Source organism: Bos javanicus, chromosome 4 (assembly GCF_032452875.1).
Source record: "Bos javanicus breed banteng chromosome 4, ARS-OSU_banteng_1.0, whole genome shotgun sequence".
Classification (NCBI taxonomy): domain Eukaryota; kingdom Metazoa; phylum Chordata; class Mammalia; order Artiodactyla; family Bovidae; genus Bos; species Bos javanicus.
The window spans coordinates 75,983,743-76,127,921 of record NC_083871.1 but is presented as its reverse complement, the minus strand read 5'-3'; the positions used below and the strand labels follow the sequence as shown (position 1 = coordinate 76,127,921).

Here is a 144,179-nt window from a genome sequence, read left to right as displayed (position 1 = left end):
TTGCATTCCTGGGTCACTGTTCCTGAATTTGATGGCATCATTGCCTTTACACATTTGAGTGCCTCAATATTTCCCTGATGAGATCCTTGGTGTTTCTCTAATGAATTCTCTTTTTCACCTAAGCTGGTTTGAAATGAATTTCTGTCACCTACAATCCTCAGAATCCCAACTGATAGAATATTGAATGGCTTAGATTTTGGGACTAGACTCTCTGGGTTTGCTTTACTGTAATAGTTATAAAAATGTGCCACTAGAAGCAGTTATCTCAGCCTCCTCAATGTTAAAAAGGAGAAAAATAATACTATATCACTTCTTGAGAGTGTTAACCAAACCCTGGGAAGAGGGGCTGCATATATTCCATACATTTAAACATATTCATGTACACATAAAACAGGAAGGAAGAAAAGAATGATTCTCCTTACAGTAGAAGCCAACTCCTGAATTTCAGAAGACTGATAGTGGTAAAAGCCACTTTGCTCCCATCACGGTAATAGCAGAGTCAGATGGGAAGCATCATGGATACAAAACTAATGGGAGGAAGTTGCATGATGAAAAAGATCGATAGGTAGGTTCCAAGCATCTCCTCCCAAAGGACTCACTAACCACAACGGTAGACATTCACAGTGCAAACACTTGATACTGCTACTGTTAAGTCACTTCAGTCATATCTGACTCTGTGCGACCCCATAGACAGCAGCCCACCAGGCTCTGCTGTCCCTGGGATTCTCCAGGCAAGAACACTGGAGTGGGTTGCCATTTCCCTCTCCAATGAATGAAAGTGGAAAGTGAAAGGGAAGTCGCTCAGTCGTGTCCAACTCCTAGCGACCCCATGGACTGCAGCCTACTAGGCTCCTCCATCCATGGGATTTTCCAGGCAAAAGTACTGGAGTGGGGTACCATTGCCTTCTCTGGACACTTGATAGAGCATAGTTTATAACTGAGGGATCAGAGTGAACATCCCATATCACAGGGCAACTTGATGTCAGGGGCATCTGGCATGATGCTCTCTCTGAGAAGGACACAACACCATTCTTATGACATCTTCGACAAAGTGCACAGGAGTCTATCCGGAGGAAACAACTGACAGATCCATTCTATGGAACAACTGTACTCTCCTCTTCTGGAAGTGTAATGTCGTTAGAGATAAAGAAATGCTGCAGTGCATTCCAGGATAAAAGAGATTCTTGATTAAATCCTAGTCCAGGAAAATAGCTCTAAAGAAGATTATTGTGATTTTTGTCAACGTTTGAACAAGATCTATCAATTAAACAAGTGTTCATCAACATTAAATTTCCTGAATTTGATCCTGATACTATGGCTGTTTAACACAAATCTCTTTTTGTAACAAGTTCTCACTAAGGTATTAAGGAGCCAGGGGCATGATGACTCCAGACTGCTATCAGATAATTGAGACAAAAATAATTCACCTATATGTAAATAAGAATGTGTGTCGGAGAAAGGCAAATATCATATGATATCACTTACATGTGAAATATTAAAAAAATGATACAAATGACTTACTTATAGCACAGAGAACTATATTCAGTGTTTTATAATAACCTATATGGGAAAAGTCTGGAAAAGAATATATATATATATATATTTATAACTGAATCATTTTCCTATATCTAAAAAAACACAGCATTGTAAATCAACTACACTCCAATATAAAAATTTTAAAAATATTACCTAGAGATTAAGAAAAGAATAAACATAGATGAGATTGGATTAAGATGGCAGACAAGTAGGATGTGGAGCTCACTTTCCTTCATAAATAAATCAAAAATACATTTATATGTGAAATGACTCTCACAGAGCATCTACTGAACACTGGCAGAAGACTTCCAAATTTTTTTTCAAAAGAAAATCTCCATCTAAGTGGGTAGGGCAAAAAAGAGAGAGAGGAAAAAAAAAAAAGAGGGAGAGGGAAAGGAATTAGGATAGGAAGTGCACCCCTGGGAGGCAGCTAGGAAAAAGGGAATGCTTCTGCATATCGGGAAGTCCTCTCACTGGCAGGGACAGAGGGAGACCTTTGGGGCCTGGGAGGAGAATACAGCAATTGACTCATGGAGGACAAAGTGAGGACAGGCTGCACAGGTGGTCAGTGCCACCAGGCACTCCCCAGCCTGAGATGCTTGCCTGCTAGGGTGAGTTAGGGCTGAGTATTAAGGCTTCGACTTTGAAGGTCAGATCCTGAGGAGAGGACTGAATTTGGCTGCACGGAGACAGCCTGAAGGGGCTTGGGTGTGATGCACCACAACCCAGGGAGTCTGGAAAGAAGTCTGGACCCGCCAGAGAGGCAAGAGACCATTGTTGGGAGGCTTGGACATGTGGAGCAAGGGGTGGCCACCGTAGGAGCTTATTTATCCACATGATCTCAGGTGGCACAGAGTGAGCAACATGAGCTCCAAGGGCAGGTGTGAGCTGCCATTGCATCTTGGACTCCAGAGGTGGGCATGGCCCTGTAAGCTGGTGCAGATTGCTACCCCAACCTTCCTGGGAGCACATTCAGCCTGCTGCTGAGGGTCCCATGACCAAGAGTCAATAGCTGCCTCTGCCTTCTGGGGAAGTACACAGGCCACACACATGCACACCCTCTATTAAGGGTATAATGGCCAGCATATGCTGAGGTGAGGAAAGAGACACCAAAAAATAGCCCTTATGTAAAAAAAAAAAAAAATTAAACCTACACTAGGTACGCAGGGCCGCTCCTGCATATAAGTAACCCTCCAAGACAGGCAGAGAAATAAATAATTTCTCAGGCTAGCAAAAACTAAAATACAGCCATACTAAAGCTACCCTTGGGGAGAAGGCAATGGCAACCCACTCCAGTACTGTTGCCCGGAAAATCCCATGGATAGAGGAGCCTGGTAGGCTGCAGTCCATGGGGTCGCTAAGAGTTGGACACGACTGAGCGACTTCACTTTCACTCTTCACTTTCATGCATTGGAGAGGGAAATGGCAACCCACTCCAGTGTTCTTGCCTGGAGAATCCCATGGATGGAGAAGCCTGGTAGGCTGCAGTCCTTGGGGTTGCACAAAGTCGGACACGACTGAAGCGACTTGGCAGCAAAGCTACCCTAAAAGAAACATTGAAGAGTCATTTCTAAATAGAGAAGAAACAAGAAGATAAAGAGAAAAATCACAGTTGGTAACTAAATCACAAATTATTTAGTGTATAGATAAAAAAAAGACTAGCTGTGAAAGCAATGATAAACGTAAAAGTATAAAGAGAAACAGGTAAAAAAAGACATAAAAATAATAAAATGCAGGGAAGGGGAGAAGGAAAATGCAAATATTTTCTTCTTTTCTTTTTAGGATGTGTTAAAGCCTACATGACTATCAGTCTAATGCAAGCAGTGATAGGAAGAGTTAACATACTTGCAAAACAAGGCAACCACAAATCAAAAACATGCAATAGATTCACACACACACACAAAAAACAAACAAACAGAAGAGAACATAAACATCAAATAAAAAGAAATCATCAACCACAAAAAGGAAAACAAAAAGGAAAAATGAAGAAACATAGAATTGACTGGAAAACAAAGTTCAACATGGCAATAAGTACATTATGTATCAATAATTATCTTAAGAGTCAATGAACTTAAGGCTCCAGTCAAAAGACATATAGTGGCATATGAGAAAGAAAAACTAAAACGAGCCTACACTATGCTGCCTACAAGAGACAAACCTTAGGACAAGGATACACATAGGTTGAAATGAGGGGATGGAAACATTTCACGAAAGCAAAAGTGACAAGAAAGTGAGAGTTTCAATACTCGTATCAGACAAAATAGACTTTATAAAAAGCCATAAGGAAAGATAAAGGACACTATATAATGATAAAAAGATCAGTATAAGAAGATTTACATTAGTCAACATCTAGCACCTATAGGAGAACTGAAATACATAAAATAAACATTAACAGACATAAAGGGAGAAATCAATGGGAACACAATAATTGTAGGAGACTCTAATACCCCACTCACACCAGTGGATAGATCTTTTAAACAGAAAATCAAGTAGGCAATAGAGATCCTAAGTGATACGATAGAACAGTTAGACCTAATTGATATTTTTAGGACTTCATACCCCCAAAATCAGAATACACATTCTTTTCAAGTACACATGGAATGTTCTGTAGGACTGACCACATACTAGGGCACAATACTAACCTTAACAAATTTAAGAGTATAGAAACTATTCCAAGTATCTTCTTTGATCACAATGGCATGAAAACTCAACCATAGAAAAGAAATAAGAAATAAATGATTACATGTAGATTAAACAACATACTACTAAAAACCAAGGTTGATGATAAATCAAAAAGGAAATTAAAAAGTGCCTTGAGACAAACAAAAATGAAACACAATCATACAAAATCCACGGGACATAGCAAAAGCAGTTAGAGCAAAGTTTGTAGCGATACAGACCTTCCTCAAAAAATAAGAAAAATGTCAAATAAACAACCTAACCTTCCACTTAAAAGAATTAGAAAAAGAAGAACAAACAAAACCTAAAGTCAGCAGAAGGAAGCAAATAATAAAGATCAGAGAGAAAAATAAATAAAATAGAGATTAAAAATAGAAAAAAATCAATAAAACCAAGAGCTAGTTCTTTGAAAGGATAAACAAAATTGACTCTGGCTCGACTCACTGAGAAGAAAAGAGAGTCACTGATGCAGAAGTAGATGTTTTTTCTGAAACTCTCTTGCTTTCTCTATGTTCCAATGAATGTTGGCAATTTGATCTCTGGCTCCACTGCCTCTTCAGAAAACCCAGCTTCAAACCCAGCTTTTACATCTGAAAGTTCTCAGTGCATGTACTGTTGGAGCCTAGAGCCTATCTTGGAGGATTTTGAGCATTACCTTGCTAGCATGTGAAATGAGTGCAGATGTACAGAGGTTTGAACATTCTTTGGCATTGCCTTTCTTTGGGATTGAAACAAAAACTGACCTTTTCCAGTCCTATGGTCACTGCTGAGTTTTCCATATTTGTGCCATATTGATTGAAGCACTTTAACAGAATCATCTTTCAGGATTTTAAATAGCTCAGCTGGAATTCCATCACCTCCACTAGCTTTGTTCATAGTATTGCTTCCTAAGGCCCACTTGACTTCATACTCCAGAATGTCTGGCTGTAGGTGAGTGACCACATCATTGTGGTCATCTGGGTCATTAAGACTTTTCTTGTGTAGTTCTGTGTTTTCTTGCCACCTCTTCTTAATCTCTTTTTCTTCTGTTGTGTCCTTATCATTTCTGTCCTTTCTGGGGCCCCTTTCATGAAATATTCCCTAGATACCTCCAGCTTTCTTGAAGAGATCTCTAAACCTTCCCATTCTATTGTTTTCCTCTATTTCTTTGTATTGCTCATTTAGAAGGCCTTTTCTCTCCTTGCTACTCTCTGGAACTCCATTCAGTTGAGTGTCTTTTCTTTCTCATTGTATGTTAAACTCTTCCTTAATAATGGTCACTCATTGATTGTATAACACCAGTTATACGCCTTTGCAATTTATATATTTTATGTTAAATATTATATTAGTTTTAACAGCTTTAGCAATTATAATAACCTTATGATGTAGGTTCTAGTAACATCTATATTTAGAGCTGAAAAAAACTTGAATGTAAAGTCTTAGTGACTCACCCAAGTTCACACAGCCATTGAGGAGTAGCTGTAAGATTTGATCCAGGGACTCATTCGAGAGTTCATATTCTCAGCACTAGGCTGTATGGCCTTTCATATCTAACAGTGGTCTTTTCCATGATATCTCAATTTATCCTTCAGAGTTTTCTGCTTATTATTTTATTTGACTGTATTTCAAATGATTTCCTCAGTTTTCACTTTTAGTTACTTAAATCACTTTTCAGTCATGTCTTATTTGTTCATTAATTCATCCACTGAGGTCCATGTTCATATATTTTAGTTCTAGAAGTTTAATTTTCTGAAAAAAATCTGCTTACTCTTTCAATTATAGAGTATTTCAATCTCATATGTAAACACAAACTTTTGATACATTGATACATTGTTACCAAAGTCCACAATTTACATCACCTTTCATTCTTTCTGTTGTATAGTACTGTAGGTTGTGATAATAGGTATTACTGATTACAATATCATACAGAATAACTAAACTTTTCTAAAATTCCCTGTGCTCCACCTATTCATCTTTCTCTCCCTTTCAATCTATGGAAACTTCCCATCATTTTACTCTCTTTATAGTTTTGCTTTTTTCAGAATGCCATATAGCTGGAATCAATCAGTATGTGTCCTTTTCAGATTTACTTTTTTTCTTAGAAATATGTATTTAAGATTCTTCTATGTCTTTTTATGACTTGGTAGTCCATTTACTTTTTTATCATCAAATAATAGTATATTTTGTGGATAAAACACAGTTTGATTATCCATTCACCTATTGAAGGACATCTTAGTTGCTTCCAAGTATTGGCAATTGTAAATCCAGTTGCTATAAACATCTGTATAGATTTTTGTATAGATTCAGGTCTTCAACTTATTTGGGTAAATAACTAATAGCTCAGCGGATGAGTTACAAAGTAACACTATGTTTAGGTTTGTTGTTGCTGCTAAGTTGCTTTAGTCGTGTCAGACTCTGTGCGATCCCATAGACAGCAGCCCACCAGGCTCTGCTGTCCCTGGGATTCTCCAGGCAAGAACACTGGAGTGGGTTGCCATTTCCTTCTCCAATGCATGAAAGTGAAAAGTGAAAGTGAAGTCGCTCAGTCGTGTCCGACTCCTAGTGACCCCATGGACTGCAGCCTACCAGGCTCCTCCGTCAATGGGATTTTCTAGGCAAGAGTACTGGAGTGGGGTGCCATTGCCTTAGAAACTACCAAATTGTCTTCCAGAGTGGCTGTTCCATTTTTCATTCCCATAGCAATAGATAAGCATTCTTGTTGTTCCACATCCTTACCAAGATTTGGTATTTTCAGTATTTGAGGTTTGTGCCATTCTAATGGATGTGTAGTGGTTTCTTACTATAGCTTTTTTTTTGGTTTCTTACTATAGCTTTTAAATTGCAATTTCCCTATGACATATAGGGGCTTCCCTTGTAGTTCAGACCATAAAGAATCTGCCTGCAATTCGGGAGACCTGAGTTTGATCTTTGGCTCAGAAGGATCCCCTGTAGAAGGGAATGGCTACCCACTCTAGTATTCAGGCCTGGAGAATTTCATGTACAGAAAGCCTGGAGGGCTATAGTCCATGGAGTCACACAGAGTCAGACACGACAACATGCACTCATGCATATTGAAATATAACATGAAGCATTTTTGCATATGCTTAATTGACATTATCATATCCTCTTTGGTGAAGTATCTGTTATTATATTATCCTATAAATTACTAGGTTGTTGGTTTCCTTGCTGTTGAATATTAAGAAGGGTATATTTTGGATATAGTTCATCATCACATATATGTTTTGCAAATATTTTAGCTCTATTTGTAGTTTATATTGTCAGTTTCTTAATAGCATCTTTCATAGAGTAGAGATTTTTACTTTTATGGAAGTTTAACTTAATGTATTTTTTCATAGATCATAATTTTGGTGTTGCATCTAAAAAGTCATCATCAAAACCAAGGTCACTTAGAATTTACCTCTGTTAACTTCCAGAAATTGTATAATTTTTCATTTACATTATAGGTCTATGATAAGGACACATTTTGAGTTAATTTTGGAAAAAGTATAAGTTGTGACAGTTATGTTTGACTCTTTTGCTGTCCCATGAACTGGGGCCCACCAGGCTCCTCTGTCCATGGGATTTCCCAGGCAAGAATACTGGAATTGGTTGCCATTTCCTTCTCCAGGGGATCTTCCCAACCCAGGGATCAAACTTGGGTCTCCCGTATTGTAGGCAGACACTTTATCCTCTGAGCTGCCAGGGAGGAAAAAAGTATAATGTCTACATTTAATTCATTTTTGGCATGTGAATGTCTACTTTTTCCAGCACCATTTGTTGAAAAGACAATTCTCTCTTCATTAAATTGCCTTTTCTTCTTTGTCAAAGATCAGCTGAGTATTCTCATGTAGGCCTATATTGGAGCTCTGTATTCTGTTCCATTGATCTATTTTTCTGTTCTTTCACCAGTACCACATTGCTATGATTAGCATATTTTTGTAGTAAGTTTTATAGTAAAGAGTGTCATTGCTTCCAACTTAATACTTCTCCAGCATTGTGTTGGCTATTTTGGGTATTTTAACTTTTCATATGAACTTTAGAATTCACTTGTTATTAAAAAAGACTTTAGGATTTTAATTTGAATTGCATTGAATATATATATATATATATTAAGTTGAGAAGAATAAATAAGTAAACCCCTTTTTTAAAGAAATTGCTAATTTAATAAAATGGCTAATTGTGTTTGGGCAATCCAGAGAAGGAATCACAGATGTGACATTTGATCTAGACTTTGAAGACTGTCTAGAAAGAGAAGAGAAATGGATAATGGAGACTCAGTGTGAAATTCACAGCCTCTCCAAAGGAGCAAGGGGTTTTAAGTGACTAAAGGGCATCTGGAGAAAAGAGGTGCAAAGTTGAGCTTGCACAAAATTATAAAGTATCTCAAATGCTGGGATAGGCATTTGAGGTCTTTCCTTAGGAATGCATGATCAGAAATGCATTTTGAAGACTTTGCAGTAGTTCATGTAGGAAGTGTTAGTTACCAGAATTAGCAAAATTAGAATACAATATACCCAGTTAAATTTGAATTTCAGTTAAAAAATAATTTTTTAAAAGTATATCCCATTCAACATTGATGACACAGTTACACTAGAAATTCTTTGTTTTTTAAATCACATATATATGTGATTCATATATTCATATATGAATATAACTGGGCACTCTGACAACACAACATAATTAGGATCTTTATGTTGCCTGGATTCCCCAATACCATGGATATTGAAGAACAGATTCTTCAGTTGTTTGCTGTAGTTATAGATCATGTTGACTGTTGTTTTTGGCTTATAAATTACTTCTCCATTGACCTCAAGTCAAGAAAAAAAAAAAAAGATGGATTTGCTGATTGTCTTATTGGTTGGTAGATTGCTAACAAAGTGCTTTAGACTGAGTGGTTTATAAGCAACATTTATTTCCCACAGTCACGGAGGCTAGAAGTCCAGCTCAAGGTGCCAGCATATTTCCTGTCTCATGAGAGCACTTTTCCGTATTCATAGATGACACCTTCTTGCTGTGTCCTCACATGGGAACAGACTTAGACTGTGTCCCACATAGGCTGCCATGGGAAGCGAGCTGGTTAGAACCTAAGTTCAGGGCAATAGACTGTAGGAGAAATCAACCTTTGGACCTGTCTTCTCCCATCATCCTTCCTCCTCCTGCTGCTGCTGCTGCTGCTAAGTCGCTTCAGTCGTGTCTGACTCTGTGCGACCCCAGAGATGGCAGCCCACCAGGTTCCCCTGTCCCTGGGATTCTCCAGGCAAGAACACTGGAGTGGGTTGCCATTTCCTTCTCCAATGCATGAAAGTGAAAAGTGAAAGTGAAGTCGCTCAGTCGTGTCTGACTCTTAGCGACCCCATGGACTGCAGCCTACCAGGCTCCTCTGTCCATGGATTTTCCAGGCAAGAGTACTGGAGTGGGGTGCCATTGCCTCCTCCTCCTAATCCTTAGCAATTACTTACAACCTGGGTTGCCTTGCCATAGATTACTTATTAAATAACCACCAGGTGAAGAAACAGCTATAATTAATTTATTACAAATACAAACTCATACACCCAGGAGATCTATGGCTTTAGGCAACTTTCTTAATGGCTTTAAATACCAGTCTTATAGTGTATACACTAGGCCAGAACTTGTGGTCATTGTTTGTTATTTCATTATGAACAATAGCTATTCTGCATCCTGTTGGTAACACTAGCAAGATTTTACTTTGGAGGAACCATCAATTAATTCCTTGTGCTAAATTTTACAGTTCAGTTGAGACTGCCTCTTTCCTAGCTCCAAGTTCACTTTATTCCCTCTATTGGCCACGGGGAGGGTTCTGGGATGGACACAGTACCCAGTTAGCACCAATGAGGTGTGAATAGAGGTATACTGCATTTCTGGAAGGGAAGAGGTTCCTCACCTACTTCCCATATGAAGTTGGGAGGCTGTAGTCCCAGCAGCTATTGGCAGTCACTTTATAATCATGAGAGCAGGGCCTGTCTAAAGTTGCAGCCAACCCTGAGGAAAGGGAGCAGAGACAATGAGGAAGAAGAGAACTCGGGTCCTACTAACTTTCTTTGAGTTCTGGGTCACAACTCAGGTGAAGCCACCTAGACAGTTTTGTTCTCTTAGCAAATGGTTTTCCAGTTTTTTGATTTAGAGACCAGTTTTTGTTTCTTGAAATCAAAATGTCCTCTCATGGGAGTAATTGTATCTGCCTTGCTTTCCTTTAGTTGTTAGAAACAAACAAGATGTTACCCTCTTAAAGAGTAATTCTTTTTCTTAGTATAAATGATTATTTTAAAATATCAGGTTGGCCAAAATGTTTGTTTGGATTTTTCCATACGATGTGACAGGAAAACCTGAATGAACTTTTTGGTCAAGCCAGACCCAAGCCAAACACACAGAAATACTATTTTCACAGGGACTTTGCTGGAAAACCTTGATATGATGAAGCCTGTTGGAATACTTTACTAAGGTCAAATGATTGACAGCAGCAGTTGTGAAGCTAATCATGTTTATGTTCTCCATAACATAATAGCATACATTTATTTTTTAAATATAGCACAATATTTGATGATATGATTTCCAAAGATATTCGCTTAAACTTTAAAAGTGTCTATGAGAAGTTTAAATTGTATATATGGATACATTAAATGGCATTCTAAATCTTAAAATAATATAGGAATGGTTAATACTATTCATTTATTTTGCAAATTGTTAATAACTATGCTATATATGTGCTTCCTTCATAGCTCAGTTGGTAAAAATCTACCTGTAATGCAGGAGACCTGGGTTTGATTCCTGGGTTGGTAAGATCCCCTGGAGAAGGAATGGCAATCCACTCCAGTATTCTTGCCTGGAGAACCCCACAGACAGAGGAACCTGGTGAGCTACAGTCCATGGGATCACATGAGTCAGACACGACTTAGCAACTAAAGCACCACCACCATGCTATATGCAAGGTCCTGTGCTGGGTATTCCAGTTACAGGATTGAACAGTGCAGGTAAACTTTGAAACACTACCTAAAATATATAGTTAAAAGGGGCTTCCCAGGTGGTGCTAGGGATAATGAATCTGTCTGCCAATGTGGGAGACACAAAAGATGTGGGTTCGATCCCTGAGCTGGGAAAATCCTCTGGAGTAGGAAATGACAACCCACTCCAGTATTCTTGCTTGGAAAATTCCATGGACAGAGAAACCTGGCAGTCTCCAGTTCACGGGTCACAGAGTTGGACACAACTGAGCGACTTGGCACACACACACAAAAGCACAAAAGTTGGAGTACAATGGTGGATGGACAAAAACATCAACAGAAAATGGATTTTTATAAATCTGAATGAGATGTAGATTGTCAGGCCATCAGGAAACTACAGGTCATGACTGGGCCAGGAGGTGGGACCTTTCCTTAAGGCACATATGGATATGTGCTAACAAAACACTGCTGGTTCCTGAAGGCACTCTCTTCAGGGTAGAAATAGCGCTATGCCAACCTGAGACAGGTGGGCATGATTGCATTCTAGGACAGTAACTTTGTCCAGAATAATCCACCTGGCTAATTGCAGGAGTCAAAACTGACCCATCCATGGTTGGCTCTGATTATAAGAAATTAACCTGTTGAGTTCATCAAATAGTACCCCATAATGGCCCATGATTTTCCATCATGCTTTAACTTAATCATGTGTTTCTTTCTTTAATGTGGCCTGGGAAATTACAAGTGACACAGCCCCCAAACATGTGGAACCATGGATAGCTTCCACAAAACAAGAAAATAAACATATTATTTTTGAATTAGAAAAGATACAGCACAAAGTCTGCTATGATTTTTTGTTTGTTTGTTTGTTTCTTACAAGTGGGAAAAAGAAATCAAATGCAACAAAATTATTTGATCCTCTCCCAGCTTGGCACAAAACATTTACAAAAGGTCTGTACCCCTGTCCTTCCAACCTACCATGCCATTTTTTTTTTAAATGAAGTAGAAAAACAAAAAAGATCGTCCCATTCTGTTTTAATATTTAAATTATGGCCTAAAAGACAAACTTTACCAACTGCATGAACTTCCTTCCTGAAATCCTCAGAACTCTGGAATAGTTAAACATTGGGACGTTCTACCTGGACCCAAGCCAAACACACAGAAACAGTATTTTCGCAGGGGCTTTGCTGGAAAACCTTGATATGATGAAGCCTGTTGGAGTACTTTACTAAGGTCAAATGATTGACAGCAGCAATTGTGAAGCTAACCATGTTTATGTTCCCCAGGGGCATTTTTGAACATGGAATACAGGGTTAGAGGGATGACTGAATTCACGTTGAGCTTGAGTATTTCAGTAAATACCTGAAATTGCATGGCCATATCCATAACACTTGCAAATGAGTGAAGGGATGTTCCCACCCCAACCCTGTCTGCAATCAATCAAACACACACTGAGAAAGTATCTGTGGTGGTTCTGGTCAAGAGGCAAACTGCAATTGAATCACTAAGGCTCCAGAAGCTGTGAGATGATTAGGTACAAAGGAAGCATGCACTAAAAGTGTTGAAATCTCAGGAACTGTTGAAATCTCTAAATGGAAACACCTTCACAGGGCAGGGGTTGCCCACGTTTCTGTTCATCTTGGGAGCACGCATAGCCTTTGTTGGGACTGCATTTTCAAGGAGGTGCATGGGGGAAACAGCCTGGGAAGATAGAGACTGCTTCCCCTGCAGTGAAAGGAAGGCCTACTATTCAGTGTGTCAAATATAATGTCTCCCCAAGGCCTGAGGGGGCTTACCTGGTGGCTCAGAGACTAAAGCGTCTGCCTACAATGCGGGAGACACAAGTTCAATCCCTGGGTAGGGAAGATCCCCTGGAGAAGGCAATGGCAACCCACTCCAGTACTCTTGCCTGGAAAATCCTATGGACTGAGAAGCCTGGTAGGGGTCTATGGGGTCGCAAAGAGTCGGACACAACTGAGTGACTTCACTTTCACTTTCACTTTTCACTTCCAAGGCCTGAGGGCAGCTGGTTTCTAGTCCATTACAAAACACTGGAGTTTTCCCTCAGTTTGGTGCTTTTCAGCTCTAACTCAAACAGGCCTTGTGTGCAGCACTCACCTGGACTGTTTGCCTTTACCCCATAGGATGTGGGGAGGAGAACAAGAACAGGTGCATCCACAAATCACAGGGAAATATTCCATATCTGGTCATTCCATAAATATTCCATATCTGATCAGAGCATCATGAAGACTGCAGGCTATTAGGGCGGTTGTCTCAGGAGCATTCAGGCTCAGTCAGTGTGTGAAGAAGGCAAGACTTTGCAGTGCTACATCTCCAGGCGCCTATGAGGTAGACATTATGGGGATGCGGTTTTACTGCCCAGAAAATTCCCTTACCAAATAGTCAGGCTGATGAGCCAAACTCCTCACCCTCTTCCTGGTGATCAGGCCAGCCTAGACAAGTTTGCAGAATTACATCTGATCCCTGGTATTTGTCAGCTAAGTAGAAAGGCCATGGATAATAGGTTAACCTTGATAGCATGGTACCTTCAGAGAATACCAGACCACTGTCTGTGACACCTTTTGGCCATCTACCACTCACTTGGATAGATAGATCCTGGGGAAATCTATTCTTCTCATTTGGCTTCTGTTTGCACTGGAAAGTCTTTATGAGATGTGTGGTTTTCAAAACCATCTTGAGTTACAAAATTATTTATTCAAGCAAAATTGAATATGAGGTGTGATCACAGAGAGCTGAGAAGCAAACCTGCCCCGCATGTGTGATCCTGGCCCTTTCCATCCTGTCTCTCCTTAGTCCTCACTTCTCCTGGGACGTGAACCTGGAGAAAGTGTCAGAACATCACCATGCAAGGGCACTTGTGGCATTGGTGGAAAACTAGACGCCCTCAGAGTGTCTTCAGGCTCGATAGTCTCTGATTCCCAGATACATGTATCCCATGAGAAAATGAGAGTGAGCGTTTTGTCTGGGGGATCTGTGTGGTTGTTAAGAAGGAAGACATCCATCAAGCTGGAGAATCCATGAGTAACTCATGGGGATCAAGTTCTAATTTGGATTCTGGCTATTAATATTTGACATCCATCAAGCTGGAGAATCCATGAGTAACTCATGGGGATCAAGTTCTAATTTGGATTCAGGCTGTTAATATTTGTCATATTTTCAAGTTGTACTATTTAGAGGGTTTTCTCCATTTCCCTTTCATGCATCACCAAATTTCTCTGCTTGGACCGTAACTCTCTTCCCCTAACCAGCCAAGAGGCTTGATTCCCTGGGGAGGAAACTGTCATAACAGATAGACACAGCCAATGTGGGGTGTTTATACTCAAGAGTATGAACCCCTGTAAGATTTCAAAAGATGTGAGACAGTTTATTTTCCTCCTTCTTCAAATAAATGAAAACCTCACAAGCTAAGGGAGGGAGGGGAGCTGACCTTGGAGGAATGGCTCATGGCAGAGTGCAGCCTGGCTCTGTCAGACGGGAATGGGTCCTGTCTGTCCCCAAGGTTGCTTACCTTATAGGAATGATCCATGGTCGGTGACTCTGTGCTCACCTTATAAGGATCATCCATCATCAGTGACCAAAGGTAATTATGTGGCCCAGGAATGAAGTGTTTTTGCTTTAGACATGTGGAAAGGTAAACGTGAAGCTCTGTACCCCATCCTGCCAGCCTAGGAGTGACAGAACCTAGGACTGTGACAGAACTGTGGCTGAGCAGTGACCGGGGCACCCACACCTGCACTCCCCGCATCCTCACATCACAAGGTGCATTTTCAGGACTGAGGCTCAGTCGTCACCAAGTTGCACACCGTCACACTGGCTGGATTGTCCTTGTTCTTTCTGTCTCCTGCTCCTGTCACTGCTCTTGCTTCAGCACTTGAAGAGCTGGTTGTTTTTGAACAAGCATTGTCTCACTCACAAGTGATGGGGATGCAGCCAGGGAAGAAGTTCCAGGAGACAGGAATAGCCTGCCAACTGCTCCCCGGCAGCTTCCACGCTTTTGCTCTCACTCTGAGATGCCCTGGCCTGCCCATCTTCTTCCAAAATCATATGGTAAGGCTCAGTTTTGCCCCTTTGGGAGATTTTCATCTCTAGGGAGAATAAAGATCACGTGGTTTCTTCAAAACTGCTAACTGTGCCGGCTCTGGACTCATGGAAATGGAGGACAGTGAGGCGTCCCTGGTGGAAAATGTTCCTGGACAGGAAGAAAGTGGTGCAACACAGGCCTCCCTCTGCATGATCACTCTAAATTGTTTTCTTTTACAAATCATTATTTCTCTTGTTATTTTCATGGCACACATAAGTGAATAGAGGAGTTGAAAGTATTACTTAAACATGGGGAGAAAAACATCTGGGCATGAACCAGAGGGCTCTCCCAGTTTTCTTTTCTCTTTTTTTACATTGCAGTGAAATATAGGATTCATATAAAAGAAAGAATGTGACCTATGTTCATAGTTAAAAGACAAGCAACATTCCTTCATCACCAATGGTATCTTTGAAACTCTTCTGGATGCCACTGATCCCAAGAGTTGGCTACCCTCTTGGATTTTGTGTTAATCCTTTTCAATCTTTCAAAAACATATCCATCTCATTTGTATACATTTCTAAGCCATAGATAGTTGAGTTTTGTCTGTTTTTTTCCCATCAATAAATCATATCTTATTGTATGTTTTCTTTGTGCCAAGATCTACCCTTGACATTAATTACTTTAGATTCAACTAAGGCGACACAGCTTCATTAACTTTTCGATCATAGATCATCCAGTTGTATGTATATGGATCAATATTGTATCCTCCACACCACAGAGGGATACTGAGGTGATTCCCTGTCTTGCATATATAGGCCATGTCCATAGACAGGCATTTGTGACACTTGTTCTTGGTGGCATGCCTGGAGATGCACATGCCGGCCATGGGATATGCATGTCCTCCACCCTAAGCCTCATTCTAAGCGATGCTAGTTACTGGTGTGGATGCATCCTGAGACCTCAGCCTGAGAGCTCACCTTCCACTCCTGAGACTGTGAGTGCTAGGTAGCATCCTGTCACGTGACTCCTCTCTGATCCCAGCCTGTTTGCTGCACCCCTCCCATTCCCTTTCCATGTCTTTTCCCTTATTTAGTGCCTTTGGCTCCATTTCAGACCTGCCCTCTCTGAATCACACCTTTGGGTTAGTTCCTCAGGTGAGTGACTTTGTATCTGGTACTTCTTCAGAACTCTGTCTTGCTGTATGTTCTGCATTCTATAGAAAAAAAGAGATAAGGAGTTTTCCCACTGTTGTTCTGATTCAGACTCTGCAAACTTGCAGCCTAAGAAATATCCCATTTATTGGTGAATCCACTTGTCTTGGTCAATAGTTTTAACATACAATAATTTTCCCCTAAATGCTCAGTTATCGGAATCTATGGGCTTCCCCAATGGCTCAGCCATAAAGAATCCACCTGCAATGCAGGAGATGCAGGTATGATCCCTGGGTCAGGAATATCCCCTGGAGGAGGAAATGGCAACCCACTCCAGTATTCTTGCCTGGGAAATCCCGTGGACAGAGGAGTCTGGCGGTCTATAGTCTACAGTGTCGCAGAGAATCAAATGCTACTAAGTGTCTGAGCACACAGGCACACGGAATCTATGGTTTGATGCTGAGGAAAGAACAAACCGGGGCTTTTTTAGGTGAGGGGGCAGAATAGAAACAAATATCTCTCCACATTAAGTTAGACTTAAGCTATCTTTTGAATCACTGAGTAAATCAAAGGCAGACTCAGAGGAAACCACATGACCCATGGAAAAACAAGCTCCATTACCTCTCCCCTCTGGGACTGTTGGCAATTTTCCCAGGCAAGAGCTGACCACTTGTGAAATGGCTTAACTTTGAAGTTTAAGGGTGGATGAAATCCCAGTCCAAGGTGGCATGGCTCTGGGGTGAGGAAAATTGATACATAAAGAATGGGAAGCCTTTCAATGGCAATTGCTCCTCTTTTTTCTTCTGTTGTGGGTTTTTGTGATTATTCTGTTTTGTAGGACAGTATGTGCTTAGGCTGATCTTGAACTGCAGGAGACTTAGACAGGACCCCACACAGCATGTTGAGTGCAGCACAGGAACCACACAAAAGGCCCCCAAAGGAATGGAGATGTGTCAGGAAGCCTTTTACCAAAGGCCATAGAAGTTGCCTGGGGAGGAAGGACCACCTGTCAGTGGGTGGAAAGGTGGGAGCCAGTAAAATTTTCCAATAAAAATTAAGCTCACTCAAGTTCCATTTAACCCTGATACAAACAGGCTAGATACTTACCCCAGCCATCCTTCTGAGGCCCTTGGAAATGGCATATGGGTCCAGTTCTACTCATTTTTTTTTAAAATTTCAATGACAAATAAATTAAAATAACACAGATATAGTAGTTCATGTATTTTTTTATGCACCAAGATCAGAGTCCTATGTCTCTAGTCTTGGCCATGAGGGTGTTGGAGATTGTCTTACTCATGGTTGTGAAACATGATTTGGTCCTGAACTCAATGCAAGGGGAAAGGTCAACCCAGTAAGAGTTTTTCGTAGCTTAAAATTCAATAGAACAAGATGGCCTGCAATTACTGCCACGCTGGTGGGCTCTTGAAGACATGAGTCTTCCTTCTTTGGACACCAGAGTCCAGAAGCTTCCAGAAGGCAGTAATTAACCACAGTTTGAAACAAAGAAAATTGAGATTGACATCTGATAGAATGACCTGGCTTCAGAAGCCCCACTTGGAAGCATAAGGCAGTGCTGGAGCAATTTAAGGGAGATTTATAATTTATTCAGCTTTAGAGTTTTCCTAATCTTCACAGACTATGCCAAAAAGCCTTTCATCAACCCTTCCTACTAAATTAGTGGAGCCACTGCCTCACAAAGACCATCGGCAAAGCAGGAACAACAGTTGAGTTAGAAAACAAATCAATATTTCACTTGTTTTCTCAACTTGATCTGAGAAATTGGTTGGAATCGCCCACCTAATGGGCTTTCTGGCACACATTTCAGATTATCTTTATTTCAGGCTAGCCAAACCTGGAGATGGTTTTCTTTGCTTTCTCTGTAATTATTACTATAATGGACATATTTTCTGGATCAAACATCAGACCATACAGTCTTAAAAAGATGTGTTACAGTGAGAATACAGCCTGATGACTGAAAGGAATGGAGAAAAAGCAGGACTCTGTGGGGAGAACACTGAAGGCAAGACTGTACTTCTGAGAGTCTAAGCCTCTCCTTCCTGAAGCAGTGCCAGCATTCCCTCCCTGACCCCAATTTTCAGGCTCTGAAGGCTCTGCAGGCTCTGCTATACCAGGGTACTATACCAGGTGATTTCCCAGGTCCCCTCTAAAGTTGCCATCCTGCCGTTCTAACAGAAAAATTATTTTATTTAAAATTTTTATCCCAACACTATTTGCTTGAAATGACCCAGTTACTATTGATGAAGGCTTATAATTTAAAGAAAAAAAAAAAAAAAAAAACTAACTGTGTTTGAATTCAGTTCTCATTACTTTAGAGCCAACGCATGCCATGTGCTATCAAAAGCCATGTTAATAATAAAGGTAGAATAATAAAATTTCTAATTTAAGTTATCATTTCAACTAAACAAACATCCACTGAGTATTGACTATGTACCAGGAACTAAATATTCTAGAAAAAAGAAACAAGCATTAAACAAAGCTCTTTAAAGAGATATGTATCTTGACTCATGTCCATTTGTCACATATCAACTACCATATAATTGGCTAAGGAATTTCTAATCAAGTTTTCCTTTTCACTTTGTCTAGAGAATAATGTAATGAATTTTCACTGAGAAAAATTTCTTTCCCTTCAATCCCCAGTGAATTGGATGAGAGGCTGGTCAGGTCCTGTGTGGTCTGAAAGTCATTCAATTTGAGGCTGTTCATGAAGAAGAAGACTGTAAAACTATGAATATAAAGTTAAGTACAAAAACAAATATTTCATTAGGGTAAGGGTAAAATCACCACAATCAAAAAAATTAAAAATGATAAATACCTCAAACATCACAAAGTCCAGAAAATAGCATAGTATTCTTCCTGATATAACCATAGAATACCTTTTCCCCATATTTTTAATTTTAGGTTGGTGCAAAAGTAATTGCAGCTTTGCATTGTTGAACTTTGCCATTTGATATTGAAATATATTTTAAAATTATACATCATTATACATCATTTTATGCACATCTCTTGCTTTATTTTTTATTTTTTGCTAATGACATTACTTGCTGTTTATTTTATGTTTATTTTAAACTGGGGAAATTATGTTAGACAAAAAGCAAATTCGAGCAATTTTTGTATTTGAGTGCAAAATATGTCTAAAGCAGTAGAGACGACTCACAACATCAGCAATGCATTTGGCCTAGGAACAGCTAATGAAGTACAGGGCAGTGGTGGCTCAATAAGTTTTGCAAAGGAGATGAGAGTCTTGAAGATGAGGAGCACAGTGGCTGGTCATCAGGAGTTGACAATGACCAGTTGAGAGGATCACTGAAGCTGATCTTCTTACAACTACAGGAGAAATTGCCCCAAAAGTCAACACTGACCATTTTACAGTCATTTGGCTTTTAAAACAAATTGGAAAGGTGAAAAATCTCAATAAGTGGGTGCCTCATGAACTGACCGAAAATTAAAAAAAAATAGCATTTAAAGCATTTTCTTCTTTTATTCTATGCAACAACAATGAACCATTTCTTGATGGATCATGACATGATGAAAAATGGATTTTATACTACAACCAATGACTAGCTCAGTGGCTGGACTGAGAAGAAGCTCCAAAGCATTTCCCAAAGTCAAATCTGTAACAAAAACAGGTCATGGTCACTGTTTGGTGGTCTGCTGCCCATCTATCCACTACAACTTTCTGAATTCTGGCAAAACCAATACATCTGAGAAGTGTGCTCAGCAAATACAATTGAGATGCACCAAAACTGCAATGGTCAACATAACAGGCCCAATTCTCCTCCACAACAATGACCAACCACATGGCACAGAACTAACATTTCAAAAGTTGAATGAAGTTTTGCCTCATCTGCCATATTCGCCTGACCTCTTGCCAACCGACTACCCCTTCTTCAACTTTCTGCAGGGAAAATGCTTCCATAACCGCCAGGAGGCAGAAAATACTTTCCAAGAGTTTGTTGAATCCTAAAGCATGGATTTTTATGCTACAGGAATAAACAAACTTATTTCTCGTTGCCAAAAATGTGTTGATTTTAATTGTTCCTACTTTGATTAATTAAGACATGTTTGAGCCTAGTTATTATGATTTAAAATTTACAATCTGAAACCGTGATTACTTTTTAAGCAACCTAAACTATTTGAGACTCTAACCCCTTATTCATATGCAAACTTCTGCATAGAGGGAACAGAATGATGAGGAAAGCTTTCATCTAAAAAGTTTGATCATAATTTGATTTCTACTATTGGGTAGCTCAGCAGCGTTTACCTTACCTGCACAACCACTTGTGGTTAATGCCATATAAAGTTTTGGCATTATTGTCAAACATGTAAAAACCTCTGCTAAGTATATTTACATCTGAGTAGTTAGATTTCAGAGAGTTTTCTTATATGATCATTGATTTTAAACAATCTTTAGTTGATTACTCCTATTAACTGGAGAAGTTGAAGTGCAGCCTAGAATTTTTGCAGGGTTGAATACATTATATAATTGAATTATTCTTATATGCATTAAGTTTACCATTAAAATGCAAAAGTTTTACCACTGGGATCCTTGTGTTTTTAGCCTGTTTCGCTATATTGGGGCAATTTTGCATGCCTTTTTATCTCAGATTCCCATACATCCTCAGGATGAGATGCTTTGGATCTGACCTACGAATGCATATGAAATATGAAACATTCAAATTAAACCCACACACTATGTAGGGCTCTGCCTTATCGATAGGATTCTGATAAATTCTGTTTTGTAAGAGTTACCCTCACAATGAAAAAATCATCTTTGTGCATATATACACTTATAGGCTTTATCTTGAATCTGTCCCTCTCAGGAGAGAGCTTCCTAAGATCTGGTGAAAACTGAATTTTCTGCTTGTTGTGCTACATTTGGTAATTGAAAGAATTTACCTCAAACCAGCCTCTGATTCTGCACATTTCAAACAGTTCCCTTTCTACTACCCGTGTCTTTCCAGTGCTGTGGGACACCAATCACGTCGTGATAAGAGGTGCTACATCTTCACAATTCTGGGTGAGTTGACAGTATGGGAAGACATACTTTTCAAAGCTATTTCTACACAAGGAACAGGAAGGGAAAGGGACAAAACCCAGACCCTTAACCCAGCAATGCAGCAGGAGTGGAGGGCCAAGGATGCTCATTGTTCATCACCCGAGAAGAAACACAGTGGAGGCAAATATGGAGGAGGGTCATGTGCCTGCTCAGGTTCTAAGAGATGGGCTAGTGTGGGGTGTTTTCTGTGCTTCATACTGAGACTTCTGATCCATCCTTCTAGAGTAGCTGGAGCTTGGGAAAATGGTTTCTTGAGTTAGTGGCTAGAGATGCATCTCTAGTGAACTGTTGCATTTGAAGAGAAAGTTCACAATGAGTTGGTGTGATGATTAAAGAGAGTGAGGTTATATGGAGAGATGGGTGGGGGAACCTCTCTCCTAATCCCTTCATGTAGATAAATTGCTCTGAACTAAACATGGAATGACATGCAAATGGATATCACTGGGACTTCAAGGCATGGGGTGAGGGACCTCCTGATCGCATAACAGCCCACAGGGTGAGGCCAAGGGATATCCTGCTGAGAGGGTGATTCCAGCTTTCATGAGGCAATACTAATTGTATAGAATCTCCTGGAATGAGTAAATATTTTTGTGGTTCTTGAGATTATTGTGGGATGTGTGATGCCATTGGTAAGATGTCTTGATGGGATAATGTGTGGGATAATATAATTTGTATATAAAGAAATTGTTCTAATTCTGTACCCTCCTAGGTGAAATGATGTTGCTTTCTGTAGTTTATACATGTGTCATTATTTGTAAATTACCACATGAGCAATGTTGGATCTGCTCAATGCCAATAGCAAGGGTCTACCATGGACAGGGAATTCCATGAATATTAATAAACCCACAGTGATCCTGTGAAATGGGAATCTACAAACATAAGGCTGAGAGGAGTCGCTTCCTTGAGCTAAGTGATGCCTTCTGACTCAAGCTTTGGGGCCCCTTCCACTATGAAGCTGCATAGCATCTCTTTCCTGTATACCTGGAGCATGATACAATCCCCAGAATAGTTTTCTGTGATAACCTCCTTTGCAATTGGATAGATACTATGTAAGTACATATGAGTGTGTAGTTCTCTACTTGCAATCAGCATACTTCACTGAAAAAAAGTCCATTCCATCTGATGATGAACAAGTAATTCTTACAGAGAGTTCAAAGTTTTCTAGGTTGAATTACTAAATATAAAAGATAGCGTGCTGATCCATCTGCAGGCCATCTCTCCAAATGATATCTAGCATTTTCATTTGACAGAGGAGAATTGTGTTGTAAAGGATATAACTCATCATCACTCAAGGGTCATAGTAACAGCAAAATATGCCTACTTATCTGAAAAGATCCCCACTAAACCAGAAAGTCCCATAGTGACCCAGGACACCTACAAGGAAAACTAAGGTAAAGAGCTGTTATCTGCAAAGGCCACGAGAAACCTGTTCTACATCTACTCTCTAGGTGGTAGCTTTTATCCACCTCCTAGGTTCTTCTGGGGTTCTTTATTTTCTGGAGTTGTTTAGAAATCTGGAAATTCTTAGGTCGTTTTGACCTTCTCAGAAGAAAACACTGAAGAAAACAAGCAAGCTGGCAGGGTGCTTGCTGTTATTACTCTCCAACCTGTTTCATAATATTGACTTCCTAGAGAATTTTCTCTGACCATAAATTTCACTTGGTTTTGTAGGAATCATGGAACCATGGCAATTATGCTCTTGATTCCTGTACGCAGCACATTCTCAGGAAGGGCCTGCAATGTCTGTGTAAATAAAGCTGCAATACCGTAGAGTTAGCGAAATGTACAATTTTCCTGAAATTTGTGGTTAGTCTGAATTTCATGTCAGTAATAGCCTTTCCTACCAAGATCAATTTGGTGGCTAGTTATAAACTTGATAGTACAAACACTTTGGAAGAAGCCTTCACTTTTGTTTTTGTTGCTGATATCAACGACAAAAGTCTCCAGTAAGAACAAAAGGTAAAGATGTCAAGTTAAAGAGAGGAACCTGGGTAGACTGACTAACCCAGAGCTGATGAACATTTCCTGTAAAGGGACTGAGAGTAGGTATTTTAGACTTTGTGGGCTATCAGGTCATTGCCACAACCACTTGACTCTGATGCTCTAGCACGAAAATAGCCATAGATGATATATTGAGGATGGGCAAGGCTGTACTTCAATAAAACTTCATTTACAAATCCTACCCCCATTCAGTCCCTTTTACCCCGATTCTCCATTAAGGATTCTGCATTGGAACTAGCAGCTGATACTTCCCCTCTCCCAGAGCCACTGCCCACAGAAGTCAAAGGCTGCCCACACTCTACAGGGAACCCTTCTTCCTGCAGCCTTGATTACATCACCTGTAGTAAGAGGTTGAAAGCTTTGTTCTGGGAGATAAAACAGAGGTGAACGCTGAAGGACCCACAGCAGGACTAACCCACCATAAAGATATTTAGCCTGAAATATTTTATGTAGTTGCTATCCTAAAGAAATTCTACTCTTAATCCTTACATCTCATTTGCTCAAAAATACATCTATCTATTAAAACATCCTATTTTTATGGGGACATAATGTAAAGCATGGTGACTACAGTTAATAAAACAGGATTACCTATTGTAAAGTTGCTAAGAGAGTAAATCTTAAAAGCTCTCATCACAGGAAAAAAAGACTCTGTAACTATGCATGGTGATGGATGTTAACTAGACTTACTATAGTGATTATTTTGTAACATACACTAATATTGATGACTAAACAACAACAAATATTGAGTCATGATTTTGTTCACCTGAAACTGATATAAAATTTAAGATAAATCTAAATTTCATACAAGTAGCAATATTTCCTACCAAATAACTTACTGTGCTGGTCAGGAAAACAGAAAAAATAAAGAGAGGGGGTGACAAGTAAGGAGTATAGGACCTTAAAATCAATCACTGCCTTTTTCTCATTTTAAATGTAATACATGATATTGGTTGAAATTAGGGAAATATAGTAAAGTAGAATGATTATAGCAAAAAATAATTTACCTTATAGTGATTCATATTAACATTTTATTGATTCCTCCTAGGTTTTAGCTACTTAAATGCATCTTTATTCTTTTGTTTTTTCTACATATATTAATAGCATATCTATTGCCTTTTGTTACTGAAAGCATAGTGATCTTCTGTGAGATACATACTTGGCTTTTTTTTTTTTTTTGCATTTATAAAGTGAGGAATTTATTAAAAAATAAATGGATTTAGAATACTTTCTTATTTCCTTATGATGTATACCTAAAAAAAAAAAAGACATAAATGCTTTTTCACCTAGTGAGGTCTGAAGTTTTCATTACCAACTTTCATGAGCTCTTTAAATAATAAAGATATCACATGTATATCATAACTGCTTCCAGTGTTTTGCAGAATCTATTTTTTACTTTATCAAAATTACTTAAATTACTTTTAAAGTGGATTTTAATATTTATGCCGTCAAAATTATTTTTTCAATAACCATTAACTGAATATGCATACAGCTTACAGATGGTGTTGGACATTGCCTTATAGCCCTAAGGAACTGCCATCTCCCTTGATTCCAGCCATTGTGCCGGTGGATTTTCTTCCCCTCTTCACTTGGGCGCTATCTCCCTAACCTCTGAGTCTTTGCTCAGACATGACCTCCAAGAAAGCTGTTCCTGCTCATCAAACAGGGTCCTAGAGGGTTATCAAAGTGAACAGTGTGGAAGGGTTTGTGCTTGACTTCAAAGCAGCTGCTTTGGGTACCACTTTATCATGGAAACAATGTATCATATGAAGACATGAATATGGTCATTTTTGAAGTGTAATTTTGTCACTTTGAAATAATTACAGGTTTGCAACAAAATGGCAAAAATTGTTCAAAGGATATCTGTATATCTACATTGATAATTTCCCATATTTTTATTACTAATTCATCCTCTATCTGTATTACAATATATATATACCTAGTAACATTTTGTAACTTTTTATATAATTTCCAAACTACATAAAAATTGCAAAAGTTGTACAAAGTCCTTCCGCATGCCTTTTACACAGATTCACCAGCTGTGGTCTTACCCCATTTACTATGTCTTTCATTGTTTCTCCTCCCACACATACGCATTTATTCTTTTTTTTTTAATTGAAAGAGAGCTGATTCACAATGTCGTTCCAACCTCTACTGTACAGCAAGTTATACACATATATACATTCTTTTTCTAGTATTCTTTTCCATTATGGTTTATCCCAGGAGACTGGATATAGGTCTCTGTGCTATACAGTAGGATCTTGTTTATCCATTCTAAATGTAATAGGTTGCATCAACCAACCCCAAACTCCTAGTCACTCCTAGACCATTTCTCTCCTTCCCCCACTCTTTGGCAACCACAAGTGGTATTTGTTTGTTTGTTTGTTTGTTTTTTACTATTTCTTATATTCTTTTATTCTGCATTGCATCCAAACATTATGTTTTACTTTGATTATTATCGTCACAAAATCCTAATTGCTAAGTAAAGCCTATTCCTTAAATATCAATAGTCCATACCTAATGAAAATGGCATTTTATAGAACTCTTATCCCAGGCATATACCCCAGATATATCTTATCTTATATAGATACTATACTCCAGGCAGCATATGCTCCATAGAGGTAACCTATACTCAGAAGCTAAATTTTCTTGTACTGCCCAAGTGATCAGGAATAACCAAACCATTTTAAATGAATGAAAATTATTCATAGTCCAAAAAAAAACACTTGAGGATAAATCTCAGGAATACAAAATAGCCAGCTTCTCCTGAATCTCCAAAGCAATTTCACAGTCTTGTTCAAGGTCTTTATAGCGCTTCTGCAGCTGAGCCTGGGCTTTCAAATCTTCCTCTTGAAACTGCTTAGCCACCTGCAGATCATGCTGGACCAAACGGTTCCGCTGAACATTCGATGCCAAATGGTGCTCAATCTCTTGTTCCTGCAGGCTGTGGGCCTGTCCTCCAGGACGGCAGAATCTCGGCACATTTCCTTGACTGCCTGCAGGTTGGACTGATCAATGCTGACTTCAGAGATGTTGGCCTGGGGTCGGGGCTGCACTTTGCCTCTGGCTTCCTGGCCGCCGTCAGCACCAAGCACAGCCGGTCACGCAACAGCAGCAGCCGTCAGGGATGCAGAGCAAAGTCCAGCCGGCAGCCCGCGGACCCGGAGGACGGGGCGGGCCTCCGGGCGCAGCACGCTGCCCTGGCAACCACAAGTTCGATCTCTATGTCTGTCAGTCTGTTTTTGTTTTGTAGACAGGTTCATTGGTGCCGTATTTTAGATTCCATGCTTGAGTGATATGGTATGGTATTTTCCTTCTGACTTCACTTAATACGATAATCTCTAGTTGCATCCATGTTGCTGCAAATGGCATTTTATGGCTGACTAGTATTTAGCATGCACATACAGTATTTCATGGTATCTATGTACTGTGCTGTGCTTAGTTGCTCAGTCTTGCCTGACTGCTACCACATGGACTGCAGCCCCCCAGGCTCCTCTGTCCTTGGGATTCTCCAGGCAAGAATACTGGAGTGGGTTGCGATGCCCAGGGAATCTTCCCAACCCAGTGATGGAAGCCAGGTCTCCTGCGTTGCAGGCGGATTCTTTACTGTCTGAGCCACCAGGGAAGCCCGTGTATGTACTAGGTCTTCTTTGTTCATTCATTAGTCAATGGACATTTAGATTGTTTCCATGTCTTGACCATTGTGAACAGTACTGCTATGAACACAAGGGTGCCTATATCTTTATGAATTATAGTTTTGTTTGGGTATATGAATAAGAGTGGGATTGCAGGATCATATGGCAATTCTAGTTTTGGCTTTTTTGAGGAGCCTCCATATTATTTTCCATAGTGTCTGCACCAATTTACTTCTCCACCAACAGTGTACGAGGGTTTCTTTTCCTCCACACCCTCTCCAGTATTGGTTATTAGTAGGCTTTTTAATGATGGCAATTCTGACTGGTGTGAAGTAGTACCCCACTGTAGTTTTTGATTTGCATTTCTCTAATAATTAGTGATGCTGAGCATCTTTTCATGTGCCTTCTGACTGTTTATATGTATTCTTTGGAGAAATGTCTATTAAGGTTGTCTGCCCATTTTTTGATTGGGTTGTATTTTGTTGTTGTTATTATTATTGAGTTGGTAAGCTGTTTGTATATTTTAGAAATTAAGCCTTTGTCAATAGCATCATTTGTAGATATTTTCTTCCATTCAGTAGATTGTCTTTTTAAATTTTTTTTTCTATGTAAAATCTTGTGAGCTTGATTAGGTTGCATTTGTTAATTTTTGTTTTTATTTCTACTGCCTTGAGAGAATGACCTAAGAAAACATTGGTATGATTTATGTCAGAGAATGTTTTGCTATGCTATCTTCTATAAGTTTTATGGTGTCATATCTTACATTTGTCTTTAAACCATTTTAAGTTTGCTTTTGTGCATGATGTGAGGGTATCTTCTAACATCATTGATTTACATGCAGCTGTCTAACTTTACTGCTTGCTGAAGAGACTTTATTTTTCCCATTTTATATTCTTGCATCCTTAGTTGACCATAAGTGTGTGGATTTATTTATGGGCTCTCTATTTTCTCTCATTAATCCATATGTCAATTTTTATGCCAATACCACACTGTTTTGATTACTATAGCTTTGTAGTATTGTCTGAAAGAATTATGCCTCCTGCTTTGTTGTCTTCCTCCCCACACCCTGGATTGCTTTGGAAATTCTGGGTCTATTATAGTTCCAAAAACTTTGTTGGATTATTTATTCTAGTCTTGTGAAATATATCATGGGTAATTTGATAGAGATCACATTAAATCTATAGATTGCTTTGGATAGTACTGCAATTTTAATAACATTAATTCTTTCAACCCAAGAGCATGGGATATCTTTCCATTTCTTTGAATTCTCTTTGATTTCCTTTATTAATATTTTATATTTCTCAACATATAAGTCTTTCACCTCCTCAGTCAGGTTTATTCTTAGATATTTCTTTTTGGTGCAATTTTGAAAGTTATTGTTTTTACATTTCCTTTCTGATATTTCACTGTTAATGTAAAGAAATGCAACAGATTTCTGAATGTTAATCTTGTATACTGCTATTTTGCTGAATTCATTATTAGATCTAGTAGGTTTTCTGTAGAGTGCCTAGGGCTTTCTGTATATATAACATCATGTCATCTGCATATAATGACAATGTTAGTTCTTCCTTTCCAGTTTTGATAACTTTTTTTTCTTGCCTAATTTCTATAGCTAGGACTTCCAATACTGTGTGGAACAGAAGTGGTGTGAGTGGGAATTCTTGTCTTGTTCCAGATTTTAGTGGGAAGGCTTTCAGCTTTTCACCATTGAATATTATATTGCCCGTGGGTTTGTCTTAAATGACTTTTATTATGTTGAGATATGTTTCCTCTATACTCATTGTGGTAAGAGGTTTTTTTTGTTTTTGTTTTTATCATGAATAGATGTTGAATTTTGTCAAATGTTTTTTTCTGCATCTATTGAGAGGATATTGTGTTTTTTTGCTTTTCTTTTGTTAGTATAGTGCATCACATTGATTGATTTGTGTATGTTGAACCATGCTTGTGAACCTGGAATGAATCCCACTTGGCTGTGGTACATGATCTTTTTGTATGTGCTGTTGGATTTGGTTTGCTAATATTTTATTGAGAATTTTTGTTCTATATTCTTCAAATATATTGGCCTGTAATTTAATTTTTTGGTACTATCTTTGCTTTTAGTATAAGGCGATGTAGGCTTCATAGAATGTCTTTGGGAATGTTCCCTCCTCTTCAATCTTTTGGAAGAGTTTGAAAAGAATTGGTATAAGTTCTTCTTTGGTAGAATTTGCTTGTGAAGCAAGCCATCTGGTCTTGAAATTTTGTTAGTAGGGAGCTTTTTTTTTTTTTTTTAAGATATTAGGTCACTTCTAGTGATCAGTCTGTTCAAATCATCTATTTATTCTTAATTCAGTTTTGGTGGGCTCTATGTTTCTAGAAAGCTGTCTACTTCTTCTAGGTTGTCAAATTTGTTGACCCATAGTATTCTCTCTCTCTTTTTGAATTTCTGCAGTATTGACTGAGATTTCTCCTTTTTAATTGATTATTTTGTTTATTTGGATTGACTACACTAAAGCCTTTGACTATGTGGATCACAGCAAAATGTGGAAAATTCTTAAAGAGATGGGAGTACCCGAACACTTTACCTGTCTCCTGAGAAACCTGTCTGTGGTTAACCAGATATGGAACTGACTGGTTCAAAATTGGAAAAGGAGTATGACAAGGCTGTATATTGTCACCCTGCTTATTTAACTTATATACATATGCAGAATATATCACATGAAATGCCAGGCTGAATGAATCACAAGCTGGAATTAAGATTATCAGGAGAAAAATCAACAATCTCAGATATATAGATAATAGCACACTAATGGCAGAAAGTGAAGAGGAACTAATGACCCTCTTGATGAAGGAGAAAGAGGAGAGTGAAAAAGCTGGCTTAAAACTCAACATTAAATTAAACTTAAAAGCTTCTGCACATCAAAGGAAACTATTAGCAAGGTGAAAAGACAGCCTTCAGAATGGGAGAAAATAATAGCAAATGAAGCAACCGACAAACAACTAATCTCAAAAATATACAAGCAACTCCTACAGCTCAACTCCAGAAAAATAAACGACCCAATCAAAAAATGGGCCAAAGATCTAAATAGACATTTCTCCAAAGAAGACATACAGATGGCTAACAAACACTTGAAAAGATGCTCAACATCACTCTTTATCAGAGAAATGCAAATCAAAACCACTATGAGGTACCATTTCACACCAGTCAGAATGGCTGTGATCCAAAAGTCTACAAATAATAAATGCTGGAGAGGGTGTGGAGAAAAGGGAACCCTCTTACACTGTTGGTGGGAATGCAAACTAGTACAGCCACTATGGAGAACAGTGTGGAGATTCCTTAAAAAACTGGAAATAGAACTGCCTTATGATCCAGCAATCCCACTGCTGGGCATACACACTGAGGAAACCAGAAGGAAAGAGACACGTGTACCCCAATGTTCATCGCAGCACTGTTTATAATAGCCAGGACATGGAAGCAACCTAGATGTCCATCAGCAGATGAATGGATGAGGAAGCTGTGGTACATATACACAATGGAGTATTACTCAGCCATTAAAAAGAATACATTTGAATCAGTTCTAATGAGGTGGATGAAACTGGAGCCTATTATACAGAGTGAAGTAAGCCAGAAGGAAAAACATAAATACAGTATACTAACGCATATATATGGAATTTAGAAAGATGGTAACGATAACCCTGTATACGAGACAGCAAAAGAGACACTGATGTATAGAACAGTCTTATGGACTCTGTGGGAGAGGGTGGGAAGATTTGGGAGAATGGCATTGAAACATGTGAAATGTCATGTATGAAACAAGATGCCAGTCCAGGTTCAGTGCACGATGCTGGATGCTTGGGGCTGGTGCGCTGGGAAGGCTCAGGGGGATGGTATGGGGAGGGGGGAGGGCGGAGGGTTCAGGATGGGGAGCATGTGTATATCTGAAATTAAAAAAAGAAAAAAATAAAATAAAAAAAAAAAAAAAAGAAAGCACATAAAAAAAAAAAAAACTCAACATTAAAAGAAAAAAAAAAAAACTAAATCATGGCACTCAGTCTCATCACCTTGTGGCAAATAAAAGGGGGGGAAAGTGGAAGCAGTAACAGATTTTATTTTCTTGGGCTCTAAAATCACAGTAGACGGTGCCTGCAGCCACAAAATTTAAAAAGCGCTTGCTCCTTGGAAGAAAAGCTATGACAAACCTAGGCAGCATATTAAAAAGCAGAGACAATTACCTTGCCGACCTAGGTCCATATAGTCAAAGCTATGGTTTTTCCAGTAGTCATGTACGGATATGAGAGTTGGACTATAAAGAAAGCTGAGTGCTGAAGAATTGATGCTTTTGAACTATGGTGCAGGAAAAGACGCTTGAGAGTTCCTTTGGATTGCAAGATCAAACCAGTCAATCCTAAAGGAAATCAACCCTGAATATTCATTGGAAGGACTGATGCTGAAGCTGAAGCTCCAATACTTTAGCCACCAGATGCAAAGAGCCGATTCATTGGAAAAAAACTGATGCTGGGAAAGATTGAAGTCAGGAGAAGGAGATGACGGACAATAAGATGGTTAGATAGCAGCACTGACTCAATGGACATGAATTTAAGCAAACTCTGGAAGATAGTGGAGGACAGAGGAGTCTACCGTGCTGCAATCCATGGGGTCACAAAGAATCAGACAGGACTTAGTGACGGAACAACAATATCAATAACATACGTTTAAAAGGTTAAACAGTGGGAGATAAGAGAAAGAATGAGGGACAGGAAAAAATTGAAAAAAACTTCTGAGAATTCTCCTTATTGGAAGATATTCAAATGTTTCCAAATTAATAAATACATTATATGACAAGAAGAGAATCCAGCACATGTTAGACACAAAAAATGCTGCATGAATAAATGAGTCCTGATCAGGATAAGTAATAACAATTCAAAACCTAACTAAAGCTGTGTGTTCCTCTATACATGTCTGCTAGTATGTATGTTTGCAAACATGTATATATGTGATGTGTGTCCATATGTACATGCTTGGTTGTGCTCAGGCATATGCTGTACATTTGTGCATGTGCACATAAACTGAAGAGCCAAAGGAGAAACTCAAGAAGTGAAATAGAGAAAAGGCATATAATTCTTCCTTCCCCCACAAAGTGAGTATTAGAATCGCAGCAGACTTCACTTTGAGTAAAAATAGATTTCAGAAGACATCAAAATACTTCTTCTAAAGAGCTGAAAGAAAACAGCTGGTGATTTAACTAAATCACCATTCAAGAATAAATGCAAAATAAAGTTATTTTTCAAAGAAAGGACTGTGCTGTTGTGCTGAGTTGCCTCAGTCATGTCCTACTCTTTGCAACCCCATGGACTGTAGCCCATCTGTCTATGGGGTTCTCCAGGCAAGAGAATCCACTGGAGTGGGTTGCCATCCTCCTTCAGGGATCTTCCCAACCCAGGGATCAAATTCGCTTCTCCTGTGTCTCCTACATTGGCAGGTGGGTTCTTTACCACTAGTGCCCCATAGAATAGGTGGAAAAAAAGGACTGAGCAAGTTCAACCCTGTTGATTGGAGAGTTAGCACCACAATTTGCTTCAGTTAGAAGGACTAATATAGTCCTAAAATGAAAAAGTGGAATGCAAAAAGAGCTTGTAAGCCAATGGACATGAACTTGGGCAAACTCCAGGAGATAGTGAGGGACAGAGAAGCCTGGCATGCTGCAGTCCACGGGGTCGCAAAGAGTTGGACATGACTTGGCAACTGAATAATAAAGCCAATTCATTTCTGAATATATTGGTCATTCTAAAATAACAGTGATTTAAAATGTGTCTATTTGTGTAAAAGTATTATCCTATGTGGGTTTATATATAAACAGAGCACCCTTCCACCCCAAAAGATACTACCTTTCTGGGGCTGTACTTTGGTTGCCTCCTTTGAATTTGGAATTTACAAGAATTTACAATTCGAAATTTACAATTTTGAATTTACAAGATATTTGGAACTTACACCTTAACCCAGCCTCTAAGAGAAGTGAACATTTATTTTCTACCCTGACAATTAAACTTAAATAATGTATCAAACGATTAAGCTCAGATATTTAATATTATAATCATTGTTTAAATAGTATGCATCATTTTAGAACAATGTTTCATATAAAACGTGTTTCTTTTTTTAATGTGATTTTAAGAATAGCTTACTTTGGACTCTTCAAGTGCTTGGGTTAGGTCTGGGGATTCTGAGACACAATTTAAAACCAGTAAGAAATCACTGGCTAGCAAAGCTGAAAGAGTGAATGTAAAAAAACCTCCAAAAATGTGTAAGAAGGTATCAATTTTGAGTGAAATAGTAGTGTTTAGTTTTTAATTTTCTTTAAAATTTTTAGGAAGAAAAGAAAAGCTAAATGCAATAGTGCTATGAATAAATGTTCATTTGAACTCTGCTCTCACATTTATTTGGATTTGCCTAGGGCAACTTCTGATTTCAATTCAAAGCTACTGTGTCAGACATTTAACGAACATCTTCACATAACCAGCATACAGATGTGGATTTTCAGCTCTTGTGCTCACTTGCACATTCTACTGAAAATGGATACAGGAACTGGGAGCAAGACACACGAAGAAAATAAAACTTACCAAAATCCAGTGTCAGCTAGCAACATTGCATAAGACCTTCAGTTTTACGGATTGGTATAGACTGATACCCTTCAATGTTGTCTGTCATGTTACTGAGATTTATGCAGATATCACACACTGCTGTGCTTCGGTGGGAATCACTAGAAATCCTCTGTTGTAGAAGTACAGTGTGTCCCAGCTGTGTCCATCTGACCTCTGGTTTAGAGGTATCAAGCTGGGCAGAGATACCAGCATCACCAACCACACTGCCCAACAGATTTCCTGCCTTTAAGATGAAACCAGGGGCATGCATTTCCACAAGCAGACTGAAAAATCCATGGTTTTTAAATGTCTAAGCATTAGCACACTCTTCTCCCTCGGTAACTCCATGAGGCAGTTGACCAACATTGTTTCAATCTCATTTTTCCTGTAGTTCATTAATTTTCTGTGACCTTTAGGACTTTTAGGACAGAAATCTCCAGCTCCTCCTTCTGTCCCCAGAGGCTGGGATAGCCCAAAGTTACAACCCTCTAATTTAGGGGCCCACAGAATCCCTTCATTAGCAAAGCTGAGATGGTCTTATCAAATCCCATGGGCTTTGGAGCTCTGTGCCAGGAATTCAGGACAAGAACTATTTACACTCTTCTTGTTGTCGTTTAGTCACTAAGCTGTGTCAAACTCTTTGAGACGCCATGGACTCTGTATTCTTATCATACCACAAAGGCATGTGATACACCAGACCATAGTGTTCTAACATGGAACTATATTAAAGTTTCTATATTTTACCAGAGGTAGCTTAGCATTATTTTGAAGTCAATTGTGAGAAGTTAAGCCTCATATTATAGTCCCTGAGAAATCACTACAAGAATAATTCCCAAAATAGAATTTAAAAAATAAAATTTGAAATGGTACACTGAAAAAATTACAGAACACACACAAAAAAGCCAAAACAAAGAAACAAATGAGAGATGTATAGAAAATAAATGGAAAGAAATACAAATGGAAATCTAACCACATCAATATTTGCAATGAATGTGAATAATTTAAACACCCCAGTAAAAAGGCAGAGATTTTCAGTCTCAATTAAAAAATGAAAGGTCCAATCCTATGCTCTTTCCGAGAGCAAGAATGCAAATAGTTTGAAAGTAAAAGGATGGAAAGAGATGTACCATGTGTAAAAGACTAGGTAATTGTTACCCAAGGGTATCAGAGCTCGATCCTAGATTTTCTAGGTAGATTCTAAATTCACTCACAAATTCCTTATAAGACAGAGGCAGGGGAAAATTGTCATAGAGAAAAGAAGGGGGCCATGTGACTAACAGGGTAGAAATTAGGGTGGTGAGGCCACAAGCAAAGGAATGTCAGACCGCAGATTCTGCGCTAGAGCTCCTGAGGGAGTGCAGCCTGCTGACTTTGACTCATTGAGAGACTGGTGCTGAACTTCTGGCCATCAGAACTGCAAGAGAATAAATTTCCTTTTTTATAAGCCATAAAAGTTATAGTACTTTGTTACAGAAGACACAGGAAACTAATAAACCAAGCAAAAAGTAACCATATGGAAACTATAGCTCAATGACCTCCATGAACATTGATTAAAAAAATTGTTGATAAAATTTATAAAGGGAATCCAGAAATTAATAGTTTGTTCAACACATTTTACAGAAGCAGGACTTCCAGATGTCTATGTGGGGGAATCTAAGACCCCTTTCCTGTGAAATAGTGTTTAACTGGTGAAACTTAGTTTTTAGGTCTATTAAAGTATTTGGAAATTATCCTAAGTGGGCACAGCAAAAGGAGAAAAATTATTCCAGAAAAACGACTGCATCTTAAGAGAAGTGAGAGTCTATAGCATTTGAACCAAGAGCCATTCCCAGCACCCCACAACTCCAGTTAGTAGAATGAAAGTTCTGCTTTAAGTGTAAGTGGCCAGAGAGACAGGGATCTCACTGCCCCATATCCTTGTCTAGAGATACAGTTGGCTTCTGGCATCCCTCATCTCCCTGAGCTTTTGGGTGTAGAATTTTCCTTCCAGGTGATTGTGACCAAGAGGAGAGTTCTCTTGTAGGATTCAGATCTATCCAAGTGTAGTGGGCTGACAATACCAAGCGTGGATCTCCTTCAGCTCTTCTTACTCATAGGGTGGAGAATTCGTACTGGGAGGGGCAACTTGAAAAGATCAGAGGCCCAAGAGAAGTCGGCCACTCCTGCCTTTGGCCCCAGTCACGGGCACAGCAGTCTACTCAGGGAAGAAGCAGGCTGTAAGAACAGAGAGCTCTGTGGCATTCCCTACAATTAAGAGGAGACTGGAGATCCATGATGCTAGATCAAGTGAAATGGCAATCTAGCTAGAAATTTTACAAAGAAACAAAAAATGAATTTCTCTCCAGTGGTTGAAACCAGCTTCAGGAAGTGTGAACACCGAGCTCCTGTAAAAAGCCCAAATTTAGTTACATGAGACTGAAAAAAAAGTAGTACCCCAAGATGTGTTGAAAACAATGTAGTAATCAGCTAACAATTAGTGAAGGCTAAGAGCTGAACACGAGGCAATAGAGGCAGACCAGCCAAACACTTAGTGGTGAGTCAGGGATCAGAGCCAAGAGCCCGGCTAAAACCACTGTCATTTCAGTGTCAGGGACAATGCCCACGGCTAAGGTTTCAGCTCAGGGAGCAACATTAATCACTGCACACTGTGGACAGTCAACTTCATTGAACTCAGTCAAGTCAGTAAACAAGAAACAACAAACATTGTAGGGAGTTTAATGTCCAGGCTTACTTTAATATATTAGTTAACATGTCTAGTTTTCAACAAAAAATTAAGTTACATATAAAGAAACAGTGACGTGTAACTCATGCGCAGGAAAGAAAAAAAAAATTAGGCAATGGAACTGTCTTTGAGGGGTCCAGATGGCGAGTTCTTCTTGCCTTTCACATATCTTAGATGGGGGACTACAGGAGCCTTTGATCCAGAACTGCCAAAGGCACACACCAAAAACAAAGCTCTTTATAATGTCTGTTTGCTTTGTCGAAGGACCAGGAAAAGGGTGACTGCTGTGGACTGAATGTTTAAATTTAGTTCTGGTTTAATTGCTATGTTGAAGCCCTAATCACCCATGCAATCATATTAGAAGGTAGGGCTTTAGGGAAGTGACTTGGTCTTGAAAATGGAGACCTCAGAAATGGGATTAGTACTCTTATAATACAGAAGAGAGCTGACCCCTTTCTCCTTCTCCATGTGAGGACACAGTGGGAAAGTGGTCATCTGCAGGCCAGGAAATGAACCCTCACCATGCACCAAATCTGCCAGCACATTGATCCTGAACCTCTGGCCTCCACAACTGAGAGAAGTAAATGGTTGTTTGGTCAACCCAGTCTACGGTATTTTGCTATAGAACCTTGAGCTGACTAAGACAGTGACTTAACAACAGAAAACATTTTTTACAACATCTGCCCTACACCAGTTAAAAACCAACAAAACCCTAAAGGTTTCCTCACCCAGTTACAGTGGCTGTGAGTAGTTAGCATTCTTCCATCCCTGCACCTGGAGAGTAAAAGAGACATGATAAATTCTTTTTTCAGAGCATAACAGTGGAAGTGGAAAGAGAGCGGCTATCTGTGCAGCAGGCAACAGGTCTTCATGGGAGTGGTATCTATACAAAGGCAAGGTGTGAGTGATGTGCTATTTATTGGGTTAAGTGATGGATTTATTTCTGTTCATTACATTATTATGCCCTCTCAGTTCAGTTCAGTTCAGTTACTCAGCTGTGTCGACTCTTTCCGACCCCATGAACCGCAACACGCCAGGCCTCCTTGTCCGTCACCAACTCCCTGAGTCTAACCAAACTCATGACCATTGAGTTGGTGATGCCATCTAACCATCTCATCTTCTGTCATCCCCTTCTCCTCCTGCCTTCAATCTTTCCCAACATAAGGGTCTTTTCAAGTGAGTCAGCTCTTCACATGAGGTGGCCAAAATATTGGAGTTTCAGCTTCAACATCAGTCCTTCTGAAGAACACCCAGGACTGATCTCCTTTAGGATGGACTGGTTAGATCTCCTTGCAGTCCAAGATACTCTCAAGAGTCTTCTCCAACACCACAGTTCAAAAGCATCAATTCTTCTGTGCTCAGCTTTCTTTATAGTTCAATTCTCACATCCATACATGACTACTGGAAAAACCAGAGCCTTGACTAGATGGACCTTTGTTGGCAAAGTAATGTCTCTGCTTTTTAATATGCTGTCTAGGATTATGCTCTTTAGCTTACGTGTATTTCTTTCTTGTGAAATTATGGAAGCTGCAGATATTGTAAAACAGGTAAAGGAGAAACTGCATTTGCATCCTACTATATTCTTTCTCTCATTTATGATGTAATTTCTTTAGACAAAGTCTTTTAAATCTTCAACTTCTTGGATAAAAAGAGATAATAAAAAAAAACTATCTCTCAACCGAATCACTTTGTGTACAGTAGAAATTAACACAACATTGTAAGTCAACTATATTTCAATTTTTTAAATTTAAATAAAAATTAAAAAAAAAACTATGTCACAAAAAATTCATTTATCTGCCACCAAAAGCTATGGATTTCAAATCTATGCCTTAAGAATCACTCCAGGAATAAAAGACAAGCGTTTGTCTCAGTGTCTCCATTGTTGCTACCCATCTCTCCGTGATGGTAGATAAAGCATCTTTGTCCTGGACCACCAGTGAAGGATGATACACAAAAAGGAATGAACGGGGCATCTTGGTTGATATTTCAAGATATTATCTATTTAGCTATAGCTGTTGCAGTGATGTTCTCAGGTGACTGGGTTATATATAGTTGTGATATTTGAATATTTCTATTTTCTAAATATCAACCTTCACATCTTAAAATGCATTTTTATATCTCCCTCATGGACTGTTTGACCCTGAGGGCTGACGGTAATGTCAGTGGTGATCTATGTTAGTCACTTCCTTCCAGGTTTTTAGCAAAGGTAGTAAGCACCCTGCCTTGGGGGTTGGGGGGGGAGGGAGGTGGTCTGCAGGAAGAGGATTGGCATAAGAGGGGGAATGAGAATATGAAAAATAGCCAATCCAGTGCAGTGAGTTTATGCAAAGGCACTAGGGCTCTGGAATAAAACCCAGGATGTTCTAGGGGAAGATGAAGATGTTAAAAAACCAAAGACATTACACAGAATCACAGTGTTAACAGCATTTGAAGGATAAATAGGAGATTACAAGAAAGAGATACAGAGAAAGGACATCCTGGGGAAACTGAGGGCAAAATAAACCATTGAGCATGTCAGGCAGGAAGAAGACAGGAAGTTGGCTCACTTCCTCAACTGAATCTTAGTGCATCTACAGTTGCTAGTGATGCTGGAGAAGTTGCCCAGTTCCAGAAATCCAGAAATCTAGAAAGTTTTTACTCTGGATTCTGGTCTCAAAAAGAGTGACATCTTGGCTGTTGAGGAAGAGAAACATTCACCATGCTGCCCACCTGCTCCTCAGTTGTTCCCTGGAGTGAGTTCCCCCAAACTTGCCCTGGGCCCATCTCCCGTTTAAGCCCCTCCAAGCCCCAAAGCATGCTGCCCCCTCATGGACTCTGAGACTTCGGTGGTAGAAGAATCTCGCCCTGCCACGTGGCCCTCACGGCTCATTTATGGTGAGGGTTTACTGTCATCTCAGTGGGCACTCACCAGAGCTAGGGTCCCAAGGGTTTTATGGGTAATTGGAACCCCCCAAATATATGGTCATGGAAATGTCATCTTGACTTTGGAGCTGTGTGTGCACTGCATCCCGGGTGATGTGAGGTAAGCACACGAAGAACTTTTGTCCTCACATCATCTGTGATGATGTCATTTTAGCAGAATTTTATTTGAACAGGTCGAATGATACAATTGATGACAGAAAGCTTCAGTTTTCATGACTGGCTTGTGGAGGGCAGCTGGGAGAGTTTCTGACCACAGTGAAACACACACACACACACACACGTGTACCTGCACATACCCTGTCTCTCTCATGTTGTGTGAGTTGTGTGACACATTGTGTGACAGGCAGATGGTTCAAACACAATAAGCAACAGATTAGATATAGTAGCTTCTTAGGGGAAAAAAAAAAGATTGTATGCTAAAAAAAATCATCTGTATGTTCTGGTTAGGCTGCACTGATCTGACCTCACCCCCTGGAGGCTCACTGCTTCTCATTTCACTTCTCTGCCTCAAAACATCACCCTGGGTCCAGACAGAGCACTGGACAGTTATGGGCAGAGGGTACTAATCACCCCTACACCTCAACCCAGGCCAGCCCAAAGAATAGCTTTCTCAACTCTGCAGTTTATCATTCAGTGTCAATTTTAATCATGAGCCAAAAGAGTATTTCTATCCAGAATAGCTCTGTGTTTTCTGCAAAAGCTGCTGATATAGGTATTTGCTATTGAGGGAAGTTCATTCTTCTAAAAAATTTAACTAACCGTCATGAACTATGTAACTCATGCATTTTTTTTTTTCATTTTGTGGTGTATCCATCAGGATGCTTGAAGCTTCATAACATGTATTTTTAGTTTCAAAGGCTTTAATTGGCTTGTATTCCTTAATCTAAATAATCATAGAAGTGATAGCAATGGGACAGCCCACACTTTTTGCCTGTTTTGTGCATCTAAAGTCTCAAACAGCCCTGGAGGTTGGTGCCGGTGTTATCAGCACTGTGTGGAGGTGGAAACTCAGGCTTCGAGGTGATAAGCATTTCATCAGAAGCCACACAGCTGGCAAATTGGAGAAGTTTGGATTTGAAGCCACGTTGTCAGGTTCATTGTACCACCTCTAGCTCCATTTGTAGCCATGCAATAATTGTGTTCAGGCTTCACTACATATGCCCTTTTGAAAAGCAGTATGCGGGGATTTCCCTGGTACCCCAGTGGTTAAGAATCTGTCTTGCAATACAGGGGATGCAAGTTTGACTCCATCCAGCAGGAGTTTGATTCCTGCTGGATAAAACTCCTGCTGGATAAGATCCCACCTGCATCGGAACAGCTAAGCCTGTGTGCCACAACTAGAGAGTCCTTGTGCCCACCACAAAGAATCTGTGTGACCCAATGAAGATCCTGCACGCCACAACCAAGACCCAAAGCAACAAATAATTTTTTTAAAGCAATATGTAAATTTAGTGAATAAATAAAACTATTTCCCCAGTTTCCAGGCTTTGACCATCCTTTCTTGTGACTCTTGTCACAATCCTGCAGAAGAAGCAGTGGCCCTGCAGATTTAGGTGAATGAAGGAGACCACAAAGGGCCATAGGCAGGTCCTCAGATTGTGGCCTTAGACCTGTGGGAAAGCGCAGCCCTAAAGATTTTATTTATATAACTGGAGGAGGAAATGGTCGGCTGTGCAATTCATATACATGACTTCTGTTACTTAGTAGAGGCTGGGTTTTTGGGCCCAAGACTGAGGACAGGGAGCACAGTTTGGCTGTTCCTCTAATAATGCAGGAAGAGGCTATTGAAGTCCTGGTGAGTACAGATCGAGGGCTTTGATCTTTGGGATATAGAGAATGTGAGAGGCTTGAGGTGTGGTGCAGGGGGTGTTCCCAGGACAGGATCTGACTTTGCTCTGTGACTCAGAGGGCCATACAGGAGATCTGAATTGACCTTTGGGCCCAGACTGTCCTGGGGTCTGCATTGGGATGAATAAGAGTTACTGCTGGTCAACAATATCAAGAAAGCTCTTTTACCTCAAAGCCCAAGATCATTTACAAACAAATCAGAATTTGATCAGATTTTGACCCAACTCTAGAATAACAAAAACTGTTTCTGTGAGTGCCTAAAGATGTTAAACTATAGATCTTTCTGTATGTCCATTCGGAGCTAAGATTTATGTTGATCTGCATTCCTGGGAAAAACCATGAGAATGTTGGAGCTTCAAGATTTCCACATGGCCCAGCCCTCTCTCTTTATGAATGATATTCAGAGAGAGGAAGACAATGTCCACTGACGTATGAATAGCCTCTGGAAATAAAAGCTCCCTTGCAAGGAAGGAAACTCATTGTACAATTTGGAGAATAAAGAGGACCGTGACTTTATAATAGGGCAACTATACGGAAATAAGAAACAAGATCGTATTTCTAGACTGAAAGCTCTCTTGGGAAAAATTGTAAGGTTTGGTCTTGACAACCTTCATAATTGTTCTAAAATCATTCTTAAGCATTCATGATTCAACATGCTTTTAACTACAGTTGAACATCAAAGAAAAAAATTCCCTCTAATATATTTCAGGCAGTTCTTTTTTTCAGATGAAGCTATGAGAGCCATTTTTAAACACTGTGGGTTATACAACAAATGCTGGGTCCTGACCAGATTAGTAATTTCTTGTAAATAAGGGGACTGTTTACATAACAGTTTAATATATTAAACTTTGTGAACTTTATCTTGTTTACTGATCACTCATGCTAGCAAACTAAAGCATGCAACCATCAGGCGCTATTAAAGTGCTGGACACAAGTTGATTGATAAAGATTTTGAAGCACAGAATCTTAACGCCTACATTGACAGATTTCTACCATCTTTGCAGTAGCACAAAGCCCTTTTTGAGAATGAACACCTCTGGCACAGGAAAAGATGAAACTCCTTCAAGGTATGCTGAATTTCCTCCAGTCTTATTTTAAGCCTCAGCATGGAAATGATGGTCAAATTGAAACTTGAGGGAAGAAGGGGCACCAGCTAATCACAGGACAGTGGAAAATTATTCCACAGGGAGAGATAGCATCCCTTCCTTCTGACACAAATGCTTCCTGGGATCTTCCTTGCATTCATGTAAAGCAAACTTTGTGTTCACAGAATCAAATGTTAAAACTGAAAAATAATTTTGGAAGATATATAACCTTGCTTTCTATAAGTGTCCTAATAGAAAATTTTATACTGTCTCTTTAAACACTTCCATTACTTACAACAGTTTTCCCATTGACATCAATTAAGAAACTTCCAGATGACTGTTTCTGGTAGACTGAAATTAGACCTATTTGTCATATATGCCTGAGAAGAAAGGAAGGAAGGAATATTAATGGAAGGAATATTAATGAGGATCACCCACAAATTCACTGTAGCAATTCCGATTTACCTGTAAAATGCTCTTCGCCAGTTTTTTCATAGCTGTTATCTGTGTGCATCATTTGATCCTCCCAACAACTAGAAAAGTGCCTGCTGCAATTTTCATTTCAGAGCTGATTTGCTGGAGACTCAGAGATATTATGTTAATTTGCCTCAAACTATACAGGCAATTAGTGAAAGAGCTGGACCACGAATGCTGGTGTTTCACCTTCAAAACCACTGCTGTTTTCACCCATGTATCCGAACAATGAAACACACAGCCATCTACTTCAGGAGAGTACTTTCCTTACCATGGAGACGGTTCCAACTGAAATGAATAGAACCTTCTCCAAAGGATGCTCTGCCTGGGATCACCATTCACAGTGACAGATGCAATGGACAGCTCATTAGCTGCATCATCTTTGTAGACTGTGCCACGACACTGACTGAAGCTGGCTGTACCAGGCATATTCCTGGGTAACACGTGATACCTTCTTTTGAGCATCTTAGGACAAATTGGTAACTGATTATTAGTGAAACATATGACTATGTTTCTCCAAATGTGAATTGGAACAGTGAGAGGGCTTGACTGAGTTGATGTGTCAGTCTCTTTGAATCAAGTGCAGTCGAGTTTATAAATTGTAATTTAACCTGCATCCAATTTGCCATGGTGGTATTAGAGTCAAAAAGGTCTGATTTACTAAGGGAACATTTCATGCAAATATGGGCTCGATAAAGGACAGAAATGGTATGGACCTAACAGAAGCAGAAGATATTAAGAAGAGGTGGCAAAAATACACAGAAGAACTGTACAAAAAAGAGCTTCACAATCCAGATAATCATGATGGTGTGATCACTCACCTAGAGCCAGACATCCTGGAATGTGAAGTCAAGTGGGCCTTAGAAAGCATCACTATGAATAAAGCTAGTGGGCTGATGGAATTCCAGTTGAGCTATTTCAAATCCTGAAAGATGATGCTGTGAAAGTTCTGCAGTCAGTATGCCAGCAAATTTGGAAAACTCCGCAGTGGCCACAGGACTGGAAAAAAGTGAGTTTTCATTCCAATCCCTAAGAAAGGCAATGCTAAAGAATGCTCAAACTACCACACAATTGCACTCATCTCACACACTAGTAAAGTAATGCTCAAAATTCTTCAAGCCAGACTTCAGCAGTACGTGAACTGTGAACTTCCAGATGTTCAAGCTGGTTTTAGAAAAGGCAGAGGAACCAGAGATCAAATTGCAAACATCCACTAGATCATGGAAAAAGCAAAAGAGTTCCAGGAAAACATCTATTTCTGCTTTATTGACTATGCCAAAGCCTTTGACCATGTGAATCACAATAAACTGTGGAAAATTCTGAAAGAGATGGGAATACCAGACCTCTTGAGGAACCTATATTCAGGTCAGGAAGCAATAGTTAGAACTGGACATGGAACAACAGACTGGTTCCAAATAGGAAAAGGAGTATACAAATAGTCAAGGCTGTATATTGTCACCCTGCTTATTTAACTTCTATGCAGAGTACATCATGAGAAACGCTGGGCTGGAAGAAGCACAAGCTGGAATCAAGATTGCCGGGAGAAATATCAATAACCTCAGATATGCAGATGACACCACCCTTATGGCAGAAAGTGAAGAAGAACTAAAAACCCTCTTGATGAAAGTCAAAGAAGAGAGTGAAAAAGTTGGCTTAAAGCTCAACATTCAGAAAACGAAGAGCATGGCATCTGGTCCCATCATTTCATGGGAAATAGATGGGGAAACAGTGGAAACAGTGTCAGACTTTATTTTGGGGGGCTCCAAAATCACTGCAGGTAGTGACTGAAGCCATGAAATTAAAAGACTCTTACTCTTTGGAAGGAAAGTTATGACCAATCTAGATAGCATATTCAAAAGCAGAGATTTTACTTTGCCAACAAAGGTCCGTCTAAAGGCTATGGTTTTTCCAGTGGTCATGTATGGATGTGAGAGTTGGACTGTGAGGAAATCTGAGCACTGAAGAATTGATGCTTTTGAACTGTGGTTTGGAGAAGACTCCTGAGAGTCCCTTGGACTGCAAGGAGATCCAACCAGTCCGTTCTAAAGGAGATCAGTACTGGGTGTTCGTTGGAAGGACTGATGCTGAAGTTGAAACTCCAGTACTTTGGCCACCTCATGACTCATTGGAAAAGACCCTGATGCTGGGAAGATTTGGGGGCTGGAGGAGAAGGGGACAACAGAGGATGAGATGGCTGGATGGCATCGCCGACCCGATGGACATGAATTTGAGAACTCCGGGAGTTGGTGATGGACAGGGAGGCCTGGCGTGCTGCGATTCATGGGGTCACAAAGAGTTAGACATTACTGAGCAACTGAACTGAACTGAAATTGTCAGTCCTGACCCTGTGAAGGGAAGGTGCGCGCATGAGAGAGGGAGACAATAATATGGCTTTCTGTCCTAAATTCCTTATCTAAATTAATTGGGATTGTGAATACATGTACATTTCCTAGTAGAGTGCCTTGTTGTTGCTGTTGTTCAGTCGCCAAGTCATGTCCGACTCTGCAATCCCATAGACTGCAGACTAGATACCACAGACAGGCCTCTCTGTCCCTCACCTTCTCCCAGACTTTCCCCAAGTTCACATCCATAGTAGGATGCCTATTACAATGTAAAAATTTCCCCAATATTTGCATCCCTTCTTCCCACCTAATGATAGGGGAAGACTGACATAAATCCAGATGCTTATGGGGTTTCCTATTTGGTACAGTGGCTACAGAATCTGCCTGTGAACGCGGGAGACTCAAGAGATGTGAGTTCAATCTCTGGGTCAGGAAGATCCCCTGGAGAAGAAATGGCAACCCACTCCACTATTCTTACCTGGGAAACCCCATGGATAGAGAAGCATGGTAGGCTACAGCCATGGGGTCCCAAGGAGTCGGACACAACTGAGCACGCACAGCAGGTGCTTATAGAGAAGGACACTTCCTATCATGTCCTCTGCAGAACATACCATGAGATGCCAGAAGATGCATTATTTGAAAATGTGTTCTGAGGTCCAACATGTGCTGTGGAAAGTATGGGATGACCAAACCCCATCAAGGCTCTGAACACAGGGTACACCCCTAGTCCCAAGAAGGTGGACATCAGCATTAGCCAAGTGCACGGCTCCTGAGAGATGATTCTCTCCCACCCTCCAGAGAATGTGGTGGGAAGAGGTCCACAAAGTACTGTCTGGGAATAGCTAGTAGAGACAGAAGATTCCACATTTCATCCAAACAGATGGTGGAGCTCATCATTAAAAAGCATCTTAAAAGGATACGAGCTAGCATAACATCAATCCACCTTGAGTGTGTTTCAATACATTGAGATGCAAACAATTTGGGCTTTGCATGTGTGCCTGCTAAGTTACTTCAGTCATGTCTGACTCTTTGTGACCCTATGGATTGTAGCCTGCCAGGCTCCTCTGTCCATGGGATTCTCCAGGTAAGAATACTGGAGTGTGTTGCCATGCCCTCCTCCAGGGGATCTTCCCAATCCAGGGATCGAACCTGTGTTTCCTGTGGCTCCTGCATTTCAGGTGGATTCTTTATTGCTGAGCCACCAGGGAAATCCAATTTGAGTTTTATCTTTTTTTTTAAATTTTATTTTATTTTTAAACTTTACAAAATTGTATTAGTTTTGCCAAATATCGAAATGAATCCACCACAGGTATACATGTGTTCCCCATCCTAAACCCTCCTCCCTCCTCCCTCCCCCTACCATCCCTCTAGGTCATCCCAGTGCACCAGCCCCAAGCATCCAGTATCGTGCATCGAACCTGGACTGGCAACTCGTTTCATACATGATATTATACATGTTTCAATGCCATTCTCCCAAATCTTCCCACTTATCTTTTGTTAAGTATTGGTAATAGATTGTTTGAGCACACATCAGATCTAAGGACAGGGTGCACCTTGTCCAGTGGCCACAATTCACCAGGAGACTTCTGGCTTCTTGATTCAGCACTACCCATTGGCAAAGACTAAAAATGCACTGAGAGAGAAAGGAGTGAAGTGATTGGAAGTATCTAAACACACATCGAAGGGCTTTCTTCTTGAAAAGAAGGCCAGTTTCTGTTTGCTTTTCATTTCTTACACCTCAACTTCAGTAAGCTTCATTTCAAATTAAAGGTAGGCTAGTCCAGGTTGATGAGCTCTAGTCCACTTTGGCCCTACTCAGAGCTCAGCAAATGCAGTAACTTCCCAGCTCACATCAATGGTGGGTGAGCTTTGGCCAGGGGCTGCTACATAACAGCTAAGTCAGAAGTTTCTAGAACATTTGTTTCCTGACACTCCAGAGGGCTCCAGCACCAAGGGCAAACAAAATCAATCCTGCAGCTTTTCCTTGAAACTTGCTGTCATTTTATCCTCAACATGAGGAGTAGGAAAAACTCTGGACTGAGAAACCATTCTTTTTATCTACCCCTAGGAGATCCAACCAGTCCATTCTGAAGGAGATCAGCCCTGGGATTTCTTTGGAAGGAATGATGCTAAAGCTGAAACTCCAATACTTTGGCCACCTGATGCGAAGAGTTGACTCATTGGAAAAGACTCTGATGCTGGGAGGGATTGGGGGCAGGAGGAGAAGGGGACAACAGAGGATGAGATGGCTGGATGGTATCACTGACTCGATGGATGTGAGTCTGAGTGAACTCCAGGAGTTGGTGATGGACAGGGAGGCCTGGCGTGCTGCGATTCATGGGGTTGCAAAGAGTCGGACAGGACTGAGCGACTGAACTGAACTGAACTGAACCCCATTATCAGGACTGGGTCAAATGTACCCCCAGTGTGCTACACGTTCCCATCTTCACTGTTGATAGCAGTTGTTTGGCACTAAGGAAGGCCACTCCCTGTCCTTAAACACCCTGTAGTGCACTTATCATCATCCACCTATGGGCTTGCTTCCATCCAGAGGTACACACTCAAAATGCTAAGATGAAGACAAAGGTTAAAGATTACTAAATAAATAACAAGCAATTGATGTGGCTCCAAGTTCATGACACTATGTGACTACACATACTGTCACACTAAATTTACTGTAAGCACCAAAGCAAATTCCTTAGAAACTAGGCTCACATGCTATGTAAAAACCAGTTTCACTTGTTCATGCTATTTTAATTCTCTTTGTGTTCTTTTTCAAAATATAAAATATTTGATTTTTAAAATATAAGACATTTAAAAATATTAGATCATATTTAACATGTATGATTTATATATATTTATATATAATTTATATAATTATAATTATATAACAATATAATTATCTATAATATAATATATTTAGTAGTAATTAATACATATAATAATATATTCATATAGTTATAATTACATAATTATAATTTTATAAATTATATATTCTAAATTATAATTATAATTTTTATAATCTATATAAATATATATATAATATATATATTTTTTTTTCACAACCTCCCTGTGAAACATGCACTTGAGAGAGACATGGCCAAAAAGTCTGATTTTCAGATGATCACACCAGTAAATTTGCAGAGATTGACATTTATTTTGCAATCCAAGTTTTCCCTTCTAGCTGTATTTATTCCATTGAACCCAGTTTTGTCAATCTGGGAAAGCCTCAGGATACTCATGAAAAAATTCATGGGATTACAAGACACACAAATTTTATTGAAATAAAATAATCATTTCAAAATTTGTATGGTCAATATATATGTGTACAAAATAATATCTAGATGTGTGTCAAATAAGAGCAGATAATTTCAAAATATCCATTATGTAGTTGAGGTCTTTGTAACAAAACTCATAAGATATAAATAATCTGTACTTGCAATTGTGGAGAAACCATTGGCATTGCTGATACTATTGTGTCTTTCTTTTGCCAATATTTAAAGGGAATGAAATGCTAAATTATAGCTAGACTTTAGTGAGATTAATGATGTCATTTGTCCTCTACAGTTTTGAGAAATGACATTCCCCACTCTCCCAAAAAAACTGCCCACAGACCCTGATCAAGAAGCCCCATGTTAACTCTCTTGGAAGACCTGATACTGTGGTGGAGGTAAGGTCACAGAAAGATTGTTTTCACTCTTGTTAGAATCTCCAATGAAAACAATATTTGAAATAAAGTTCGTTTCTCCCCTGATTAGAGAAGCTCAGTTGAAAGCAGGTTAGCAAGGGAAATATGTGTCATTCACACGTGTACACTCAGAAACAGAGCCCGTCCACGGTGTTGTCTATTTGATTAATGCCCTGACATGGAGGTAAGCTCTAGAGCCAGCCTCTCCGGGTTTTAATGTACTACTTACTTTCCAAGCTTTGACCTCCTTATCTATGAAATGAGAATAGTAGAGGTATCTACAAGGCTATTGCTAGAGCTTCAGTTTTCCCACTGCTGAAATTATTTTTGTAGGATGGCACATGTAACAGTCATAGAGCATGGCCTGAGAACTGATTAATAAATGTCACGATTAGTGTGATTTCTATCACTAGATGGGTTTGGAAGAGCAAATCACTTCACTGCCCTGAACTTAATCTTATCTTTTGTCAAATGTGACAGTCATAAATTCCCTGCCTGGTATATCAAATAATGACTCACATCCAAGTGTCTTTGGACTACATGTGATGTTGGGCAAATGAGATTATCTGGATGCTAAATATAAGTAAATTGATGACAGGGTTTTAGAATGTGAGGATACTTTGGAACCATGTGATAGGTGAATTGTCTATTCATTGTGTTTCCTTCCCTGCAGGGCTCTACAGAACTGAACTTTCATTGGTCAACATGAAGACCCATGTGACTCGATAAGCAATTGCATTCATAATTATGTGAATGTATAATGATTATGCATTTGTATTTTATTAAGTCATGAATTTTTCTGTAACTTTCCAACCATTCATTTTAATTCTGCCCCATAGAAGTATGTGTTTCAAATATTTGAAGTATTCAAATATTCAAGCATTTGTTTCAAATATTAGAAGGAAAGCCTGCCTGTATTTTGAATGGAGCCTCCTCTGTTATGCCTCTAAACCTCTCCATTTTCTCATACACATGATTTTGTTCCTCTCACCATTCTGCTCTGATTGTGTAGTACATGTAATAGTAATCTGACTCTGTTTGACTTAGAGCCATTTACCTAAATGAAACTTTGCTTTGGACTGAGGTTTTACTACACTATTTATGAAAATCTTATATTGAGATTAATCTCTTATGAAGTCATACACTAAGCTTTTTTAAAAATTGGTGTGACTACAATAAAACATTTGAACAGAAAATAATATAATAGGACTTGTGTTAAATGAGAAATGATAAATCATCTGGAAGGTAATAAGTTTCTTGAACCTTATCTGTACCTTTTTGCAATCTTCTGAAATGTTTGCTTAACTGCTTTTGTGTTTTTAATACTCATGCTCCTTGTGCTTCTTGGTCTGAGACAGAATGTGAAAAAGACTTGCCAAGAGAGCAAAAAGTGATTCTGTGATGTCTCCAGCTCAAATTAAAAATTAAAAAAAGGTGTAATAACTTTGACCACCTCTTTCCTGTTCCCTATCTGCAATCCAAAACTCCAGATGTGACTAACCCTCTTTAGAGTTCATGATGTTATCGTTATTCAGTTCAGTTCAGTTCAGTTCAGTCACTGAGTCATCTCCGACTCTGTGCAACCCCATTAATCACAGCACGCCAGGCTTCCCTGTCCATCACCAACTCCTGGAGTTCACTCAAACTCAAGTCCATCGAATCGGTGATACCATGCAGCCATCTCATCCTCTGTCATCCCCTTTTCATCCTGCCCCCAATCCCTCCCAGCATCAGGGTCTTTTCCAATGAGTCAACACTTCACACGAGGTGGCCAAAGTACTGGAGTTTCAACTTTAGCATCAGTCCTTCCAATGAACACCCAGGACTGATCTCCTTTAGGATGGACTGGTTGGATCTCCTTGCAGTCCAAGAGTCTTCTCAAACACCACAGTTCAAAAGTATCAATTCCTCGGCACTCAGCTTTCTTCACAGTCCAACTCTCACATCCATACATGACCACTGGAAAAACCATAGCCTTGACTAGACAGACCTTTGTTGCCAAAGTAATGTCTCTGCTTTGAATATGCTAACTAGGTTGGTCATAAATTTCCTTCCAAGGAGTGAGCGTCTTTTAATTTCACAGCTGCAATCACCATTTGCAGTGATTTTGGAGTCCAAAAAAATAGTCTGACACTGTTTCCACTGTTTCCCCATCTATTTGCCATGAAGTGATGGGACCGGATGCCATGATCTTCGTTTTCTGAATGTTGAGCCTTAAGCCAACTTTTACACTCTCCTCTTTCACTTTCATCAAGAGGCTTTATAGTTCTTCTTCACTTTCTGCCATAAGGGTGGTGTCATCTGCATATCTGAGGTTTTTGATATTTCTGCCAGCAATCTTGATTCCAGCTTGTACTTCATCCAGCCCAGCATTTCTCATGATGTACTCTGCATATAAGTTAAATAAGCAGGGTAACAATATACAACCTTGACGTACCCCTTTTCCTATTTGGAACGAGTCTGTTGTTTCATGTCCAGCTCCAACTGTTGCTTCCTGACTTGCATACAAATTTCTCAAAGGTCAGGTGGTCTGGTATTCCCATGTCATTCAGAATTTTCCACAGTTGATTGTGATCCACACAGTCAAACGCTTTGGCATAGTCAATAAAGCAGAAATAGATGTTTTTCTGGAACTCTCTTTCTTTTTCCATGATCCAGCGGATGTTGGCAATTTGATCTCTGGTTCGTCTGCCTTTTCTAAAACAAGCTTGAATATCTGGAAGTTCACAGTTCACGTATTGCTGAAGTCTGACATGGAGAATGTTGACATTACTTTACTAGTGTGTGAGATGAGTGCAATTGTGTGGTAGTTTGAGCATTCTTTGGCATTGCCTTTCTTTGGGATTGGAATGAAAACTGACCTTTTCCAGTCCTGTGGCCACTGCTGAGTTTTCCAAATTTGCTGGTATACTGACTGCAGAACTTTCACAGATTCATCTTTCAGGATTTGAAACAGCTCAACTGGAATTCCATCACCTCCACTAGCTTTGTTCGTAGTGATCATTCCTAAGGCCCACTTGACTTCACATGCCAGGATGTCTGACTTTAGGTGAGTGATCACACCATTGTGATTATCTGGGTTGTGAAGCTCTTTTTTGTACAGTTCTTCTGTGTAGTCTTGCCACCTCTTCTTAATATCTTCTGCTTCTGTTAGGTCCATACTATTTCTGTCTTTTATTGAGCCCATCTCTGCATGAAATGTTCCCTTGGTATCTCTAATTTTCTTGAAGAGATCTCTAGTCTTTCCCATTCTATTGTTTTCCTCTATTTCTTTGCATTGATCACTGAGGAAGGCTTTCTTATCTCTCCTTGCTATTCTTTGGAACTTTGCATTTAGATGCGTTTATCTTTCCTTTTCCCCTTTGCTTTTTCCTTCTCTTCTTTTCATAGCTATTTGTAAGGCCTCCTCAGACAGCCAGTTTCCTTCTTTGCGTTTCTTTTCCATGGGGATGGTCTTGATCCCTATCTCCTGTACAATGTCACGAACCTCCGCCCATAGTTCATCAGGCACTCTATCAGATCTAGTCCCTTAAATCTATTTCTCATTTCCATTGTGTAATCATAAGGGATTTGATTTACGTCATACCTGAATGGTCTAGTGGGTTTCCCCACTTTCTTCAACTTAAGTCTGAATTTGGCAATAAGGAGTTCATGATCTGAGCCACAGTCAGCTCCCGGTCTTGTTTTTGCTGACTATATAGATCTTCTCCATCTTTGGCTGCAAAGAATATAATCAATCTGATTTCGGTGTTGACCATCTGGTGATGTCCATGTGTAGAGTCTTCTCTTGTGTTGTTGGAAGAGGGTGTTTGCTATGACCAGTGCGTTCTGTTGGCAAAACTCTATTAGCCTTTGCCCTACTTCTGCACTCCAAGGCCAAATTTGCCTGTTACTCCACGTGTTTCTTGACTTCCTACTTTTGCATCCCAGTCCCCTATTATGAAAAGGACATCTTTTTGGGGTGTTAGATCTAAAATGTCTTGTAGGTCTTCATAAAACCATTTAACTTCAGCTTCTTTAGCATTACTGATTGGGGCATAGGCTTGGATTACCGTGATATTGAATGGTTTGCCTTGGAAACGAACAGAGATCATCTGTCGTCTTTGAGATTGCATCCAAGTACTGCATTTTGGACTCTTTTGTTGACCGTGATTGCTACTCCATTTCTTCTAAGGGACTCCTGCCCACAGTAGTAGATATAATGTTCATCTGAGTTAAATTCACCCATTCCAGTCCATTTTAGTTAGCCGATTCCTAAAATGTTGACATTCATGCTTGCCATCTCTTTTGACCATTTCCAGTTTGCCTTGATTCATGAACCTAACATTCCAGGTTCGTATGCAATATTGCTCTTTACAGCATTTGACCTTGCTTCTATCACCAGTCACATCCACAACTGGGTGTTGTTTTTCCTTTGGCTCCATCCCTTCATTCTTTCTGGAGTTATTTCTCCACTGATCTCCAGTAGAATATTGGGCACCAACCGACCTGGAGAGTTTATCTTTCAGTAACCTCTATTTTGCCTTTTCATATCTTACGGTAAGCTATCTTAGATCTTTTTTAATATCTGTAAATTATTTATGCTAAAGTAATGAAACAGTGTCAGACTTTATTTTTCTGGGCTCCAAAATCACTGCAGATGGTGACTGCAGCCATGAAATTAAAAGATGCTTACTCCTTGGAAGGAAAGTTATGACCAACCTAGACAGCATATCCAAAAGCAGAGACATTACTTTGCCAACAAAGGTCCGTCTAGTCAAGGCTATGGTTTTTTCTGTGGTTGTGTATGGATGTGAGATTTGGACTGTGAAGAAGGCTGAGCACCAAAGAATTGATGCTTTGAACTGTGGTGTTGGAGAAGACTCTTGAGAGTCCCTTGGACTACAAGGAGATCCAACCAGTCCATTCTGAAGGAGATCAGCCCTGGAATTTCTTTGGAAGGAATGATTCTAAAGTTGAAACTCCAGTACTTTGGCCACCTCATGCGAAGAGTTGACTCATTGGAAAAGACACTGATGCTGGGAGGGATTGGGGGCCAGAGGAGAAGGGGACGACAGAGGATGAGATGGCTGGATGGCATCACTGACTCAATGGATGTGAGTCTGAGTGAACTCTGGGAGTTGGTGATGGACAGGGAAGCCTGGCGTGCTGCGATTCATGGGGTCGCAAAGAATTGGACACGACTGAGCGACTGATCTGATCTGATCTGAATGAAAATAAGACCATTATATCTACTACTGTGGGCAAGAATCTCTTAGAAGAAATGGAGCAGCCATCATAGTTAACAAAAGAGTCCAAAATGCAGTACTTGGATGCAATTTCAAAAACAACAGAATGATCTCTGTTCATTTCCAAGGCAAACCATTCAACATCATGGTAATCCAGCCTATGCCCCAACCAGTAATGCTGAAGAAGCTGAAGTTGAATGGTTCTATGAAGACCTACAACACCTTCTAGAATTAACAACCAAAAAGATGTCTTTTTCATTATAGGGGACTGGAATGCAAAAGTAGGAAGTAAAGAAATACTGGAGTAACAGGCAAATTTGGCCTTGGAATACGAAATGAAGCAGGGCAAAGGCTAATAGAGTTTTGCCAACAGAACGCACTGGTCATAGCAAACACCCTCTTCCAACAACACAAGAGAAGACTCTACACATGGACATCACCAGATGGTCAACACCGAAATCAGATTGATTATATTCTTTGCAGCCAAAGATGGAGAAGATCTATATAGTCAGCAAAAACAAGACCGGGAGCTGACTGTGGCTCAGATCATGAACTCCTTATTGCCAAATTCAGACTTAAGTTGAAGAAAGTGGGGAAACCCACTAGACCATTCAGGTATGACGTAAATCAAATCCCTTATGATTACACAATGGAAATGAGAAATAGATTTAAGGGACTAGATCTGATAGAGTGCCTGATGAACTATGGGCGGAGGTTCGTGACATTGTACAGGAGATAGGGATCAAGACCATCCCCATGGAAAAGAAACGCAAAGAAGGAAACTGGCTGTCTGAGGAGGCCTTACAAATAGCTATGAAAAGAAGAGAAGGAAAAAGCAAAGGGGAAAAGGAAAGATAAACGCATCTAAATGCAAAGTTCCAAAGAATAGCAAGGAGAGATAAGAAAGCCTTCCTCAGTGATCAATGCAAAGAAATAGAGGAAAACAATAGAATGGGAAAGACTAGAGATCTCTTCAAGAAAATTAGAGATACCAAGGGAACATTTCATGCAGAGATGGGCTCAATAAAAGACAGAAATAGTATGGACCTAACAGAAGCAGAAGATATTAAGAAGAGGTGGCAAGACTACACAGAAGAACTGTACAAAAAAGAGCTTCACAACCCAGATAATCACAATGGTGTGATCACTCACCTAAAGTCAGACATCCTGGCATGTGAAGTCAAGTGGGCCTTAGGAATGATCACTACGAACAAAGCTAGTGGAGGTGATGGAATTCCAGTTGAGCTGTTTCAAATCCTGAAAGATGAATCTGTGAAAGTTCTGCAGTCAGTATGCCAGCAAATTTGGAAAACTCAGCAGTGGCCACAGGACTGGAAAAGGTCAGTTTTCATTCCAATCCCAAAGAAAGGCAATGCCAAAGAATGCTCAAACTACCACACAATTGCACTCATCTCACACACTAGTAAAGTAATGTCAACATTCTCCATGTCAGACTTCAGCAATACGTGAACTGTGAACTTCCAGATATTCAAGCTTGTTTTAGAAAAGGCAGACGAACCAGAGATCAAATTGCCAACATCCGCTGGATCATGGAAAAAGAAAGAGAGTTCCAGAAAAACATCTATTTCTGCTTTATTGACTATGCCAAAGCGTTTGACTGTGTGGATCACAATCAACTGTGGAAAATTCTGAATGACATGGGAATACCAGACCACCTGACCTTTGAGAAATTTGTATGCAAGTCAGGAAGCAACAGTTGGAGCTGGACATGAAACAACAGACTCGTTCCAAATAGGAAAAGGGGTACGTCAAGGTTGTATATTGTTACCCTGCTTATTTAACTTATATGCAGAGTACATCATGAGAAATGCTGGGCTGGATGAAGCACAAGCTGGAATCAAGATTGCTGGCAGAAATATCAAAAACCTCAGATCTGCAGATCACACTATCCTTATGGCAGAAAGTGAAGAAGAACTAAAGAGCCTCTTGATGAAAGTGAAAGAGGAGAGTGTAAAAGTTGGCTTAAGGCTCAACATTCAGAAAACAAAGATCATGGCATCCGGTCCCATCACTTCATGGCAAATAGATGGGGAAACAGTGGAAACAGTGTCAGACTTTATTTTTGGGGGGCTCCAAAATTACTGCAGATGGTGATTGTAGCCATCAAATTAAAAGACGCTCACTCCTTGGAAGGAGAGTTATGACCAATCTAGACAGCATATTAAAAAGCACAGACATTACTTTGCCAACAAAGGTCCATCTAGTCAAGGCTATGGTTTTTCCACTAGTCACGCATGGATGTAAGAGTTGGAGTATAAAGAAAGCTGAGTGCCGAAGAGTTGATGCTTATGAGCTGTGGTGTTGGAGAAGACATTTTAGAGTCCTTTGGGCTGCAAGGAGATCCAACCAGTCCATCTCAAAGGAAATTAGTCCTGAATATTCACTGGAAGGACTGACATTCTAGCTGAAACTCCAATACTTTGGCCACCTGATGTGAAGAGCTGATTCTTTTGAAAAGACCCTGATGCTGGGAAAGAATGAAGACAGGAGGAAAAGGGAGCAACAGAGGATGAGATGGTTGGATGGCATCACTGACTCAATGGATGTGAGTTTGAGTTGGGAGTTGGTGTTGGACAGGGAGGCCTGGTGTGCTGCAGTCCATGCGGTCACAAAGAGTTGGACATGACTAAGCGACTGAAATGAACTGAATTGAAAGTAATACAACATTGTAAATCAACTATACCCCAATAAATTTTTTTTTTAAGAAATAGTCACCAAATGCAGTAGACCATATTAATAGAAGAGATCCTGACTAAATGTGGAGGATAGTATAATTTGAAAAGTTGAGGATGGTTATAACTTGAGTGAGGCTTGGTAAATGAATGTGACTATTTTTGTCATACTATGTAGGATCTCATATATTGTTAGAAATATTATGAACTGGATATTTCTTTCCTCTCATTCTCTCTTCTATCATTTTAATTAGGCCTTCACTTCCACGTCTTCCGTGAAAGTGTTCTTGGAATAGATATCAATGATTTGAGTGTTGCTAAACCCTGATGGTCAATTCTGTTCTCATTTTAGCAGCATTTGACAAAGTGAATCCCTATGTACTCCTTAATATAGTCTTGCCATTGGTTTCATAGATGTGTCTTAGCAGTTCTAGTTTTAAAGAAAAAGAAAACAGTTTAGAAATAAAATAAATTAGGAGTTTAAAAATAGGAGGATGGAAGAGTGTATACTGGAGAAAGGATTGCACAGCAAGCTTTTATCAGCCTCTTTGACCTCCTGCAAACATTGCTGGATATATGCTCACTACAGAAAATACTGAGAGGAACAAAATAATGAGATTGTAATCTTCACAGTGAGCAGGAGCTAACAACCCAAGGCAGAAAACTTTCCAAAATTGCAATGCGGTAAATTGATTGGCTATAGTTTTGTCATGATTTATTATATCTGTGTCCAGTGAGTCCCTGTACAGCAAGTGACATTTTCTAGTGTAACATTTCTACATTATCATTATTGTTATCATTATTGTCCCCTAAGGAATCCCTGTAGGTGTGTTTTCCTAGTACCTCCTCCCCCAAATGTAATGCCACAGATACACTGTATTCCTCTTCTCATATTGTATGTGTGCATGCTAAGTCACTTCAGTCATGTCCAGCTCTTTGCTACCGTATGGACTGTAGCCTATCAGGCTCCTCTATCCATGGGATTCTCCAGGCAAGAATACTGGAGCAGATTGCCATTTTCTTCTCCAGGGCATCTTCCCAACCCAAGGAGCAACCTCATGTCTCCTTCACTGACAGGCAGATTCTTTACACTGAGCTACCAGGGAAGCCCTCTTATATTGTAGGTATATACGTAATTTATATATAGAAATGTTGGATTTTTAACACTTAAGAACCAACTCTGCCTCATTAGGGAAAATATAGCCCCACTAAGAATGCATATTTTGGTCCAATTTCCCCAGAAGAACTTATATGAGAAGAAGCCTGAGGCAACATTTGAAAGTGAAGCAAAAAGTAGCAGTGGTCCAAGAGTCCCCTAACTAGGAGTGTATTATTTTCATTATCCCAGATGAGAAGAACAACTGGATGAGAACAGTGGATATGAGAACATATAGAAGACGAATGTTAGAAAAAAGTTTGAGGAAAGAAATATCAGGAGCTATTTTACTTCTAAAATACCATCAGTATCAAAAGACTACTTCATTGATAAAAGCTTTTAATGGAATAAAAAGCATTGCCACGTAAATATAAAGACTGATTTTAAGAATCAAGCCAATCTTAGAAATTTGGAATGTAAAGTCTAAATATAGAAAATAAGTCATTGGGGTCAAGGAGTCACAAAGTGCTTCTACATAGAGGACTTGGATGTACAATTATGGCATCAATCACTTAGCAGAGAAATTAGGAGCAGAGTGATGATAGCAGTCACACCCCATGGCAGTGCATTGATGGATTGCTAAGTCAAAACTTTCAGTCTCCTTGATACCAGATGAGATCAGATCAGTCGCTCAGTCGTGTCCGACTTTTTGCAACCCCATGAATCACGGCACACCAGGCCTCCCTGTCCATCACCAACTCCCAGAGTTCACTCAGACTCACGTCCATCGAGTCAGTGATGCCATCCAGCCATCTCATCCTCTGTTGTCCCCTTCTCCGCCTGACTCCAATCCCTCCCAGCATCAGAGTCTTTTCCAATGAGTCAACTCTTCGCATGAGGTGGCCAAAGTACTGGAGTTTCAGCTTTAGCATCATTCCTTCCAAAGAAATCCCAGGGCTGATTTTCAGAATGGACTGGTTGGATCTTCTTGCAGTCCAAGGGACTCTCAAGAGTCTTCTCCAACACCACAATTTAAAAGCATCAATTCTTCGATGCTCAGCCTTCTTCACAGTCCAACTCTCACATCCATACATGACCACAGGAAAAACCATAGCCTTGACTAGATGGACCTTTATTGGCAAAGTACTGTCTCTGCTTTTGAATATGCTATCCAGGTTGGTCATAACTTTCCTTCCAAGGAGTAAGCGTCTTTTAATTTCATGGCTGCAGTCACCATCTGTAGTGATTTTGGAGCCCAGAAAAATAATGTCTGACACTGTTTCCACTGTTTCCCCATCTATTTCCCATGAAGTGGTGGGATTGGATGCCATGATCTTCGTTTTCTGAATGTTGAGCTTTAAGCCAACTTTTTCACTCTCCACTTTCACTTTCATCAAGAGGCTTTTTAGTTCCTCTTCACTTTCTGCCATAAAGGTGGTGTCATCTGCATATCTGAAATTATTGATATTTCTCCCGGCAACCTTGATTCCCAGCAATCTTGTGTTTCTTCCAGTCCAGTGTTTCTCATGATGTACTCTGCATATAAGTTAAATAAACAGGGTGACAATATACAGCCTTGAGGTACTCCTTTTCCTATTTGGAACCAGTCCGTTGTTCCATGCCCAGTTCTAACTGTTGCTTCCTGACCTGCATACAGATTTCTCAAGAGGCAGGTCAGGTGGTCTGGTATTCCCATCTCTTTCAGAATTTTCCACAGTTGATCGTGATCCACACAGTCAAAGGCTTTAGCATAGTCAATAAAGCAGAAATAGATGTTTTTTTGGAACTCTCTTGCTTTTTCCATGATCCAGCGGATGTTGGCAATTTGATCTCTGGTTCCTCTGCCTTTTCTAAAACCAGCTTGAACATCTGGAAGTTCACAGTTCATGTATTGCTGAAGCCTGGCTTGGAGAATTTTGAGCATGACTTTACTAGCATGTGAGATGAGTGCAATTATGTGGTAGTTTGATATAAGGTTAAATAAAAAATGCAGTCAAGACTGTGCACTTAGTCAGATGGAAGTGTCAGGGATCCAACTACATGGCATATCCAAATGTGAACTGACTGGCGTTATATTGCTGCTGTAATTAAATAATGGTGAAAATGATTCTGTGATCTGGAGTTGAGCACTGATTTCTCCTGGTTGGTAGCATCTCCTTCATCTGCTCTATCTCCAAGATTAACCCTGGGAGGTTCCTGTCTTCCTCCACCCTGAGACTTGGGATAAGTTGTTAACCCATCACCCAGCCCAAAATCTTCGCCTGAGATTAAGATGACCACATGAAGTAAACCAAAACCAATCACCATTGCAGTAAATGTCAAGTTATCATGCATTTTGTAATAACAAATTCAGAATGTATTGGTTGTGGTTTTTCTCTACCATATTGGACAACACAAATGTAGATCCTTGGGGAAGATAGGAGTGTGGAAATAAGTTTAACAGTAATTGGAAAGAAAGCTGATGAATAAGAGTTTCCTGGGAAACTAAACAGCATAAACCTTAGGGAAACACTAACATGTAGAGAATTCTCTCAGCATCAAATTGAACACTGGGACACAAAGACAACTCAGAAAAGGACTGAGGTTCGGTTGGTGAAAATATTTTATCTCCTTGGTTCTTTGAGCATGACAACTCAGGCAGTTTTATTGTGGAGAGGTCTGAGGCCATATTCAGACTCAATGGGAAATGACCCATATTCAGATGCTACAAATGACCAGGAGAAGCTGAGTTTGAGATTGGGAATGTGTTAGTCACAGTGAAAGGTAGTTACAGCTTCCAAATTAGCAAGAAGAAAGTATCTGTATACACTTACAATTTGACCTAAAGCTTATAATGGTTATTTTATCTTATATATATATAATTTTCAGCTGCTTTCATGTTCTTGAGGAGTGATAAAATTCTTCTAAAGGAGGAACTTTCTTTTACTTAGAAAAAAAAGTTAATAGAAGGAGACTCTTAGCTGATCTAAAAGGATGCTAAAGATACTCTGTGTTGTTGTTGCTGAATCTCTCAGTTGTGTCCAACTCTTTGTGATCCCATAAACTGTAGGTCACCAAGATCTTCTGTCCATGGGATTTCCCAGGCAAGAATACTGGAGTGGGTTGCCATCTCCTTCTCCAGGGGATCTTCTAGACCCAGGGACTGAAACTGTGTCTCCTGCATTGGCCGGTTACAGGCACTGTCAGCTTACATTGGCAGGCACTGAGCCATCAGGAAGATATTAATACTCTGTACATTGAAGAAAGAGGATGACCTTTTTGGATATAGGGACTGAGAGAGATCATATACGTTTATTTGGGAGTTCCCCCTGACCTTGCCTGGAAAATCTCATGGACAGAGGAGCCTAGTGGGCCGCAGTCCATGGGGTCGCAAAGAGTTGGACATGACTGAGCGACTAACACTTACTTACACTTACTTACTTACTCCTGCATCATAGGTAGATTCTTTACTGCAGAGCCACTGGGGAAGACCAAAGGATGCCATGCAGGGCCAAAAGTGGTAATTAACCAAGTTTTATGAGTAACCTGAGGTCCATTAAAAATGATGGAGAACTTTTATTCATCTTCAGTATTTTTAATATTATATTTTACTTTATACCATGGTTAATTTAAACCTTTCATCAGTGATAAAGAGCTAGGTCATAACTCCTTGAAAGGGGAGTAGATAGGATGAGAGAATATAGCATCAATGTCCTCAATGTGAGATATGACACTTGGTGGTTGATCATTGTATTGTATCAGTTTTTTTATTGTGTAACAAACTACCCTACAACTGAGCAACTGAAAACAACAGTAAATATTTGTTATGCGTTACATTTTCTATGGGGCAGGAATCTAGAGAGGATTAGTGGGCAGTTTTGATTTAGGGTCTTTTGTGAGGTTGCAGTCAAGATGTCAGGTAGGACTGCAGATATGTGAAAGCTTGGGCTAGAGGATCTGCCTCCATGAGTCACTCGGAAGGCTACAAAGTTTGTGCTGGTCGTTGGCAGGGAGACCACAGTTTCCTTATACATGGCCCTCTCCTCAGGACTGCTTGAGTGTCCTTACAACATGACAGCTGAGTTCCCCAAGAGCAATCAATACAGGAGAAAGGGAGGCAGAAAGCTCAATGTATGTATCATTAAGATTCAGAGGTCATACACTGTCAGCCTGTCAAGTATTTTATTGGGTATAGAGGCCAGGCATGATTTAACATGGAAGGAGACTGCAAGGCTATGAGTACTAGGAGCCAGGAATCCTTGGGTGCCGTCTTGGAGGCTGGCTACCATATGTACCATCTTTAAAACATGGAAAAATTAAGTGAAGGAAGGACAAGCATAGTCGAAAAGTATAAATATGGGATTGACATGAAGCAAGTAAGCTGATAATCTTTGTGTATAATGTGATCTGCTGCAAAAAAGACTTAGCATCTTAGTTTTATGAAAAATAAGCCTTTAGATAGACCTTAGTAACATTCTAGGATATTGTTTTCAGGGTTTTTTGAATTTTACACATTGACTTTATTATTATTAGTGACTTAATTAGGGGATCTGTAAACAAAGGTACGCATGAATGGAAAGGTGCAAAGTTTGAACCAATGCATATCTGAGGTGTGTGTGAATAAATGATTTGGTTAAACCCTGTAACTCTGAGGTCAGAGACCTAGTTAATGCCTGTACAACAGAAGTTAATGCTCAAGATTTTGTTCTCAGGCTATTAGTATTCATAGGTCTGGATGGTATTACTATAAGTGAATTAATAAATGAGTAAGTATATCTATATAGAAGACAAGGAAAGCCATATATGGTCCAATTATGAGTGTTTAATATATTTTTGCTATTAATATATTTCTAAAGTGCTCAATTCCAATGTAAATCTATTTGGATAAATAGCATACAGGGATAAATACCTGGAAATCAATGTTCTGCATTATTTGAGAAGTGCTGACTGCTTATTGAAAATAAGAAGATTTTATGATCTAATTGGTTATGTCGGGGGGTAATGATGGAGAAGGCAATGGCAATGCACTCCATTACTCTTGCCTTGAAAATCCCAGGGATGGGGGAGCCTGGTGGGCGGCCATCTATGGGGTCGCACAGAGTCGGACACGACTGAAGTGACTTAGCAGCAGCAGCAGCTGACAAGATTCCAAAGAAAGTAGTTCTGAGAATATTTGAGAACCAGTGAAAAGGAGAGGTAAGGGAATCACTCCATTGGTAGAGAATGAGCTTGAAAGCATCAGGGATATAGATGGACACTATTGACATGATTCCCCTACAGATACAGTTACTGACTGTAGCCATTAAGGAGCCCAATCTCAAGGCCATTTATATGTAATAGATACTTATTTTAATATATAATTTTTAAGCAATGGCCATGTTGTGTCCACATGCATCGAACCTTGACTGGTGATTCGTTTCACATATGATAATATACATGTTATTCTCCCAAATCATCCCACCCTCTCCCTCTCCCACAGAGTCCAAAAGACTGTTCTATACATCTGTGTCTCTTTTGCTGTCTCCTATATAGGGTTATTGTTACCATCTTTCTAAATTCCATATATATGCGTTTAACCTAGATAGCATATTGAAAAGCAGAGACATTACTTTGCCAACAAAGGTCTGTCTAGTCAAGGCTATGGTTTTTCCAGTGGTCATGTATGGATGTGAGAGTTGGACTGTGAAGAAGGCTGAGCACCAAAGAATTGATGCTTTTGAACTGTGGTGTTGAAGACTCTTGAGAGTCCCTTGAACTGCAAGGAGATCCAACCAGTCCATTCTGAAAGAGATCAGCCCTGGAATTTCCTTGGAAGGAATGATGCTAAAGCTGAAACTCCAGTACTTTGGCCACCTCATGCGAAGGGTTGACTCATTGGAAAAGACTCTGATGCTGGGAGGGATGGGGGGCAGGAGGAAAAGGGGATGGCAGAGGATGAGATGGCTGGATGGCATCACTGACTCGATGGACGTGAGTCTGAGTGAACTCCAGGAGTTGGTGATGGACAGGGAGGCCTGGCGTGCTGTGATTCATAGGGTCGCAAAGAGTCAGACAGGACTGAGTGACTGAACTGAACTGATACTGTATTGGTGTTTTTCTTTCTGGTTTACTTCACTCTGTATAACAGGCACCAGTTTCAGCCACCTCATCAGAACTGATTCAAATGTATTCTTTTTAATGGCTGAGTAATATTCCATTGTGTATATTTACCACAGCTTTCTTGTCCATTTGTCTGCTGATGGGCATCTAGGTTGCTTCCATGTCCTGGCTATTATAAACAGTGCTGTGATGAACATTGGGGTGCATATGTCTCTTTCAGTTCTGGTTTCCTTGGTGTGTATTCCCAGTAGTGGACTCACTCTGGGTCATGACAAGTGGTTGAAAAACCCAGATCTACAGGGTGAAGCCCAAACTTCTTAACATAGCAGCTACTTCTCTTTTACAAGTTGACCAAACCTATCTTTCTTCTTCGTAGTCTTTCCCATCCACCCAGAACCGTTGCTCTGAAACATATCCTGTTGGTCCACTCCTCTGTTGGTTCACCAAGCCATTCTTGGCCTGTGTCTCTATACTCAAGCACTGCTGGGCCTCAAGACCCACACATGAATCCTAAACTGCAGTCTCAGTGTCTCTGGCATGGGATTAAAGAGTCTTTGGCTTGTGTCCCACATGGATAATTTTCATGATCACACAGTGCTTTTTAGATCCCACAGCCAGGGACCTTGCATTTTTTTAATCTTGTAACATCACTGTCTGACACGAGAGATAACACAGAGCTAGGTTTCCATTAACAGTAGCAAACGTTGTTATAATGAAGATTATGGCTATTAGAAGACAGGGCAAGAAATTCCTTATGATCCAGCAATCCCACTGCTGGGCAATACACACTGAGGAAACCAGAATTGAAAGAGACACGTGTACCGCAATGTTCATCACAGCACTGTTTATAATAGCCAGGACATGGAAGCAACCTAGATGTCCATCAGCAGATGAATGGATAAAGAAAGCTGTGGTACATATACACAATGGAGTATTACTCAGCCATTAAAAAGAATGCATTTGAATAAGTTCTAATGAGGTGGATGAAAAAGGAGCCTATTATACAGAGTGAAGTAAGCCAGAAAGAAAAGCACCAATACAGTATACTAACGCATATATATGGAGAAGGCAATGGCACCCCACTCCAGTACTCTTGCCTGGAAAATCCCATGGATGGAGGAGCCTGGTGGGCCTCAGTCCATGGGGTCGCTAAGAGTTGGACAAGACTCAGCGACTTCACTTTCACTTTTTACTTTCCTGCGTTGGAGAAGGCAATGGCAACCCACTCCAGTGTTCTTGCCTGGAGAATCCCAGGGATAGGGGATCCTCGTGGGCTGCCGTCTATGGGGTCGCATAGAGTCGGACACAACTGAAGTGACTTAGCAGCAGCAACGCATATATATGGAATTTAGAAAGATGGTAACAATAACCCTGTATACGAGACAGCAAAAGAGACACTGATGTATAGAACAGTCTTTTGGACTCTGTGGGAGAGGGAGAGGGTGGGATGATTTGGGAGAATGGCATTGAAACATGTATAATATCATATATGAAACGAGTCGCCAGTCCAGGTTCAATGCACGATACTGGATGCTTGGGGCTGGTGCACTGGGACGACCCAGAGGGATGGTATGGGGAGGGAGGAGGGAGGAGGGTTCAGGATAGGGAACACATGTATACCTGTGGCGGATTCATTTTGATGTTATGGAAAACCAATACAATATTGTATAGTTAAAAAAAAAAAAAAAACTTTTCTTCTCCATGAAAAAAAAAAAAAGAAATTCTGAAAATGACCATGTGATTCACCATTATTTCATCCCTTAGCATACATTGGCCTCAGTCAAGGGTGTTGTTGGTGATTTGATAATTACATGAACAAGTCACTTCATTATTCCTAAGTAGCAAGGAGGAAAATCACTTGTAAAAACTATTGTTTTTGTTTCCATGGTAGTTCTTTGTTTCCTTACAGGCCAAATACTGAAAGCTTTAGCATGCCATATGGTTCTACAAAATCAAGACCCTGCCTGCTTTGTCAGTTACTCCTTCACGTGTTCAATGTTCGGCCAGTCCCATCCTCTTCCCTAAGGGTCCACTCTCACACCTTTGTACACGCTGATGATGCCATGCCAAATGTACATTCCCATTCCTTCATTTTCATGGTCAACTCTAGCTTACATTTTGAGGTCCAAAACAATGACCATTTCCTTTTTAACAGGCTGAGTTACTGAAATGAATGATACATTTTGTTCACTCTAAGGAGGTCACTCTCCTATGGCTGAGGATACATGAGAAATCCCCATTTTTGTGCCCTGGGGATTGTGATGAAAATATGTACAAATGCAAAGGGGCCTGGCGGATGAGGGGTTAAGCTGCACTCCACAGGAAAGTGTGAGGGTCTGTTTAGAAAGCTATCCAGACAGAAGGAGCAGGAGCCACGAATAAAGAGATGGCCTATTACATCTTGTGACTGGAGACACTGAAGCACCTCTTCCCATTAGGGAAGCTGTTGGAGGCTGAGCTGCAGATTTAGCAAAGGGAAGTGATGAAGAAGCCCCAGTGCCTTGCTCCAGTTTGGGATTTACCCTCATAATAATGTTGATGGTTGCAGGGTGTGCAGCATGTTCTTTACATAAGGGAACAACCTGGCCAGGTTTACATTGTAGAAGGATAATCAGGATTTAATTTCAAGAAAAATATTATTCATCTTTTTGCTTAATTTCTTCCAACCTCTCTTTACCCTCTTCATGTCTGAGCAAAATGTAAAAGAAGTTACAGTCATTGGCTTTTCATGGTTCATTTCACTGGAAATGTTAAGCATTGACTCCCAAGTGTATTCAATTACATGAGTAAGATAAATCCCTGTGGCTCCCAGGAAGGTGCTTTGTTTGGAATTTGCTCCCATAATGCAGATATGGAGTGAGAGCTGAAAACTGGATCCATATACCCCACACAGCATCTTTCCTACAGAAACACAATGGACACACTGTCTTCATCAGCACATGTTTATTATTCCAGGAAACTCTTACTCAGAAAGATTCATGCTGCAAACAACCTTATTGTTCATTCCAGGAGCTTCCTGGAAGAGCTCTCTTCAATTAAAACATCATCTGATAGCTTTTACCCAAGACTCTTTGAATTCCTTCCCACAAACTCTTCTTCTTGCTGTGTCCACCCATCCCAAACAATTGTATCATGACCTTTGATTAATCCTGACCAAAACCCTACATGAAAAGACCTTGCTTACCTGAGACTATGAAGTCTCAATAAATATCCTGCTTCTCCCTTCTCCTCTAAGGTGCCAGCAAGACCCAGTTGAGGTGGGTATTCCTTTCCATATAAAGAATAAAAGAGGGGAAGGCGCCAAGATGGCGGAGGAGTAGGACGGGGAAAACACTTTCTCCCCCACAAATTCATCAAAAGAGCATTTAAACGTCGAGTAAATTCCACAAAACAACTTCTGAATGCCGGCAGAGGACATCAGGCACCCAGAAAAGCAACCCAACTCCTCGAAAGGAGGTAGGAAAAAATATTAAAGACAATAAAAGAGACAAAAGAGGGAGGGACGGAGTTCCGTCCCGGGAAGGGAGTCTTAAAAAGAGAGAGGTTTCCAAACACCAGGAAACCTTCTCACTGCCGAATCCATGCCGAGCTTTGGAAGCACAGAGGACAACATAACAGGGAGAAAAAATAAATAAACAATTAAAACTTGCAGATTGCGAGCCCTACGGTAACTCCTCCAGCGGAGAAGCAGCGCAGACGCCTGCATCCGCCATTAGCAAGCGGGGGCTGGGCAGGGAGGCGCAGCGCGGGCTGCATCGCTGAGAGTAAGAATCTGGCCTGAATACCCTGAGCACTATCTGAGCGAAATAATTTGGGCTAGCAAACCAGACTGTGGGATATCTACCACGCGAAAAGCCAGCCCTAACCTAAGACACCGCCAGCCCACGCACGGAACAAAGGACTAAACAGAGGTAGCCGGCTGCAAACCTTCCCCCTCTGGTGACAGGCAGCCAGAGCCGGAAGGGGGCAATCGCAGCCCCAGAGAGACATTATCTATAAAACTGGCTTCTTTGCTAACTAAAACTTATTGGGGGTCTGGACGGTCAACATCTGCCTGAGAAGGTGCGCCGGTTTTACACCCAGATAACCAAGTGGCGGGGAAGCGATAAGTCGCAGCATTGGCGCTCGCCAAACACCTCATCACCTGAGCTGCTCGGACCTGGGAAGAGCACAAAACGCAGCCCCAACTGAGTCTGCGCCTCTAAGGACTACCTGAGTGCCTGAACCTAAGGGGCTTGGACCTGGGAGGTGCATGCAACCCAGGGCCAGCTTCGGATTGTTCCCGGCGGAACAACCTAGAGCCTGAGCAGTGTGGGCAGGGAGGCTACATGCGCCGTGAGCGGGGGCAGACCCAGTGTGGCTGAGGCACTGTGAGCGCACGCCAGTGTCATTTGTTTGCAGCATCCCTCCCTCCCTCCCCATAGCGCGACTGAACAAAGAGAAGAAATACAGTTCCACCCACCAGAACACTGACACAAGCTTCCCTAACCAGGAAACCTTGACAAGCCACCTCTACATACCTACACACAGCGAGGAAATGCCACAATAAAGAGAACTCCACAAACTGCCAGAATACAGAAAGGACTCCCAAACTCAGCAATTTAAACAAGATGAAGAGACAGAGGAATACCCAGCAGATAAAGGAACAGGATAAATGCCCACCAAACCAAACAAAAGAGGAAGAGATAGGGAATCTACCTGATAAAGAATTCCAAATAATGATAGTGAAATTGATCCAAAATCTTGAAATTAAAATGGAATCACAGATAAATAGCCTGGAGACAAGGATTGAGAAGATGCAAGAAAGGTTTAACAAGGACCTAGAAGAGATAAAAAAGAGTCAATATATAATGAATAATGCAATAAATGAAATTAAAAACACTCTGGAGGCAACAAATAGTAGAATAACAGAGGCAGAAGATAGGATTAGTGAATTAGAAGATAGAATGGTAGAAATAAATGAATCAGAGAGGATAAAAGAAAAACAAATTAAAAGAAATGAGGACAATCTCAGAGACCTCCAGGACAATATTAAACGCTACAACATTCGAATCATAGGGGTTCCAGAAGAAGAAGACAAAAAGAAAGACCATGAGAAAATACTTGAGGAGATAATAGTTGAAAACTTCCCTAAACTGGGGAAGGAAATAATCACCCAAGTCCAAGAAACCCAGAGAGTCCCAAACAGGATAAACCCAAGGCGAAACACCCCAAGACACATATTAATCAAATTAACAAAGATCAAACACAAAGAACAAATATTAAAAGCAGCAAGGGAAAAACAACAAATAACACACAAGGGAATTCCCATAAGGATAACAGCTGATCTTTCAATAGAAACTCTTCAAGCCAGGAGGGAATGGCAAGACATACTTAAAATGATGAAAGAAAATAACCTACAGCCCAGATTATTGTACCCAGCAAGGATGTCATTTAAGTATGAAGGAGAAATCAAAAGCTTTTCAGACAAGCAAAAGCTGAGAGAATTCTGCACCACCAAACCAGCTCTCCAACAAATACTAAAGGATATTCTCTAGACAGGAAACACAAAAATGATGTATAAACTCGAACCCAAAACAATAAAGTAAATGGCAACGGGATCATACTTATTAGTAATTACCTTAAACGTAAATGGGTTGAATGCCCCAACCAAAAGACAAAGACTGGCTGAATGGATACAAAAACAAGACCCCTACATATGTTGTCTACAAGAGACCCACCTCAAAACAGGGGACACATACAGACTGAAAGTGAAGGGCTGGAAAAAGATTTTCCATGCAAATTGGGACCAAAAGAAAGCAGGAGTCACAATACTCGTATCAGATAAATTAGACTTTAAAACAAAGGCTGTGAAAAGAGACAAAGAAGGTCACTACATAATGATCAAAGGATCAATCCAAGAAGAAGATATAACAATTATAAATATATATCCACCCAACATGGGAGCACCGCAGTATGTAAGACAAATCCTAACAAGTATGAAAGGAGAAATTAACAATAACACAATAATAGTGGGAGACTTTAATACCCCACTCACACTTATGGATAGATCAACTAAACAGAAAATTAACAAGGAAAAAAAAAAAAAAACATGTATCTATAAAGTTCACTAAAGCAAAGCACAGTAAAATGAGGTATGGCAATAAAAGGCATTAAATTTATCAAATAAAAAAAAATAAATAAAGTGCTGAAAAATTAAAGCTGTCAATAAAAAAAAAAAAAAGAATAAAAGAACTCCGCTTTGTCTTACCCACAGCTGTGGTAGTGACATTTTAAAGAGACTATACTCAACAAGGTGCGGAATATATATCTAGGGCTTTTGCTTCTCAGCGGGTGGAAATAAGGACAGGAAAGCAGGACATGTTAATACCTACAGAGTGAGAGTACTGGACCTGGGAATATTGAGGGAAGGAGAACCATTCCCTTCAGTGAGGAGCACAAAGCATTTTTTTTTTAGGGAGAAAAGTATCTAGACCATGCTTGTGGAGTCATAGAAGTTGTCCAGAAGAGGGAACTGTAAACTTTGGGGTGGAGGAGGGAAAAGAAGGCCATGAAAAGTACTATTAGCCTCATTTAAGAAGACAGATGAAATAGAATAAAATAGTGGTCTGCAATGGAAAGCAGGACTCATATATATCTGCCAACATCCTTGGGATAAGGAGACACCTGGCTCATTTGTGGGGCAGTGTATCTTACGGTTGTATGGCTTGTGCTTTGCAATACAGATTCCAGCTACTGAGCAGAACTTTTGTCAAAGGGAGCCCAGGAGAAGACTCTCCAGTCTCCATAGGGCCTTCACTGATGTTTCCAGGCAAACAGTCCCATCACACAGAAGTTTTCTGTGCCCCAGAACATTTGGGGCTTCTCCTTTGTATCACTCTAGAGACAATGAGACTAAATCTCAACCAATGAAGAACTTTAAGGGAGCTTACTCCAAACCAAATTCCCAGTCCTTATTCAAGCTCTTGAAGAAGAGAAAGGCCATCCAGCTATATAAGGGAAGGCAAGTTCATGGATTGCTCCTGCTTTCCTGGGAACACAAACCCAGACACTGCCTCCTGCCTGTGTTTCTCTGTCCAGTCATCACTCAATCCAGCTTCTCCAAGTCATAGAACTGTAGACCTCTAAGGGTTGTTGTTCTTCTGCTGCAGATGCCTTTTTTCAGAATTTGATTTTATCACTCTACCATTTCCCATTATCTGAATATTAATCAGAGGTGCCCAAAGAAGGAGCTTGTCAATAACAGCATAACTGACAGAGTGAAGGAGTGTGGCAGAAAAAAATAACACTTATCTGACAAAGTCCAAACACTCTGACAGACAGGGAGAGGAAAAGGCTAAAATGCATTATACTTGCACCATTTGCACCATTTCTGTTGTAGATGGGTTGTCTATAGTAAGGCCTTGAGACACTGCAGATAAGCAATAGAGACATAGCTAAATATAAAGCCCTTGGAAAGGAAAAATCACCAAGCAATCAAGGATGCTAGAAAGAATTAGAGGCCAGCATATGGAATCCTTGGCATAATAAAGAAGCAGATCCCTTGTTCCCACAAAGCAATGGCACAATAGAGAGCTTGCTCATTTGACAACAGACATACTTTGAATGGATAACTGTATCTTCTCCTCAAGATTACATTGGTTACTGGTGATGCCTAATTGCATAAGGCATGACTTGCTCCCTCTGGGATCCCCAGGACTGGTCAGAGATGTAAGAAATATACGTGAAAAAGGTGTTGTTTGATTTTCTCATCTCCATTGACCTCTTCTTCTGTTCCTTATTATATTATACAACTTTAGATTGTAGGGATAATGAACATTATTTGGCAAATTAGAAAATGGTATACCAGATTCATCACATAAATTACCAATGTCACTTGCTGTTAGATGAAAAGATAGATTTCCAACTGTTCCTGGCCTAGTGAGTCTGCTCTTTCCCTTGGAAAGAGCACTTGTGTAAGTGAATAATGCAACTGAGTTAATAATATACCTGATTTAGAATCATGAATCCTAAATTCAGTGTGGGTCATCTGTTTAGGGTCCTGGTCACCCAGAGAAGAAGAATCCATGTACTAGTGGGAGACATTGCCTTCAGTTCAGTTCAGTCGCTCAGTCGTGTCCAACTCTTTGCAACCCCATGAATCGCAGCACGCCAGGCCTCCCTGTTCATCACCATCTCCCAGACTTCACTCAGACTCATGTCCATCGAGTCAGTGATGCCATCCAGCCATCTCATCCTCTGTCATCCCCTTCTCCTCCTGCCCCCAATCCCTCCTAGCATCAGAGTCTTTTCCAATGAGTCAACTCTTCGCATCAGGTGGCCAAAGTACTGGAGTTTCAGCTTTAGCATCATTCCTTCCAAAGAAATCCCAGGGCTGATCTCCTTCAGAATGGACTGGGTGGATCTCCTTGTAGTCCAAGGGACTCTCAAGAGTCTTCTCCAACACCACAGTTCAAAAGCATCAATTCTTCAGAGCTCAGCTTTCTTCACAGTCCAACTCTCACATCCATACTTGACCACTGGGAAAACCATAGCCTTGACTAGACGGACCTTTGTTGGCAAAGTAATGTCTCTGCTTTTGAATATGCTGTCTAGGTTGGTCATAACTTTTCTTCCAAGGAGTAAGCGTCTTTTAATTTCATGGCTGCAGTCACCATCTGCCATGATTTTGGAGCCCCAAAAATAAAGTCTGACACTGTTTCCACTGTTTCCCCATCTATTTCCCATGAAGTGATGGGACCAGATGCCATGATCTTTGTTTTCTGAAAGTTGAGTTTTAAGCCAACTTTTTCCCTCTCTTCTTTCACTTTCATCAAGAGGAGTTTTAGTTCCTCTTCACTTTCTGCCGTAAGGGTGGTGTCATCTGCATATGTGAGGTTATTGATATTTCTCCCAGCAATCTTGATTCCAGCTTGTGCTTCTTCCAGCCCAGCATTTCTCATGATGTACTCTGCATATAAGTTAAATAAGCAGGATGACAATATACAGCCTTGACGTACTCCTTTTCCTATTTGGAACCAGTCTGTTATTCCATGTCCAGTTCTAACTGTTGCTGCCTGACCTGCATACAAATTTCTCAAGAGTCAGGTCAGGTGGTCTGGTATTCCCATCTCTTTCAGAATTTTCCACAGTTTATTGTGATCCACACACTATAGTAGAATTTTTAGGGAGAAATTGTTACTCAAGACAGAGGACCTCATCATAATAGAAACCACAGAGAAGGGATGGAAATTCACTGTTGCGATTCAAAGTACTGATGAAATTTTTCATAATTGATGATATAATTTTTTTAGAACTGTAGCCATAATAATCGAGAGCAGGTTGGAATGTGCAAGTGGTCAAAAGCTAAGGCTTGAGTAAGTTCAATTGGATTCAGTGCTACAGGTTCACGTTTAGGTCACGATGGCTGCTTGGTACCAAGGCCTAGTTGACATCTTAAAGCAACTGTCTATGTTAGGCTGAACTACAGTATGCATCTACAGAATATTTTAAACATGCATCACTCAGACTTTCTGGGAATAACCAGTGCTGAAAAACTCACTTGATCCAAAGCAACTCATTCCATGTTCTTCTTTATAATAATTATAATGATCACATTTTAGTCACATTTACCAGGGACTAAGAAAGGTAAATGGAAAGAAGCAAGTTAGGATTTAATAAATACCCAAGTATATAATTGTCCCTAGATTCAGAATCCAGTAACTTAGGACTTTATACGCTTTTAAAGTGTACTGAAACCTTCTAATAATTTCCAGTTTTTCCAATTAGAGGCCTGGTGCCAGGAATAATTCAGTGATACTTCCATGTTCCAGTCGTATATTTTACCCTGCACGTAGACACAGCCTTCCAAAGTTAGAGAGCCAGGTAAAAGACAAGCCCTCAAGTCATCAGCTCCATCTTTGCAAGAACCCAGGGAGTGACACAATGATTTATGGTCTGACTAAACTGTTAAGTATCTGCATAGAAAGAAGCAGACAAATTAATAACCATAAAGAGGAAATGCATACTTCCTACACTTCAAATCTTTTTGTTTTTCTTTTATCTACTATCCCATCAAGCCTAACAGTGACTGAACAAGATGAAATCATTGTTTCTTTTTCACAGTTCCACAAGGATAATGTTTGAATGAAGAAATATCCGGTGTTCCACCCTCAATGAGTGGATAGCTCACAGGTTGCAACAGCACTTTCAAGTACATTTTTAACTCTCAACTCAAAGTAATCCTGTAGGATCTGTATTCGGTAAGAATACAGATTTTACAAATCAGGAAAATGAGCTTTGCATTGCCTAATACACTACTGGCAAGGAAACTGTTATTATTTGAAGGAGGAGAGTGGTGGATGCTACTATAGTTTATAAAATGTTTTCAAATTAGAATCTTCTGAGACAGGGTTATAAGACCAAATAAGTACATTTTTTGTAGTTGCTGCTGCTAAGTCGCTTCAGTCGTGTCTGACTCTGTGTGACCCCATGGACGGCAGCCCACCAGGCTCCTCCATCCCTGGGATTCTCCAGGCAAGAGCACTGGAGTGGGTTGCCATTTCCTTCTCCAATGCATGAAAGTGAAAAGAGAAATAGGCGCCTTTTTGGCGCATTGCTTTCTTCCTGAATGTTAGTCCATTCCAACACCATAGGGGAAATTTGAGTCATTCACATCAGGTTCTGATTCTGGATCCAATAAATTCTGGTTTTGAAAAAATGGACCTACTTCATCACCAATAAAAAGGGACTATGATACATATCTCTTTCTAGGATATTGGGAAGAAATAATGAATTTTTTCTTAATTATATAAAGAATGTATAACTCAGAATATGGTTTTTGTTGTGTTTCATAAATGATAGATCCTATTCTTTGATATAGTTTAATCCATAACCAAACATAGCACCTAACACTGAATAGAAACTCAATAAACATTTCTTGGAGAAAAGAAGAAACCATAGGAAAATGAATAAAAAAGTGTATCAATTTAGTCTTAAATATAGATACAGCCTAAGGATAAGACTGTTAGGTAAAAAAGCTTCTGCACAACAAAGGAAACTATAAGCAAGGTGAAAAGACAGCCTTCAGAATGGGAGAAAATAATAACAAAATGAAGCAACTGACAAACAACTAATCTCAAAAATATACAAGCAACTCCTGCAGCTCAATTCCAGAAAAATAAATGACCCAATCGAAAAATGGGCCAAAGAACTAAATAGACATTTCTCCAAAGAAGACATACAGAGGGCTAACAAACACATGAAAAGATGCTCAACATCACTCATTATCAGAGAAATGCAAATCAAAACCAGTATGAGGTACCATTTCACGCCAGTCAGAATGGCTGCGATCTAAAAGTCTACAAGCAATAAATGCTGGAGAGAGTGTGGAGAAAAGGGAACCCTCTTACACTGTTGGTGGGAATGCAAACTAGTACAGCCACTATGGAGAACAGTGTGGAGATTCTTTAAAAAACTGGAAATAGAACTGCCTTATGATCCAGCAATCCCACTGCTGGGCATACACACTGAGGAAACCAGAAGGGAAAGAGACACGTGTACCGCAATGTTCATTGCATCACTGTTTGTAATAGCCAGGACATAGAAGCAACCTAGATGTCCATCAGCAGATGAATGGATAAGAAAGCTGTGGTACATATACACAATGGAGTATTACTCAGCCATTAAAAAGAATACAATTGAATCAGTTCTAATGAGGTGGATGAAACTGGAGCCTATTATACAGAGTGAAGTAAGCCAGAAAGAAAAACACCAATACAGTATACTAACACATATATATGGAATTTAGAAAGATGGTAATAATAACCCTGTATATGAGACAGCAAAAGAGACACTGATGTATAGAACAGTCTTTTGGACTCTGTGGGAGAGGGAGAGGGTGGGATGATTTGGGAGAATGGCATTGAACTATGTATAATATCATATATGAAACAAGTCACCAGTCCAGGTTCGATGCACGATACTGGATGCTTGGGGCTAGTGCACTGGGACGACCCAGAGGGATGGTATGGGGAGGGAGGAGGGTTCAGGATGGGGAACACATGTATACCTGTGGTAGATTCATTTTGATATATGGCAAAACCAATACAGTATTGTAAAGTTAAAAAATAAAATAAAATAACATTAAAAAAAAAAGACACTGTTAGGTAAGCATATAGAGCATAAATAAGAAAGTCTTATTTGTAAGTCTTTCTTCTTATAAAGACACCAATTTTATCAGATGAGGGTCCTATCCTCATGATCACACTCTAAAGGCTCTATCTCCAGATACAATCCCACTGGCAGGTTTCAACATAAAGTTTTGGAGGGTAAGGGGCATGACTCAGCCCATAGTAACAGATCTATGCAAAATCTATCAGGCAAAATACCTCTATCAACACCACTCCATCCTCCATAAAGCAAAATTCACAGAAGCTTCAGAAATCTATGCTATGACATGGGAGAAAATAGATAAAAAGATAAAGGCCAGACTTGAGAAGGTTTAATCCAGTTAAATAAAATTATGCTAGGATTTACTTTCAAAGATTTAAAATTCAAACTTAGAAGAGGCAAGGTTCCTGCTGTTGTTGTTGTTGCTTTTACTTCATCCAAGATCACAACCACAGTCCCCTTTCAGCCAACTGGATAGGATGACTTTCCTAGTATAGGGCACCAGGAAATTGGTCTCAAAGAGTCACTGTGGGACCTCCCCAAATCCCCTCCAGAGGACAAACATTCCCAGCAGGGCCAACCCATCCTTGTACTGAATCTCTCATTTTCAGAAAATCCATTGGTTTTGATGTAATCATCAAAGCCTCATAGAAAAAAATAATATTTTTTATAGTTTAGAGAAAAAGAAAAGGACATCTGGAATTAACTTTAAATGTGAAAGATAGTGACCTCATAGACAGCATGCAGGGAAAAAAAAAAAATGGAATGAAGCCCACAGGCAGCTTTCAACATCAGAGACCCAAAGACGTGGATTATTTTAACCATTAAAATACAAAAACAGAAACATTGTCTGAAGATCAGGTCTTTTTCTCTATTTAGATTTCAGATTTGTATAGACTTATTTCCATTTTGAAGGGAAATAGACTTGAAAGTAATAAAGAATGGGCTTTAGAATCAAACAGGTCAAATCTCAATTTTTCACTAAAGCACGCTGGGTGATGTAGGAGAGAGAAATTCAAATTGCGGTTTTGAGTGTAGATTGCCAGATGAAATATAAGACTCCAGGTAAATTTAAATCTCAGACCAGAGAAAATAGTTTTTTTTATGAGTATATCCCCAATGTGTGGGGCATTCTTATATGTAAAATGATCTGTTGTTTTTCTGAAATTCAAATTTGAGGTGGGTGCTAAGGGAGGGATGGATTGAGAGTTTGAGTTAGCAGATGAAAACTATTATATGTAGAATGGATAAACAGCAAGGTCCTACTGTATGGCATAAGGAACTATGTTCAATATCCCGTGATAAACCATAATGCAAAAGAATATAAAAAGGAATGTATATGTATGTAAAACTGAATCAATCACTTTGTTGTAGAGCAGAAACTCACACAACCTTGTAAATCAATTAAGCTTCAATTAAGTATTTTTAAAAGGGAAAGCAAAAAATAAATAAAGAGAAACACATGTAAGTTGGCATTCTATATTTACATCTGTACACCTGACCCAAGGACCTCTTCTTTAACAGTAATGATAAAAATATCCTCCTGCATACAAGTTGTGTGGGATGAATAATGGCAGAGACAAAGCACTTTGCACAGTGTCTGGCACTTAGGATATATGCCAAACAATAACTGTTTTTACTTTTTATTTTAATAGCATCAAGAATGAGGATGATATGTTGTATGTTTGAATATTCCCATTGCTCTGTCCACTTTATTTGGATGTATTTCTGTTAAAAGATGAAGTGAAATCAGGGACAATTTTCATAAGACAATGTACTGATAAGTATCTTATAAGTACTGTCTGTGCATGCACTTTCAGTCACTAAGTTGTGTCCAACTCTGTGACCCTAAAGACTGTAGCCCACCAGACTCCTCTGTCTATGAGACTCCAGGCAAGAATACTGGAGTAGGTTGCCATGACCTACTCCAGGGGCTCTACCCAACCTGGGGATAGAATCTGCATCTCCTGCGTCTCCTCCATTAAAGTAAGATTCTTTACTACTGAGCCACCTAGTAAGCCCACTTTAATAAGTATTAATAAATTTAAAAATATATATCACATACACTTAATATATAAATGTTCATATTTGCCCTACTCTACCAACAAACCTAGATTGTCTCAAAGAATTATCCATCTTGGGTCCTGTCATGAAAATCTATATGTTTGAATGAATATATCATTTATGTAAAAAACTGAAGAGCTGGAAGACTAGACAATAGTGTCTCCTGTAATCAGAGGCTACGTTTGCATGTACTTTCCTTCAGGATGCCCTTAGCTGAGGATGTTATTTTAATGCAATACAGTTTGAATGGCTCAAAAGCACTTAATTTAGGATGTTTAGCCTCAAAATAGTGTCTCCTCAACCCAAGATCTTGAGATGACTGGAAGGAAGGGATTCAGCCTTGAGTTTGTGACTCTCAGGAATGTAAGACACCCGAGATCAGATGGTTGGCAACTATCCTATGGGTTGCCTTCTGGAAGCCCAGGTAACCCAAGAAAGCATTGTGAGTTGAGTACTTCCTCTGTATGTGATACTTGATTTCTCAAGAAAGAAGAAGGAGAGGGGAAAAGAGAAAGAAGAGCTGGAGAGAGGGAAAATCTAATCGCATCATCCATAATATAAGAAAATACCTATTACAATATCCAGCCCACAGTGGAGCAGAGTTGTTATTACTATTTGCTAAGAAGAAGAAAGACAGACACATTAAGATCTAGTTCCTGAAATTCATGTAATTCTAACTCTTGATCTATGAATCTTGTGGAAAGAAAGTGATTCATGCATGGGTACCTGGCCAGGTGGAATTGGAAGCTGGATTGTCTGATTCCCAAACCTGGGCTTTTCCTACTACCTGGGTCTTTTCTCAATATGCTCCACTTGTCCTGAGACACCACCACAGAGGGAGCCCTTGGTGTGCATGAACAAAGCTCAGCTAAGTCTTCTGGGGTGCAGCACTAAACCAGGGAGTGTTTGAATAGGCTTCTTTTCACCCCTATCAAAAATTTTCTATTCTCAAGTGTACAACAGATGAGGTATTGCACTGGCTTCTGTCAGCAATCTATTATTTGAATTTTTTTTCTAGAAAATTATTTTCGAGATCTACACCTAAGGAAGAGAGTTCCAGAAAAACATCTATTTCTTCTTTATTGACTATGCCAAAGCCTTTGACTGTGGATCACAATAAACTGTGGAAAATTCTGAAAGAGATGGGAATACCAGACCACCTGACCTGCCTCTTGAGAAATCTGTATGCAGGTCAGGAAGCAACAGTTAGAACTGGACATGGAACAACACACTGGTTCCAAATAGGAAAAGGAGTACCTTAAGGCTGTATATTGTCACCCTGTTTATTTAACTTATATGCAGAGTACATCATGAGAAATGCTGGACTGGATGAAGCACAGCTGGAATCAAGATTTCTGGGAGAAATATCAATAACCTCAGATATGCAGATGACACCACCCTTATGGTAGAAAGTGAAGAGGAGCTAAAAAGCCTCTTGATGAAAGTGAAAGTGGAGAGTGAAAAAGTTGACTTAAAGCTCAACATTCAGAAAACTAAGATCATGGCATCTTGTCCCATCACTTCATGGGAAGTAGATGGGGAAACAGTGGAAACAGTGTCAGACTTTATTTTTCTGGGCTCCAAAATCACTACAGATGGTGACTGCAGCCATGAAATTAAAAGATGCTTACTCCTTGGAAGAAAAGTTATGACCAACCTAGATAGCATATTGAAAAGCAGAGACATTACTTTGCCAACAAAGGTCCATCTAGTCAAGGCTATGATTTTTCCTGTGGTCATGTATGGATATGACTGTATGGATTGGACTGTGAAGAAGGCTGAGCGCCGAAGAATTGGTGCTTTTGAGCTGTGGTGTTGGAGAAGACTCTTGAGAGTCCCTTGGACTGCAAGGAGATCCACCCAGTCCATTCTGAAGGAGATCAGCCCTGGGATTTCTTTGGAAGGAATGATGCTAAAGCTGAAACTCCAGTACTTTGGCCACCTCGTGCGAAGAGTTGACTCATTGGAAAAGACTCTGATGCTGGCAGGGATGGGGGCAGGAGGAGAAGGGGACGAAAGAGGATGAGATGGCTGGATGGCATCACTGACTTGATGGACGTGAGTCTGAGTGAACTCTGGGAGTTGGTGATGGACAGGGAGGCCTGGCGTGCTGCTATTCATGGGGTCGCAAAGAGTCGGACACGACTGAGCGACTGAATTGAACTGAACTGAACATCTAAGGAACTGATGGTCGTCCCTGGAGGTCAGATGGTAAAGAATCTGCTTGAAATGTGGGAGAACTGGGCTTGATCCCTGGGTTGGCAAAATCCACTGAAGAAGGGAATGGCAACCCACTCCAGTATTCTTGCCTAAAGAGTCCCATAGACAGAGGGCTACAGTCCATGGGGTTGCAAAGAGACACGACTGAGCAACTAACTTTCACTTCCAAGAAACTGATAAATACCTGAAGTTTTGGTGATAATTGGGCTTCCTAAGTGTCTCAGTGGTAAACAGTCTGCCTGCTAATGCCTGCGGATGGAGAAGATGCAAGAATCTCAGGTTTGATCTCTTGGTCAGGAAGATCCCCTATAGGAGGAAATGGCAACCCACTCCAGTATTCTTGCCTGGAAAATCTCATGGACAGAAGAACCTGGTGGGCTAGAGTCAGTTCTTTGCATCAGGTGGCCAAAGGTTATTACTCTGTGGCCAAAAGGTTTAAACCCAAAGACTTGTCAAAATTGCACAAACCTTTCCATCAGGACACAAATACAGAAGTTAATATGTCTGGCAATTGTTTTCAAACTATGGCTTCTGACAACCATCTATACTTGCCCCCACCTTGTGTTAGTTGTTCCCACATTTAGCTTGTGTCTCAGGATCTTCTGCTGAGCTCCAAACCCACAGACCCAAAGGCTTATTGAAAATCTCTCATGACATGCATGGGCCCATCAAGAGCAACACTTTCAAACTGAGTTCATTATCTTCTCTCTTCCACATCCTGAGCATCCCGCCACCTGCTTACCAAAACACAAAACCACCAAGTGGGCAGTAACACAGTAGTCAGAGTCCTTATCCTGAAGGAAGCAATGACTACTCTGGGTGTAAAGTCCTGCCAAGCCACCCCACACTTTGTCCCTGGGAGCTGGACACAAGGTCACAAAATGTCACCAGATGGATAAACAGAGGGGCAATAAGGAGCCTAGTGCTTTCTTAGTACTGAACACAGAACCATTCTCCACTGATGGTCATTTGGATTATTCCCAAGGTTTATGGTTTACAGACAACGTCACACTTAACATCAGTGCTGCTGTGGGCAAGACTCACTGCAGGATGTCTCTATGAGCCTGATGTAGGGTATGTGCCCTTCAAACTTCCTGGATAGTTCTAAATTGCTCTCCAAAGCTGGACCACACTATGGGCCCTCAAGCAAGAAGAATAAGTGCCCATATGTTCAGCAGCATTTGGTAGTATCACATTTTTGTATTTCTGTCTATAGGATTTGTGAGGAAAGTTTGCTAAACACTGGCTGAGTTTCTATGTCCCTGATTACTAGAAAAACTGAGGATCTTTTAGAAGTTGATCAGTTTATTATATATGTTGCAAATATCTTTTCCCCAACTGGTACAGACATATTGGTACATACTACATACTACTTTTCACTTTCTTTACAGGGTATTTTTCAAAAAGTATAAGTTTTTGGTCTAGACTAAATTTCCCTTTTCTTTCTTTATGAGTTCTGCTTTTTATACTTGATCTAAGGCATCCTTTCCTTTATAGAAGATCATAAAATATATTCTATGCACTCTATGAAAGTTTTTAGTATGTAAAAAATCTTTGACTGTTATGTATAAAATTTCATGTTCAAAATTTTTGTTTTTCCCAGTAAATGTACCTGATTGCAGCTTTAAAAAGTCTAACATCAAATTCAATTATAACCAATTTAATTTATGAAATCTCTTTTTCTTGGTTCTTTTTCATTGATTCATGCATCAGTCTCCATGTGTGTCAGTTAATCTTATTATGGCCTCAAGATTATCTAGATGTATATCAGATTAAGTTCACCTTCCTTGTTCAACCTTTTTCAAACTTTAGGTCTCTTCTGGGCATTTTGCTCTTCCAAGTATGTTTTAGAATGCATGTGTACTAATTCTGGGTCATAGGTGGATTTTTGTTGCTGTTGTTGTTTAGCTGCTAAGTTCGGTCAGGCTCTTTTGCAACCCCATGGATCTGTAGACTGCCAGGCTCCTCTGTCCATAAGATTTCTCAGGCAAGAATACTGGACTGAGTTGCCATTTCCTCCTCCAGGATATCTTCCAACTCCCTGGTGGCTCAGATGGTAAAGTGTCTGTCTACGATGTGGGAGATCTGGGTTCCATCCCTGGGTCTGGAAGATCCGCTAGAGAAGGAGAAGGAAATGGCAATCCACTCCAGTACTATTGCCTGTAAAGTTCCACGGACAGAGGAGCCTGGTAGGCTACAGTCCATGGGGTCTCAAAGAGTCGGACACGACTGAGTGACTTCACTTTCCTTTCCTTTCCTCCAGGATATCTTCCCAACTCAGGTATCGAACCCTGGTCTCTTGCACTGGCAGGAGGATTCTTTACCACTGAGTCACCAGGGAAGCCCTTTACAAATGAATTAAGCACCAGCAATATCCTTGTGACTTTGGCTCTTACTGTACTTGAATATGGACTATCATAATATTAATTAAAATATTCTTTAATATACTTAGTAATATATTATCAATTTTCTCTGTAATGTTTTAGCAAACCCTGTGTTGCCTTATTTGTGGGTTAACCCACAGTTTTGTTTCCATTATAAGTGGTGTCTTCTTGCACCCTCACTGTATTATGTTGATCTTATATCCTGTAACCCTGATGAACTTTCTCTCAATGATATTGGTTTCTAGATTAATACCCCTATCTGAGGCTTACTTTAACTTATTCTACTATAAGTCAGGATGCATGCATGCTCAGTCGCTTTAGTCATGTCTGACTCTTTGTGACCCTATGGACTGTACTCTGCCAGGCTCCTCTGCTCATGGGATTCTCCAGGCAAGAATATTGGAGTGGGTTGCCATGCCCTCCTCTAGGGGATCTTCCCAACCCAGGCATCAAACCTGCATCTCCTGCATTGAAGGCAGATTTTTTATCCACTGAGTCACTTGGGTGAGTCATGATAATAGCACCTATACCTTAAGATGTGCTGAATATAAACTGCAATAACTTAAAGTCAATAGGGTTGGCATATAATTAGTGTCTCTGAGTGAAGTTAAAGTTGCTCAGTCATGTCCAACTCTTTGTGACCCCCATGGACTATACAGCCTGTGGAATTCTCCAGGCCAGAATACTGGAGTGGGTAGCCATTCCCTTCTCCAGGGGATCTTCCCAACTCAGGGATCAAACCCAGGTCTTCCACATTGCAGGTGGATTCTTTACCAGCTGAGCCACAAGGGAAGCCCAAGAAACTGGAGTAGGTAGCCTAACCATTCTCCAGCGGATCTTCCTGACCCAGGAATCGAACCAAGGTCTCCTGCATTGCAGGTGAATTCTTTACCAACTGAACTATCAAGGAAGACCCCTAATTAGTGTCTCAGTTCAGTTCAGTTTAGTTCAGTTGCTCAGTCGTGTCCGACTCTTGGCAACCCCATGAATCGCAGCACGCCAGGCCTCCCTGTCCATCACCAACTCCCGGAGTTCACTCAGACTCAGGTCCATCGAGTCAGTGATGCCATCCATCTATCTCAATTAGTGTCTGGTAAGTACTAATTCATTCATTTTAATTCCTCTTTCTAGCTGATGAAATAACAGATGCAAAATATTTTTATATCAACTCCTATTTTCATATTTTCTTCCTGCCTAAAATTCATTTTATGAAAGCAGGTAGTCTCTTTTATCTATTGACATGCCTAAGGCCTGGAACAGTTGTAACTGAGCAGGACACTATGAGACTTTCCCAGAATAGACACTCCCCTCCATGTCTTCTGCCCTGACTTTGGTCTGTAGAAATACTTTAGTCAAAGAATAAATTTAATCAGATAAGTGATAAAATGCAGATTGGAAAACAGTCAAGCAAGACAAAATAATATTTTGGCCATTAAAGAAAATCAAGGACCTTTAATTTTTACTCAGAGACTATAGGTGATATTCTAAGCTATGTCCTTTGAGCTGTTTTGTAGATATTGAAACCCCCAACAGGTAGAATAATGTAACTGTGCTTCCCAGAAATATGTAGACCCCAGACAGGTTGGAACCAGAAGGCTGATGATGCTGACTCCCAATTACTTCACCACCAACCAATCAGAAGAATGTCCATGAGCTAACCAGGCCCTGCACTGTAAGACTCCTCACTACCCCTTTCAGGGTGGGTCACACAGTCTTGAGGGCATTAGCCTGCTGTGCCTCCCTTTGCTTGGCAAAGCAATGAAAAGCTACTGTTTTCTATTTCATCCAAAACTATGTCTCTGCATTTCTATTTGGCACTGGTGAACAGAGGCCAAGTTTCAGCAACATAGGCTCTAGCACTTAGTTGACATTCAAAAGATAAAGCTGGAATAAAGTAATTAATGAAATAAAACAAATAGTAATAGAGAAGGTTGTCTTTTTCCACAATAGCCATCAAACAAAGTTTGCTATTTTGACCAATTACTCTTAGTGCAACATCTTTAGGTCCTTTTATGGTTAGCCAGGTTGTTCTGAGGCAGTGTCTTTCAGTAAAATAGTCTCCCGATCCATAAATGTTCTTCTTACTAGACATTTCTTCTGTGAAGATCTTCCTCTTACTTCACATTTATTATCACTCTCTGGGCACTCCACAGCCAATTACACACACAACCCTTGGAATATCTCCTATTGTCTGTTATTTTAAAACGAGGTTTCCCAGCTGGACTGCTAGCCCCTGAATATGTGTCTTCAATGTTTCTCCCAGTGTCACTGAGCTTCCCAGTCTCACAAAGATATTCTCTCTGACTAAGTAGTCCACACTTATCCCTAATATCTGTTGAATGTATGGGTGAATTAGCAATTGAATTGAGTTCAGTTCAGTTCAGTCTTGTCCAACTATTTGCAACCCCATGGACTGCAGCACACCAGGCCTCCCTATCCATCACCAACTCCCGGAGTTTACCCAAACTCACGTCCCTTGAGTTGGTGATGCCAGCCAACCATCTCATCCTCTCTCATCCCCTTCTCCTCCCTTCTTCAGTCTTTCCCAGTATCAGGGTCTTTTCAAATGAATCAGTTCTTCATATCAGGTGGCTAAAATATTGGAGTTTCAGCTACTGCATCAGCTCTTCCAATGAATATTCAGGACTGATTTCCTTTAAGATGGACTGGTTGGATCTCCTTACTCCAAGGAACTCTCAAGAGTCTTCTCCAACACCACAGTTCAAAAGCATCAATTTTTCGGCACTCAGCTTTCTTTATAGTCCAACTCTCACATCCATTCATACATGACTACTGGAAAAACCATGGCTTTGACTAGATGGTGCTTTTTTGACAAAGTAATGTCTCTGCTTTTTAATATGCTATCTAGGTTTGTCATAACTTTCCTTCCAAGGAACAAGCATCTTCTAATTTCATAACTGCAGTCCAACCGCATACCATCTGCAGTGATTTTGGAGCCCCCAAAAATAAAGTCAGCCGCTGTTTCCACTGTTTCCCCATCTATTTGCCATGAAGTGATGGGACCGGATGCCATGATCTTAATTTTCTGAATGTTGAGCTTTAAGCCAACTTTTTAACTCTCCCCTTTCACTTTCATCAAAAGGCTCTTTAGTTCTTCTTTGCTTTATGCCATAAGGGTGGTGTTATCTACATATATGAGGTTTTTTCTATTTCTCCCGGCAATCTTGATTCCAGCTTGTGCTTCATCCAGCCCAGCATTTTGCATGATGTACTCTGCATATAAGTTAAATAAGCAGGGTGACAATATACAGCCTTGACATACTCCTTTTCCTATTTGGAACCAGTGTGTTGTTCCGTGTCCAGTTCTAACTGTTGCTTCCTGACCTGCATACAAATTTCTCAAGAGGCAGATCAGGTGGTCTGGTATACCCATCTCTTTCAGAATTTTCCACAGTTTATTGTGATCCACACAGTCAAAGGCTTTGGCTTAGTTAATAAAGCAGAAGTAAATGTTTTTCTGAAACTCTCTTGCTTTTTTGATGATTCAACAAATGTTGGCAATTTGATCTCTGGTTCCTCTGCCTTTTCTAAAACCAGCTTGAACATTTGGGAGTTCAGTGTTCACATACTGTTGAAGGCTGGTTTGGAGAATTTTGAGCATTATTTTGCTAGCATGTGAGATGAGTGCAATTGTGCAGTAGTTTGAGCATTCTTTGGCATTGCTTTTCTTTGGGATTGGAATGAAAACTGACCTTTTCCAGTCCTGTGGCCACTGCTGAGTTTTCCAAATTTGCTGGTATATTGAGTGCAGCACTTTCACAGCATCATCTTTCAGGATTTGGAATAGCTCAACTGGAATTCCATCACCTCCACTAGCTTTGCTTGTAGTGATGCTTCCTAAGGTCCACTTGACTTCGCGTTCTAGGATGTCTGGCTCTAGGTGAGTGATCACACCATCATGATTATCTGGGTAGCGAAGATATTTTTTGTATAGTTCTTCTGTGTAGCTACTGAAGACCCTGAAAAATTACATATGATCTAGAAATGCTAAACTTCATACTTCTTTAATGTAACAAATTTAAAAAAATTTTAGAAGCAATCTTGTATGATATAGAGAAGGGGGCAGAGACTGTTCTTCTCAGGAGCAAGAGAAGGGGTGAATATTTCCTACATTTCTCTCTGAACTTGGCTTCTTGCTTTCACCTTTTCTCAGAAATAAAACCCTCCATTGACTCCTATGACTCAGGGTGCAGTCTCCAGGATCCTCCTAGCTCAATACTTACTCTGTTTCCCAAGACACCCCTACCCCCAGTCTGTGATGTCCTGGAGGATGTGTGCTGTATTTATTTTGTCTCTAAAATCCCTTCAGTTACTGCAGTCCCTGACAAATTACAGATGATCTAGAAATGCTGAACTTCATGCTTCTTTAAGATAACAAGTTTAACAGAATTTCAGAAGCAATCTTGGATGATATACAGAAGGGGGAAGAGACTTTTCTTCTCAGCAGCGAGAGAAGGAAGATGGGAGGTGTTTTGGAGGATCCTCAACACAAAGCATGCTGATGACAGCAAACTACCATATGCCTTCTGGGGAAAACCAGTTGAGGCCTGCATGTGCATCTGGGAGCAATTTGACACATAACACAAAACCAGAAACTCAACGTTTATTTTTATTTTCCATCTGTTTTATGTACATCGTGAATGCACACATCTGTGAGGGAGGGAAAAAAGATAAACATATTATAGCCTCCAAATAAGATAAACATGGAAATAATTTTTGCTAACTATATACAACTTAAAGGTCTCAACTTCATGCTGTGCTTCATTATATATGTACATGCCTTACTGCTTATAGTTGGAATCTGCTACTTCCCAAGATATAGCCACAAAAATAGTTTTAGTATTCCTGCCTAGAGAATTCCAAGAACAGAGGAGCCTAGCAGGCTACAGTCCATGGGGTCACAAAGAGTTGGACATGACTGACTCTTTTTTTTTTTTTTCAAGTTGTCATTGATAATAGAGATTTGAAATTATTTTCCAATTCAAGAATATTTTTTCTTTTATTTTTCAGTTCAGTCACTCAGTCATGTCTGACTCTTTGAGACCCCATGGACTGCAGCCCACCAGGCTTCCTTGTCCATTGCCAACCCCTGGAACTTGCTCAAACTCATGTCCATCAAGTCAGTGATGCCAACCAACCAACTCATCCTCTGCCGTCTCCTCCTCCTGCCTTCAATTTTTTCCAGCATCAGTTTTTTCCAGAACTGATCAGTTCTTTGCATCAAATGGCCAAAGTATTAGAGATATCAGTAAAGACATATCTTTATTTTAATTGTTGATGCTGGTCACTTGCTAGTTTTCTAAACTAGTGAATGTACAAAAAAATAAGAAAATATTCATTTTCATGATAAAAATGCTTTTATTAAAAAATCTAAATAACACAGTCCCATAATATTATTGTGTCCTTTATAATTTTTTAATAAGTATAAGGAAACATTTAACAGTGGAGTCTTAAATTTACCAAAGTATTTTGCAAGGATTTGATTATTTACAGGTTTTTTTTTTCTTCCTCTAAATTTGTAACAACAAAATAAATGTGGATAGACTTCAGAAGCCTTAGGCAACATCTATTGTTTCACGAGAAAAATCTGTGTGTCGCAGAGTCCCATGGATCACCCCATGTGTAAATAATAACAACTGGCTATATTTGGAAATTGAAATGCTTCCATCTGTAACAGTGCTAGAGGGACTTCCTCTGAAAATGGGAAACTAGACATGGCATCTTTTCCTACTCAAAATCCTTCTAGGTGGTTGATAACAGAGTTTTAAAGTTGAATTATTTAACATGTACAAGTTTAAAAACTGTCTAGAAAGACAAAATGTTAGGACAGTTTTCATTTTCTTCTTTAGTTGTTCAGGTATGGACCCTGCCATCATGGAGCCTACTTGCTCAGGAAAGCCAAACTCCTTCTCAGCCCCTGGGCAGGATGAAACTTAATGTAAGTCATCCTGCCCCTCATTAGAGGGCTTGGGAATCGTTTTGCAAACCAACTGAAGCCAAATAAATGCAAAAGCATATTTTTCATGGCCTCTGGGAAAATTGTTCTTTGGTTCTTTCCCCTCCCCTCCCACTCTCTGGCCTTGCTTCCTCTCCTCTCTTGACCTGTCCTCCTGTTCCTTCCCTTTTCTCCTCCTCCTTCTTCTTCCCTTTCTCTCCATATGCTATCGTGTAGACATTCAGTTCAGTTCAGTCATTCAGTCATGGACTGTAGCACGCCAGGCTTCCCTGTCCATCACCAACTCCCAGAGCTTACTCAAATTCATGTCCATCAAGTCAGTGATACCATCCAACCATCTCATCCTCTGTCATCCCCTTTTCCTCCTGCCTTCAATCTTTCCCAGCATCAGGGTCTTTTCTAGTGAGTCAGTTCTTCACATTAGGTGGCTAAGGTACTGGAGTTTCAGTTTCAACATGTCTTTTAATGAATATTCAGGACTGATTTCTTTTAGGATGGGCTCGTTGGATCTCCTTGCAGTCCAAGGGACTCTCAAGAGTCTTCTCCAACACCACAGTTCAAAAGCATCAATTCTTCGGCACTCAGCTTTCTTTATAGTCCAACTTTCACATCCATACACGACTACTGGACAAACCATAGCTTTGACTAGATGGAACTTTGTTGCCAAAGTAATGTCTCTGCTTTCTAATATTCTGTCTAGGCTGATCATGGCTTTCCTTCCAAGGAGCAAGCATCTTTTCATTTCATGGCTGCAGTCACCATCTGCTATGATTTTGGAGCCCAAAAAGATAATGTCTCTTACTGTTTCCACCATTTCCCCATCTATTTGCCATGAAGTGATTGGACTGGATGCCATGATCTTAGTTTTCTAAATGTTGAGCTTTAAGCCAACTTTTTCACTCTCCTCTTTCACTTTCATCAAGAGGCTTTTTAGCTCCTCTTCACTTTCTGTCATAAGGGTGGTGTCATCTGCATATCTGAGGTTATTGATATTTCTGCCGGCAATCTTGATTCCAGTTTGTGCTTCATCTAATCAAGCATTTTGCATGATGTACTGTGCATATAAGTTAAGTAAGCAGGTGAGAATATACAGCCATGATATACTCCGTTCTCATTTTGGAATCAGTCTATTGCTCCATATCTGGTTCTAATTGCTGCTTCTTGACCTGCCTACAGATTTCTCAGGAGGCAGGTCAGGTGGTCTGGTATTTCCATCTATTTAAGAATTTTCCAGTTTTTGTGATCCACACAGTCAAAGGCGTTAGTGTAGTCAATGAAGGAGAAGTAGATGATTTTCTGGATGTCTCTTGCTTTTTCAATGATCCAATGGATATTGTCAATTTGATCTCTGGTTCCTCTGCCTTTTCTAAACCCAGCTTGAACATCTGGAAATTCATGGTCCATGTACTGTTGAAGCCTAGCTTGGAAAATTTGACCATTACTTTGCTAGTGTGTGTGAGCAAAATTGTGTGGTAGTTTGAACATTCTTTGGCATTGTCTTTCTTTGGGATTGGAATGAAAACTGACTTTTCCAGACCTGTGGCCACTGCTGAGTTTTCCAAATTTGCTGGCATATTGAGTGCAGCACTTCCACAGCATCATCTTTTAGGATTTGAAGTAGCTGAACTGGAATCCCATCACCTCCACTAGCTTTGTTCATAGTAATGCTTCCTCATGATTCTGATAAGACTCACAGATGACTCTTGCTTGCCTGCCTTAAAATCCTCCTTTTTTATTATTGATTGTTATCCCTATTGCAATTACTTGAATACAATCATCTCCTAATTTCTGGCACAGTTTACCTTCACACTACCATCCTGAATGTTTCCACCACTTTCCTAAAAGCAGCAGCACTTGGGCACGTGGTGCAATGCTTCAGTCTGTTCCACAACTAGAAGAAACAGGGTCTTTACTGCCCCTGCCCTGTATCCTCCATTCACTTAGCTTGACATTTTATAGTTTACCATGAGAACATCTCCAAAGCCTATTTTAAAATATTTTTATTTATTTATTTGGCTACCTAAGCCTTAGTGATGGCACAAAGGATCTTCAGTTATGGCATGTGAACTTTTAGTTGTGGCATGTGGGATCTAGCTCTCTGACCAGGGATCAAACCCAGTCCCCCTGCTTTGGGAGCAGAGTCTTAGCCACTGGACTAAGACCAGGGAAATCTCAAAGCCCAATTTTTATTTCTATATCAACATTGGGGTTTTGAGTAGCAAGTGATAGAAATTGAAAGGCAAAAGATATTTATGAATTTCCCATTTGGGAATCCAATATAGGGAGTCCAGTTCTGACACTGTGAATCTGCTTCTTGTCTTGAGTCTTGTCTTGGCTTTGCTTGAGTCTTGACTAGCAGAAAGATGTTCTGTGTCACATTTGTGGAGGTAAACAAAGACCAAGCAAATACGAACTAGCAAAGGCTATTTATTCAGAACTCACTAAAGACCAAATTATAGTAAGACAGAGTGGGATCTCAACCAAGCCAGATTATCTACTTGATTTTTTGGATGAAGTCTTCGGGATCCTCCATTAAGCTAGAAAGTGAGTGTGTTCATTTGGAGGCTGACATTTTTAATGTGAAATGAGAAGCAGTATGAATATATGAATGCTGGGTATCCTATATCCTAAGAAATGAGCTGCCTCCATAATAGGCAGGCCAAGAGGTCTGAACACTCCTGCCAGTGGGCTCTATTGCTATGACAACCAGCCGCAATCATGGATTGTTGTACATGGCCTGAGACGAGAAAGCTGAAGCCTCTCTTTCCTTGGATTTTCCTCCAGAGATGGGGATTGTCCAGAAAAGTACACATTGATAAAATTTTGCAACAAATTGAAACGGAAAGATTCTAAATACTCTGGGAAAATGTTTCTTCCTCTACAGAAATGAGGTATCACCTCACACTGCAGAATGGCCATCATCAAAAAGTTTACAAACAATGCAAACTGAAGAGAATGTGCAGCAAAGGGAACCCTCCTACACTGTTGGTGGGAATATAAGTTGGTGCAGTCATCATGAAGAACAATATGGGGGTTCCTCCAAAAACTAAAAATAGAGCTACTATATGATCCATCAATCCAACTCCTGAACATATACCCAGAGAAAACCATAATTCAAAAAGATACATGCACCTCAACGTTCACTGCTGCACTATTTACAATAGTTGAGACACAGAAGAAAGCTAAATCCATCAACAGAGAAATGGATAAAGAAGATGTGGTACATATACACAATGGAATATAACTCAGCCTTAAAAAAGGATGAAATAATGCCATTTGCAGCAACATGGATGAACTTGGAGATTTTTATACTACATAAAGTAAGTCATACAAAGACAAATATCATATGATATCACTTACCACTTTTAAAAAATGATACAAATGAATTTAGTAACAAAATAGACTCACAGACTTCAAAAAAAGATTTATGGTTACCTAAGAGGAAAGGAGGGGGTGGAGGGATATATTAGGAGTTTGAGATGAACATATGCACACTATTATATATAAAATAAATAATCAGGAATCACCTACTGTATAGCAGAGGAGTTCTACTCAATATTCTTAATAATCTATATGGGAAAGAATCTGAAATAGAATGGTTATATGTATATGTATGTGCTTCCCAGATGACTCGGTGGTAAAGAATCCACCTGTCAATCAACGCACAAGATGCCGGCTCAATCCCTGGGTCGTCAAGATCCCCTGGAGAAGGAAATGGCAATTCACTCCAGTACTCTTGCCTGGGAAATCCCATGGACAGAGGAGCCTGGTAGGCTACATACAGTCCCTGGGATTGCAAAAAGTTGGACACAGCTGAGTGACTAAATAACAACATATATATTTATAACTGAATCACTTTTCTGTATACCTGAAACTAACATAATGTTATAAACCAACTATGCTCCAATATAAAATAAAAACTAAATTTAAGAAGATGGCCTCTCTTCTTCTGGGAGTAGCATTGCATTGATGTGAGCTGCTCTGAAACTCCTGTCATTGTTTCACTCCCAATCTAAGGGCAGGAGCACAGCAGGGCAGTGGAGGGAGAGCCCTGGGAAGAAGACTCCACACCTGCCCTCGGTGTGGGATGCCTGCAGTGGGAGCCAACAAAACTCATCACCGTGAAACCAACTTAGTTTGAATTTCCAATTTCTTGTCACTCAAATATCCTGAAAGTTCATATTCTCAAGCTTCTAGTCACTTAGTATTTAATTTCCTAAGCAAGTTTCAAAGTCTCTGAGGACCCTTTTATTCATGTAGTTGTATACCGCACATTGTCAAGCCATGCGTAAAGTATTAATTAACAGCCATTGTGTTCAAATACTAGGTCAAGTGGCAACGTTTATTAAACAATAAAAAATGAATTTAATGAATTTTAAAACTCAACGTCTTAGTCTGTTTGAGCTGCTATAACCAAATACCACAAACCGGGGTAGGGGGGTGGGAGGGCGGTGAATGACAGGTATTTATTTCTCATGGTTCTGGAGGCTGGAAGTCTGAGATCAGGGTGCCTGCATGGCTAGGCTCTGGCAAGCACCCCTTTCTGGTTGCAGACTGCTTGCTGACTGCTTTCTTTGCCCTCATATGGTAGAAGGTGCTAGGTCTCTTTTATAAAAGCATTAACCCTGTTCCTAAGGGCTCCATTCTCATGACATATCACCTCTCAAAAGCCCCACCCCTGAATACCATCACATTGGGCATTAGGATTTCAACATATGAATTTGAAGAGGGTTGAAACATTCAGACCATGGCACTTAATATTAATAAGCATATTATAGAGTACTTACCTGACCTTCAGAACAGGAGTCATTTATCTGTTTTTTTCTGATCATAGTCATCCAGCCCTTAACTGAGGCACCTGTTCAGTGATGCTGGGATGATGAATCTGACATACAAGCATATGCACCTATGGTCTTCACAACAGCCAAACCCATAAGCACTGCTACGATTTCAGTTTGCAGCGAGGCTTCAAGAGTTTCTGCACATGATTCAAGGACAGACAGCTAAAATACAGAAAATCTGGAATTAAAAGACGGTCATCTGATTTCAGAGCACAACTCACGGTGGAGTGTTCACCCTCCTGGTGTGTTTATACCAATACATATTAACTGAATCTCTCAAAGCCTTGGAATTTATTCTTTTTACCCAAGACCTTTTATTTAAATCTAGTTTCACTGGATTCTTATTACTTGCTCTTAAATAAAACCAAGATCTTGGTGATGCTGCTTCTAGGGTGTCACTGCTTCTAGACTCTAATGTCTGATGGAGCAAGGAAATCTGGGTTTGTGTAATGCTATGTATATACATGTATCTATAGATATTTCTATATGTAAATATCTGTATCTGTATTAAGCTAAACATGAATTTATACTGACATCTTTAATTCTTTACTACAGGAATCATTCTATCTGCCTTTGCTGAATTGCCTATAAATTCCCACTCCAACAGTAAGAAACCTGACTGCCACTTTGAAATTCACTCTTCCAGGTTCGACGCACGATACTGGATGCTTGGGGCTGGTGCACTGGGACGACCCAGAGGGAGGGTATGGGGAGGGAGGAGGGAGGAGGGTTCAGGATGAGGAACACAGGTATACCTGTGGTGGATTCATTTCGATATTTGGCAAAACTAATACAATATTGTAAAGTTTAAAAATAAATAAAATTAAAAAAAAAAAAAGAAATTCACTCTTCCTGCAATAAACTTCTGGGTTTTAACAAACCAGGGATGTCAAGGTATTGACCATTATAGTACCCAATAATATAGTTTTACTGTTCTAAAACTTCACTAGACTTCATCCATTCTACTACTCCCCAACCACTGCCAATTACTGATATTCTTACTGTCCTTATAGGTTCACCTTTTCCAGAATATCCTATAATCAATAGTTATTGCTGTTTAGTTGCTCAGTCGTGTCTGACTCTGCAACCCCAAGGACTGCAGCATGCCAGGCTTCCCTGTCCTTCACCATCTCTGGAGGTTTGCTCAAACTCATGTCCATTGAGTTGGTGATGACATCCAACCATTTCATCCACTGTCGTCCCCTTCTCCTCCTGCCTTCAATCTTTCCCAGCATCAGGGTCTTTTCAATGGGTCAGCTCTTCGCATCAGGTGGCCAGAGTGTTGGTGCTTCAGCTTCAACATGGGTCCTTAGAATGAATATTCAGGGTTGATTTCCTTTAGGACTGACTGGTTTAACCTCCTTGTAGTCCAAGGGACTCTCAAGTCTTCTTCAGCACCACAGTTGGAAAGCATCAATTCTTTGGTGCTCAGCCTTCTTTATAGTTCAACTCTCACATCCATATATGACTACTGGAAAAGCCATAGCTTTGCCTAGACGGACCTTTGTTGGCAAACTGATGTCTCTGGTTTTAATACGCTAAGTTGTCATAGCTTTCCTTCCAAAGAGCAAGCATCTTTTAATTTCATGTCTGCAGTCAATTATAAGCTTGCATTTAATAAATTTATATCTATATTAAAATAACTGTGTGATAAATAAATGCAGTAGAGTTGACCCTTGAACAACATAGGGGCTGGGGCACCAACCCTTCCTGCAGTCGAAATCCAGATATAACTTTATAGTCTGCCTTCCATATCTGAAATTTCCACATCCACAAATTCAACCAACCACATATCAGGTAGTATCATAGTATGTATCTTTGGGAAAAAAAGTCACATGTAAGTTGATACCTGCATTTCAAAGATGTGTTGTTCAAGGGTAAACTGTATATATGTGATGTCTCGGAGGGGCCTGGTGGGCTGCAGTCCATGGGGTCGCGAACAGTCGGACACAACTGAGCGACTTCACTTTCACTTTTCACTTTCATGCATTGGAGAAGGAAATGGCAACCCACTCCAGTGTTCTTGCCTGGAGAATCCCAGGGATGGGGGAGCCTGGTGGGCTGCCGGCTATGGGGTCGCACAGAGTCGGACACGACTGAAGTGACTTAGCAGCAGTATCAGCAGCAGAATAACATTAAGAGATAAAATTGCTTACTCAAGATCACACCTTCACTTATAATTTTGAATGGCATTAGTTATTTTAAAATATAAATAATGCAGAAAAGTCTACATATTTTATTATTATCTGTATCCTGATTTCTTCTTAAAATGATTTGAGATGGGCATCAAAATGATGACAGATGTGTGAGCCCGTCCTTCCTTAGAGCTGGGACCCCACATGATGGCCCAGGTGTCCACACAGCTGTGCAGAGGCAGTGGAAGGTCCAAAATTAGATGTCCAGTGGGAAGGACTAGGGGTCTGAGAAATAGACTTTGACTTCAAGAGTCCATAGAGGGATGCATACCCAGACACAGCTGAGTTCACCCAGGTGTTTTTACAGCAGAGACATTTTGATTTTGCCTAAAACCAATAAATAAATAAAATATTTATACATACCGTAAAGTTTCCATAGAATTGCATGGACAGGATGAGGGATGCAGTGCTGCTGGTAAATGGCCTAGAAACAGAAGCCCCTGTAGGACTGGGGGAGTTATGGGGCAGCTAGCGTGCTCAAGTCCACATGTAGAGCTGGTCTGGAACTAAGAAGTCTCCAGGGGGATGTGAAGGTCATCCTTCAATCATATTTTCTCTGTACAGAGACCTTGTCTCCAAAGGTTTCATAACAAGACCAGTTTTTAAAAAAATTTCACATGTGACAGAGACTTGCAAATGTTTGGCTGGAAAACCATGTGACTCTCCTAATAATTTCTGAATGGTTGTACAGAATGGTAACCATGGGATGGGCACTTTTTTGACATTGTCATTGCTTCATTGTGCAGTTTCTATTTCTGGCACTGCCACTCAGTTGTTTGTCTCTAGATATACTCTGTGCTAGCTTGGTTTTTTTTTTTTTTTGCTTTACTCACTGGAATGAGAGAAGTTACTTGAAGTACATAGAACAACTTGTTCCCTGTGTGCTGATCATTTGTCTGCATTGGCATCTAGCCCCGCAATGCGAGATCCTGTATTTTCTGTAAGAAAAATAAGACATTACTAAAGCTGGGTTGCTTACAACACGGCAAGAAGTGGTACCACTACAATTTGTTCCTTTTGTAATAAACTTTTTAGCCATCCCTAAAAATCATTCTCCAAAAATAAGGTATCTTATTTTCCCTTGAAGTTATCCATAAATTTTTTGTAGGTCATTCTTTTTTTATATTGGGCCACAGTAATCAAAATTATTAAGCAATATAACTCTGATAATGCTGTTTGTCTACTTAAAATGAAGCAATTCTCCATTGAGGTGTGAAAATCTTATTGCATGCCGATTCTGTTTTCCAAAATATCAGTGAATTTCCTCAAAGTACTGAAACTCTATTGTGCCCTGAACTTTTATAAACAACCTCATCCAGGAATCCTGTATATCATCCAACCAAAAAAATATTGGTCATCCAAGCCATGATTCATTCATTCATTTATACAACAAAAAATAACAAAGATTTCTAGATGTCTAGGCCTCATGCTAATTTGCTAAGATTATAAAACTACATAGGATATATCATCACTGTTATGGTCACAAGCTAAGAGCATGTGTAAGCAAACAGTTGCAATAAGACACCACAAAGCCAACTATATAATTCAACACAGTATAAAAATGAATGCATAAATTTGGCAACACCAATTTTTCCCTAGATTATCAGAAAAAGACGTACAATAAAGTGTTACCCCAAAACTTAGTTTAAAAGTTAAATAAAAGTTTCATGGTTATGAAATAAGAGGGTGGCTCCAGGAAAAATTTGGTCAATTTCTAGGGTAGAAAATGCGTGGTGATCTTGGAGAACTAAATAATTGAAAGTTATCATGGTAAAAACTTATAATATGGTCTGTTTCTATAAGAAATGAGGCTGGAGCAAAAGGCAGGGTCATGGAGACCTTCACTGACATGCAAAGAAGCCTTGACTTTGTCCCATAGCGGATCCGTTTACCAGTAGGCTGCTGCTCAAGCTCCCCAATTCTAAGACCCTCTAATCTACCAGGCTTATTTCACTCAAGTTTTATAACCATAAGCAGCAGCTGGTCAGGATGTTCTTTCAGGGGCTATTATTTTGTTTGTTTCAAACAAGTTCTTCTGGATCATGATGTCTCAACTTCACACACATAGGACACTGCTCATGTGTGAAGCCCAGGGCATAAAACAAGAAGACTAATGTCCAAAGGCACTGTTTTATCACAGCTCCTCTCAATCCCAGAATCCACAATAGCCCTGAAGACCCAGAAGTGATTTCATGCACTTTACTACATGAGCTCCTTACAATCCTTGCAACACTGTTGGCCCAATGCCCCCACTTCCAGTCCCCTTGGCAGTTATGTTTCTTTTTGCTCTCAAACCCCATTCTTATGAATCCCTGCTTTGGTTTATTCTTAATATTAAAAATAAAACAAAGTCCTCTGTACAACTCTTCAAAACATCAAGTTCATCATAAATCTTGCTCTAGCATGAAGCACTTGCCAGTAATAACTATTGAAACTGCAAGAGTATAAATTCTTTGAGGTGAGGGCATACCACCTGAATAAGTCTTCAGTGCTAGTCTTCAATGCTGGTACTCAGTGAGCATTTGTCGAACAAGGTAAGTGATTGATTTACATCTCCCACCACATTCCATGGTGGCAGGAATCATGCCTGACTTATTCCTGGCATTCTGTCTGATAGTGAGTAAATGGTTAATGAATGTTTATTAAATGAATTTCCCCCTTTCTCATGGTAGAAAACACATGTAATATGTACCATATGTGTTTGGTACATGAGTATCAGCACATGAGTAAGTCATTTTTTGCTGTCTCCTATTGCCTTTGTTATTTATGAATGCATGGTTTCTTGCTTCAACAGAAGGCAACTTTTTCCATTATTTTTTTCTGTCTATTCATTGCAACAAACATTAATGTATCATTTGCTGAGCCAAGCAGTTCTGTTAGATACTTCAAGGATGCAACAATAAATAAGACATAGGGCATCAAGGACCTAGTGAAACAAACATTGTCAACATAGCTTGTCAACATACAACACTCTATGTAAGTTTACAGGAGGGAGCATTTACAGGCATATCTCATTTTATTGCCCTTCACTTTATTGTGTTTCACAGATATTGCAATTTTTTTAACAAATTGAAGGTTTGTGGCAACCCTGTGTCAAGTAAGTCTGTCAGTACCAATTTTCCAACAGCACTCACTTTGTGTCTCTGTGTCACATTTTTATAATGTTCACAATATTTCAAATATTTTTCATTATGTTGTTGCTATGGGTATCTGTGATCAGTAATCTAGCAATCTTTGATGTTACTACTGTAACTGTTTGGAGGAACCACAAACCAAGCAAAGGTAAGACTGAATTTAATCCATGAATATTGTATATGTTCTGATGGCTATACTGACTGGTCATTTCCCTGACTTTCTTCCTGTTCTCAACCCTCCCTCTTTTCTAGGACACAAGAATATTGAAAGTATATCTATTAATAACCCTTCAATGGACCCTAAGTGTTCAGGTGAGAGGAAGGTTTGCACACCTCTTAATTCAAAGGTTAAAAATGTTAAGCTAAATGAGGAAGGCATGTCAAAAGCCAACACAGGCCAACAGCCAAGCCTCTTGAGCCAAATAAACAAGTTGTAAATGCAAAGGAAAATTCTTGAAGGAAATAAAGTATGTTACTGCAGTGAACTTGAGAATGGTAAGAAAGTAAAACAGTCTTATTGTTGATATTGATAAGTGAGTGGGCTGGAGAGAAGATCAGACCCACTACAATATTCAGTTCAGTTCAGTTGCTCAGTCGTGTCCCACTCTTTGCGACCCCATGAGCTGTAGCACGCCATGCCTCCCTGTCCATCACCAACTCCTGGAGTTCACCCAAATTCATGTCCATTGAGTCAGTAATGCCATCCAGCCATCTCATCCTCTGTCGTCCCCTTCTCCTCCTGTCCCCAATCCCTCCCAGCATCAGTCTTTTCCAATGAGTCAACTCTTCACATGAGGTGGCCAAAGTACTGGAGTTTCAGCTTTAGCATCAGTCCTTTCAAAGAACACCCAGGACTGATCTCCTTTAGGATGGACTGGTTGGATCTCCTTGCAGTCCAAGGGACTCTCAAGAGTCTTCTCCAACACCACAGTTCAAGAGCATCAATTCTTCGGCACTCAGCTTTCTTCACAGTCCAACTCTCACATCCATACATGACCACTGGAAAAACCATAGCCTTGACTAGATGGACCTTTGTTGGCAAAGTAATGTCTCTGCTTTTGGATATGCTATCTAGGTTGGTCATAACTTTCCTTCCAAGGAGTAAGCGTCTTTTAATTTCATGGCTGCAACAGACTGGTTCCAAATAGGAAAAGGAGTATGTCAAGGCTGTATATTGTCACCCTGCTTATTTAACTTCTATGCAGAGTATTTCATGAGAAATGCTGGGCTGGAAGAAGCACAAGCTGGAATCAAGATTGCCAGGAGAAATATCAATAACCTCAGGTATGCAGATGACACCACCCTTATGGCAGAAAGTGAAGAGGAACTCAAAAGCCTCTTGATGAAAGTGAAAGAGGAGAGTGAAAAAGTTGGCTTAAAGCTCAACATTCAGAAAACGAAGATCATGGCATCTGGTCCCATCACTTCATGGGAAATGGATTGAAAACAGTGGAAACACTGTCAGACTTTATTTTGTGGGGGGCCCAAAATCATTGCAGATAGTGATTGCAGCCATGAAATTAAAAGGCACTTACTGTTACCTTAAGCCAAAAACTAATCCAGAGCCAGACCCTAACTCTCTTCAAATCTAAGAAAACTAAGAGAAGTGGCTACAGAAGAAAAGTTTGAAGCAAGCAAAGCAAAATAAAAGCAAAATAAATAAATTAGGAATGAATAAGAGAATGAAGTCGCAAAAAACTTAGCCTGATCTTTTACATGTCAATTTCTACTTTTTCCAATATCACCTTTAAAATTGATAAATATTTTTCTTGTGACATATTTATTTCATGATCGTGAGGATGACTGTGATAATCATTTTATGATGTACGTAAGTCAAATCATTGTGCTGTATACTTTAAACTTCTACAGTGCTGTAAGTCAATATACTATATAAGAAATATTCTTGCCTGGATAATCTTATGGACAAAGGAGGCTTGCATGCTGTAGTCCATGGGGTCACAAAGAGTCAGACATGATTTAGAGACTGAACATCAGCAACAAATTACCAGGAAAGAATATGCTTCACTAAGTATGTGATTAGCAATAGATATTGGACAACCCAAGATTGTGAAATAAGCAGCTAAATTATCTATATTTGTCTGTGAGTTGTCATTCAACCCCACCTTCTAACATCCTTAGGCAAATATTAAAAATTCTAATGCTTACAGACTGCAGCAATGCTTTTCCCCACATGAGAGATCAAAATGATAATGAAAGGCAAACCAGCCTTTGTAGTGAATGCACGTTCAAATTTGTTCCAATTACAAGGCAGGCCAATAACTGAAGACAGCTTTCTAACTCTTCAGTATGATGAGCAGCCTTCTGAAGAGATTTAAATTTAAAACCACGTTTTTTTGTCTTAAGTGATTACTTGTGTAAAGAAGGGCCAGAAAAAATATATATAAACAAGTAGAAAATACACATAGAATAGAATCTTTCTCATGGTCTCACCAAGTCTGCCAGAATTAGGGTCTCAACCTTAAGATTTCTATCCTGCTGTGGTTTCAAGAATAACAGTGTAATTCCCACCAGAGTGCAAGTGATATAATTTCAGCCTTGATATTTGGATAAATATATTTAATATCAGTATGGGGGCTTAAAATGTGACTAATCCAAGAAAACTATTGTCTTAAAAATAAGTAAAATTTGTTGTTTGTGCTTTTGGTGTTTTATCAAAAAGTCATTGTCTAACATAAGTATATGGAGGTTTACTCCTATCTTTTTTCCTAAGAATGGTACATGTTAGCTGTTGCATTTTCATTTGTGATCGATTTAGAGTTAATTTTTGTGTCTGGCATAAAATAGTCCAAATTATTATTTTTTTTTTGCATGAAGATATCCAGTTGTCCCAGCATCATTTGTTGATAAGACTATTGATTTCCAATTAAATTGTCTTGGTGCCCTGGTTGAAAGTCAGTTGGCCATACCAAGAGTTTATTTCTGGATTCTCAATTCTGTTTGTTGATCTGTACGTCCTCCCATCTTCCAATACCACACTGCCTTATGGCTTGTATTGTTTGGAAATTGAAAAATGTGAATGCTCCAAGTTTTTTTTCCTCAAGATTGTTTTGACTGGACCATATTCCTCACAATTTCATTTGGATTTTGAATAAGCTGGTCAGTTTATTGAAAATGTAGCTGATATTTTATTGAGGATTGTGTTGTCTATAAAGCAATTTGGGGAGTATTACCATCTTAACATTACTGAATCTTCTAATCCATGAATATAGGGTATATATTTATCTAGGTCTTCTTTCATTTATTTTGACATATTACGGTTTTCAGTGTATAGGTCTTATACTTCTTTCATTAAATATAGTCCTAAAGACTTGATTATTTTTGATGCTGCTATAAATGGAATTGTTTTCTTAATTTAATTGTGAATTGACCATTGCTGCTGTTGCTTAGTGTGCTGCTGCTTAGTTTCTTAGTCATGTATGACTCTCTATACCCCATGGACTGTAGCCCACCAGGCTCCTCTGACCTTGGAATTTTCAAGGCAAGAACACTGGGTTGCCATTTCCTCCTCTGGGGGATCTTCCTGACCTAGGGGTTGAATCTGCATCTCTTGTATCTCCTACATTGGCAGGCAAATTCTTTACCACTAACTCCACCTGGGAAGCTTGTGACTTTTGTCCTGAGACCTTGGGGGAACTCATTCATTAGGTCTAGTCAGTTTTTTATTTGATTCCTTGCTGCTGCTGCTGCTAAGTCACTTCAGTCGTGTCCGACTCTGTGCGACCCCATAGATGGCAGCCCACGAGGCTCCCCCGTCCCTGGGATTCTCCAGGCAAGAACACTGGAGTGGGTTGCCATTTCCTTCTCCAATGCATGAAAGTGAAAGTGAAGTCACTGAGTCTTGTCCGACTCTTAGCGACCCCATGGACTGCGGCCTACCAGGCTCCTCCGTCCATGGGATTTTCCAGGCAAGAGTGCTGGAGTGGGGTGCCATTGCCTTCTCCAATTTGATTCCTTAGGATTTTTTAAATACATAAAATTTCCATTCTGTGTGCCTTTTGTTTCATTTTCTTGCCTAATTTCCCTGGCCAGAATTCCTACTACAAGGCTGTTGGCTAGTTTTTTAAAAATACAAAATGACAAGCAGTAGCAAGGATGGGTGGGAATGTTCAGTTTCACCTCCAGTGCCAGACACAACCAAGCCAAAGCCCTCTGTTTCCAGGTGAGCCTTCTCTTGTCCTGAAGAAGCCACCAGGATTGTCAAGAGCAGATCCCTTTCCCTCCACATGGAATGTGACCACCAGATGTGAAGAACACCTTTCAGTTTTAGGATCCTGAGTGGGAGGAGAAGGAAAAAGGGAAGACAAAGTGTCCACTTGAATGGAAGGTTTAGGTAAGGAGAGAGGGAAGGGAGAGGATGGGAATGGGGAGAGAGGGAGGAAGGGGTAGGAAGGAGAAGAGGAGGAGGGGAAAGTAGGAGAGGGGGAAGAACAAAGTCCCTCCTGTTTCTGCCACAACCTGATCTGGGTAACTAAACCCTCCCCCAGGGCTGCCCCATGCTCTCCCTGGAGGAACTGGGCCCCGGAAATGCAGCTTCTCATCCCTTTTCAAGTCCTCCAACACTTGCTGTATTTGGTGTAATTTAGGTCTCTAGCAGATCTGAATACTTGTGAGGATGCTTAGGGATCTCAAAATCCCAGCTCTGTTCTACATCTTTTGTTATGGGCTGAATGTTTGTGTCCTCTCAAAATTTATATATTGAAGCTCTAACCCTGAGAGGGATGGTGTTAGAAGGTGGGGCCTTTGGGAGGTGAATGGGTTTAGATGAGGTCACGTGCATGGAATCCCCTTTATGGATTAGTGCCCGTATGATAGAGGAAGAAAACAGAACTCTCTCTGCCCCATGAGAATACAGAGAGAAGGCAGCAGTCTGCACTCAGGAATAGAGCCACTACCAGCAGGCTAGATCTGAAGCTGGGACTTCCGATCTCCAGAACTGTGAGAAAGCCACGTCTGCTGTCGAAGCCTGTGTGGTGTATTTATTTGATATGGTTTCAAATCCGTCTGTTTACGACTCAAGTGAAGTTGTTTTAATCCACTTTGTGTATGACAAAGACAAAAGAACTGGTTTTTAGAAGTGAAGTTTTTCTGATGTAAGAATGAAGTCATCTGTGTCAGAGTGTCATCATCTCCCCTGTTGTCACTGACATGCACTCAGTAGCCCAACCGTTGAGGGGCCTGCTGGGTGCTTGCTCATTCAAAACTCATGGAAAGGCAACTGGGGCAAGAGACATAGTTAGACTATAAATATTGAAGTTTCATTTGGGGCAAATGCTATTCTTGGCTGGTCTAGCTCTCCTAAGATCTTGAGACACTTGCTCCTGTCAAGACCAGGCTACTCTTACTCAGCAGTGCCCGCCAACACCAGATTCTCATTCCCTAGCAACGTGTGCTAGAAACAGGGACTTTTATTTATACTCTGACAGCTAGACATAAGCTCTCAGTTGGAAAAGCCACCTCTCCCATGAAACCAAAACTCCTTGAAAAGGTATGCCTTAAATTAAATTCAGATTTATTTCTATTCCCTTGCCTGGATAAAGGGCTCCCCTGGTGGCTCAAATGGTAAAGAATCTGCTTCAGTGCAGGAGATCCAAGTTCGATACTTGGGTCGAGAAGACACCCTGGAGGAGGTAATGAAAACCCACTCCAGTACTCTTGCCTGGAGAATTCCATGGAAAGAGGATCTTGGTGGGCTATGTTCCATGGGGTAGCAAAGAATTGAACACAACTGAGTGACTTACATTTTCACTTTCTGTCTGGAAAAAAATAGTGGCATTTGCCTATTATTTAGGGCTTCCCACATGGTACAGTGGGACTTCCCTCGTGGCTCAGATGGTTAAGCATCTGTCTACAATGTGGGAGACCTGGGTTCGATCCCTGGGTTGGGAAGATCCCCTGGAGAAGGAAATGGCAATCCACTCCAGTACTATTGCCTGGAAAATCCCATGGACAGAGGAGCCTGGTAGGCTACAGTCCATGGGGTCGCAAAGAGTCGGACACGACTAAGCGACTTTACTTTCACTTTTCACTTTCACATGGCATAGTGGTAAAGAATTCGGCTGCCAATGCAGGATTTGATCAAGAGACAGAGGTTTGATCCCTGGGTCAGAAAGATCCCCTGGAGGAGGAAATGGCAATCCACTCCAATGTTCTTGCCCAGGAGATCCCATGGACAGAGGAGCGTGGCGGGCTATAGTCCACGGGGCTGCAAAGTCAGACATGATTGAGAGACTTAGCACATACATATATTAAATCACTTAGTATACTTAATTATTTCTTTTTTAGCTTATAGAGACATTATCCTAGATGCTGTTAGTCTGTGAACTTATAAATCCCACAGTGAATATATGTTAAATGAAATATTGGCAAAGATGATTTTAGTCTCTGAGCATAATTTGTCATCCTCTTGCAAACAAAACAGCCCTCCTCACCCTGCCACCAACCCCCTACCTGTGACCCTCTGTTATGGCAGCCTGAGCTCTCAAAGACCAGCACCTGTATGGAAAATTCATGATATACAAAAGGAAACTCAGGGCAAGGACCCACTTTATTTCATCCATCTTTGGGAACCTCTGTCAGATTGTTTTTAAATCAACTTTATTGTATAATTTGCATATAGTAAAATACTCTCATTTAAGTTGTAAAGTGATGAGTTTTGACAAATGCATACCCTTTAATAAGCACCACTATAATCAAGAAATGGAACACTTCTAGCATCCCCAAAAGCTTTCTCACAGCTTTCTCAAAGTCAAGTCTTTGACTGCCCAACTCCAAGATCTAGAAAGCCACTACTTTGCTTTCTGTAAAATCATTGTGAATGGTGACTGCAACTATGAAACTAAAAGATGTTTGCTACTTGGAAGAAAAGCCATGACAAGCCTAGACAACATGTTAAAAAGCAGAGAAATCCCTTTGCCGACAAAGGTCCATATAGTCAAAGCTATGATTTTTCCAGTAGTCAGGCACAAATGTAAGAGTTGAACCCTAAAGAAGGCTGAGTGCCAAAGAATTGATGCTTTCCAACTGTGGTGCTGGAGAAGACTCTTGTGAGTCCCTTGGACTGTAAGGAGATCAAACCACTCAATCCTAAAGGAAATCAATCCTGGATATTCATTGGAAGGACTGATGCTGAAGCTCCAATATTTTGGCTACCTGATGCAAAGAGTCAACCCATTGGAAAAGACCCTGATGCTGGGAAAGATTGATGGCAGGAGGAGAAGGGGATGACAGAGGATAAGATGGCTGGTTGGCATCACTGATTCAGTGGACATGAGTTTGAGCCAACTCTGGGAAATAGTGAAGGATGCGGAAGCCTGGCATGTTGCAGTTCATGAGATTGCAAAGAGTTGAACATGAGTGACCAACTAAACAATAACAACAACAACAAAATAGATCAGTTTTGCCTTTTCTCTAATGTCATATAAATGGAAATATACAGTAGAAAAATATTAGTGGTTTCTGTAGGGCTTACAATATACTTATTAACTTATCCATATGTACTCCATATTAACATTAGCTTCCAACATAATACAGGAACTTTATCCTATATAGTTCTAACTGCGCTCATTTTGTGATACAATGATTATTCCTATTTTATTTATATATGTTATAAACTAAACAATACATTATAATTCTCAGTTTATGTAACTTTATGGAATTTAAAGAAATTGAGAGATGAAAAGAGAGAAAGTATATTTTTAATGAGTTTATTATAGTAACCTTACCTATCATTTTTGGTTTGCTTCTTCTTTTCCTGTGAAATTGAGTTACTAGTAGGCAATGTCATTTCTTTGTTCTAATACAGTTTTGCTTCTAAGTACATTAAAGTTACTTAAAACACATTCTACTTTGAGGAAATTTATCATTTTTTTACCCAAATTACAGGCTGAATATCTTAAAATGTTTATTTAAACCATAGCTTGGATTGAGTCAATTTGGAGCAGATATTTAATTTTATTTTCCTGATAATCAGTGAGTGGGGGCTCCAAAGAAATGCTAAGAGTTCTAATGTAAAAAAAAGACAACACATTTTCTCTGTACATATGAGTTTTAGTGGAATTAAAGTTTTTGATTCTGCTACCTATCTGTCCTAGTTAATTTCTAATCACCCGTACTAGATACCACGCAGTAGGCACAGGTCTGAAATTCCCCCAGGAACCTCATGTATTAGATTATCTATTTCTCACAAAGGTTTTCCAGGAGGTGGCCTTGTCTCCTTTTACAGTGTGGAGGCTACAGCACGGTGAGGTTAAGAATTGTGTTCAGAATCAGACAGAAGTCCTGCTTACAAAGCCCAGGTGTCCTGCTCTTCCTGCCTTTGGCCTTGTGAATGGTGTTAGAGAGTTAGGTCTCTGGTTTACGTTTTATGGCCTCTCCGGGACTCTCTTAGGTTTGTGTTACTGACAAATCCTATGTGTTGATGCCATGTCTCCTGGTCTTTGTGAGTAAGACCCTTCATAACTAAAGCAGACAGTGTTCAGTTGATGAACCAGGTCTGGTCTAGTTTTTATTTTCTCCAACTGTGTCTTTCTATACATTCATGTCCTACTCTATACCCTGTAACACCTGGTGGACTCACTGTGCTATTTTGTCATCCTTGTTTGTTCCTAGGAAGACCTGACTTTCATCATTATTTCCTTTCCAGTGGTATTGAGAATAGTGTCAAGTTCTACTCATGTGGTTATTATTGTTGTTGTTTCCTTTACTCTGCCATTTTTTTATTCCACATTGTATATTTTCCTGTGGTTAATTCCCATCTCATATTGCTCAAATAACTCCAACCAAATCCAATACATTTATTCTCTCCCTGGAGAGTTCCTCACCCTTCTGCAAACTATTCCTTGGTTTGGTTTCTGCTTCTTTGCAAATACATAATCAGTTCAGTTCAGTTCAGTCACTCAGTTGTGTCCAACTCTTTGAGACCCCATGAATCACAGCACGCCAGGCCTCCCTGTCCATCACCAACTCCCGGAGTTCACCCAAACTCACGTCCATCGAGTTGGTGGTGCCATCCAGCCATCTCATCCTCTGTCATCCCCTTCTCCTCTGGCCCCCAAACCCTCCCAGCATCAGGGTCTTTTCCAATGAGTCATGAGGTGGCCAAAGTATTGGAGTTTCAGCTTCAGCATCAGTGCTTCCAATGAACACCCAGGACTGATCTCCTTTAGAATGGACTGGTTAGATTTCCTTGCAGTCCAAGGGACTCTCAAGAGTCTTCTCCAACACCACAGTTCAAAAGCATCAATTCTTCAGTGCTCAGCTTTCTTCACAGTCCAACTCTCACATCCATACATGACCACTGGACAAGTCATAGCCTTGACTAGACGGACCTTTGTTGGCAAAGTAATATCTCTGCTTTTCATATAGTGCCTCCTAATTCATAACTATCCACAACTTCTAATTTCCTCATCATTTTTACCAGATGCCATAGCCATCAGCAAGCTAGAATAGCTACCTTGGGCACGTGGCATTAAATCTTAAAAGTCTGGGGCAACTCAATGTTTGTAGCAGTTTGAAAACAATCAGAAATCCTTTTTACTGAGTTAACAATAACAAGACAATGGTGAATGGACCATTGATAATGTTATTCATTCCCTTATTTACATCAATAAAACATTACTTCTTTCATACCAAATTATCATAGAATTTTGCCCTAGGAAGAAATGGGTTCTGATATTTTTCTAAACCATCAGCATAGGTAACAATTCCATGGTCATGAATACAATTTTATTATGCACCCAAATGTGTGTAAATTATCAGGGCCAGTGAGTTGACTTTCTCTTTAGAATTTCAAGGCAGAGGTCCAACACTCCTTCTGTCCAAGGATCACTGGGTAATGACTTTTGAATACTGTAAAATCTGATAGCTGGTCTGGCCCTGGAGAATCTTGCTGACTTTCAAAAGGTTGAACGCAGAGCAGATAAAAGATAACTGTTCATTCACCTGTGTAACCACAGAAACCCTAGAATATCTGCTAAGATTCCTATGCATGTATAAACTCAGCATTGAGTTGGGGCAATAGAGACAGAGGAGAGACAGAATTAGAAGCTGAGATGGAGAGAGAGAGACAGAGAGAGAAAACAGAGACACAGGGAGAGAAATAGAGAAAAACAGAGAGACAGAAAAAGAGGGACAGAAAAAAGAGAGACAACAACAAAGACAAACAGAAACAGAGAGAGAAAAGCAGAGACAGACAGAAAATGAGAGAGAGACAGAAAGAAGGAGAAAACAGAGAGAGGGAGAGAGAAACAGAGACAGAGAGGTGAAAGCAGGGGAGAGAAAGGGAGAAAGGAAGGACAGTAGAGGGAAATAGAGAGAGACGAGAGAGAGAGAGAGAGGAAGATGGACAGAGCGAGACAAGTTGGGCTGAAATCTGGGTGCTCTGCTGCCCTGTGACCTTTTCTCAGTGCTAGCCAGCAGGCAGTGTCAAACAAGGAACCTCCAACAAACATCTAATTGATGGCTCCAATGAAGAAAAACAAAACCGTGGGACAGAACAACTATTTAAACTATAATTCAAAGAAATTTTTCTGATAAAAAGATTTGTAGATACAAGTTGATCCATATTTGAAGGATATATTATGTACCTACAAAATTTGATCCAGTATGGTTAACATGGAGAGAAAGCCTAGTAAACATTTTAGAATCTATATATACTCATTCCATGAAAAAATTATCTGTTGTCCTATTGTTATAAGTTGTCCTATTATTGTAATTACTAACACTCTCTTTCATTTTTTTTAAGTATTCTACTTTGGATAATAAACTATAAGGTTACCATACCATAAGGTCAATAAAAATAAGATTAGCATCAGATTTCTGTATAGCAACATTTTATAGCAGAAATCACATAGAATGATCTTCAAGATGTTAATGCTTATAAAATTTAAGCTATGCATTTTAACATACAGCAAAAATAGTTTTAATTATAAAAGTTAACAAATAAATGAGTCCAAAAATGGAATGAGGGACTACTTTTCCCATGAAAACTTCTTATAAAATCTATTCGAGAACAAGCTTCAGAATCAAGAAATGATTGAAGAAACTTACAATAAAGTCTAGGATGAGGATTGATTTTATTTAGTTGTAGAACTGAGACTAAAATTTCTGGAAATGGGTAGATAATATTACATAAGACTGGATGTATTGACAATGCAAAACAATACAATTAACAAAAATGAAAAGGAAATGGGGAGAATAGGCTGAAAGAAGAATACTCATTTTCTTTTTGACTCATAGACTCAATGAAGAATAGATTTAATTCATAATTCAACAATAATAGCTAAAATTAAAAAGAGCCAGAATCAGGGAATAAAAGTGAGTCACTTATGGTAGAAAAGCAATCAAGAATGTCAAAAAGAGGGGAAATCTCTGGTGATCTAGCAGTTAGGACTTGGTGCTGTCTTTGCCATGGCCCAGGTTCAATCCCTATTTGGGAAACTAAAATCCAGCACTTGTGTCTCTCTCTCTCACACACACACACACACAAAAGCCAAAAAGAAGCACTAAAGATTTCATAAATACATTGATTTTTAGGTATACATGGCTCAGCAGGTTCCCCCATAAATAGACCACCTTGACAACATTGGAGAGCACATAGTTTGAGAGGAGAAGATTCTAAACCCAGTGTGGGTGTTTTGTGTGCTCAGTCACTCAGTCAAGTCCAACTCTTTGCAGCCCCATAGACTATAGCCCACCAGGCTTCTCTGCCCATGGAATTTTCCAAATAAGAATACTGGAGCAGGTTGCCATTTCCTACGCCAAGGGATCTTCCCAACCTGGGCATCAAACCTGTGTCTCTTGTGTCTCCTGTATTGGCAATCAGATTCTTTACCACTAGCAACATTTGGGAAGCCCAGAGTGATGACAAGCCTCATCAAACATTAAATAGTATATATGTTTGCTTAGTCGCTCAGTCCTGTGTGACCCTTAGCAACCCTTTGGACTGTAGCCCACCAGGCTCCTCTGTCCATGGGATTTTTTCAGGCAAGAGTACTGGGAATGAGGAAGTAATACAGGGAAGGGAAAGATACCAACATGGGGAACATTTACTAGTATGTTAATGCTGTAGGCAGTTTGGACTTAAGACAGTTGGCACCTTTGGTAGATTATGTAGATGATACCACAGAGCTGACCTACAAAAATGGCAAGGCAGCTGGAGGATCTATCCATACACTCCCATGTCTTGTTTTCTCAGGGCTGCTCTCAAAAGCACGAGTACAGCTGTACCTCTAGCCTTCTCTACTTGGCTCAAGCATATCCTCTGGTTAGAGAATACCCTCAGGAACAGGAGCCAGCAGGAGGCAGCCAATTAATTGTATGGCATGTGAAAAAATCTGCCATATAATTCTTCTGAAATATGCAAAGAAATGAATGCCAAAAACTTAGAGAGAGAAAAAGAGTAAGAAATCCATATAATGAAAAGATTTACAAATAGTAAACCTAATCTGAAAATTATATTACAATTGGTGCTTCTGCCCTGGAGAAATGGAGACAACATACTTTTCCCTAGTTATCCTGCAAAGCACAGGTAAAAACCACTGGTACTATATACACAGTGAGTATGAGGAAATTCTAAATGGTGGAAAGGGGGTAGACCAGCAGGAATTCCCCTAAGAACAACACAGCAGGGACGTGTCTGGGTTTCCTTTCTGCCTCTCATGTCCTAGATCAGTGCTAGAGAAAAAACATGCCAAATCAGAAATTCCAAGAGACTCAATAACCAACTTGCTCTATACAAAAGACAGAAAACTTTTAGATGATAATGCTCTATTCCAGCCAGTCCCCACAGAAAAAAAAAATCTTGTACTCCAAGTGAGCAATCTCACTCCCTTCTGGGTGATGTCAGGGGAATGAAGTGGAAGTTAGGTTCCTCATACCCACCCAGCATATAACAATGGTCCACGCCTCCCCACAGTCAGTGAGAATAATGTGAGGAGACTGGGCTTCCATGCCCACTAGCTCCTATCCTTCCAGTTGGGTGGTGGCAAAGGAAGGTTGATGGTGATCAGGACTTTATCCACACCACCCATGATGTTGGAGGAAGCTAACATGTAGCAGTAAGGACATCTCCTATCTCTCCTGGTCAGAGTTGTATCAGCACAGAGCTAGTGGGAAGCCAGACCCCCACCCAAGCTATGAGCTATGAAAAGTCTTTCTCGCTAGAGAGTCAACAGAGGTCCAAGAGACACAATAACTGGCTTGCTGTATACAAAAGATGAAGAGAAAACCTGAACCTCCACCGCAAATGATATCCCAGAGGCAATAATCCTCTTCCTTTGATTAGTGCCTGGGGAGACCTGCTATGACAAAAGGTGTAAGTAAGATCAAGACCCTCAGAACCTAATACCCGAGTACTACACAGGTTTCAAGTGAAAATCACTAATCTTACCAACACCCAAGAAAATCACGACTCGAAGAAAAACAGACATCAACAGACACCAAAACTGAAATGACACCAGATGTTTCACCAGAAACCAGGAAAGCCAGAGGGCTGCACACATTTTTCAATGTGGCTAAGCACTTTGGAAGACAGAATGTCACTTTCTTACAGATCTAAACACAATCTTACCAATTATTCCAGGAATCAGGCTTCTAAGTACTCACTCAACTTTTTAAAAACTTAAGTGCATACAACAACCTGAATCTTGATGTTCATATCAATTTTGTTCAAATTATCAAAAACAGAAAGCGACTTAGATGTCCTTCAACAGGTGAATAGACAAAAAAACTGTGCTATATCATGGACTGTTTTGGGGGTGGTTAAAAAAAGTTATCAAGGCACACACAAAAAAATGCAGAAGAGCTTTAAATACATATTGCTACATGAAAAGTCAGTCTAGAGGAAGACTACATACTGTATGATTCTCATTTTAGGACACTCTGTAAAAGAAAAAACTGGGGCTTCCCTGGTGGCTCAGTGGTTAAGAATCCACTTGCCAGGGCAGGAGACACAGGTTTGACCCCTGGTGCAGGAAGATCCCACATTCTGGGGAGCAACTAAGCCAGTGTGCCACAACTATTGAGCTTGTGCTCTAGAGCCCAGAAAGCCCAACTACTGAAGCCCATGCACGTAGAGCACATGCTCTGCAAGAGGAGAAGTCACAGGAATGAGAAGTCCACATATCACAACTAGAGAGTCGCCCCCACTCTCCACAGCTAGAGAAAAGCCTGTACAGCAATGAAGACCCAGCACAGCCAAAAATTAATTAATTAATTTTGAAAAGGCAAAATTGTAGCCACAGTAAATGATCAGAGGATTCCAGGAGTTGAGAGAAAATTGTGGTGGATAAATAGGTAGAGTGCAGGAGATTCTAAGATTTTCAGATCATAGTGTTTTCCATGATATGGTAATTGAGAACTCAGGACACAATTCGTTTGTCAAGACACATATGACATTATGTGTGTGTGCATGCTCAGTCGCGTCCAATTCTTTGCTACTCCATGGACTGTAGCTCCCCAGGCTCCTCTGTCCATGGAATTTTCCAGGCAAGAATACTAGGGTGCGTTGCCATTTCCTACTTGGCGGGATCTTCCCCACCCAGAGACTGAACTCATGTCTTCTGCTTTGGCAGGCAGATTCTTTACCACTGTGCCACCTGGGGAGTCCACATGGTATTATAGCACTGAGCAAACCTTACCGTATGTAAGTTCAAAATCATTCAGAAGACCAATGGTTTTAAGATGAATGCAGGCTGTGACAGAACAATCTAACACTAATATGAATGTGTGAAACAACCTCACAGGAGAGAATGGAAAAGGCGCTAGGCTACATAACTTCAGAAATGAGTAGAGGTTATTAAACTTGAGGCAGAAGGTATTGTACAGTATCACTGTACTTTATACATTTTTATCCCATGGAGGTACTGGTTACCAGTTTTATACATGCTTCTATACTCACACTGGAATTGAACAAGGAAGTAAGTGGATAGTGGATGGTGAGAGAGAGAGTTTGTTTTTCTCTATTGAAGTGGGAAGTTAAGATTAGCAAGGGAAGGAGGATAGAAAGGTCTATAAGTTAATGGATTAGTGTTGAATACATCAGCAGGAACTCATATTTAGCTTAATATAGATACATAGGTCATATACAGTAATATTGAGATATATGAATATTAATGAAGAATTGATGCTTTCTAACTGTGATGCTGGGCAAAACTCTTGAGAGTCTCTTGGACATCAAATCAGTCAATACTAAATGGGGGCTATCCAGGTAGCACTAGTGGTAAAGAATCTGCCTGCCATGGCAGGAGACAAGAGACACAGGTTTTATCCCTGGGTCAGGAAGATCCCCGGGAGGAGGACCTGGCAACCTACTCCAGTATTCTTGCCTGGACAATTCCATGGACAGAGGAGCCTGGTGGGCTATGGTCCATGGGGTCACAAACACTCAGACATGACAAGTGACTTAGCAGGCACACAATCCTAAATGTAATCAACCCTGAATATTCATTGGAAGGACTGACGCTGAAGCTGAAGCTCCAATACTTTGGCCCCCTGATGAGAAGAGTTTACTCAATAGAAAAGACCCTGATGCTGGGAAAGATTGAGGGCAGGAGAAGAAGGGGGCAACAGAGAATGAAATGGTTGGATGGCATTATCGACTCAGTAAACATGAGTTTAATCAAACTTTGGGAGATAGGGAAGCATGGTGTGCTGCAGTTCATGGGGCCACAAAGAGTCAGACACAACTGAGTGACTGAACAACAACATGTACATTTACAGGTTAGCATAGACACATATATTTCCTTATTTCATCAGCCAAAAGGATCTGGAAGTAAGAATACTCCAGTAGCAGCTAGCACATATGATACCTGGATCTTGATTGCTAAGTTCATTTTACAGTAAAATATATCAGAACTCCTTGTAGAATTCCAGGACAGAGACTAGAAACATACAAGATGAGCCTGAAGCATCTCATATTTCTAGACAAGGAAGTAGTCACACACACATATATAGACACACGTATCATAATGATAAAGGGATATCAAATGAACATAGGAGCCAAGTGAAAGAGCCCCAATGGCCAAAATTGAAACAACTTGATCACAAAATAAAGAAAGTAGCATTGGATTATAACCTAAAGTATAAAATAAATAGCCATGAGTTCATACTGTTATAAATAAATGATTGAATCAATAAATAAAATGTAGAAGAGACAAAGCTCCCATGAAGAATTACAAATAATTCACATCAATAGTCCAGAAGCTCTTGGAGCATCACTTCTCACCACTCAAGTGTGGGCTGTACATGCCAATATCTTCCAAAAAATAATATACAAGAAGAAGGAAAAAAATGAGTAACTTTGGAGTGGGGAAATATGAAAATATACCCCAGCCAGGGAATCATGGTCTGCATCAATAGTGATGAATCATATTAGTATGCGTGCCTGTTGTATGAAAAGAATTTGAGTGGTCTTTGCTCATGGTTCCTGGAAGGATACTTCAAACACTTGACTTTCCACAGTAACAGAAGTGTCTTGTTATTTGTGGTGGGCTCTTAGGTCCCTGCCTAAGTTTATGTTAATGAGGTGACACAATGGGCCCTTAAAGAAATTCAGGGTGGGGCTGGTCAAACTGAGTTAGAAGCTCCAGCATCGTGATTAGAAAGTTGAGGCTTTGAGCCTTGTGATATCAGCTTGACCTCTAGGAACGTGCAGGGAGCTGGAGATTGAGTTCAGTCTAGTGGTTAATGATTCAATCAATCATGCCTTTGTAATAACACCTCAATACAAACCTTGGACTCGGTTCAGGTGAACTTCCTGGGTGGTGAAACATGTCAATATGCCGCAAGGGAGATGTGTCCTAAGGACATGGATACTTCACATTTGGGAATTGAAAGACATCACCAAATCGGTCTCTTTTTTTCACTGACCCTTGGGTGAAGCCTTTGCAATAAAACTATAATAGCAAATATAGTGTCTTTCTGAGTTCTGTGAATAATTCTAGCAAATTATAGTGTGTACCCTCAAACTTGAAGCCAACTGATAAGAAGAGAGGATGGCCTAGGGGCCCCAGAGCTTGAGGTAGTGTCGGAAGTGAGGGAGTACTGTGGGCACTGTGCCCTTAACCTATGAAGTATCACCTGACTTCTTGTGATTAGAATCAGAATTGCAAGAGATGATGTAATAAAAATGGCACTTTATTTCTATCATCTTTCTTCCAAAAACCCATATCCCCAGTCTAACCATGAGAAAAATATGACAAATTCCAATAGAAAAATATTCTACAAAACACCAGCACTCCTTAAAATTGTTATCAAAAAGTCATCAAAACAAGGTAAAATCTGAGAGAAACTGTCACATCCAAGAGGAGTCTCAGGAGCCATGACTAAGTGTGGGTCATGGACAGGATCCTCCAGCAGAAAAAGAACGGTTGGTAAAAACTTGAGAAAACCTGAATATAGTATGTGCTTAGTCACTCAGTCATGTCTGACTCTTTGCGACCCCATGGACTGTAGCCCACCAGGCACCTCTGTCCATGGGGATTCTTCAGGCAGAAATACTGGAGTGGGTTGCCATGCCCTCCTTCAGAGAGCTTTCAACCAGGGATTGAAGCCAGGTCTCCCACACTGCAGGCAGATTCCTTACCATCTGAGCCACCAGAGAAGCCCAAGAATACTGGAGTGGGTCGCCTATCCCTTCTCCAAGAGATCTTCCCAACCCTGGAATTGAACCAGGGTCTCCTGCATTGCAGGTGGATTCTTTACCAGCTGATCTACCAGGGAAGCCCCTATGTTGAGATATTACATACCTAATAGGACAGGCTGCATTAAAAATAGCAATACCATATAATGGCAAGGATATCTGGAACCTGTATCTTTGATTCTCTGGTAAGGAATGTAAAGTGACACAGCTACCTAAAAAATTAGTTTGGCATTTCTTAAAAAGTAAGCATATACTTACATACCACACAGCAAAGTACACTCCTAGGCATTCAACCCAGAAAACTGAAACCTTATGTCCATGTAGAAACCTGTTTGACCATTAATTACTGCCTTATTTGTAATAACCAAAACAAGGAAGAACCAAAATGTTATCCAACACAGTGTTCTCCCTTATTTGCAGTTTCACTTTTCATTGTTTCAGTTATCTGTGGTCAACTGCTGTCCAAAAATAGTAATGAAAAAATTCCAGAAAAAAACAATTCTTCAGATTTAAATTGCATGCCATTCTGAGTAGTGTGATGTAATCTCATGAGGTGCAGCTCTAACCCACTGAGAACATAAACCACCATCGCGGTGCTAGTGTTCAAGTAACCCTTGTTTTCCTTAGCAATGGATCCAAAGTGCAAGAATTGTAAGGCAGGCAATTCAGATATGCCAAAGAGAAGTTGTGAAGTGCTTCCTTTCAGTGAAAAAGTGAGAGATGTAGACTTAATAAGAAAAAAAATCTGAACAATCTGTATGCTGAGATCACATGTGCTCAGTTGCTTTAGTCATGTCCAACTCTTTGCAACCATACAGATTATAGCCTACCAGGCTCCTCTGTCCATGGGATTCTCCAGGCAAGAATATTGGAGTGGATTGCCAATTCCCTTTCCCAGGGGATCTTCCTGACCCAGGGATAGAAACTATGTCTCCTGCATTGTAAGGGAGTTCTTTACCACTAGCACCACCTGGGAAGCCCATGCTGAGATTCCTAAAATTTAAATTAAGAACAAATTTTCTCTGAAATCGTGAAAAAGGAAAATTAAATTATTGTTAGTGGCACTTGTAGTTACTTCTCAAACTACCAAGAATTTCAGCCACAGTGCATTATAAATGCTTGGTTAAGATGAAAAAGGCATTCAATTTGTACAATAAGATATTTTGAGAGAGAGAAACTACATTTACACAACTTTTATTATAGTATATTATTATAACTGTTCTATTTTATTATTGGTTATTATTGTTAATCTCCTACTGCACCTAATCTATAAATTGAACTTTATCACACATATATGAATACAAAAAAAAAACCATAGTAAATTTAGGGTTGGGTACCATTCATGGTTTTTGGCATGTGTTGAGTGTTTTGTAACATATCTGCAGATAAGAGGGGACAACACTGAATAGTTAAACTGCAGTAGATACAAACTATTCAATACAGTTCAGTTCAGTGACTCAGTTGTGTCTGACTCTTTGCCACCCCATGAACTGCAGCACACCAGGCCTCCCTGTCCATCACCAACTCCTGGAGTTCATCCAAACCCATCTCCATTGAGTCGGTGATGCCATCCAACCATCTCACCCTCTGTCGTCCCCTTCTCCTTCTGCCCTCAATCTTTCCCAGCGTCAGGGTCTTTTCAAATGAGTCAGCTCTTCTCATCAGGTGGCCAAATCAAGGGACTCTCAAGGGTCTTCTCCAACACCACAGTTCAAAAGCATCAATTCTTTGGCACTCAGCATTCTTTACAGTCCAACACCCACATCGATACGTGACTACTAGAAAAACCATAGCCTTGACTAGAAGGACATTTGTTGACAAAGTAATGTCTCTGCTTTTAATACGCTGTCTCAGTTCAGTTCAGTTCAGTTCAGTCACTCAGTCGTGTTCTACTCTTTGCGACCCCATGAACTGCAGCACGCCAGGCCTCCCTGTCCATCATCAATTCCCGGAGTTCACTCAAACTCACATCCATAGAGTCAGTGATGCCATCCAGCCATCTTATACTCTGCTGTCCCCTTCTCCTCCTGCCCCCAATCCCTCCCAGCATCAGAGTCTTTTCCAATGAGTCAACTCTTCCCATGAGGTGGCCAAAGTACTGGAATTTCAGCTTTAGCATCATTGCTTCCAAAGAAATCCCAGGGCTGATCTCCTTTAGAATGGACTGGTTGGATCTTCTTGCAGTCCAAGGGACTCTTAAGAGTCTTCGCAACACCACAGTACAAAAGAATCAATTCTTCCACGCTCAGCTTTCTTCACATTCCAACTCTCACATCCATACATGACCACTGGAAAAACCATAGCCTGACTAGACGGACCTTTTTTGGCAAAGTAATGTCTCTGCTTTTGAATATGCTATCTACGTTGGTCATAACTTTTCTTCCAAGGAGTAAGCGTCTTTTAATTTCATGGCTGGAATCATCATCTGCAGTGATTTTGGAGCCAAAAAAATTAGTCAGCCACTGTTTCCCCATCTATTTGCCATGAAGTGATGGGACTGGATGCCATGATCTTAGTTTTCTGAATGTTGAGTTTTAAGCCAAGTTTTTCACTCTCCTTTTTCACTATCATCAAGAGGCTCTTAGCTCTTCTTCACTTTCTGCCATAAGGGTGATATCATGTCTGAGGTTATTGATATTTCTCCTGGTAATCTTGATTCCAGCTTGTGCTTCTTCCAGCCCAGCATTGCTCATGATGTATTCTGTATATAAGTTAAATAAGCAGGGTGACAATATACAGCCTTGATGAACTCCTTTTCCTATTTGGAACCAGTCTGTTGTTCCATGTCCAGTTCTAACTGTTGCTTCCTGACATGCATACAGGTTTCTCAAGAGGCAGGTCTGGTGGTCTGGTATTCCCATCTCTTTCAGAATTTTCCACAGTTTATTGTGATCCACACAGTCAAAGGCTTTGGCATAGTCAGTAAAGCAGAAGTAGATTTTTTTCTGGAACTCTTTTGCTTTTTTGATGATCTGGCGGATGTTGGTAATTTGATCTCTGATTCCTCTGCCTTTTCTAAAACCAGCTTGAACATCTGTAAGTTCACAGTTCACTGACTGCTGAAGTCTGGCTTGGAGAACTTTGAGCATTACTTTGCTAGCGTGTGAAATGAGTGCAACTGTGTGGTAGTTTGAGCATTCTTTGGCATTGCCTTTCTTTGGGATTGGAATGAAAACTGATCTTTTCCAGTCTTTGGCCACTGCTGAGTTTTCCACATTTGCTGACATATTGAGTGTGGCACTTTCACAGCATCATCTTTCAGGATTTGAAACCGCTCCACTGGAATTCCATCACCTCCACTACCTTTGTTCGTAGTTATTCTTCCTAAGGCCCACTTGACTTCACATTCAAGGGTGTCTGGCTCTAGGTGAGTGATCACACCATCGTGATTATTTGGGTCATGAATATCTTTATTGTATGGTTCTTCTGTGTATTCTTGTCACCTCTTCTTAATATCTTAGGCTTCTGTTAGGTCCATACCATTTCTGTCCTTTATTGTGCCCATCTTTGCATGAAATGTTCCCTTGGTATCTCTAATTTTCTTGAAGAGAAGGAGAAAAGGAAAGATATAAGCATCTGAAAGCAGGGTTCCAAAGAATAGCAAGGAGAGCTATGAAAGCCTTCCTCAGTGATTCAATACTATTTGACTATAAAAATGAATACATATATATTAGTATGTATAAAGCTTTTACTAGATCTCAAATGAATTTTGCTGTGTTAAAAAAAAACAACAGCGTTCTCAAAAGGACATACAGTATGTGATTCCACATATATAACATTGTTAAAGTGTAAAATTAGAAGAATGGAGAATCAGTGGTTGCCATGGACTAGGGATGGTGTAAGGAGATGGTGTGTATGATTCGAAAGAGATAGCAGAAGACAGATCTTTGTCGTGACAGAACAGTTCTGTGTCTCAAGCAGGATGCTGCTGCTACTAAGTCGCTTCAGTCATGTCCGACTCTGTGCGACCCCATAGACGGCAGCCCACCAGGCTCCCCCGTCCCTGGGATTCTCCAGGCAAGAACACTAGAGTGGGTTGCCATTTCCTTCTCCAATGCATGAAAGTGAAAAGTGAAAGTGAAGTCGCTCAGTCGTGTCTGACTCTTAGCGACTCCATGGACTGCAGCCCACCAGGCTAGTGTTACATAAATCTACACAAGTGACAGAATGACCTAGGACCAACCATATACACACATTATATTGATGTCAAATTCCTGCTGTCAACAGGGTACCATAGTTACTGTGGAGAAAACTCAGTGAAGGGTATGTGGGCTCCCTCTGTAGTATCTTTTCAGCTTCCAGTGAATCTATAATTACTACAACAGAAAAGGTCAAAAGAGGAGAGAAAATAAATGAAATGTCATTCTAAAGAGTGTGATTCACAATGAAGATTGACGTTACTAAGATCAATCCACCTAATAAAGATTTTAAGCCAAATAAGTAGAATGAAACAGATATATACCGATAAAAGGAGATTTTTAACACACTTCTCTAATCCTAGAAAGATAAAACAAACGAAATATTTTAAGTGAGTATAAAGAAAAGACACAAAAATCGTGTCCTGCCGTACTAGTGACTCAGTGGTAAAGAATCCACCTGCCAATACAGGAGATGCAGGTTTGATTCCTAGGTCAGGAATAGGAGTAGGAAATGGCAACCCACTCCAATCTTTTTGCCTGGGAAATCTCATGAACAGAGTAGACTCTCAGGTTATAGTCCATGGAGTCTATATGTGACTCCAAAAGAGTTGTATGTGACTTAGCAACTAAACAACAGATTTTTACTAAAATCTATCACTGGATACTATGGAATTTTTTACTGCATATGAACATTTTCAAACACTGGCATCTAGTGTTTTGTTTTGTTTTTTTTTTAAAAGAAGGGAAAATGAATAAATAGCACAATCAGCAGTGAACTAAAACTTGAGTAGCCCATAATGTGGATACTGTCTCCCATACCCCAACCTGGCCTGCACAAGAGGTAACCAGCAGACAGGTGTTCCACATGCCTCAGGTTTTCTTCAACTTTCTTCTTGAAGCTGTCATTGGAGAAGAGAGATGCCTCTGCTAGCAGGCAGGTCAGGCTACAAGTTAGGAGGAACCTTCCACCATTGAGGTACTAACAAGTGTTGAGTAAATATCAGTTTCCTCAACTCCATGAGGGTTGAGACAAGGGGCCATTCTGAAGTATTAATATGTTTTCCTGAGTCTTGTATAGGGTGCTAAGTGGAATGGAGCACCATTGCTTGGGACAGTTATGTAGTCATGCTGTACCACCTCCTTAGTCCTTCATTATGCTTCCTGGGATCACCTTCCAACTTTGTCTCAGAGTCTGCTTTAGAGGAAATCTGAACTATGATAACTAGAAATTAATAACACACATACACAATGGTCCATTTACTTAGAAATATAAAGCTCACTATTAAAAACTCTTGGGTCAAAGAGAAAATACAATGAATAGAATGAATCTGCAGCATTTCTAGGGAATAAGCTTATTAAAGACAAGACAAATCATAATCTATCAGAAACAGCTACAGTGGTACAGAAACAGCTCAGAAGAAACTTTGTTGCATTAAATGCCTACATTGATAAGAATGAAAATTTTCAATTCAAAAAATCTAACAAATAAATAAAATAAAGAAAAAATCATAAAATGTTGGAAAATATGAAATGTAGGGATTTGTTAAAAAAAAAAAAATCAGCAAAATATAATACTACTTACCTGAAGTTTTTATAAAAGGGAGACTACAATTCCTAAGTTTAGAAATGATGAAAGGGAAGGAACCATTAAATTATTTTGTGCAAGTCTATAATAATAGAAATGACTAATTTCAGGATCTAGGAAGGGAAGATTCACACTGGGACATCCGATCCTGGGACATCTCTTATGGTAGAAAACTGGAGAGCTATTCAGCCTACCGGAATGAAGAAAAAGGAATTAGCTTGAAGGCACTCTCCTGTGCTTTGTGGTTGTTAATTTTATGTGCCAGTTTAATTGGGACACAAGATTGTCAGACATTTGGTCAATTATTCTGGGTGTGTCTATGAGAGTGTTTCTATGAGATTAGTATTTGAATCAGTAAACTGAAAAAAAGTAGGCTGTCCTCCCGGATGTGAGTGAGGCTCATCCAATTTTGCAAGGCTTGAATGCAATAAAAAGTTAAGTTAAAAATAATTCTTTATCTCTTCTTGAAGGTTTTCAAACTAAGACAGTGATCTTCTGGCTCAGTTTAGATCTGAGACTTGAGCCATCTGCTCCTCCAGTTCACAAGTAACTGGACTCAGACTAGGATGATACCATTGGCTCTCCTGGATCTCCAGTTGGACTGCAGATCTTGGACTTCTTAGCTTCCATAAATGCATGAGCCTATTGCTTACAGTAAACATATATACTGGGCTCTGGAGAACCCAAGCAAAGCCATCCTCAAAATAAGATAATTTGAGCAATTAAAAGGACAATGACTATATATGACTGCTGCTGCTGCTAAGTCGCTTCAGTCATGTCCGACTCTGTGCGACCCCATAGACGGCAGCCCACCAGGCTCCCCGTCCCTGGGATTCTCCAGGCAAGAACACTGGAGTGGGTTGCCATTTCCTTGTCCAATGCATGAAAGTGAAAAGCAGAAGTCGCTCAGTCATATCCAACTCTTCGTGACCCCATGGGCTGCAGCCTACCAGGCTCCTCCATCCATGGGATTTTCTAAGCAAGAGTACTGGAGTGGGGTGCCTTGCCTTCTCCATATATATATGACTAAAACATATCAAATATATAAAAATTCTGAAATCCATAATAATGTAGAGTAAAAAGGTAGCCCATTGAATGGCTTTGGAGGTTACTGGAGCTCAAAAAACTAATAGAGGAAAAGAATTAGGCATCTTTATTGTGTATCTGATATAAACTATACTTTGGGGTATTCCAATAACCGTAGTGGATGAGGGAAGATTCTTCTATAGGAAAAATTTTACCTGAACTATACAGAAGGAAAGATTGAATTAGGAAATTACCATTTTTCGGCCAAAATGAAATTACTGATTCAGTTAATGATCTCATACCATTGGAACTCCAACTTCCAAGCCACAAGAAATAGGAGATAAATGAACAAGTTAAAATGATACCAGGAGGGAGATATTAGCCACATTAGAATGTGGGACCTTCTACAGAAAAACTTCTTGGGATTCTTCATCAAACTCATGTCAAGAGAGGAACAGATTTAGATTTGAACAAACAAATTACAAAAAAAATTTTTTACTCAGAGAAACATGAGTATGGGCTGTGTGTTTGATGACATTAAGAAATTAATACCAAAACCTGACCAAGAGGCCACAAAAAAAGAAAATTACAGGCCAATATCACTGATGAACATAGGTGCAAAAATCCTTAACAAAATTCTAGCAATCAGATTCCAACAACACATTAAAAAGATCATATACCATGACCAAGTGGGCTTTATCCCAGGGATGCAAGGATTCTTCAATATCTGCAAATCAATCTATGTAATACACCACATTAACAAAAAATTGAAAAATAAAAGCCATATGATTATCTGAATAGATGCAGAAAAAGCCTTTGACAAAATTCAACATCCATTTATTATAAAACCCCTCCAGAAAGCAGGAATAGAAGGAACATGCCTCAACATAATAAAAGCTATATATGACAAACCCACAGCAAACATTATCCTCAATGGTGAAAAATTGAAAGCATTTCCCCTAAAGTCAGGAACAAGACAAGGGTGACCACTTTCACCACTACTATTCAACATAGTTTTGGAAGTTTTGGCAGCAGCAGTCAGAGCAGAAAAACAAATAAAAGGAATCCAAATTGGAAAAGAAGAAGTAAAACTCTCACTGTTTGCAGATGACATGATCCTCTACATAGAAAACCCTAAAGACCCCACCAGAAAATTACTAGAGCTAATCAATGAATATAGTAAAGTTGCAGGATATAAAATCGACACACAGAAATCCCTTGCATTCCTATACACTAATAATGAGAAAATAGAAAGAGAAATTAAGGAAACAATTCCATTCACCATTGCAACAAAAAGAATAAAATACTTAGGAATATATCTACCTAAAGAAACTAAAGACCTATATATAGAAAATTATAAAACACTGGTGAAAGAAATCAAAGAGAGCACTAATAGATGGAGAAATATACCATGTTCATGGATTGGAAGAATCAATATAGTGAAAATGAGTATACTACCCAAAGCAATTTATTGATTCAATGCAATCCCTATCAAGCTACCAATGGTATTTTTCACAAAGCTAGAACAAATAATTTCACAATTTGTATGGAAATACAAAAAACCTTGAATAGCCAAAACTATCTTGAGAAAGAAGAATGGAACTGGAGGAATCAACCTGCCTGACTTCAGGCTCTACTACAAAGCCACAGTCATCAAGACAGTATGGTACTGGCACAAAGACAGAAATATAGGTCAGTGGAACAAAATAGAAAGCCCAGAGATAAATCCACGCACATATGGACACCTTATCTTTGACAAAGGAGGCAAGAATATGCAATGGAGAAAAGACAATCTCTTTAACAAGTGGTGCTCAGAAAACTGGTCAACCACTTGTAGAAGAATGAAACTAGAACACTTTCTAACACCATACACAAAAATAAACTCAAAATGGATTAAAGATCTAAACTTAAGATCAGAAACTATAAAACTCCTAGAGGAGAACATAGGCAAAACACTCTCTGACATAAATCACAGCAGGATCCTCTATGACCCACTTCCCAGAATATTGGAAATAAAAGCAAAAATAAACAAATGGGACCTAATTAAAATTAAAAACTTCTGCACAACAAAGGAAACTATAAGCAAGGTGAAAAGACAGCCTTCAGAATGGGAGAAAATAATAGCAAATGAAACAACTGACAAACAATTAATCTCAAAAATATACAAGCAACTTCTGCAGCTCAATTATAGAAAAATAAACGACCCAATCAATAAATGGGCCAAAGAACTAAATAGACATTTCTCCAAACAAGACATACAGATGGCTAACAAACACATGAAAAGATGCTCAACATCACTCATTATCAGAGAAATGCAAATCAAAACCACTATGAGGTACCATTTCACACTAGTCAGAATGGCTGCGATCCAAAAGTCTACAAGCAATAAATGCTGGAGAGGGTGTGGAGAAAGGGGAACCCTCTTACACTGTTGGTGGGAATGCAAACTAGTACAGCCACTATGGAGAACAGTGTGCAGATTCCTTAAAAAACTGGAAATAGAACTGCCATATAACCCAGCAATCCCACTGCTGGGCATACACACTGAGAAAACCAGAAGGGAAAGAGACGCATGTACCCCAATGTTCATTGCAGCACTGTTTATAATAGCCGGGACATGGAAGCAACCTAGATGTCCATCAGCAGATGAATGGATAAGAAAGCTGTGGTACATATACACAATGGAGTATTACTCAGCCATTAAAAAGAATAGATTTGAATCAGTTCTAATGAGGTGGATGAAACTGGAGCCTATTATACAGAGTGAAGTAAGCCAGAAAGAAAAACACCAATACAGTATACTAATGCATATATATGGAATTTAGAAAGACGTTAACAATAACCCTATATGCGAGAGAGCAAAAGAGACACAGATGTATAGAACAGTCTTTGGGGACTGTTCTCTGTGGGAGAGGGAGAGGGTGGGATGATTTGGGAGAATGGCATTGAAACATGTATAATATCATATAAGAAACAAATCGCCAGTTCAGGTTCGATGCAGGATACAGGATGCTTGGGGCTGGTGCACTGGGATGACCCAGAGGGAAGGTATGGGGAAGGAGGAGGGAGGAGGGTTCAGGATGGGGAACATGTGTACACCCGTGGTGGATTCATGTTGATGTATGGCAAAACCAATACAATATTGTAAAGTAATTAGCCTCCAATTAAAATTTTAAAAAATTATTGTTAAATCTGTAAGGCATGGGGATTTTTTGTAATTCAGAAAACATTTTTATCATTTTGTAAATGTGTATTGAGGACCTTGTAGGCAAAATCAAATGGTCCTCCAGTTATAAACTGGAGAAGAGCAATCTATAAAGTTGTGGAAAATTATTGATGACTTTTGACATTGGATGATAATATATGGGAGTTTGTTATAGTAAGAAAAAAAAGCCCTTTGTATACCAGACAGCTATTATTTGTCAGACGTGGCCCAGAGGCCTGCACCAAACAGATGATTCTAGGGACTCAAGTCACTGCTGTGGTCCCTCCCAGACCAGCTCTTTACTCCCACATGGACGATTGTTATGGCCAAGGGACCAAGACTGTGGTAGATTAGTACAAACCCAGCTATCCTCATGTCAGGATAGAAGTTCTATCGTGTACTCATACAAACAAGCATTGGTTACATACAGATAATGAAAAACTAGATTTTAAGAAACAGTGTAAGAGTTTAATTATCCCCTCCTCAGACACACACACACACACACACACATATTAGTGAGAAAACTAAGGTCCAAGAAAGGAGGACTTTCCCAAAGCTATGCATGAAATTAGTGCAGGATAAGGCAGTGAACATCAGGAAATTCATACTTCCTTGCATGACAGCTATTCATTTATGGAAGATAATAGGCAGGCAAACAACCTTGAGGGTTCCCAGGAGAATTTGGGGGACATATTGCAAGTTTTGAAGGTCTGAATCAGCAAGCAAGGGCAAGTTCCAACTTGAACAATTGCTAAAGCTGAGCCCAGGCACAGCCCAGAGAGGAGCCTGCACACTGCTCGTAATACAAATGAGAGAGAGAACACAGATTTCCTCCCAGAGGCCTCCACCTCTGGGTACCTGTGAAGAGGGGACCCAATGCTGCCTGCTGGCCCTGCTTTATAACCTCTCTGTTAGGCAAGAGGTCCCAGTTGCTCCCTAGAACATTGAAAGGAAAAAGGGATGTCATACAAGGAGAGAGCAATTTATGTGTGGCATTTCTTTTCTTTTTTTTTTTGTCTTTTCATTTTTTTTAATTTATTTATTTTAATTGGAGGCTAATTACTTTACAATATTGTAGTGGTTTTTCCCATACACTGACATGAATCAGCCATGGGTTTACATTTGTTCTATAAAAACTACACTTAGAAACAAAGCAAAGCCAGGAAGTCATTAGCTAAAATGAGCCATGCACTGGCTGAGCTGAGTTCTCACCACTTGTCATGTCCCAAGTCCATGCTTTTCCCCTCCAGCAAATTACCAGGAGCCAAGTAACAGTAGCAAGAGCTGAGACAGAACCATCTTCTCTTCAAAACATCACATGGGAGGCTTTATCAAAATAAGGGCCCAATAACTCACCTATCAGTGTACTTGCAACTTAACTCATTGAGAAACAATATCATCAAGTCAGTCAAAGAGAAACCAGTCAACAAGCAGAAATAAAAATATTTCCAAAGTTGGTCAATAAACAAGACACATCTCTTTCCTACCTCCCCTTCAGTCATTTGCTTTCCATAGAGGACTTTCAGCTTTCCATCCCTATCATAAACCTTCACACATTGTCCGTCTGAGAATTTCCCATGGTGCCAAATCACATATCTTGCTGCTGAGGGTAAACCATACCCATCTGTCTCTTGAAAAAAAAGAGAAACTGAGGAGATACTGACTGGAAATACAACTCACAGTTTATATTTCATTCACAAACAACAGTAAAGGGTAGGGGAGTAACTTCTGAGATGAACATGGCTATCTTGAGTCTTTTCAATAAGAAAGATGTGAATGTCACACAAAGGCAGAGGGAAGTACCAATCTGCTCTTTCTGACACTCTGACAGAAGTTGAACTCTGGCTGTGGCATTTCTAAACAGAGAGTTTGGAGCAAGCTGTAGGTTTCATAACCATCACCATCAGATAAAAGGCAAGGAAGGCAATCCATAAGAGGAAATAGCATTTTCTAGTATTTAATTCTGCAAACTTACCACAAGAAGCTTCTACAAGGATGTTAGTTTTCTAAAAGATAGAAAAGCAATGTTCAGATGTATAATAATCCCTTATACACAAACATTCCTGTTGCAAACTTTCAGAAATTCAAAGAAATGTTCACATGTCCAATCACATTAATTAGCTCAGGTCTCTGCTGTAAATTGTCATGTGCATGCATTTTTCACAAGTGATTGTGCTTTTGTGTACTTTACTGTATAGTAATGTATAGAGTACAGTAGTAGAGTATTTCAAGCCCGGCATGTCCAGAAGCAAACATAAAGCATTATTAATGTAGCTGGTACTGCTAAGAAGCAACAAGTGATAACAATGGAAACAAAAGTGAAAATAATTGAGAGAGTGGAGCAAGCAGAAAAGATGGAGACATCACTTGTCCTTATAACATGACTCATTCATTCAGCAGCACACAATTCTAAAGAATAAGGACAAGATTATGGAATATGTGAAGTCTGCTATACTGATCATGTTGACAAAAATATCAAAGAAGGATGGAAAAATGATGGATGAGGTGGAGAAACTTCTCAGTGTGTGGATACAGGATCAGCATCAGTATGGAGGCCTGCTCAGCTTAATGCTGATTCAAGAGAAAGATAAAAGTCTTTATGAAGACTTGACATGGCAAAGAATCAGAGGGCAAATCTTTTCATGCCAGTCAAGGCTGGTTTCATTGATTCAAGGCTAAAGCCAATTTTCACAATGTGAAAATAAAGGCGGAGGCAACAAGCACAGATACAGTAACTCCTCAATAATTTCCTGAAATGCTTCCAGAAATTATTGATGAAGGCATGTATTTACCTGAGCAAGTATTTAATGTGGATGAGACAGGGACATACTGGAAGAAGATGCCAGCCTGAAGTTTCACCAGTAAGGAGGAAAAATTGATACCAGACTATGCAGCAGCAAAGGATAGGCTAACTCTGTTGTTTGGTGGCAATGATTCCAGGGGTATGAAGCTGAAGTCTCTTAGTTTATCATTCAGAAAATCCAAAAGCTCTTAAAAACTGAGCCAAGGCTTATCTTCCTGTTGTGTGGAAAACTAAACCCAGGGCCTGGGCTACACAGGCCATTTTCCAGGACTGGTTTTTCCATTACTTTATCCCAGAGGTAGAGAAATATCACTTAGAGAAGGTTGTCTCATTCAACATTCTTTTGCTGCTTGACACTACTCTGGACCACCCTCCATTTATGGATGACCTTCATCCCAACTTCAAAGTAGTGGATCTGCCACAAAATATTACACTGCTCATCCAACCTATGGATCAGGGAGTGATAGCAACTTTCAAGAAATATTATTTATATCACATTTTTTATCAGGCAGTAAAGGCAAGTGATGAATCAGGAACAACCTTGAGACAATTTTGGAAAGACTAAAATATCTACAAGGCTATAAAAAACATTGACTTTGCTTGGTGTGAGGTTATGGCAGTCATCAAGAGTGGGGTTTGGAAGAAACTTTGCCTGCAGTTTGTTTACATTTTTCATGGATTTGAGAAGGTGGATGAGGAGTTTAAAGAGGTCTTCAGCAATTTAATGTCTTTCAGTGAGAAACTGGAGCTAGATCTGAAAGAGGACAAATTCCTTGAACTCCTTGTTATGCAACCTGAGGAACTGGTGGCCCAGAGAAAGGATGGAGAGAGACAAGAGGAAGAAGTAACCAAAAAAAAAAAAAAAAAAAAACCAAAGAGATTCACAGTGCAGGAGATGGCAAGGGGATGTTCTTTATTTGAGGAGGCACTGTTACATTTTGAGCCACAGAACCTGAGTAGTACTCAAAGTTTGCAGCAGCCATTCAAAATGCAATCCAGTGCAATCATGTCATCTATGATGAGTAAAAAAAAAAGCTACTACCCAGACATCACTGGATCATTCTTTCAAGAGGATAGGTAGGTAGAATTGAATTTAGCAATGCACCAGAACAAGTGTCATCAATGACAGGCATGAGTGAAATCACAACTTGACCTCCATCTCCTCTTGTTGACGATCCTTCAGCTCTACGATGTCCTACCTACTCTCCCTTCTCCAGGCAGTAGCTTTTCTTACCTGTCCACTCGATGCCAGCTTTTGTTGGGCACGGCAACCCACTCCAGTATTCTTGCCTGAAGAATCCGCATAGACAGAGGAACCTGGTAGCCTGCAGTTCATGGGGCTGCAAAGAGACACAACTTAGCGACTAAGCACTGTACTTTTCAAGGTACTGTACTGTACGATTTACAATATTTTCTTTGTTTTTGTGTTTGTTTATTATGTATTGATGCTTTTGAACTGTGGTGTTGGAGAAGACTCTTGAGAGTCCCTTGGACTACAAGGAGATCCAACCAGTCCATTCTAAAGGAGATCAGCCCTGGGATTACTTTGGAAGGAATGATGCTAAAGCTGAAACTCCAGTACTTTGGCCACCTCATGTGAAGAGTTGACTCATTGGAAAAGACTCTGATGCTGGGAGGGATTGGGGGCAGGCGGAGAAGGGGACGACAGAGGATGAGATGGCTGGATGGCATCACTGACTCGATGGACATGAGTCTGAGTGAACTCCAGGAGTTGGTGATGGACAGGGAGGCCTGGAGTGCTGCGATTCATGGGGTCGCAAAGAGTCGGACATGAGTGAGCGACTGATCTGATCTGATCTGATTATGTATTATTTGTGTGAAAAGTATTATAATCCTATTACAGTATAGTTACATAGCTGATTGTGTTAGTTGGGCATCTAAGTCAACTTTGCTGGATTTATGAACAAACTGGATTTGCAAACATGCTCTTGGAATAGAACTCATTCATATGCAGGGAATTTATAGTATACAGGATGATTCTTGAGCACAAACCAGGGCTTCACACCCACTAAAACTCAGTGAGGGTGATTCTGAGGCTGCTATGGTTACAAGGCCCTGATATGCAGCTTCCTGAGCTCTAAACTCTATGAAATGAATGCCAATGAGTGCTGTGCTTGCAGGAGTACACAGGGAGTCCCCTCCTAACCTGTCTTCTGTAAGCCTCTTCTGCCAGGTGGACTTTCAATAGACCCTGAGTAGCAGACCACCAGAAGCCATATTCTCTTCCACTTAAAACCCCAGATCCAAGCTGTTTTGGGTGCCAGAGGCCAGGCAATGGGCTGATGTGCTGTTGGCAGAATGCTCTTACCACCTGTTTTTGTTCCCTAGGACTCCTGTAACAAAGTACCACAAACTGGGTGACTAAGACAGACATTTATTGTTTCACAGTCCTGGAGGCCCTAAGTCCAAGATGGCAGTGTGACAGGGCAGTGGAAAGATCCTTACCTTCTGAAGACACCAGGGTGGATCCATTCCAGGCCTCTCTCCTGCCTTCTGGGATTCGGAATTATTTGGTGTAAGATGGGTGTGAGCATTCCTCCAGATGATTCCATTGTCATCTCAAGGTTTAGACTAGTAAGGATACACCTAGTATTACCTTGCCCTGAGATAAGAGTGGACGGAACAAATCCCTGAGTGAATCTGAGTCAAAGGTGGTGAGAAACAGGCTCTTGCTAAGTGGAATTTTCTTATGCATGGGGAGGGGCAGTGAACAGACACTGCTTGTCAAATGCGTTTGTGCACTTTAAAGAGTAACACCACATTGAACCCTATCTTGGTGCCATCCACAGTGGACAAGCTCCCAGGACAACACTGAAGACCTCTCCTCTGCCTCCACATCCTGCTTCCTTTGACTTCTAATGCTTTTTCTGTTCCCCTGAGCCCCACCTTCTCCCCCAGGGCATCAGAGACCATTAGCACACTTGAGAGTTGTAAACAAATTGCTTTAATTGATGAGTTTAATACTGGATTGGTGGGATTGGTCTAAAAATAATCAAATATAATAAGTTTAATTGTTTTTAAGAGCTTCTTTTTGTGAACCATAATAAACTCTGGTTCTGTATTTGTCTAATTAACAGTTTCTGTTGAAACTGCTTGGATGGATCTGTCTTAAATATTTAAAACACATGATTTGAATTGGTTATAAATATGTGCATATGAAATGGTGAACCGTCCCTCTTGACACTCCTCTGGGAGAAACATGTGTGGTTAGTTACAAGGTGGTGGTTCATCCATATGTCTCACTCCAACAGCATTGTTTTCCCAAAGCAGAACATGGGCACACTGGTCAGAAGTTTCTGCCTCTGTTGGTAAATTCATATTGAAAGCTTTCCAGTCCTCTGCATTTGAACTGATCCCATGGAGTATCGTGGCAATCCTGCCCTCCCACCACTTTGACACTGGTTACCTTGGGTTTCGGTAGTGGTAAAATACGAGTATATCATATATAGAGTCATCCCCAGGCATGTACTACTTCATGGAGAATGAAAGACTTGGTAGATGAAAATAAACATAAATAAGACTGCTGCACTAGGAGCTTAAAAAATGTACAAGTTGCTGCTAATCTATTAATTAACATGGTCTCTAATCCAAGAGATCCAGCTAAAATATTTGGTGGATGCTGTGATTGGTTATGATTATACAGTGGAAGTGAGAAATAGATTTAAGGGCCTAGATCTGATAGATAGAGTGCCTGATGAACTATGGGATGAGGTTCGTGACATTGTACAGGAGACAGGGATCAAGATCATTCCCATAGAAAAGAAATGCAAAAAAGTAAAATGGCTGTCTGGGGAGGCCTTACAAATAGCTGTGAAAAGAAGAGAAGTGAAAAGCAAAGGAGAAAAGGAAAGATATAAACATCTGAATGCAGAGTTCCAAAGAATAGCAAGAAGAGATAAGAAAGCCTTCTTCAGCGATCAATGCAAAGAAATAGAGGAAAACAACAGAATGGGAAAGACTAGGGATCTCTTCAACAAAATCAGAGATACCAAAGGAATATTTCATGCAAAGATGAGCTTGATAAAGGACAGAAATGGTATGGACCTAACAGAAGCAGAAGATATTAGGAAGAGATGGGAAGAATACACAGAAGAACTGTACAAAAAAGATCTTCACGACACAGATAATCACGATGGTGTGATCACTGACCTAGAGCCAGACATCCTGGAATGTGAAGTCAAGTGGGCCTTAGAAAGCATCACTACGAACAAAGCTAGTGGAGGTGATGGAATTCCAGTTGAGCTATTCCAAATCCTGAAAGATGATGCTGTGAAAGTGCTGTACTCAATATGCCAGCAAATTTGGAAAACTCATCAGTGCTCACAGGACTGGAAAAGGTCAGTTTTCATTCCAATCCCAGAGAAAGGCAATGCCAAAGAATGCTCAAACTACCTCACAATTGCACTCATCTCACACGCTAGTAAAGTAATACTCAAAATTCTCCAAGCCAGGCTTCAGCAATATATGAACCGTGAACTTCCTGATGTTCAAGCTGGTTTTAGAAAAGGCAGAGGAACCAGAGATCAAATTGCCAACATCCGCTGGATCATAGAAAAAGCAAGAGAGTTCCAGAAAAACATCTATTTCTGCTTTATTGACTATGCCAAAGCCTTTGACTATGTGGATCACAATAAACTGTGTAAAATTCTGAAAGAGATGGCAATATCAGACCACCTGATCTGCCTCTTGAGAAATCTGTATGCAGGTCAGGAAGCAACAGTTAGAACTGGACATGGAACAACAGACTGCTTCCAAATAGGAAAAGGAGTTTGTCAAGGCTGTATATTGTCACCCTGTTTATTTAACTTATATGCAGAGTACATCATGAGAAACTCTGGGCTGGAAGAAGCACAAGCTGGAATCAAGATTGCCGGGAGAAATATCAATAACCTCAGATATGCAGATGACACCACCCTTATGGCAGAAAGTGAAGAGGAACTCAAAAGCCTCTTGATGAAAGTGAAAGTGGAGAGTGAAAAAGTTGACTTAAAGCTCAACATTCAGAAAATGAAGATCATGGCATCTGGTCCCACCAGTTCATGGGAAATAGATGGGGAAACAGTGGAAACAGTGGAAACAGTGTCAGACTATTTTTGGGGGGCTCCAAAATCACTACAGATGGTGACTGCAGCCATGAAATTAAAAGATGCTTACTCCTTGGAAAGAAAGTTATGACCAACCTAGATAGCATATCCAAAAGCAGAGACATTACTTTGCCAACAAAGGTCCATCTAGTCAAGGCTATGGTTTTTCCAGTGGTCATGTATGGATGTGAGAGTTGGACTGTGAAGAAGGCTGAGCGCTGAAGAATTGATGCTTTTGAACTGTGGTGTTGGAGAAGACTCTTGAGAGTCCCTTGGACTACAAGGAGATCCACCCAGTCCATTCTGAAGGAGATCAGCCCTGGGATTTCTTTGGAAGGAATGATGCTAAAGCTGAAACTCCAGTACTTTGGCCACCTCATGCGAAGAGTTGACTCATTGGAAAAGACTCTGATGCTGGGAGGGATTGGGGGCAGGCGGAGAAGGGGACGACAGAGGATGAGATGGCTGGATGGCATCACTGACTCGATGGACGTGAGTCTCAGTGAACTCCGGGAGTTGGTGATGGACAGGGAGGCTTGGCGTGCTGCGATTCATGGGGTCGCAAAGAGTCGGACACGACTGAGCGACTGATCTGACCTGATCTGATCTGATCTGTGATTGGTGGTTTTTATACCCCATTGAGAACCCCATGTATGGTATGAAAAGGCAAAAAGATAGGACACTGAAAGATGAACTCGCCGAGTCTGTAGGTACCTAATATGCTACCAGAGATCAGTGGAGAAATAACTCCATAAAGAATGAAGAGATGGAGCAAAACCAAAAACAATACCCAGTTTTGGATGTGACTGGTGATGGAAGTAAAGTCCGATGCTGGAAAAAGCAATATTGCATAGGAACCTGGAATGTTAGGTCCAGGAATAAAGGCAAATTGGAAGTGGTCAAACAGGAGATGGCAAGAGTGAATGTTGACATTTTAAGAATGAGTGAACTAAAATGGACTGGAATGGGTGAATTTAACTCAGATGACCATTATATCTACTACTGTGGGCAAGAATCCCTTAGAAGAAATGGAGTAGCCCTCATAGTCAACAAAAGAGTCCAATGCAGTACTTGGATGCAATCTCAAAAACAACAGAATGATCTCTGTTCGTTTCCAAGGCAAGCCATTCAATATCATGGTAATTCAAGTCTAAGCCCCAACTAGCAATGCTGAAGAAGCTGAAGTTGAATAGTTCTATGAAGACCTACAAGAACCTCTAGAATTAATACCCCAAAGAGATGTCTTTTTCATTACAGGGGACTGGAATGCAAAAGCAGGAAGTCAAGAGGTACCTGGAATAACAGGCAAACATGGCCTTGGAGTACAAAACAAAGCAGGTCAAAGGCTAACAGAGTTTTGCCAAGAGAACACATTGGTCATAGACAAACACCCTCTCCCAACAACACAAGAGAATACTCTACATACGGACATCACCAGATGGTCAACACCAAAATCAGACTGATTATATTCTTTGCAGCCAAAGATGAGGAAACTCTATACAGTCAGCAAAAACAAGACTGGGAGCTGACTGTGGCTCAAATCATGAACTCCTTATTGCCAAATTCATACTTAAATTGAAGAAAGTAAGGAAAACCATTAGACAATTCAGGTATGACCTAAATCAAATCCCTTATGATTATACAGTGGAATTGAGAAATAGATTCAAGGGATTAGATCTGATAGACAGAGTGCCTAAAGAAATATGGACAGAGGTTCATGTCATTGTACAGGAGGCAGTGATCAAGACCATCCCCAAGAAAAAGAAATGCCAAAGGTGAAATGGTTATCTTACAAATAGCTGAGAAAAGAAAAGACGCTAAAGGCAAAGGAGAAAAGAAAAGATATACCCATTTGAATGTAGAGTTCCAAAGAATAGCAAGGAGAGATAAGAAAGCCTTCCTCAGTGATCAATGCAAAGAAATAGAGGAAAGCAATAGAATGGGGAAGACTGGAGATCTCTTCCCTGGTGGCTCAGAGGTTAAAGCGTCTGCTTGCAATGCAAGAGACCTGGGTTCAATCCCTGGGTCAGAAAGATCCCCTGGAGAAGGAAATGACAATCCATTCCAGTATTCTTGCCTGGAGAATCCCATGGACAGAGGAGCCTGGTGGGCTACAGTCCACGAGGTCGAAAAGAGTCGGACATGACTGAGCGACTTCACTTTCACTTTCACTTAGAGATCTCTTCAAGAAAATTAGAGATACCAAGGGAACATTTCATGCAAAGATGGGCACAATAAAGGACAGAAATGGTATGGACCTAACAGAAGCAGAAGATATTAAGAAGAGGTGGAAAGAATATACAGAAGAAATATACAAAAAGAACTTCATGTGTGTCATATAATCATGAGGGTATGATCACTCACCTAGAGACAGACATCCTGGAATGTGAAGTCAAGTGGGCCTTAGGAAACATCACTATGAACAAAGCTAGTGGAGGTGATAAAATCCCAGTTGAGCTATTTCAAATCCTAAAAGCTAATGCTGTGAAAGTGCTGCACTCAATATGCCAGCAAATTTGGAAAACTCAACAGTGGCCACAGGACTGGAAATGGTCAATTTTCATTCCAATCCCAAAGAAAGGCAATGCCAAAGACTGCTCTAACTACCACACAATTGCACTCATCTCACATGCTAGTAAAGTAATGCTCAATATTCTCCAAGCCAGGCTTCAATAGTATGTGAACCATGAACTCCCAGATGTTCAAGCTTAGAACAAGGATTTAGAAAAAGCATAGGAACCAGAGATCAAATTGCCAACGTCCATCGGATCATCAAAAAAGCAAGAAAGTTCCATAAAAATATCTATTTCTGCGTTATTGACTACACCAAAGCCTTTGACTGTGTGGATCACAACAAACTGTGGAAAATTCTGAAAGAGATAGGAATACCAGACCACCTGACCTGCCTCCTGAGAAATCTGTATGCAGGTCAGGAAGCAACAGTTAGAACTGGACATGGAACAATAGACTGGTTCCAAATTGGGAAAAGGGTATGTCAAGGCTGTATATCATCACCAAGCTTATTTAACTTATATGCAGAGTACATCATGCGAAATGCCAGACTGGATGAAGCACAAGCTGGAATCAAGTTTGCCGGGAGAAATATCAGTAATCTCAGATACGCAGATCACACCACCCTTATGGCAGAAAGTGAAGAATTAAAGAGCCTCTTGATGGAAGTGAAAGAAGAGGGTGAAAAAGTTGGCTTAAAGCTCAACATTCAGAAAACTAAAATCATAGCATCTGGTCCAATCACTTCATGGCAAATAGATGGGGAAGCAATGAAAACAATGAGAAACTTTATATTTTGGAGCTCCCAAATCACTGCAGATGGTGACTGCAGCCATGAAATTAAAAGACCCTTGGTCATTGAAAGAAAAACTATGACCAACTTAGACAGCATGTTAAAAAGTAGAGACATTACTTTGCCAACAACGGTCCATCTAGTCAAAACTATGGTTTTTCCAGTAGTCATGTATGGATGTGAAAGTTGGACTATAAAGAAAGCTGAGTGCTGAAGAATTGATGATTTTGAACTGTGGTGTTGGAGAAGACTCTTGAGAGTCCCTTGGACAGCAAGGAGATCCAACCAGTCCATCCTAAAGGAAATCAGTCTTGAATATTCATTGGAAGGACTGATGCTGAAGCTGAAACTCCAGTACCTTGGCCACCTCATGTGAAGAACTGATTCACTAGAGAAGACACTGATGCCAGCAAGATTGAAGGTGGGAGGTGAATGGGACAACAGAGGATCAGATGGTTGGATGGCATCACCGACTCAATGGACGTGAGTTTGAGTAAGTTCTGGGAGCTGGTGATGGACAGGGAAGCCTGTTGTGCTGCAGTCCATGGGGTTGCAAAGAGTTGGACAAGACTGAGCAAAAGAACTGAACTGATAGTCCCAAGGTGGTCATAAAGGGCTGTCAGCAGACTAACTCCAAGTCATTCCTTAAGACAATTTTCAGCTAAAATAATCTTATCTATAGATGCTTCTGCAGCCTATTATAATATCACGTGAAAATTGGATGCCCCTCCAGTGGAGAATGTGTCTGTATGAATACAGATTAAGTGGGAGGGAATCACTTCCATTCTGACATGAATTGAATATTTTCTGTTACAAACTGAAGTGTTTTCTAGACCTGTGATTCCTACCCTTGTTGAATATTAGCATTATCTGCAGAGCTTTTATAACATGCCATGGCCTTGGCCCCATCTGAGAGTATATAATCCAAATCTGGAAAGTGCTCAGAGAACTTTTCACAGTGTATGGAATCAAAGATTGTATCATGAGGTTCTTGATCAAAGACATGGGACATGAGCTGCAGGGACTCAGATGATCAGCAAAATCTCCAGTGAAACAGTCTGCAGCTGGAAAGCATGTGTCTCCTGGCTGAGAGCCCATCAGCTTCCCCAGATGGAGGAATGGAAATTTATCAGATTCCCACATATGATGTTCTTTCATGTAAACTCAAATGTTTAGATCAATGGTATGTGCCAAAAAGCATATGTCCTTGTGAGTCCAGACAGTGGGTTCAGTCACTCTCAGCTAAATCCTGTGTCCTTGTCACCTCTCCTAGTCCCAGAACTGCCTTGGGCCCTGTTGTGTGGCTACAAGGAGAGGCAGAGAGTACCTGGCCTAGGCTGGACCTGCAGGTGGGGAGCTGCATCTCTAAGAGAGCCAACATGGACAATCCTTGTTTCTCATCTGGGTTTGCTGCACCGTACACTGCCTTACACACCCTAGACTGTGGTGGACACACACGCACCCATGCATACCACACAGACACACACATACAGACATATGCCATGCATACTACATACTACATACAAAAGTACACACCATATACAAAAGCATTTCTCAATTTGGTTATGTAACTGTCCTGCTCACAGTGGCATTCGGGAGTTTTACAGGTTTGTAGTCACTGTCCATTTTAATTGGTATAGTCACACAGATCCTTTGTGTTCAGCTTAAATCTCTGATCTAGACCTGGACTGGCCTTTGTTTCATCTCATCCATCATAGTAGGGCTGCCAGATGAAGCACAGGACACCCAGTTATGTTTGGATTTCTGAAAAGGACAACAGCAAAATTAATTTAAGTATGGCCCAAATATTGCCTGGGATACATACTTATTACCAAACACTATTTGCTCTTGATCTGAAATTCAAATCTAACTAGGAATTCTATAGTTATCTTTGCTACATCTGACAACCTTACCTAGAAGGGCAGTGATGTCTATGGCTGGGGCCCACTCTGTGGGTTTATAACACCAGTGCATCAGAGGAGGTGAAGGTGTCCAAGGTGGTAAAGGTTTGAAGATCTCTGGGACTATTTGGCGCCATCTGAATTACGAATAAAATTAAAGATAATTAAAAACAGACGTGCCCCCGAATGTAACACTACTTGTTTGTAATTACTGTCATTCTTAAAAACTCTTTATTGCGCCTCAAACTGAAGTTTAGCGAACCATTGCCAAATATGTGGGGTTTCCCACACTTCATGTCACAAGGGAAACTGCATGGAGGCTGAGTCTCGCAGGCTTATTCCTGTGCCTACAACATCCTGCAATTAGATGACACAGTCCATTCCTGTATTTATCTTAAGGAGTTTATAACCTCTTGGAGGAAATTATAAACTTCCTTTTTATCCTGAGTCTTACTTGGTATAAGCAAAAACATAGATGTCTTGGTTTATAGTGAAGAGAGAACTGAATCTCTAGAGACTTTGTAACTGTAGTTACATGCCCACAGCTCTCTTATTTACATAGAAAATAATTATAAAAACAACTTTAAAACATGCCCACTTACTTCACACTTATACTTTGAGATTATTGATATGCTGAATTTACTATATCCATATTCCATATAAAATGTTGAGATAAGATTGTCTTCATTCTAATGCCATAGTGCCATTCTTTTCTGGTCCTCATATATTATTATTTTTTTGTTTTCTGGTCTCTATTCTATTTTCTGTGCTATGGAAGATATTAGATAAGTGGTCTATCCAAGGCTGTTGTTCCAATAAATACACACTGATAGTCTCGTTGTCACTGTAAGTGGTTTTTATATTCTAATAATGAGTGGTAACATATTCAGTGACCTTTGTGTATCATGCCTTGTGTCAACTGCTGGGATATACTCTTCACTCAATTCTCATAATATTGATTTGGCCAAAAAATTTGTTTTGTTTTCTTCCATAAAGTGGCTCTAGTGGAGCTTAGATGTCTTTAGCTTCATTTGAAACAATTTGTTAGATTGCACTGTGACAGCTGTCATATCAGCATGCATTAAAAAAAAGAAACAAGCTTATGAAAATGGGTGAGTTTTTGTTTAACCATTTTAATAATGAAGATGGAAAAAAGCAACATTTTTAGCGCATTATGCTTTATTATTTCAAGAAAGGTAAAAAAAAAAAAAAAGCAACTAAAACACATACAAAATGACTTGTACAATGTGTAGAGAAGGTGCTGAGATTTATCCAATGTATCAAGAGGGGTGTGCAAAGTTTCATGCTGGAGTTTTCTCACTGGATGATGCTCCACAGTTTGATAGCCACCAAACTGAGACATTAATGGAGAATGATAAATGTTATACCACGTTATCTTAGCCGACATACTCAAAATATCCAAATCAAGTGTCGGAAATTATTTGTACCAGTTTGGTTATGTTCATTGCTTTGATGTTTGGGTTCCACATAAGTCAGGTGAAAAAAGCCTTCTTGGCAGTATTTCTGTATGATTCTCTAAGGAAAATGTTCCATTTTAAAAACAAATTGGTCAAGGAAAAATAGATGCTGTACAATAATGTGGAATGGAAAAGATCTTGGGGCAAGTGAAATGAACCACCACCAACCACACCAAAGGCAAGTCTTCATCCTAGGTGATGTTGTGTATACAGTGGGATTGGAAGGCAGTCCTCTGTTATGAACTCCTTACAGAAAACCAAACAATTAACTCCAACAAGTACTGCTTGGAAAATGCAAGACTGTATGTTTCTTTGAAGACCAGACAACTGTCACAGCTTGGCTGGAAAGTTCTGATTCATCCATTGTATTCACTAGACATTACACCTTCAGATCATTTATGTCAGCCTTTGCAAAATTCTCTTAATGGAAAAAAATTCAATTCTCTGGAAGACCATAAGAGGCACCTAGATCAGTTCTTTATTAGAAAGATAAAGATTTGGGGGGAGATGGAATTATGAAGTTGCCTGGAAAATGGCAGAAAGTAGTGGAACAAAATAGTGAATGTGCTGTGTCAATAAAGTTCTTGGTGAAAATGAAATATGTGTCTTATTTTTACTTAAACACTGAAGGAACTTTTTGGCCAAACAAGCAGTTTAATAAATTAGAAACTATACTGAACCTGGAGAAGGCAATGGCACCCCACTCCAGTACTCTTGCCTGGAAAGTCCCATGGATGGAGGAGCCTGGTGGGCTGCAGTCCATGGGGTCGCTAAGAGTCGGACACGACTGAGCGACTTCACTTTGACTTTTCACTTTCATGCATTGGAGAAGGAAATGGTAACCAACTCCAGTGTTCTTGCCTGGAGAATCCCAGGGACGGGGGAGCCTGGTGGGCTGCCGTCTATGGGGTCACATAGGGTTGGACACGACTGAGGTGACTTAGCAGCAGCATACTGAACCTAGTTTCATATCTAAGGAAAAATCATAGTGAATTATAATTCCTAACTATAGTGCAAGCCATCTTCCTTAGTAGAAGTGAAAAATAGAAACATTAAATTGTAAATCAAATAATTCTTCAGGAGTAATTCTTAACTAACCTATATTGGGCTCCTAGATGAGCAGTTTCAACTGAACTGAGAATTTCAAATAACCAAAGCATATGGCTGGTTTGTATCATGTAGATAAAAATACATGTAAAATGTAGACCCCTACTTGGCATTATCACCTCTAACATGTAGGATAAAGTAAAACTTTCAAAAATGTGCTTAAGAAAATAGTTTTCTGGGATATTAATAACTGCCACATGACAGGAGGATCTATATTCAAAAGGATATGCTTGGTTAAACAAAATGTAATGGCTTTTCTTGACTCTAAGACTTTTCCTCTGTGAATGTGTGCTCCAGTTACCATAGCTGCACAACAAGCATTCCCTACTTAGTTGCATGAAACAACAACCATTTGATCATAAGCTTAGGTTTGTGGATTAGGAATGGAGACATAATAGTGCAGCAAAATCTGTTGGAGGTCGTTAGGAAGACTCATGAATTAGGAAGATGCAATGACTGGGGGTTGGAGTCATTGGAAGGCTTCTGTAATCTTCGTGTATTGTACCTAAGCTTGGAGGAGGTAAGACAAGGACTTTTCATCAGGTGCACTTATGCCTCACCAACACTTGTTATTTTCTGTTCACATTTGTTTTTTGATAGTAGCCATCCTAATGGATGTGAATTGGCATTGTACTGTGTTTTTGATTTCCATATCCCTAATGTTTATTGATGCTGAGCATCTTTGCATGTGCCTGTTGGCTGTTTGTGTATCTTGTTTGGAGAAATATCTATTCAAGTTTTTTATACATTTTTTTAAATTGGGTTGTTTGGTTTCTTAGCTGCTGAATTGTAGGGGTTCTTTGGAGAAGGCAATGGCACCCCACTCCAGTACTCTTGCCTGGAAAATCCCATGGAAAGAGGAGCCTGGTGGGCTGCAGACCATGGGGTCGCTAGGAGTCGGAAACAACTGAGCAACTTCACTTTCACTTTTCACTTTCATGCATTGGAGAAGGAAATGGCAACCCACTCCAGTGTTCTTGCCTGGAGAATCCCAGGGACAGCGGAGCCTGGTGGGCTGCCGTCTATGGGGTCGCACAGAGTCGGACATGACTGAAGCGACTTAGCAGCAGCAGCAGCAGAGGTTCTTTATATATTCTGGATAGTTATTCCACATCAGATATATGAATTGTAAATATTTTCTCCCATTCCATGGCTTGCATTTCACTTTGTCAATAGTGTTCTTTGATCTGCCAAAGTTTTTATTCTTGATGAAGTTCGATTTATCCATTTTTTTTCTTTTGTTGCCTGTGTTTTTGGTGTCATCCCCCCCAAAAAAAATAATTGCAAAATCCAGTGTCATAAAGCTTTTCTCCTATGTTTTCTCCTACCTCAATGTAAAAGAATAAGTTATATTGTTTTAGCTCTTATATGTAAGTCTTTGATGCATTTTTGGTGAATTTTTGTATTTAGTGCAAGGTAAGAATTATCCTGCTTTCCCAATGTCATTTGTGAAAGAGTCAGTAAACTTTTAACCACACAATTTTAACATAGCCAGAGACTATTGTTTTATTCCACCTTTTTACTCTCCCCTTCGTTTGAAAAAGAATGTTGAGTTTTTCTCTGGGATTGCTAACCAGAACACTCTTTTTTAAGTAGATATATATTGTCACGTGAGTAAAATCAAGTCAGTAAGGGAGAATCACAGACAGCAAAGAATCTGCCTGCAGTACGGGAGACTGGGTTCGATCCATGGGTTAGGAAGATCCCCTGGAGGAGGGCATGGCAACCCACTCCAGTATTCTTGCCTGGAGAATCCCCATGGACAGAGGAGCCTGGCCATCTACACGACTGAGCGACTAAGCACAGAAGGGAGAAACAAAAGTACTGTGTATACTTCTAGAAAGGCAGATTATAAACAGTGTATTTTATATAAGGAAAACCTTTTTAGAATTCTCCCTTTTTTCTGCTGCCAGCCTAGAACATGAATATGGAGACTAGAGTTCTATAGGCAGAACAAAGAGATGACCAGGGAACAAAGCGTCATGATGGAAAAGGTAGGAGACCTGGTCTCTGAAGACGTCACAGAGCTACCACATCAGCCTTACTTGGATCACCACA

General features: G+C 40.1%; 1 pseudogene; it reads left to right on the top strand.

The window, feature by feature from the left end:
* The first annotated feature begins 19,429 nt into the window (after window positions 1–19,429).
* Window positions 19,430–20,415, top strand: LOC133246896 (histone-lysine N-methyltransferase SETMAR-like; annotated as a pseudogene).
* Window positions 20,416–144,179: the final 123,764 nt, after the last annotated feature.